Source organism: Pseudorasbora parva, chromosome 21 (assembly GCF_024679245.1).
Source record: "Pseudorasbora parva isolate DD20220531a chromosome 21, ASM2467924v1, whole genome shotgun sequence".
NCBI classification, from domain to species: Eukaryota; Metazoa; Chordata; class Actinopteri; order Cypriniformes; family Gobionidae; genus Pseudorasbora; species Pseudorasbora parva.
Genome location: NC_090192.1, coordinates 14,730,756 through 14,863,455, shown reverse-complemented (window position 1 = coordinate 14,863,455; position 132,700 = coordinate 14,730,756). Strand labels below are relative to the sequence as shown.

Here is a 132,700-nt window from a genome sequence, read left to right as displayed (position 1 = left end):
ACACACACCCGGAGCAGTGGGCAATCAGTTGAAGGGACACCTAGTTGGGGCTATTGAGAGCACCGTACTTTCACTGTTCTTTTTGTTAATAACTTTGAGGTTTTCTTCATTGACTCCATCTGTTAGGAATACATTTGATGTAGGTATGCATTTTGCTAAATTTTTGTTTTCTGATCCATTTGATGGATGTAATATGCAATGTTCACCACATATTCAAACATTTTGCTTCTGTGTGAGAAAGAACATATAACACATTTAGAGAGGATTACAGTCACGTTTCTTGGGATAAATAGAAAATAACTAACTTCAGACCCAAATTTTAAAGATAAATCACAGTTGTAAAACAAATGAGTCATGTCTTCAATGTGTAGGCTACATTTTTAAAGTGTACTTCCATAACTTTATTTAACATACAAAATGTATATTTAACCATGCTTCTTTCAAATGAATATCAGCAAAATGTGCATTCCAAAATATATGGTCTTTCATAAGTGGCGCTCAGAGACAAGTGACGTCCAGCTCCTCCCCCTCTCTGAATGTCATGGGTGGAGCTTGACCTATATGACAGGACCATAGACTGTAAAAAAAAAAAAAAAAAAAAAATAGGACAGGACGTTGACTGAAATTGTGTAAACAACCTAATGCAATTGAACAGAAATACTATTATTTGTGTCCTTTTGTAATTTTATAATAAGCCTATTACATACTACATTTTATACCGTTTTTGTATACTTCTTTGGTGCTATTTCTTTAGTTATCCGTTCCCAGATCGGCCCTCGTGTCTCGCGTCAGTTCCTGTAACGTCAACAGAACTGCTGCGCTGTATGGTGTGTGTGCGCATGTGCATGTTGAGCGCTGTTTATGTTTGAGTGTGTGTGTTTGAGTGTGCTCCACCACCTCAAAATACTGCGCACTTTACGAACCGACAGCGCGGACACCGAGATGGCCGCAGCCGCCCCGAACCCTGAGGACGCAAGCCGAAACACCGGCAGTCCGAGCACGACGAGCTCTCTATCGGGAGACGGAGAGTCCGAGGAGGCCGAGGAGTTCGCATCCGCGACCCACTGCTCGGAGCTATCCAGACGGCAGAACGAGCAGCGGAAGCTCGGACTCTTCTGTGACGTGACGCTGGCGTTCAGCAGCTCTCCGGGAGCCGCCAACAGCTTCGAGTTCACCGCCCACCGCTCAGTACTGGCCGCGGCCACGGATTACTTCACGCCGCTGCTCAGTGGTCAGTTTTCGGAGTCTGTGACGCGCCGGGTGGAGATGAAGGAGTGGAGCAGCGAGGCAGGCCTCGACCAGGAGACAGTGGAGAGCGTAATCCAGTTTATGTACACGGGCGAGATCCGAGTGAGCACCGCCAATGTGCATGAGGTGCTGGAGCTGGCTGACAGGTGAGAGAGACATCATAGCTGTGTGTCAAAACACTGCTGCCTACCTAGACAGCGTTGTTAGTATGTATGATCAAATGCACATTGTGCATCAGATATGTCTGAGACATTTGGGCATCACAGGCGCTTTCAGAATCAAAACAAGTAACTGTTAGCTTTTTTGGCATCGTAGGTATAGCTGCTTGCAGGAAGGAGAGGGTGGGGTTGTGTGTGAACTTAATGGGTTCATGTGTCCTTTCAGGAAAAAAAAAAAAAGACGAGAAAGATATCTGGTTCTGGTGACATAACACAGCATTAACAAAAAGCCACACTGGGTGTGTAGAGTCAGGTTTGTGCTGAATATAGGGGTGGACAACATGACAACACCTCATTTTTCACACTAAGTCATATCATGATATCACTATATTTGTATTTATTTTATCTTTATTGTAAAATAATACATTAAAACAAATATAAGAATAATAAATATTATTTTTACTGCTTCTACTGCTTTACCATTTTAATGTTTACAGTAGCTTTATTTAATTTAAGAAATTCAAGAAATTTAAATGTAAAAAAAGTTTTATTAAATCTACAAAAGTTATTTGGTCAAAAAGTGATTCTCTTTGTCTTGATTAATAGTATAAACATGGACAGTAGCAGGTATATTAGGTGAACGTCTGCCGTGAATGTAAAGAGTTGGGAATGAAAATTAACGTGTCAGTATTAGATCTGTGTGTTATAGGGCTGGATATTGAATACAAATTTGATTCAGTTTTGATTCACATGCTTGTGATTTGATTCATTTTTTAGATTATGGTTCAATTTAATTAATACAAACTAATTATGTATTAAATATAAATGTAATATAAATATAAAAGTCAATTATAAAAGTGGTTTTACCTTTTTTTAAGAAAGAATAAGATGTCAATAAACATAAGCAAGTACTTTAAAGGAGAAAACTGGAATATTTTATTTGATCATACTCCACACCCTTATAAGAACGTTATTTAACGTACTTATAACCTAATGAGAACATTAATACAACGTTTCACAAACTGGACATTTTAACGTTCTTAGAACATTCAGAAAACGATTTTATAACTTAATGGAAACGCTAGAGAAATGTTCTTATAACCTAAAATTGTTGGCTGGGGGGCCACGTTTTTAAAATTCGAACACATTGTTTTCAATGAGTGTACACACACCGGCAGCGGCATTCAACGCCTGTCCGCAACCACTGAGGAAGTTGTTTAAAATCCTGCCACGCCCCATAACGCCATTTCAAGGTTTTATATAAAATTTACATTGTTATATAATTTATATTTCTCTCAAATTGTCAATCTACATACTGATTTCACCCTGTGCTACAAGATACACCCATCGTGCAGCTCTTCTGTCAGTAGTCGATTTAAAATTGAGCTTACGCGTATATAATGTGTGCGTCCTGTGTTAGATACCTGAGACAAGGTGCTGAGCTTTGCGTCCGGTGTGCGACTCCCTTTATTGTTATCTATAAATTGGTTATGTTCCAAAACAATTACAAAATTTGCGTTTAGAAGATAAGCATTCAAAACTTAGTCTTTCACTTCTGCCAATACGGATCAATGATTTTAAAGACATCACTGCACTTAGCTTTTTATCAGATTTTCTGTCCAATCAAATGCTCTCTAGAATCTAAAGCGCCCCGGCCCCTACATTATAAATAGATGATTAAGCTGCGGCTAAAATTGGTCACTTGTTCACACATTTACTATTTTCTACATGGTGATTGGCACACAGTGCGCTGTATCCGGTTGTTAAGGCTGACGTCACGCGGCAGCGCTTCCGGGTCCAAACGCTCTATCTTATACCACAAGAAAAACTACAAACGGTGCTAATATACACACACAATGTGGTGTGATACTACAAAAAAAAGCTATAATCATAACCTTTTTTTCCATACCAAAATTCTAGATGGCCAGACAGTGATTCATCTTTTTTAAATCGTTAAAATATTAATGTATGTGACGCTGTGAGCACAGAGAGTGTAGACTGTAAGTATTTAAAATGTTAAACTTTTTTAAACGTTTGATGTTTAATATGAATAAATCACGCTCATAAACGGGCGTCAATGGCATTCTCAAGTGAAACGAGTTGAGGCTTGGACCCGGAAACGGCGTTCCTTACGTCACGACTTAACAAGCGGATAGGGCATAGAGAACAATTCACACAGTGTAAATATGCATTACATTGGGACTAATGAAGTCTGGATTTGCGTTAATGTCAAGTGAACCTCTGCAGCGCACACACAGTTTGCTCCGTTCCAGAGATACGATAACACAGAGCAGATTATATGCACAAGTCTGTTCAGACCACAAAACATATCGAACATGAAAATAAAATTCAAAATGGGTTTGATATGTTTTGTGGCCTGCACAGACTTGTGTAAAATTCAAATGGATATTAGGTGAAACTGTTAGAGATTAGGAGAAAACTGTAGCTTACTCTGACCGAGCTGTAATCTAAGCAATACGGTATTGGCTATTAGCCACAGATGTTGACATGACATTAAATAAAGCTATACTGATACTGATGCTATTAGGGCTGTCAAAATTGCTCAAAAATGACATTTGAATATTCCCTCTAAAAAAACATGAATATTCGAAGTATTCGAACATCTGGGTGATTTTGTCAATAACAGGACAAATTAATACAAAGAGACATAACTACTAAAGGTAACCTATTTAATTTTAAACATATTTGACAACGTATTACTTACACAAAAACAAGTAAATCAACTAATGGCCAAGACCGCAGACCTCACTCTCTCACTCTCTCTCTCTCTCTCTCGCTCCCTCTCTCACCCTCAGCTCACGCTCTTTGTGCATAACGGTTTAAATGACTAACTTTGAGTGCTGATCAAGTGTTTTGTGCAAGCAATTTCAGGTCGTGACTCTTTTCACAAATATAGCAGGCTTCATTCAGTGATTGAAATGAATATTATTAATATTAATTTAAGTTTTACAGCATATTGAACGCTCCGAGCGAGCTGTGTTGCGGTGAACTTTTCTTTGACATGAAAGGGTAAATATTCAAACCAGTGGAAGCAGTGCATTTATCCTTTATTTATGCAATATCTCATCAGTCAGTACAGTAGCCTACACTTTAGTAATGTTTCTGTTTAACGTTAAATAAAATGAGGCATGGAATGCTAACTGTATCTTACATAGCATACAACTTTATCTCGCGGCTCAACAATTTTACCTCCTACTGACCAAAATCCAAAGTACTTCCAGACATGACTTTTTAGATTTTGGAGGTTTAAAACTGCTTTCTCTGCTGTAGTCGAGTTGGGCTCTGCACTTTTTTCCATCTTCCTCTGACAGTGTGACTCCTGCGACCTGTCCCTGAACCCTCAGATGCTCTAGCAAGCCCATGAGTAAAGCAGACAGCCACGTATCTACTACAGAGGGCTTTTTTTTTCTTCACTTTTTAAAGAAATGTGAATATTAATTTTCACCTTTGAAATTCGGTTTTAAAAAAAATATTCGAAAATATATTCAAATTTAGAATATTCATTGACAGCCCTAGATGTGGAAATTACATCAACACCGAATAATGCTGTGCATTTCAAGGCACTTCAGTGAACTTCAGCAAACCATTCCAGCAGTAAAGCTTTAACTTCTTGATTGATGCTGTCATCCAGGGGTATCGCAGGGGTATATGTAGTTGAAAAGATTTGGCTTTCTGCACTAAATTAAGCTCTGGTGTACACTATATTCACAAAAGTTTTGCACATGGACTTGATTAATCCTTAGGATAGTCCTATAACATCTAAGGTAATGGTAATGCTTCCCTCAAGGTTTATGAGTGTGTTTATGGGAATTTGTTACCATTCTTCTAGAAGAGCATTTGTGAGGTTGAGCCCTGATGTTGGACGAGAAGGCCTTTCTCTCTGCACTCTAATCTCAAGGTTGTTCTATCTGATTGAGGTCAGGACTCTGTGCAAGCCAATCAAGGTCCTCCACACCAAACTCGCTCATCCATGTCTTTATGAACCTTGCTTTGAGCACTGGTCATTTTGGAACAGGAAGGGGCCATCCCTAAACTCACATTAATGTGAATATTGCGGATCCGACGTGCAGTGTGAAAGGGGCTAAAGATAGGTGGTGCTGAATGGCAAGAGAAACTTCATTGTGCGATCTGCGAGTTCTGGATATTCGTGTCTGGTTTGAATCCAGAAGGAATTCCGGCATCTCGAGCACACTGTCGTTACAAAGCAACGGGGTAAAACGCTTGCGTAAAGAGAGTAGGACCTTGTTTAATCCGTTCGCGGCAGTGATACAGTATTGTGATAGGACAGTTTAGAATTAGCGTTAGAAAGTTATGGCAATAATGATTCAACATACGAAATAGAAAGTCTCGCTAGTAGGTAGCGAACCACCGGTTGAGAAACACTGCTTTACACCACAGCATAGACGCTTGGCACATTATGTTATCCTTGGATGCAGCTGCTCTGCTATGGAAACCCATGCCATGAAGCTCTCTATGCACTGTTCTTGAGCTAATCTGAAGGACACACCAAGTGTGAAGGCAATCACTTCTGACTGTGAAGATAAAAGTACCCCAGGTGGTATCAACAGTAGATGGCCATGAGAACTAAGACTATGTAAACATTCATAGCATAGTTGGACTCTCAGTTGGGAGATTAAAGACTGACAAAACCCGCTCAGTGTAAACTATATTGTATCTAACCAGTAAATGGAGGCCATCATATTCACTTTGAATGCCCTATACACAGTGGTGGAATAACGAAGTACAAATACTTCGTAACTTTACTTAAGTACATTTTTTACGTATCTGTACTTTACTTAAGTAGAATTAATAGTGCATACTTTTGACTTTTACTTCATTACATTTTGCAGCAAATATTTTACTTTCTACTCCACTACATTTCTACAACATTTCGTTACATTTTCTGATCAGTTTTAGGGCTTGAGATTAAGGATTGTCCGGATATTTAATGGATAATAATATATACTGTTTATAATGAACTGACAGTTGTGCTGCTGAGACTCGCGCAGCCTCTGGAGGAGAAATGGAAACAAATAAGCGCTGCTTACACAGAGAAACTCAGTCACATACTGCAGTAAAAATTCAAAATGTTAAATTTTTATATTTTATAACATATAATACAGTTTAAAAACATCACAACACAACCAAGAGAGTGCTGTTTTCCTGAACACCATCACTACTGAAAATGACACTGATTTCATATGACAATTCCATAAACAATTAATTAACATTAAGTCACTTACATTTTGATTTTGCTTTATCTGTGGCAGCCTGAGGAGACGAAAGAGCTCCTCAAAATACTTTACACGGTCTTCTAAGTTCTTCTGAACCCATTTGACCACCGCATCAAACAGAACCTCCTCAGAGTCAACTGTTATCTCTGCGTCAGACAGCTAGTCTGACACAGAAGAAGAACTGAAGACTTGATTAAAAAAGTGTTTACGTAAATCTGTATATATATTTTAATAGTTTAGGTCCTCTCTGACCCCAATGTTTGCCATCTGCTTGATGTATTGTTTACAAGCTGTTGTATTGGCACCTTTCTGCGGTTGAAACAGATTTCTGTACATTGTAACTTAGGATGTTCATTTGGGTTTTTTTTCATGCTATAACTAGCAGTAAAGAGGAAAAGATGATCAGTCTACGTGAGCTCTGCACTGTTGCCTATTTTCACTTGAACTGAGGTTTACAGGCACTACACATTAAAGAGCATCAAAAGCTCCGTTTCCACCACAGGAACTTTACCCAGGAACGAGGAACTTTGGGTGGTACTTCGTGTGTTTAGACCGCAGGAACCAGGGTATAAATGAAGTTCCGGGTAAATATTTCCCCGTCCAAACGGCCCTGCTCACGGGGTAGTACTTTTTTCAAAAAAAAGTTCAGGAACTTTCGAGGGCGGGACTTGGGCGCTGAACATGCTGATTGGTTGAGCTCATGCAGCATTTTAGTTCAACTCGGCATTTTTAAAAGTCTTACACGCCGCACTCATGACAAGAGAGGAAAGTTAATTTTTCGGAGGGGTTAACTTTTTATTTTGTAAGTTATAAGATAATGAAGATAATGTTGGAGTAATGACACAGCGTATATTGCCCCAGGCAGTTTTTTACTTTAACTGCGCCTGACAGAAGAATTATTATTTTTTCTGAGATGATTATTTAAACAAATAAATAGCTTATAATAACTAAATCCACTAAATCTTTCAATCGGTACACACAAAAATGATTACTGTCCGCTAGGGCTGTCATTTTTGAAAAAAATCTAATTCGAACGGATATCAAATATCAAGCAATGCATTCGATTATCTACAACGCCGTCATCTCCAGCAGCTGGAATGTGTTTACGGATGCCATAGCAACTCTCAACGGCCACCAGGACTTATACGGTTTTATAAAAGCTATTCATTTGTTGTAAAGTGTAATAATCATCTCAGAAAAAATTAATTCTAATGTCAGGCGCAGTTGAAGAAGTTGATTGTTTGCTTACATAGGCTTAGGGACAGTGTCATTATGCCAACATTATCTTCATAACTTCTTATGAAATAAAAAGATTATCCCTCAGAAAAATGTATTTTCCTCTCTTGTCAACATGCTTGGTGCATGAGCACGACGTGTGCTCTTCAGTGGGGCGCGCGCTGTTGTCACATAAGGACGCACACTCAAAAGTAATCCGGTCAGGTCATTTACATGGTGAAATGTTTCGTTTGATCGATTCATGAAAAGGTTTATCCACCCATCTCAAAACGATTACAATTTCATTCAGTTTGGGCATTTTTATTACGATTGAGGTGTTTATATGGAGCATTTTCCTTCAGATTGGACTTTTAAACTGATTACAGTGCTCCATGTAAACGCACCGACAGTAAAAAAAATTGCGCTACATGGCACTTTAAAAACCGGATAGTTTATTTATAGTTCGATTACGGATATTTCACGTCATCTTCGAATGCATATTCGAATATCGAATAAAAAGTGACAGCCCTTGTCCGTCACTGGCTTGGAGGAGCAGTCGCGCGCAGTCCTACATCACCGGACTAATTTGCCTAATCTTCTCGGAACTTTATCGCGGTCGAAACGCAGACAGCTGCAGGTCTGGGGGGGAGAAAAGTTCCTGTAAAAAAGTTCCTGGTACAAATTGTTCCGGGTAATTTTGGTGGAAACGGGGCTAAAATGATAGCCTGACAAGCCAGACCCACATCAAGATGTTTGGTCTGGAAACTCACCATAGACAGGGCTCAATCCAATGGCGGGATAAACGGTTGTCTTTCAAACTCCCTCTGCAAGCGATAGGATAGCGCTACAACTAGGGCTGCACAATTTGGGGAAAATATATAATTGCGATTATTCTGGGTAAAATTGCGATTTTGATTTAAAATGCGATTATTATATATTTTTTACAAATGAAAAGTGTGTGTGTGTGTATATAACATTTTGTGTTTATATATTAATATGACTAATAATTATTATGATTACTGCTAAAAATATTTTTACAAATAAGAAATATTACCATTACAATAAAATTTTCATAATTATAAATTAAATAATAGAGTATGTCAGAATAAATATAAAAATATAATAATACCAATACTAATTATTATTATTTATTATTATTATTATTTGTAATATTTTACAGAACTTTTTACAAAAAAAAAATGCTGGGTTACCTATTAATATGCAGACAGCCTATGACTAAAAACATTAGAAAGGTCTAAGCCTAAGGAGTTATTGTAAGAAAAATATTATAAAGTAAAAAATATTATTATAAATATCTGTGTTTGTTTATCTGTGATATAATTTCTTAAAGTCTATGTCTTTAATATGAAATATGAACCTCTTGTGCATCCACTGTGGGGGGAAAAAACTCCTATAAATTTATAATTTTTTAAAAGTTTATTACGTTTTAAAATGTATTAAGTATTATTTTCTTATTATTCATTACCGAACGTTTTTGATTCATACTGAAGGCCAGAAGGCGCCCTTGAGCAGAAAAGCTACATTTGCCTCAGAGAAGTAATGACATTAATTTTCAGGAAAACTCTTATGCAAACAGAAGATATAAACGCTTTGATTAAACATGACGGCAATAAACACGACTGCAGCAAAATATGGTGCATTTGAGTTCTTCAAGCCGTCAAGGGTATTTTCATAGTAATAAAGTATATTATAATGCAGTGCTGATTGTCATATACTTTTATCACTGTATAGAATACTATAAAATAATGCATAGTCTGCCTCACTCTGTGATGAGAAGCCACATCAGCTCACAAACACTCGACTGACGATATGAAGTGAAGTAAAACACGTTATTAAATGTTGTCTTTTGTTGAACAGGTTTATGCACGCTTCACTAGTTTGTGAAGATGTTTGACTCCTGTTGCTTTTTCAAACGCACGTTATAAGCAACTCGCAGTCTTTCAGACGGAGCAGCGTTACTCCTGATCACAGAGCTGCTCTTCGCTAACACACTGGGCATTTATTTATTTCATTTAAAATCGCAGCCTTTGAGCTTTCATAATCGCACACAAACCAAATCGCGATTGCGGTTCGATTTCGATTAATCCCTGCAGGGGATTAATCGTGCAGCCCTAGCTACAACCAACCAGAGCAACGTGAAGCGGAGCTATTTGATAGATTAAACTTTCGCCGTATCCGGTCGGCAAAACGCATTCCCTTTTTAAGAATGACTTCAGTGCCGTTCTTTTCTCAGAGAAAAGATTAACTCCAAGTCTTCGAAGAGTCGCGGTCAAAGCTGATTCGAAAGAGCACAGTTCGCCAGCTTCTGTGTTTACTAATAGCACGCAAGCACAACTCTGCCATCATTATTTTAAGCCCCACCCACCGACTCTACACACAATGTGATTGGTCTGACCAGAGTTTGGTTTTTACAGCTCAGAAGTGTATTGAGAGTTGCTAGACTACACTCGCAGCAGATTAGATTTGCAACCTCTAGGGTGTGTCTAGATTTTTAGGCTAACAAAATGGTATTTATTGTTTGAATTTCTTCATAAAGTTGACATAATTTGAAAGCTGAGACTTCAAAAGTAACAAAGCTAACTATTACAAAAAGTGTATTATTTTAATCAAATTATTTATTGGATGGCAGTTTTGTTCATTCGCTTTTTGGGATTTAAGAATCTATATCAGTTCAGTATATCAGTTTAAGAAATCTAAACTGGATGGCAGTTTTGTTCATTCATCCACTGAAAGCACAGAAAGACTGAAAGATCGCTTTTTGGGATTTTTAAGAATCTATATCAGTTCAGTATATCAGATTAAGAAATCTATATTTTTATCACAGCCCTAGTGCATTAGTGCTCTAGGGCAAGACAGCAGCATGGATCTAATATACTGAAACGCATCCATTTTCATTCCCAACTCTTTATGTTCACTATAGACACATTGTGAATACTCGGCAAGACAGGCATTTTAACGTTGTTCTGTAATGTTGACCGTTCAAGCGCAACTGAAATACCTTCATATAAACAGTATAGCATAATATATATCAGTAGACACTTGATATCATGGCAAAATACTGTATGTCGTCACAAAACCTAGCCCTAGCTGACTACTAGAACAAATATTATGTCAAATATTATGCCTGTAATGTGGGATTTTTGTAAGACCTAAAAGAATGTATTTTCTTTTCCACTCTCAGGTTTTTGCTTGTGCAACTGAAGGATTTTTGTGGAGAATTTCTCAAGAGGAAGCTCAGCCTGGGCAACTGTGTGGCCGTCCATAGCCTTGCACACATGTACACTTTGGATCAGCTGGCCTTGCGCGCTGCTGACATGATTCGTCGCAACTTCCACAAAGTCATTCAGGATGAGGAATTTTACACACTTCCGTTCCACCTGGTCAGAGACTGGCTGTCTGACGCAGAGATAACAGTTGACTCTGAGGAGGTTCTGTTTGATGCTGTGGTCAAATGGGTTCAGAAGAACTCAGAAGAACGCGTGAAGTATTTTGAGGAACTCTTTCGTCTCCTCAGGCTGCCACAGATAAAGCCGACCTATCTTACAAGAGTGGTGAAGAACGAGCCTCTGGTCGCACAGAACGCAGCCTGCCTACAGCTTGTGTCAGAGGCTGTGGAGGGTCATGCGATCCGCTTCGAGAACCTCAAATCTGCAGATACAGAGTTCTGGGCCTCGTACATGGCCACATTCCAACCAAGATTTGGCCAAAACATGGATGTTATCATGGTGGTTGGTGGAGTCTCTGAAGGAGGAGATTACCTGAGTGAGTGCGTAGGGTACTTTGTATACGAGGACCGTTGGGTCAATTTACCACACATCCATAACCACCTGGATGGTCACGCTATTGCTGCCACTGATACACATGTATACGTGGCTGGGTCCATGGAACCAGGATTTGCTAAGACGGTGGAGCGCTACAATCCAAATCGCAACACCTGGGAACAAGTGAGCAACCTCACCACACGAAAGCATTCCTTTGGGCTCACCTGCATCAAAAATATTCTGTATAGTATTGGCGGTCATGGCAACTTCAGCCCTGGCTTCAAAGATGTGAGTGTCTACGAACCCGACCAAGACAAGTGGCACAACCTAGAATCTGCCCCTAAGATTTTGAGAGACGTCAAGGCCATTAGCGTCGAAGATCGATATGTTTACGTAACGGCGCGAACACCTGTAGATACAGACAGCGATGATGGGTTAAAGACGGTCACTACTCGCTACGACACTGACAGTCGCCAGTGGCAGGAAGTTGACTCCTTACCGCTTATCGACAACTACTGCTTGTTTCAAATGGCTGTAGCATCAACTAACTTCTACCACACAGCTTCCTGCTGTCCCAAGAGTTATACCAACGTACGCGATGATGCAGCTCGGCAGAAGATCACAGCAAGGATCTCTGATGATATTCTTGAGAGTCTTCCCCCAGAAGTAACCAGTATTGAGGGAGCAGCCATCTGCTATCTCGGCGACGATGTGTTTGTGATTGGTGGCTGGAAGAACAGTGACGATGTGGATAAGCAGTATCGAAAAGAGGCGTACCGTTATTGTGCCGAGCGGAAACGCTGGATGCTTCTGCCGCCCATGCCTCAACCGCGCTGCCGTGCCACAGCGTGCCACGTGCGCATTCCCTACCGCTTTCTTTACGGGTGTCAGCGCTACCCAATGCCGCAGAATTTGGCACGCCAGAGGGACCGTATGCAGCAAATGCAGCAGTTACATCGTCGCACGTTAACTCTACGCAGGCAGTTACAATCGCAGATTGAATGCTGAGAGCAGCCATGGAAGAAGCTGCTCAAAAAGTGATAATAGAGTGTCTTTAGCATTCCTATGATCCCGTTCTCATTGAAATGTGTGTTGTTTGTTTACTTGTGACATTTCATCACTGAGAGAGTGAATGAAATGGCTGTTGCTGATAAAGAAGAGTATTTTCAATGTGACTGTTTGTATAATGGAATCCTATAAATATGTAAAAAAGATAAGTTTGTGAATATCCGTACATGAAACATTGTTTCATGGCCTTGCATGAATTTGCCTTATTCCCGCTGTCGGCAATTTGCAGAACGCTGCACTTATTTTATCTTGAGTCATAACGTTCCAAGTGATGATGGTTGTCCTGCTACATTTGTGGGGTTTTCGATTCTTTTGCAGGGAGTGACAAGTGTTCAGCAATTTCTTAGTCCCGCTGTAATGAATCAGCTGTTTAAAATAGTTCACATTTTCTGAGCAAACCATGAGTTACTATAAGAACCACTTGTTTATTAGTTCCTGGTCTTAATTGTGTTGATTTACTTTGTTTTGCACTTGAATGCAATGCTTTCACAGTATTTGACTGTATTTGGCAATGCATTATTTACAACTACAAGCACTTCATTTCAGCATTAGTCCTCGTCTTAATCTTTTGTTCTTATTTTATTATTATATTTGTTCTTTTTTAACTTTCATGCACAGGGAATAAACACCGTTATGGCATCAGTTATAGACGTGTGAAGGCTACACATAATAGAGTTAGACATGTTCAAAATAAAGTCAAGGAACCATTACCTCAGTGTGTGCATGACCTTTACAACCTTCCAAAATTATTTTGTCATCAGTCTTGCAGTCTGTGCCAGTTTTCATTCATATTTTTAGCCACCTCAAAGATTGGTTTGTGTTCTGTCTTTATGTTTGATTTGAACAATGTTTCCCCCCAGGTGAACTGTTGTACATTCCCAATTATGGCATGGCTCATACACGTTACCATTACATCCTTGTCTTTATTACAAAAGCTATTTATAATCATAATATTTTTTATTGAAAATCAGTTTTCATCTTTCACTTGTTTCATCTTTGTACATTCCCTCTTTTTATCTTTTACAATGTGTGATGTTTAATGTCTTATAAGAAACCTTCACTGGGTGAAAACTTGTGAAGCAATCACTGGCACCATCAAGACCAGTTTAAACATTCATAATGTCCGCATGAAGAACATTTTACTGTTATTTTGTAGTCCATACCATACCAAAGTCTTAAAGAATGTCATCTTAGCTGACCTAATGTTACGCTTCGATGTTAAAACCTTTACTAAATGCAAGATAGAAATGGCTTTTGACAATGTACCTATAGCTCTCGTCTTGACTTGTGCAGAGTTTCATAGTTGTATCATACGAGAAAAAACAAAAAAACAATAAGATTTAAAGTACATTAATAAGCCTTTTTCAAACATTTTCCTGAATATTGGAGACTGTAGACTCTTAGACATTGTATTTACTAAATGGGAAATGTATGTTTTGTGTCTCTCATGTTGAGATGTGGTTTAATAGTGTTCAACTCTTTATCAGTTTTCTTTCCTTCATGCACAGAGGAAAGGGGTGTGTGCGTTTCCATGGAGAAAGTGTCTGACATTAAAAGTAGCAAGGCTGGGATGTTACCTTTATCCCGTTCCTGTTGTTGTAAAGTCTTTCAAGGGCGAATATAGTTTTGTTGCATGTGTTATAAAGTATGCACATGTTGTGGATTTCAGTGATTTGCAATAAATATTTATTAAAATCTTATTTGGACAACGAGTTGTTCTTCTGCCCAGTTGGTTCTCACCATTGAAGTGATGTTACTTTTACATTTACTAAAATGTTTTATGGTGCAGTGTAACTTTTCGCTGTGAGCGATATAGTGTCACAATTTGAGCATCAAACCTGAATGGGAAATAAAATTATGAAATGACAATAAATATATAATAGTTAATACATGCTTAATATAGCCAAGTCTTTTTTTACTTGGAGAATCTTCTCTGTAACAGTAGTCAGTTTTTGAATGCTACAAATTGTACAGATAGGATTAGCAGTGTGAAAAACCTCATAAACATTACAATAAGATGCAACAAACCTTCCGTTGGTTCATGTGCAAATGCAGCAGCAGCATCTGAGCATGTCAGCATGATTGAATCATTGTCACATTACATTGGATATAAGTCTGGAGTAGCATGTGCTGATGAATCAGTATACACTATAAAACCAGAAAAATAAAATAAAGTAAATAGTCTGATAGTTCTGATTTTGAGATCATACTACAATCCATCACCCTTAATCGAGGTTGCAAAGTTCACTCATCCTAGAAAACCTGGAAAATTGGTGACAAATTTTCCAGGCCTGGAAAACATGAAAAATGTGAGAAAACGTAAAATGTCCTGAAAAATCTTCTTGTCCTGAAAAACAAAGTCAGTAGTGTTTAGGCATCTGAGTTGCCAGATCTGCTCTAGTTACCACAGCTGCAGCTACAAACGTTCCTGCCGGATCCTGCAGCCTATCTGGCAACCTCGAGTCAGGGGGGAGGGGGAGAGGAGATAGTTATTGCTGTACCAGTTTTGGCCACAATCTTACATAGACTTCTTTTAAAATATATCAGTGCCATTGTTTTGTCTCAAGGTGCACATAACTTTTTTCCTAAGTTATGTTTATGAAAGCTACTTAAATGTCCTAATTAAACTAAGGCCTAATCCTGTTTAATCTAAGCCATGTGTGCAAAGCCAGGCCTAAATCACAATTATGTAAACTCATAATGTTGAGAAAGTCCGAATAGTGAGATACAAAGGTCACAATTACCTTTTCTTAAACAGGCTTACATGGTCATAATGGAAGAGCTCATATAATAGAGCTCATATTAAAACTTTTTATAGTCAAGTCATGGCAGTAAACTGTAGTCGTAATAAAACATTAAATGTCCTGGAAAATGGTCACTGAAGGAGTGGGAACCCTGTGTGAGTTAGAAGACCACAAATTTGCCCGGTTTTACTGACAAGGCTTAAGCCTAGTAACAGACTAAAATACACTACCAGTCAAAAGTTTGGACACACTTTCCCATCAAAGAGAATAGGAAAGTGTGTCCAAACTTTTGACTGGTAGTGTACATGTTTGATCTTAAATGTCAGTTCCATTGTCTCAAATGCACACCATTTTTTTTTTTTCTATGGCACGTATCCTTTTCCCAGAAATGTCTTGAACATACTGAGCAGACCATTTGCCATTCAAGTGTATTATTCATTTAAATGTTTAATATTTGGTGAATAGTGGACACAAATCTATATACAGAAAGTGCAATAGAAACCAATGCAAATATAATACGGCAGAATTGTACTAACACCACTATCCAGCAAAATGTCAAAAACTTGTCAAATTGCCTTCTTATGCTTAAACATCTACATACATATTTATAACTGGAAAACCATCCACCACATAAGAACATTATAATACGAAGAATGAACAAATCCATCATGCATGAAGAATCTCTGACTTGTACCCTTTAAAAAAAAGAAAAGAAAAACTCAAGTCCAATTATACATACCAAGTATACTTCACATAGCAAGTATTGCAAAAATGAATGTACTAGAATACATTTAAGGGACTAAATTGAGCTACTTTTTAGTTTATTAAAGTTAAAGTGTACTTTAAAAGTAACAGTAAATACATTTCCCCCTGGTTTCATGGACAATGCTTAAGCCTAGTTCCAGACTAAAGTGCATGCTTGAGCTGTTTTAACGCAAAGCAACTTGAACTGACATATCTTAAAATATATAATTGCCATTGTTTTATTTTAAGCAACCAGTAAGGTTTTTTTTCCTAAGGCATATGTATAAAAACTACTGAAATGTTCCAATTCAACTAAGACCTAATCCTGGTTTATCTAAGCCCTGTCTGTGAAACCAGGCTTTAGGGTACACAATTCTACCCACTTTTTAGTTTATGAAAGAACACTTACTTATACTCTCAGTAAACTACTAGCTTAAAAATAAGCTTCTATACTGCAAGTATACTTTCTTTAAATCAACTTAACAACATACTTATAGTTTCTAACATACTATTTTTGCACTTGCTAGTACACACTACTAGGTTCCTATTTAGGGATTCATTCAGCAAAGTATCATTCTGTCAAGTCCAAAAAACAAGAAAGTACACACTTATTTTCAGTCCAAAAAAAGTAAACCAAAATAGTTCACTCGAATAACCTTTTTTGTAAGTGTAGTCAAAATGTTTCATTTCAAAATAAAATGTTTGCAAACACTTTAATTTGGAACTTTTTATTCAATGGCACGAACGCATTTGGAGATCTGAAAATTGTAAAAGTATAAAAATATGTAACAATCAAATGTACACTTTTAATACTGGAGAGCCTGTTGGTCCGGTTTTCAGCCTCAGGATTATGAGTCTGTTGCTTTGTTCTCTGTCTGAATGCATGTACATTCACATGTGTTTGTATAAGTTTCACAGTTCTTCGTGACGTGCTTTCTCTGCGTCTTCATCCACTTTTAGCTTTAGTTCATCCAGAGTGATTAGACCATCAGAGTTCCTGTCCTGGTTCTTGAACATGTCTATGATGACACTGTCTGGATCCTGAGCTGGTTTCAGACGACCTTTCCCTTCTGATACCTGCTGTTTGATGAACTGTGAAAACTGCAGAGAGACATGGTGGGAAAGTGAGGTTTGTCAGACTGTGACACTTTCTAAAACAAGCAAGCATAGTTCAAAGACCATGTGTCCTGAATAAAAACAAAGCCAAGTGGTAATTCACCAATATTAAAGATAATGCTAATACAGTAGTGTAAAAGAGACCCACATCTAGCACAGTAACTGGTCATATAATTAGAATATCATCAAAAAGTTGATTTATTTCACTAATTCCATTCAAAAAATTAAATGTGTATATTATATTCATTCATTACACACAGACTTATACATTCCAAATGTTTTTTCTTTTAATTTTGATGATTATAACTGACAAATAAGGAAAATCCCAAATTCAGTATATCAGAAAAATAGAATATTGTGAAAAGTTTCAATATTGAAAACACCTACTACCACACTCTAATCAGCTAAGTACCTCAAAACACCTGCAAAAGGCCTTTAAATGGTCTCTTGGTCTAGTTCTGTTGGCTACACAATCATGGAGAAGACTGCTGACTTGACAGTTGTCCAAAAGATGACCATTAACACCTTGTACAAGGAGGGCAGGACACAAAAAGTCATTGAAAAAGAGGCTGGCTGTTCACAGAGCTCTAACAGGAGAGGAAAAGATGTGGTAGAAAAAAAAAAGTGTACAAGCAATAGGGATAACCGCTCCCTGGAGAGGATTGTGAAACAAAACCCATTCAAAAATGTGGGGGAGATTCACAAAGAGTGGACTGCAGCTGGAGTCAGGGCTTCAAGAACCACTCCGCACAGACGTATACAAGATATGGGTTTCAGCTGTCTCATTCCTTGTGTCAAGCCACTCTTGAACAACAGATAGCGTCAGAAGAGTCTTGTCTGGGCTAAAGCTAAAAAGGACTGCTGAGTGTTCCAAAAGTTATGTTCTCTGATTAAATTAAATTTAACATTTCCTTGGGAAATCAGGGTCCCAGAGTCTGGAGGAAGAGAGGAGAGGCACACAATCTACGTTAATTGAGGTCCAGTGTAAAGTTTCCACAGTCAATGATGGTTTGGGTGCCATGTCATCTGCTGGTGTTGGTCCACTGTGTTTTCTGAGGTCCAAGTTCAACACAGCCATATACCAGGAAGTTTAAGAGCACTTCATGCCTCCTGCTGCTGACCAACTTTATGGAGCTGCAGATTTAATTTTCCAACAGGACTTGGCACTTGCACACAGTGCCAAAGCAACCAGCACATGGTTTAAGGACCATGGTATCCCCGTTCTTAATTGGCTAGCAAACTTAACCCCATAGGAAATCTGTAGAATATTGTGAAGGGGAAGATGTGATATGCCAGACCGAACAATGCAGAAGAGCTGAAGGTTACTATCAGAGAAATCTGGGCTCTCATAACACCTGAGCAGTGCCACAGACTGATCGACTCCATTGCACGCCACATTGCTGCAGTAATTCAGGCAAAAGGAGCCCCAACTAAATATTGAGTTCTGTTAATGCTCATACTTTTCATGTTCATACTTTTCAGTTAGCCAAGATTTCTAAAAATCCTTTTTTTTTGTATTGGTCTTAAGTAATATTCTAATTTTCTGAGATACTGAATTTTGGATTTTCCTTAGTTGTCAGTTATAATCATCAAAATTAAAAGAAATAAACATTTGAAATACACTCACCTAAAGGATTATTAGGAACACCATACTAATACTGTTTGACCCCATTTCACCTTCAGAACAGTCTCAATTCTACGTGGCATTGATTCAACAAGGTGCTGAAAGCATTCTTTAGAAATGTTGGCCCATATTGATAGGATAGCTTCTTGCAGTTGATGGAGATTTGTGGGATGCACATCCAGGGCACGAAACTCCTGTTCCACCACATCCCAAAGATGCTCTATTGGGTTGAGATCTGGTGACTGTGGGGGCCATTTTAGTACAGTGAACTCATTGTCATGTTCAAGAAACCAATTTGAAATGATTCAAGCTTTGTGACATGGTGCATTATCCTGCTGAAATAGCCATCAGAGGATGGGTACATGGTGGTAGGGCTGGGCGATATGGAGCAAAAAATATATCTCGATATACAATATATATCTCGATATCTTTACAGGAAAAATAACCCCCTGAAAACATGCCAAATACTATAAAGTCTTTTTTTTATTGAAGTGCAAAGAGGTAGTCAGTTCATGTAGGAACAAAGTGCTTTTGCAACATTAAAAAAATAAACTCCCTGATTTCATAAATAATTTAACTATAAAATAAAAGAAATAATACATATAGCCTTCTTTTCATTCATTTCATGCCTTCAAGAGATGAATCAAAGACTCCCTTTTTTACAGTTAAAGTAAGCATTTTACAGAAGGCTGGGGGCATGACTGAGATATAAAGAAACAGATTTTGTCATAACACCACTTCCTGTTAAATTTGTATCAAAATTCAAACAGTAGGCCTAGATGTCGCGCTCTTTACTTAAGTGTGACTGAGCGCCTCATCATGCGAATCATGTCACATGAGCCGATATTCACTTCTTTTCCAGTAACAGAACGAAATTTGAACGTCAGAAGGTAGGCTATATGATAGGCTACAGTACAAATTACAGAAGAGCACTGCGTCTCATAGGAGACCCGAGATGAAGCGTTTTCCCCTCTTGGTTAAAACATGAATAGACCTGTTCATCATAATCCTGTGATAAAGCTGACAAAATAATAATAATGATATTGCAATAATTTTTTTAATGGTTTCAAATATGTGATCATTTTGACATTTTAACCGAAAACCATGCGTTCAGTTGTTAGACACAAATCATAAACTGACATGATTGCGAGTGCGTCTCTCGACAATTGTGTCAATCCCTGACTGTGGGTGAAACTTGCGATTTAAACTATGATGAACATTAATATTTCTTTATGAATTTTAGCAAGCAGTTGTGTTAGAAGGAAAATCATGGTCTCTAAACTGATTCTTAAACAACGCACCCACTTGTCAACATTATAAATAATCGTAACCTGGTCGCAGACGCCGCTGTGTTCAATGAGACAACACGTGAGGGGAGGGGGAACAAAAGCAACACGACGGGAGGCGCGCGAGCGGGGGCGAGCATAGCACAGACTGAAGGCAAACAAGCAAAGTGCCGGAATCAGAATTAAATATAAACAATATATCGATATATGCGATATTTTTTAAACTCGATATGGATTTTGACATATCTCAATATATTTTAAATATTGAGATATCACCCACCCCTACATGGTGGTCATAAAGGGATGGACATGGTCAGATACAATGCTCAGGTAAGCTGTGGCATTTAAACGATGCCCAATTGGCACTAAGGGGCCTGAAGTGTGCCAAGAAAACATCCCCCACACCATTACACCACCAACACCAGCCTGCAGTCATAACAAGTTAGGATGGATCCATGTTCTCATTCTGTTGACGCCAAATTCTGACTCTACCATCTGAATGTCTCAACAGAAATCGAGACCAGACCAGGCAACATTTTTCCAGTCTTCAACTGTCCATTTTTGGTGAGCTTGTGCAAATTGTAGCCTCTTTTTCCATCTGTATGGGAGATGAGTGGTACCCGGTGGGGTCTTCTGCTGTTGTAGCCCATCCGCCTCAAGGTTGTGCATGTTGTGGCTTCACAAATGCTTTGCTGCATACCTCGGTTGTAACGAGTGGTTATTTCAGTCAAAGTTGCTCTTCTATCAGCTTGAATCAGTCGGCCCATTCTCCTCTGACCTCTAGTGAAAATGTGCGTGACCACTGACCTGTGCGTGAAAATCCCAGTAACTGAGCAGATTGTGAAATACTCAGACCGGCCCACCTGGCACCAACAACCATGCCACGCTCAAAATTGCTTAAATCACCTTTCTTTCCCATTCTGACATTCAGTTTGGAGTTCAGGAGATTGTCTTGACCAGGGCAACACCCCTAAATGCATTGAAGCAACTGCCATGTGATTGGTCGATTAGATAATTGCATTAATGAAAAATTGAACAGGTGTTCCTAATAATCCTTTAAGTAAGTGTATATCAGTCTGTGTGTAATGAATAAATATAATATACAAGTTTCACTTTTTTAATGGAATTAGTGAAATAAATCAAATTTTTGATGATATTCCAGTTACACAACCAGCCCCTGTATGTATGTGTATGTGTATATATATATATATATAAACAGACAATACAAAATAAATGTTTCATGGTTTAGTTAGTTAGACATGCTTTATGATTATTAAAATTGAATTGAACCAATCCACCTTTTTCCTACGCCCTTATAATGCTTTGACCGAATTATGGGAGTTAAAATGTAAACAATAAGCAAAAGGTTCACTCTATGAATGCAGTAAGCATTTTTAAAAACTGGGTACAATGAGATGGCATTATTCTACTCACCCTTCAACAATTGAACAAGGCTTGCACCTAGTCCTAGACTAAAATACCAGTGTCCAAACTTTTGACTGGTAGTGTACATGTTTAATCTTAAATGTCAGTTCCATTGTTTTGTCTCAAATGTCATCAGTTTTTTTTATGGCACGTGTATCCTTTTCCCAGAAATGTCATATGATCATACTGAGCAGACCATTTGCCATTCAAGTGAATTATTAATTTAAATGTTTTATATTTCGTGAATAGTGGACACAAATCTGTATACAGAAAGTGCAATAGAAACCACTGCAAATATAAAGCAGTATTGTAAAAAGAACATTTTAAAAAAGTATAAGAACATTAACAAATTACTACAACAAACCATAAATAACCCCAAAAGCTTGCTTTTTTCCACAGTAATATTATAATATTAAAATACCAAGCATTACGTCTGAAAAAAGAACATGAAGGAAATGTTAAAGCTTAGTCAGTCAAACTGGCAGATAAGGATTATTTGTAGGGCAACCTTATTATTTTTAATTATATGTTTGTCTTTTTGAGTGGAACTTCCCCGAACTGGAATTGCCTTCCTAAAACACAGTAGGCTCATTAGGAAAAAGGTGGCTTAGATTCCAGAAAAATTTAAATAAAAAAAGAGAGAATGTGAGAAAAAGTAAACAAGTATCTGTGAAAAAATGAAATGGATTTCAAAAGATCCATAAACTGACCTCCTCTATGGGGACCTTTTGGTCCTGGTTCATGTCTAGAGCCTCAAAGAGCTGAACTGGACTATCTTCGAGCCAAACGAACAGGTAGCCTTCAGGAACCCCTTTCTGCAGAGACACCAACTCCAGTTCAAACCGTAGCACTGCACTCCCTGGGACAATACCAGCTAGGAAAACAGAACACAGGACAATGAGGTTTCATTTCATCACAAGAATTAATTAACTCTACATTACAGCACGGCCATAACAACCATAGACATTGAGGTGGGCAAGTCTCCCCGATTAATTAGAAATGGTCAAATTGTCCCCTCCCACCAATATTTTATATTATTGATGCTGCTCTGCTGGACTCCATTACTCACTGCTCTGTTGCTAGGATGAAAAAGTAAAATGTAAAATTTTTGGTCTGCCTCAGCGGTCAAACAGCACAACAGTCAGAATGCGTGAGACGGCCAATCAAATCAAAGAAGGCGGGGCTTACTGTTGGTGTGAAATCCAACGCAACACTTTATAACAGTGAAAGAGTGTGTCGTAAGAAGCTAAACATTTAATATTTGACAACTGTTGATTAAATGATTATGATTGAAAACATTCAGCGACCAACAGTTATATTGGGTGATGCAAACTTTCGCCATTTGAATTAAAAAATATGACAGTTTATGTAAATCATAACTAAATTTGACGTGACAAGAAAGTGGATTGCCAAATGCAATGAATTATTTTTACACAAGTGATTTATCTTAGCTGATAACTGCTACGGTGTTCAAAGTTTGTGCCTTAAAGTGTGCGTGTGTGTGTGTGTGTGTTTTGTGAACAGAGCAGGATAATGTACAAGGGAAAGGAAACAGTCAGTGTACAGTGCATCAGATTGACCAGAGATGCATCAGAAGGGAGACAGATGGCATCAATCCTCGTGGCTGTTTCATACTTCATCTTCAACTTTTGATATAACATAACATTATGGACATAAGTTAGGTAATGTAATTTTATTTTTGAATGTGGTAACTAGCCTGTATTACTGTATTTCATTCAGCAACCAGTGTGATTTAAAACATGCATCTTGCATTGTACTTGTTAAATAAACCGACTGTTAAAAATACTAAACTAAAAGAAGATCATACTGTTGTTTCTCGGTAATTAAATCAAACGTTCCCATTACATATTTCAATAGCATTGTGCTTGAAACAATGTGGGCTGAAAATATGTGAAACTGAATGAAAGCATTACATCGGATTTTTTAAAGAATGATAAGCTGTGTTACAAGTGTGATCAGTTTGGCTTTTTGTACAAAATTTTGAAAAAGTACACCTTACTTGGGAAAATAATACCAAAGCGAATTAAAAGTAATCATCATTAACAAAATGTACACTCCTTTCTGTCCTGTTTCTTTGATGATTAAAAATCGTAAAAGTCAATCTCAGACTTCAGGTGACTCTCTCACTCTCCCAATGACTCACCAATGTTTCAGTCAACACCTCATTTTAGTATTAAAGATCTGTGACATTTCTCCTCATGTCTACACCCGGCACTCCTTCAGGATAGGCACAACTACATCAGCCGCAATTTAAAAAAAAGGAACTTTCAGACGATAGCAAAATAATGGGACAAAATAAAGGTGGTCCCCTTTGCTTACAAAAATAATATTTTCCCTATCTATATAATGTGCAAGCTCACTTGCAACCAACATTTTATCTCAACATGGTTATTATCTTGCATCTCTGGTGGCGGTGGGGCATTCCTCATATTTTAATATACCACAGTATTATCATTATGTGTCATTTACTTATCGGCACCATGTCCCTACTATTACAGATAAACATGTAGCTCATTGTCATAGCCCGCTCCTGTTTTTAAAATGTCAAGTATTTAACCTTATTTCATACAGATTGTCACTGAGCCTGTCAGCACAGGTGGTCAGTCAACACTAGAGAGTGACACGGGATTGGATTTTCAAACCTCTCCCGTCCCACTCCCACAAAAAAAAATCCCATCCCAATCCCACGGAAAAAAGGGGGAAATTCCCATCCTGTCCCAATCCCAGAAGAATGACTCCCATTCCCTTCCACTCCCGTGATGTTGGTTTTGGCTGGAATCTGTCAGTTACAGTAAAACATTCAGTACTGATCACAGCATACCCATGCCCAGTTGAATAAAAACCCCAAATGTCGTTTTTCTTTAAGATGGCTTTCAGTTCAATATAATAATGATGCGCACACACACTAACTTCAACTAAAATCATCTACGGAAACACAGGCACACACACACGCACGTGCACGAGCAGTAAATGTCTTGCAGCTGGCTTATGCGTTTTCACGCCTTCTTTTTGGTTACTTCAGAATGCCCTTAAATGTTGGTGTGCACAACTGAGGTATCATTTTCCAACAGTAGTCGTTGCAGCGTGGCTTTCTGGTCCGACTCAATTTTGATTATGATTTTCGCGTCTACAAAGTGCACGGGGAAGCCTCCTTTCTCTTATATTGTTGGTGGCTGGCATTGGCCATCAACTTTTACGGGTGTGGAGCACGCCATTCACTTAACCTGCCACACCAAAGCAAATAAGAGAGCATAGCGACAGGTCTACTAGAATTGAGTTAAAAATTAAAACATAGTTAATTTATATAAACAGTATATTTGTATAGATGGTATCATAGTGTTATTACAATTCCTGGTCCCACCCACTCCCGGTAAAAAAAAATAATAATCCACTCCCGTTTAGTGTTGCACGATATACCGGTACTAGAAAAGTATTGCGATACCCTGCTATTACAAACGGTACAATATGGACTTTTATTAGTACTGGTACTTTAAGGGGGACAGCGCCTATGAGCTGCATTTCTTAATGTGTGTGGATGTGTGACAGCAGGTGTCAGGACGTGTGTGCAGAGCTCTGCTTTAGCCGTTCAATAAACATTAGAAGTAGAAGAGTTAAATACGCGCAACGCATGATAAAGAAAGCAACAGAAATATGCGCGCATGAGAAGGAAAAAGCGTGGCGCGGGACGTGCTCGTGCTGCCGGACTTTGACCTGAAGCACGCCCCCGCACGCCTTTCAGACAACAAACATGCGATCGCCCTTCAGTTCTTTCGCGGCTTATTATTTGGGTTTGAATGGTCAAAAATGTGTAAAAATGCACGGTCTGGCGAGTATTCAGGTAAACACAGTCGGAGATGTATTTAGTGAACGTGTAGCCTACAACTGAGGTAATTAGATCCGTGCAGGTCTTAAGCCAGACCTAATATTCTGTGATTAATGTTAAGCAAACAATGAAAAATAGAAAACCACCACGTTTGGCTAAATAACTAAAATATATTTATTAAGAATCAGAGTATAGTTAAATTGTAGAGTGAAGACTAAGTAAGCAGTTTTATATTTGATTATTTAATTTCTTTCTTGACTTGCTACTGTTAAATAGACTTATTACACGGCTCTGTGAAATACTTGATTCTGATTGGTCAATCGCGCATTCCAGCGGTACGTTATTTCCAGATAACACCCGCTCATAGGGGTACTACGAGTTATCTTGACCGGTACTACTTCTATGCTTAACGCTGGCGCCATCTTGTGGCTTAAACAGCCGCGGGTTACAATGGAAGACTTCAAGGCAGGTTTCCTTTATAACGTTTTAAATATAGATATTTTTCTTACACAAACGCATCGATTCGAATCAGAAGGCTCTATTAACCCATCGGAGCCGTGTGGAGCACGTTATTTGACGGACAGCTGCATTTTTATGGACTTCAAACACAACTACAACTAGGCTACTGCTTGGATTTACGTTAGCCTGGACTTTTTAAATATAACTCCGATTGTATTTGTCTGAAAGAAGAATGTCATATACAGCTATAATGACTTGAGGGTGAGTAAATCATTGGCTTGGTTTCATTTTTGGGTGAACTAACCCTTTCAGCATTCATTTTCAACATTTAGCAGCAATAGATAAAGGCTTAAAGCAGGTTGGAACTGTTTTTCTTCGCGGAAGCTTTGCGTAAGAACTAATAAAATATTTAATCTCAAGACAATATTTTGTGTCTAATAATTATTTATTTGAGAATAGTAGCCGTGTAATAAGCGGGATAATGTACACCCAGCCGGTTGTTATCGCAGAATAAACCCCTTCAGAGTGATGCAAGACCCCTCGCGTCGGGGTCCTGATCACTCTGTCGGGGTTTATTCTGCGATAACAACCGGCTGGGTGTACATTATCCCTTACCTAATGAAGCTGAAAAATAAAGAACTGTTTTTGTCATATTGTTTGTAATTTGCATTTTTTGTTTATTTTTAAAAACAAGATACAACTAAAAATCTATATTAAAATGATAAGATTACATCTTAAAACATATTAAATTACTCGAATCATAAAGTAATATTTTGTTCATCCCAACCTGTTGAGAAGTGAAAGGTTAGTGAATGATAACATGATTGATGTGATCTCTGTGAGGATCTTCACACTGGCATGTAGTTATAGAGGATGGGAATGGTCAAAAATCAGGACAGGAACATGCTGGCCAAGTGAATTTTTAGTAACAAAAATAAAACAATGAATAATAAGTTATGTTGTCATATTATTCATATTATCTGTTTTTGTTTGTTTTTTACTGTGGTATCGATTTAGTATCGGTATCAAGGTATTTTAGTCTGGTATCGTATCCAAGTCATAATTTTGGTATCGTGACAACACTACTCCCGTCCCAATCACGTGATTAATAGTGATTTTATTTCCCATCCCACGGGATTCCCAGAAATATGTCAGCCTCTAGTAAACACCGACATTTACAACGTTTCAGTCTCATGGCACGTGGTGGCTTGAGCTAATGTTAAAGTGGCATTGTACCAGTTTGCAAGGCTACTCTGCCAACACTGACATACGTCATTTTAGAGTACAACACAGACGCACAAGACGCACCTCCTTTCTCTCCATGTCCAAGGTGTGGCGGTACGATGGCTGTCCGTCTCTCTCCTACACACATGTTCCTAAGAGCCTCGTCCAGGCCATCAATTATTTTCCCCCCTCCAAGCAGCACATCCTGCGGGGTCTCATAGTCTCTCCTAAAATGATCAAAGATCAAAAAACATGAGCCAAATCACAAAACCATTAGCACACGGTATTTTTATTAATTCACTTCAGTTTAAGTACATTAATCATTTTGATAGAGAGAAAGAGAGAGAGTGTTCAGTGGTTCAGAGTAAAATCTGATGAAATGATTAGGGAAACTCACGATGAAAAGAGCAATGTGCCGTCCAGCAGTGAGCAGTTGTAGTGGTACTGAATGAAGTCATTCACCTCACTGGTTTCATTACACACCGCTGATTTATTCATGATCTCCACCTGCACAGGATCTTTGACGTTGTGGAAGTCAATCACATGGACATCAAAGACCAACACGGCCGAACCTGGGATGTCCTTACCTGGCCAAAACAGAGCTACACTTACTGCATATTCACAATTTGAAGCATCTATCTTCACACTGTAACTCTCGCCTAGTTGCCTACAGAAGTAAAGCAAGTGAGACAATTTAATAATTAATAATAATTTGTTACATTTATATAGCGCTTTTCTAGACACTCAAAGCGCTTTACATATGGAAGGGGGGAAATCTCAACGCCCACCAATGTGCAGCATCCACCTGGATGATGTGCCGGCAGTCATATTGCGCCAGAACGCCCACCACACACCAGCTGATTGGTGGAGAAGAGACCGAATGATTAAGCCAATCAGTATATGGGGATTATTAGAAGGCCATGATGGACAGGGGCCAATGGGCAAATTTGGCTAGGATGCCGGGGTTATCTTTATTCTAAGACATTCTGGGATTTTTAATGACCACAGAGAGTCAGGACCTTGGTTTAAAGTCTCATCCGAAGGACGGTGCTCTTTGACAGTACAGTATCCCCATCACTATATTGGGGCATTAGGACCCACAGACCACAGGGTGAGCACCCCCTTTGGACCTCACTAACACCTCTACCAGCAGCTACCTGGTTTTCCCAGTTGGTCTTCCATCCAGGTACGGCCAGGCTCAGTCTTGGGCTACAGGGTGATATGGCTGCTTGAGATGGCCGTTCTGACGGCGTATGGCTGTCATTGCATACTTGAGGTGGATGCTGCACTGGCAAAGGTTGTTGAGGAGATTTATGTACTCAAAGTTCATTCCAAAATTTTATGAAAATGATTTATATACTTACATACTAATAAAATGAGTTTGTATTATTGAAAACAAACATAAGGATACTAGCACTTTCATTTTATTTTATTTTTTGTCTATTGGCTTCAGACCAGTTTCTTCTGGCATACAGGTAGTTGCATACAGATTCTCCAGTTGTCTCCACTAGTGAAGCACAATAATAAATGTGTTCCATTGCCTAATATTCACTCTTTGTACAACCACACAATGCTATGCTACTAGTGCATCTACAGCCGATGAGTGTGAGGATTCTAATGAAACACAGTGGGCCACTTGATTACAACATGGCAAATACATTTATGGAGATGAACCACATTATACATAATTAAAACTCTTTTATAATATTTTGATTTTTTTTAATAAATTTGAGTTCGGCCTTCATCTCATTTGAGTGTATACAATTGCTCAAAAATGTTATGGGATCTTGGTGGCAAAGATACCTCGAAAATGAACAAATTCTCTTCAAATTCAAGATAACTAAACGCACAACTAAATTATTACGCCTGAAGTGAAAAAATTAAGTGCGCTGATTGCAGCATTACATTTAGATATGCTCACGTTGCCGCATTTTTTTTGCGTTGAGCATTATAACCAATCACACACGTTTATGTTGAGCTTATGAATACAATAGCCAATCAGAAGCGTTCCAATTAGTCAACGTTGAAAACATTTTATTCAGTGAACAAAATCAATGACAGAATTATAAATCTGCACTCTCGTGATTTTTCTCATTATAAACAAATAGCAGATACGATGTCAGCAACAGATTCATTTTGCAGTGTTAACAGCTTCTTTGATTATGGTTTCAGTCTTGCACTAGCCTGAATAGACTGAAGCAATGGACCACTTCTAAGACACTACTTGCTAGATTTCTGTATTCTGTCATTTATTTCCAGTTTGAATAATCATATTGTTTTTACAAAAATTCACATTCGTAATGTGAAAAATTGATTTTCTAATACTAATTCATAAACAGATCATAGACAGAATATGACATGACGTTTCCCCAAATGTTTCTATGTATTCTTTTCAACATTATTAATCATTATTATAATAATGTCATGAGCAATAATTGACGATATTTTTTGTCATAATACAGCAGCCTATAAAATATTTCATTTATGTAAAGTATTTACATCCTGTATTCCAACTTTGAGCAGCATTAAACAGTCGGTGTAATATAAACATGAATGCCATGTCAGATGCAGTCTGTGTTTCACCGTTGCAGTTTAAAGATGGCTTTTGATCTTGATTGATAAAATGTAATTGGTAACACTAATATTCTGATCAGTTAAATTGGAGCACTAGATATAAAAGACAACACAGAAACATTTAATAAGGTAATTATAAAAATTGCCCTTACAAAGGTAATAAATGCTCCTGGAAATGAAAAAGTAATTTTCTAAACCACTCACTTGACACACACACTATATATTTAAAACGTTATAATTTAGCACCAAACTACTGAATGCACATTTAAGGCACACTTCCATTCCAGTTTCATTGGCAAACTAGTCTTTCAAATGCATGAAGTTCATCTAACCTGCCCCCTGCTGGCCATACGCAAGGTGAGGCGGCAAGATGATTCTTCTCCTTTCTCCTGTACACACACCCTGCAGGCCTTTATCTATGCCTGCGATCATGTAGCCCAGTCCAATGTAAGTGTTGTACGTCTGGTTGTGCTGATAACTGTGATATTAGAGGTAATACATCAGAATCTACATCTACTGCAAACCTAGCAACCAAACAACAAGCAAATCAATAAAAAAAAGTCAGGAAATAAACCTGGAGTCAAACGAGATGCCGTTGAGGAAGGTGGCGTTGTAGTGATAGCGGATGTAGTCGCCTGCAACAGACTTGCGTGTACATGGTTCAGGCGCTTCCTTGACCTCCACAATGATGTCATCTTTAGGGTTGTGGAGGTCTTCCAGGAGAATGTGATACACTACTGATGCGTGAGGAGGGACGTCTGTGCCTGGGGGAAAGAGAAACGCAAAGATGAAATACAGAGAAACAAAGACTGAAAAGTCAGAAAGAAGTTGTGGGTTAATCTGACAGGCACACGATTTTTAAACTGCATGAAACACTGTTTAAAGGGGACATATTATGCCTTTTCACAAGATGTAGTATACGTCTCTGGTTTCCACAGAATGTGTCTGTGATGTTTCACCTCAAAATACCCCCCAGATCATTTATTATAACTTTTCAAATTTGCCTCTATTTGGATGTGAGCAAAAACACTTTTTTTTTTTTTGTGTGGAAACTGTTTTTGTGTGTGTCCTTTTAAAGGAACTGTATGAAAGAAATGCATTTCAATTAATCATAAAATGGCCCTGCTGTGTCACTAGACATTAAGAAATCATGTTCATTTCAAATACTTATATCACTGACAACAGTAGTCCAGCCAGGATATTGTCATTTCAAAGTTGTTGTTGGAGCCCTCAACTGATGTTGACATGTGTTTTAGCCTGAAGCTCCACCCATCAACCAATCACGAAGTCAGTAGTGTTTGGGCATCTGGGTTGCCAGCTCTGCTCTAGTTACCACAGCTGCAGCAACTTGGCAACCTCGAGTAAAGAGGGAGGGGGAGAGGGGATTGTGATTGCAGTACCAGTTTTGGCCACAATCTTACATACACTTCCTTTAAATCCAAATGAGCTGCTGCTCCCTGCCCCCTTCCAGAGAGCATATCCTTTACAGTTTACACAAGCTTCAGATACTCAGTAAACAGCAAAACAGGCGAATCTCTCAGCAAAAATGTCAGAAATAACCAGCAGTAGTGTGCAGACCAGAGTCAGACACAGATGGAGAGACTCAGGAAGAGCTTGCAACTTTTAGACTACACCTTTTTGAATGGTTAATATATGTCGCAATAGATACATGATTCAACTCATTGACTAGCATTTACCATTATGTTGATCTATACAATGCAAGTTTATGTATTCCGCAGAGGTTTTCGGGTTAAAACTAAAGACATACGTAGCTCTAGTCTCTGTGAATACAGTCAGAGACTATGGTAACTTTTTAGCCATTTTAAAATGGTAACCATTTTAGCCATACAGCATTCGACAAAGCTCATTTAGAAAGGAAATGTACAAACATTCATAAATTTTAAAGTGCCATCCTTACTTGTTCTGTATATAAAAGTAAGCACGAAACGTTGGTATTGACCCACCCCTCAGAAACAACTTTTTAGCAATTCCAGCATTGTACTGACCCTTGTTGGTGAAACACTCAAATATATAACATTTTAAAGATATTCTTTTGTTTCCTCAGTGTCTCGGATGCCTGGAGTCTATATGGAAACTCATGTGTTTGTTGGTACATCTAACAACAGAATATTTGTAATGTTTTTTGGCGCAAACATTGGCCCAAATGGCACACTTCATGTGCACTTTCAGTCTTGTGGACTTACAATGGCCTCTACATGCGTGTGTCCGTTAAGTCCACGAGACCGCAGGGTGTCCCATTTGTCATTTTCAGTCACAGAAGGGTGCTCGCGAGCGCCCCCTTTGAGGTCGATATGCGCCCTCGATGCTCACTTCTACCAAGTCTGCACTGGTGCGTGTTACGCAGCGGACTTCTTCCCGGCAGTCAAAGCGGCATTACGTTGTGAAAGTGCAGACTCAGAAGAAGAACGTGAGGGTTTAGGGTGCCATTTGGGACAGGGCCATAGTAGCTAATACAGCAAGTAAACAGAAATGGCGGTCGGTCTCTCAGGGGTGTGTCTATGGTAAAATGGGAGGAGGGGTTTCCCTACTCTTACGTAAGAGTAGGGGGATATATAACACAGTGCATTATGAGAGATTGATGGGGATTATAAAAAAAAGTATTGGGAGGATTTTACATTATAGGCTGGTTGTTTACACACACTGGACACACATCTGTGTTCAAACACTTATAAGAGAGAATTTTGCATAACAGGTCCCCTTTAAATAATACATTTTATTTTATTTTTTTACTTTTTCAAATGTTTTTTATTAAATTTAAAAACACGTGTGTTTTGGAAAGGCTTTTTTTTTACATCTATGGTACTGTGGTTTCCATGCAATTCACCAAAAATTAAAAAGTATCAGATAGAAAACAGAACACCTTTATTGTAGTTTGCCAAAGACTAAAATATTAAATACATGAGAAAGTTTATCTGAAACTCGTCTTTTAAATCACCCAGGGAAAATTCACTGTTTCTTCATCTATATGATGATATAAGGTTTGAGAACCAAACAACAAAGGCAGAGGCTTTTTACACCCAAGTACTAATATTACTTCTATTTACACCAAGTAAAAAATATTGCATACTACTTATACTTAGTTGTAGTTATTTGCAATCAAGTCAATCAAGGAAATGTTTTGATTTTGTATCTGCTCATTTTGATCATAAAAAAAAATGTGTACCTATTTTTAATTTTTTTTTAAACAAAAGTTCATAATCAATTTATTCACAGGCAGCCAAAAGAATTGGATATTCTTGATATATACAAATTCAAATGATTTGCTTGCTTACCATATCCTTTTTCTCCAAATGCCAGAAATGGGGGGATGATGAAGTGTCGTATTTCTCCAACACACATGCCCAGTAACCCTTCGTCCAAGCCTTTTATGAGCAAACCTTCTCCAACCACTGAATCCTGTGTCTGAGAACGCTTGTAGCTGCAAGACACTTAAAGGATTAGTCAACAAACATCTGTGAAACAGCTTACACTAGGTACATCTGATATACTGTGTGACGTGTGCCCGTTAAAATGTTAAATGTTAAAATGCATTCTCTTAAGCCAGTTTAATGTACAAAGACATCTACTGCTAAGCCACATGTAAGATGATTTGAAAGAAAAGTTAACCCTGCAGCTCTGTCCAGCTAACATTTTTTTTTTTCTAAGGACGTTTTGCTCATGTTCCCATTAAATTATAAAAACATTATTTCTGATAGTTCTCTAAACATGCTTTTTTTTGGTTATGCAAACGTTAAGGGAACATTCCTTGTTACAATTTAGCAAACAAAGGCAGTGTTACATTTCAATGTTCTCTAAGCATTCTTAAACAATTAGTAACATATAAAAATGTTAGGCGAACCCCCAGCTAAACGTTTCAGGTAAAACGTTTCATGAGCAATGTATAAATAATGTTTTTGAATGCCAGCCGAACTCACCCCCGCCCACAACATTTGAGCTCGGGCAGTTCGGTCTGGATTTGATTCATAGAGGAGTAAACTGGAAACTGTTTGGACCAATGAAATCATCAGGGCGGGCTTTAGACGATGATGGACAGATGATAAACAGCAACGTAATCATCCACGTCATTAAAGGTGCTTGGATTGAATTTGTTCTTATATGCAATTGGTTGAGAATTGGTTGTATATGCATTCAGCTTCACTATTTCTCTCTGAAATGATGATCATGTTGGTAAGTACTCTGTGTATCCTTAAATTCTTTTTTTTTTGCAACACCGGCAAAGATTGTTGTTTACAGCGTGAGTGCAGACAGGGTTGCCAAGTTTTTACAAGAAAACCCACCAACTACTAGCCCAAAGCAATAGCTTTTCGAGGGGTTCCCCGGGGGGAAAAAAGTGTATTATTTTGGCAATGTTGCCTGCTAAAATTCAAATTCCTGGGTCTATATATCACATAATTGAGGTCGCTTTCAACCCGCGGACATGGAAAACAACCCGCAGGAAAACCGCAGACTTGGCAACACAGTGCAGTGGACTTCTGTTGACATTTGACAACTAACGTTATGCGTCACTCTGATTGGTTTTGTTTTATTACGTTTCTTAATAAAACATCAAATGTTTTATTAAGTTTCTAGAACCTTGCGAGAGTTCTGAGAACATTCCCTGTTAGCTAAGGTTGCTCTAACAAAACATTGCTCAGTGAAGAGTTTGGGCAAAAGTGTTCAGGAAACCCGTTTGAAAAAAATCATAATTACTTTTTGCAGTTCTGTCAAGGTGAGGCAACTGGCACAGAAAAGTAGCACTAACCTGGAGTCGAACACGGTGCCATCCAGCAATGTCCCATTAAAGTGAAAACGCACAAAGTCAGTCCTCATGACTGAGCGCTTGCAGTCTATAGGTGTACTGATAACTTTGGTCTGAACCTGGTCTGCCCTGTTAAAGATGTCTAGTAGAACCAGATCAAACACTAATGTTGTGTCCGGCGGCACTGTATCACCTATAACGACACAGAAGGAATAAATATTACAGTGATCGCTACTGGGTCATAACGTTCTTATAAGACAGACAGACAGGCTTTCCCAAAAGGTGGTTTGTAAACCTCTGGGAGTTTTTGAGGGGAGTGTAGAAGGTTCGAGAGTTGATAAAAACAAATCATTAAAATGAATATGTATGAACCCTACCGGCATTCGTGAGGGAACTGTAGGATGTTCATGAGTCATAAAATCTAATAATTAAAACAAATGAATGGGGATGCACAAGAGTGTAGGGCAATAATCAAATAAAATGCTGCAATTTAATAATAAAAAAAAAAACTGTATAATCTGATGCATTTTTTATTAATTCTGTTTGAGAATTCAATGTATGCTAGGTTCACTTTATTTACACATAGCCTAAGCCTAATTTACCTTTTTTTTCCTAGGCAGTTTATAGTATTGTATAAGTAAACCTGGGAAAGCTAACCTAGTAAATTCTACCTAGAGAAAAGGAATTAAAGCTCACGGCTTTGAACGTTTGAAAGTGAAGAAATTAAGACATGAATATCAGTATTAATATTGTAACATACAATCGAAAATAAAATTATTATGATGATCAAATATTTTTCTCTTTTACAGTACAATGGTAATTTACAGCAGTAATACATTTATTAATTCATTTGGTTATTGCAGTTAAAACATAACAATAATTACATTTAATTGGGTTCCTACACTGTAAAAAATTATTTAGCAAAAAAGTTACCTGGTTGCCTTCAAATTTTGAGTTCATTGAAATTAAAATTGAGTTAATGAACATTTTTTGAGATTCGACAACCTTTATTAAAAGATTATTAAAAGATTTTGTACCCATATTGGGTAATTGTATGTGTTTTATTTCTGATGACACAGTGAAACATGCCAAATAGTGCTATTTTCATGATTTATGAAAATATTTTGAGTTTCTTTTAATTAAATAAATTTCCTTCATTGTATCAACTTAAATTTTTAATTTCAATAAACTCAAAATTTTAAGGCAACCAGGTTACTTACTTTTTTAAGTTAAACCAACAATTTTTTTTTTACAGTGTAAAACACGAGTACGGACTGAAATAATATAATAACATAATTCGAACTGAGACTCTATAACAACTAAAAAAGGTTACAAACTACCAGCTACAAAGACCAAATAAAACAATTAACATTTTATCCATTTATTTGCTTGTCGAGAGACAATTAACCAACATCAGAGAACTGTGGACATGCAAATGTGTCACTGAATTATTAAAACATTTCCTATAATCTCAGGGGGTACTTCAACCAAATGTCATTTGTTTTAGAAGCGTTTAAAAAAGGGAGAAAGAAGTGGAAAGACAGGAGATTTAGCATCATTTGTTTGAACACATCTGGTTTGATGTGTAATGCCCAGTCCCAAACATTTTTAAAGGTGTGTGTAAGGCTGCTTTACAAGTCAGAGGAATTAACTAGTATGCAAATTTTATCAATGTAAAAGGTGTGTTTGCATATATTACCTGCTCCTTGGCTACTGTAGGCCAGGTGGGGGGGTACAGTAATCCTCCGGCGCTCATTTACACACATACCCAGAATGCCCTTGTCCACACCAGGAATCTGCCACTTATGGCCCACTTGTCCAAAGAATGCAGCCCCCCTATCATAGCTGCAGTTAAAACAGAAAATTACCTTACTTCATGTATTCTCAAGGGGACATGCAGCACACACACACAAAAAGCAAGTCATGAAATATATCCTTTAAAAAGGAATTTTAAACAACCAATTTTATTTAAATGGATTTTTTGAAAGCAGCTAACAGGAAAATGTTGCTGCACTATATCTATATATTAAATCCTGTAAATCCTAATTGAGTAGAATTATATAAGGTTTTTAAAAAATGCACGAGGCTGAGGAGGCCCCAAACCAAATTGTCCACGTATGATAGCCTACCATGATAACCAAAAATTCTGTATGAATGAAGCTCACCGGTGTCTGAGACAGCCATAATAATATGCAATAGTTTTGCTAAATAGACTTAAGTAAACCATCTTGAGCAAACCTAGTATTTGCATCATACTACAACGTTTTATCATAGAAGTAGCCTGTTTTTAGCATGTTACAAAAAATATTCCAATGGTGCAAGTCCAGAAAATCACTGCACATTGAAAACCAAACCCAATTGGTATCGCTTAGTTAAAAACTATTGCAAAAAGTAAGAACATTTTAATGTGCATGATGCAAAGAATGAACATCACTGAGTAAACAATTGGCTGAATCATCTCACCTAGAGTCAAACCGTTTTCCGTCAGTAAAAGTGCCGTTATAGTGGTACCGCACAAAATCTCCAGATTTCACTTCTCTGACGCATGGCGTGGGAATGAAGTATCGATCAACTGCAATATCGTCGATCGGCCCGGGATTACAGTCCACATAGAACCATGTCGCCAGCAATAAACTCAAAGTAACCCTCTGTAGCATTTTAAGCAAAGTGTAGACTGTGAGTGAGGCTTGCGAGGGCTCGACAGTGAGTTGTGGGCTCTTGTAGGAGGAGTTCGGATGTGTAAACGTGGAAGATCCTAAACTGGGATGGTGTTGCTTGAGGGCACTTTTTTCCTTTTCGCAACAAATGAACCGCCAGGCACCGTATTATTTTATAGGAGTCAACAGTTGTTTGCTGCGATTATTGTTGATGTTATTAATACAAATGTTGGGTAAATAACGCATAAAGGAAAAATATTTAATGAGATCATATTTCGCGGAAGCGGATGGAGGAAGACGTTCATTAACCGGTGGATGACACACTTAAGCAGCTCATTAATCAGGGACATCAACCACTGAATTATTTTGCTTTGTATGCCTAGGCTACATAGCAAATTGCTCAATCATGTTTGTTTTTATTAAATATAAGATTCTAACAAATATTGCGATGAATATAAATTCCTAAAAATCGTGGTTATGATACAGCAAAATAATAAGGTTTTCTCAGGACGCAGTTGCAATGTTGCAGACAGCTGGAGCTTCGAATAATGGGCGTGGCAAATGTAGGGGCGTGGCAAGAGGTAGGGGCGTGCAGATTATGGCTCTGCAGTAGAGAGTCCTTCTAGAGTCCTTCACAATCTGCAAGCAATAAAGAGCTCATTCCATAGTAAGACATTTACACATTTATTTTCTTACAATTGCCTGTAGGTAAGCCTGAATGTATCCTACATATCCACCTTATCCAGCACTATAAAGTCGCAATTGCGAGTTATAAAGTCAGAATTGCGAGATATAAAGTCAGAATTGCAAAATATAAAGTCAAAATTGTGAGTTATATAGTCAGAATTGAATGATATAAAGTCAGAATAGCCAGATATTAAGTCGCAAGTTATGAAGTCAGAATTGTATAAAGTCGCAAGTTATAGTCAGAATTGCGAGATATAAAGTTGCACGTTATAAAGTCAGAATTGTAAGATATAACGTTGTAAGTTATACAGTCAGAATTAAGAGATATAAAGTTGTAAGTTATACAGTCAGAATTGCGAAATATAAAGTCAGAATTGTGAGATATAGTCAGAATTGAGAAATATAAAGTTGAAATTGCGAGTTATAAAGTTATAATTGCGTGATATAAAGTCAGATTTGTGAAATATAAAGTCGCAAATGCAAGATATAAAGTCACAAGTTAGTCGCAAGATATAAAGTCAGAATTGTGTGATATAAAGTGAGAATTGAGAACTATAAAGTCGCAATTGCATGTTAGAAAGTTTGCGAGATATAAAGTCAGAATAAATAATAATAATAATAATAATAATATAAGAATAATAATAATAATAATATAATAATAATAATAATAATAATAATAATAGAATTGCATGATATAAAGTCCAGAATTGTGTGATATAAAGTCAGAATTGTGTGATATAAGTCAGAATTGAGAAATATAAAGTCGCAATTGCATGTTAGAAAGTCAGAATTGCGAGATATACATTTGAAATTGCGAGTTATAAAGTCAGAATTGCAAGATATAAAGTCACAAGTTATTAAGTCAGAATGATATAAAGTTGCAATTGCGTGTTAAAAAGTCAGAATTGCAAGATATAAAATCTAGGGATGCACCGAATGTTCGGGAACCGAAATTATTCGGCCGAAAATAGCCAAAAAAAGAATAAGTAAATAGGCCGAATAATTTTTGCCGAACAATGACGTTTTTAATAACGCGATCAAATAGTAAACCACGTAGAGTGACAGGCGCGCGCTTTATGCAGCAAACATGTCAGCAGTGTGGAAGCACTGTTTAGTGCTGCATCTCATGTCATCGATGAGAAGAGGAACCGACTTTCATGTGAGAAAGCAGAGAAGCTACTTTTCATAAAGAAGAACCTGCCACTTTTCCTGAAGAAGTAGGCTTAGTAGGCTTATGTCTAGGACAATTATTTATTTGTTGTGGGTTCATCCACATTTTTCGCACTATTCAATGCACATTTGTTGTTGTAGACATGTTCAATCAATCAACTTTATTTATATAGCGCTTTTACAATCACGATTGTGTCAAAGCAGCTTCACAGTGTCAAACAGGATAATATTGCGACAAAATTAGATTTGGCTGTACAGTCGTACTGGAGAAAACAGTGATGTTATCAGCTTATTTTAATTTATCATATAGCGACAATGTTGGCAGATCAGTATTATAGTTTATAGAATTAAATAAGACCTAATTCATATATTTTATTTGTATAATAAGTTGAATAACTTTAATCATATTTTTAGTGTCCCCAACTGAGCAAGCCAAGCCAAAGGCGACAGTGGCAAGGAACCAAAACTCCATCAGGGCATGATGGAGAAAAATAAACCTTGGGAGAAACCACACTCAGTCGGGGTGCCAGTTCTCCTCTGGCCTATTAACACACCGTGTAAGATTATTATTCTGGCAACCTTACAGGTCGGAAATCATATTAGATCGGATTATTCAAAATTTTCAGGGTATCACGGAAGAGACAGATTTATTTAGGATGGGGCGTCAATTACACAAGAGTATGAATACATGAAAGATCGGAATTATTGCGCCGAAGACGGGTTTTGAGCATGTCGTGCCAGTGAGGCAAATTCAGAGGAGACACCATTTGGCACGGCTCAGCAGACACTCCAGGATGCGTTGGTCATGTCCAGGCAGGTCCACCATCCAATCCGGACAGGGCCCAGATCCGAGATAAACCTCGGGATAAACAGAGAGACTAACATTAGCGTAGATGTCACTCTTTTTATGATGTAACGAGTACATCAGGTGTTATGGGAAGTGTTCCCGGTTCCGGCTGACCTAGTTAATGCAGCCTAACAATCAGTCAATTGAATTGAATAATGAAAGTTAAAAATGTTCTATGTGTATGCCATAGTAAAGAGATGTGTTTTTAGTCTAGATTTAAACTGACAGAGTGTGTCTGCTTCCCGAACAATGCTAGGAAGACTATTCCACAATTTAGGAGCTAAATAGGAAAATGATCGACCGCCTGCAGTTGATTTAGATATTCTAGGTATTATCAACTGGCCAGAGTTTTGAGACCGCAATCGACGTGATGGGGTATAATGCGTTAAGAGCTCGCTTAAGTACCGGGGAGCTAAACTATTTAGTGCTTTGTAAGTAATAAGCAAGATTTTAAAATGTATGCGATGTTTAATAGGGAGCCAGTGCAATGTTGACAGAACTGGACTAATATGATCATACTTCCTGGTTCTAGTAAGAACTCTAGCTGCTGCATTTTGGACCAGTTGGAGTTTGTTTATTAAGCGAGCAGGCAACCACCCAGTAGAGCATTACAATAATCTAGCCTTGAGCTCATGAACGCATGAACTAACTGTTCAGCATTTTGCATTGAAAGCATGTGCCGTAATTTAGATATATTTTTAAGATGATAGAATGCGGTTTTACAGATGCTAGAAACGTGGCTTTCAAATGAAAGATTGGTATCAAAGAGCACACCCAGGTTCCTCACTGACGACGAGGGCTTGACAGAGCAGTCATCAAGTGTTAGACAGTATTCTAGGTTACTACTTGTGGAGCTTTTCTGTCCAATAATTAAAAATTCAGTTTTATCTGAATTAAGTTGCAGAAAATTACTATTCATCCAATTTTTTTATATCAGCTATGCATTCTGTTAATCTTGTGAAATGGTAGGTTTCGTCAGGCCGTGAGGAAATATAGAGCTGAGTATCGTCAGCATAACAATGAAAACTAACGCCATGCTTCCTAATGATATCTCCCAGTGGTAGCATATACAGGGTGAAAAGCAACGGTCCTAACACTGAGCCTTGCGGTACCCCATACTGAACTTGTGATCGGTGTGACATCTCTTCATTTACTGCTACAAACTGATAACGGTCAGATAAGTACGATTTAAACCATGCCAAAGCAGTTCCACTAACGCCAACATAATTTTCGATTCTATTCAGAAGAATATTGTGATCGATAGTATCGAATGCAGCGCTAAGATCGAGTAACACTAATAGAGAGATACAACCACGATCAGATGATAAGAGTAAATCATTTGTAACTCTAATTAGAGCAGTCTCAGTGCTATGATACGGTCTAAATCCTGACTGGAAATCCTCACATATACCATTTCTTTCTAAAAAGGAACATAATTGTGAAGACACTGCCTTTTCTAGTATTTTTGATAGAAACGGTAGATTCGAGATTGGCCTGTAATTGACTAATTCTTTAGGATCAAGTTGCGTTTTTTTAATAAGTGGTTTAATTATAGCCAACTTAAAAGTTTTCGGTACATATCCTAATGTCAAAGATGAATTAATGAGACATGACATGACATGTTGTAGACATACAGAGTTACATTCTTTCAGCAGTCAGTTATAGGCCTAACATATAGGCTATTCAAGAAGGGGGGCTTCAAAGATGGTCAAATAAAAATATATTTTTTATTTTACTAATTATTTATTTTAAGTTATGTTGTGCATTAGATCCCCCCCCCCCCCACCCCAGAAAACAAGACATAATATGGCATTTTACTTATTAAGTAAATGCATCTTGATTTCAGAAATTTTAGATATTTGGACTGAAAACAATACTTTAAAGACTACAAAAATACTAAGAAAAGCATTTTTATTTTTGTTTATTTTTTTTGCAGTGTTTTCATTATGGTGCCATTTTTGCCCCAAACCCTCATTCATTTCCATCTCGTGTCGATAACCACAGAGTAACAAAATGTAGCCCATTAAATTTCACAAAACCATCATTCTTGATATCATACTGCAAGACAAATTTAGAATAGCAATAACTGTCACAGAAAAAAACAATACATGACAAAAATAGGCTACAGACAATTTACAATTAGGCTAACAGTGAACTTATCTGTGCATACTTTTAGTTAAACGGTACCATGAGCAAATATAGTAGTGATGTATGCTTCATATTAAATTTTTACAACTTTTCTTGTGCAAAAGACAAGAATTAAAGAGGCAACAAATATATTGTCTATAACAGGCCTATTTAAAAATGCTTTAAAAATATTCAAATAGTAATAGCGTAAGCCAGGTACTATTAGCCTACTTACTGCCGAGACATATTCCTCACAGCCTCTGTTTCATTCCTGTCAAAAAATAAATCACCTTTACCCATAAGGTGCTAATACTTTTTGGAGCCACTGCAATGTAAAGGACATTAATAAACGCCAGTGGGTGGCGGTACCGTGTAACAATGCGCGCTACAGCAGACAGCGAGCCAGCGAAGAAGAGATTCAGGAGGGCAGTTTGAAAAGATTCACAGATCACACACTGCGTGTAATATTTATAACGCTTGAAAACTACACATTTTAGGATGTTTTAATATATTAAGAATCACGACATTTTATAGTTATTATGAGCAAAGAACCTCAAGGTAAGGAAAATATTTTCACGAATATCTGATAATGCATGTTTTGATTGTTTTTGTTGATGCGATCAGTTGATAGTTTTGAAAAGGGAAGAAAAAAACAACAACCACTAACTTGCGCTTTTATTGATAGAGTTTACACGTTGTATTCACGTTCCCAAAACATGGAATATATCAAACAAAAATAAGTATGATAAATTTCCGACAACAAATCAATAATAAAATGTTTTACATGTAACGTTATGTCTGTCTAGTATTTTCCAACTAGGCTGTGTGGTTTAACGTTAACTTAGCCCTTATTTAACAATTCGGTTGCAACTTATTTACTACACACGCCGGATGTAAGTTAGCAGTTAAAACGTGTTTACTAGTGGAAATAATGCATTGGGGATTTAAAGTCCATATGTTTCACTCTATAATAATTCGAGAAATCGATAATAATAAATGGCATTTTTGAAATACTGTTATTTTATCAAATACATTGTGAGCGCATTTTATTCTGATTCTTTTTCTTTTTCTTCTTCAATTATCAGTGTAAAATTGAAACCGAGAGAGAGAGTCATCAAATTCATTACATTTGATAAAAACAGTTAATTTTTTGCCAGCATGATCAATATTGGTAAATTGATTATGTTGGTTCAGCAATAACTTCTGGACAACTACAGGATATGATAACATAATATGTGCATGAATGGTATGTATGTATAATATAATAATATCTTAATATATGAATGCTATAAAAGTGAGAAGAAAAAATAAATTCACACTGGAGATCGATATTAAGATATAGATTGTTAATCATTAGAATGGCAATAATATACCCACCAGTAGTTAATCAAGTCCTAATTTATGCACCTATGTAGGGCTGCCTTAAAAATATATATACATTTCTGCATTTTTAATAGGTTCTCGTTTTGATGAGCCAATATTGCATTTTTTTTTTTTTTACCAAAGAACCTGCTGTTAGCAATTTATGCTTTCAAATAAAAATCATCATGAAATTCAAACAATAAATTCCATAACCTTGTTATTTAGCTAGAAAAATGAACTCTAGAGAGTATAAAGAATAAGTGAACTATATTACATTATTCTTTCTTAACCTTTTCTGCGATTTTAATGCATGTTTGAATAAATACATCATGAAAACATGTTGTACACAGTTTTTTTAAAGTAGGGTAGAAATATAATTGTTGTTAAATTTGTATCTTTTGTATACAAATCAGTTTTTATTTAGAATCATTTCTTGATCAGTTCAATCATTCATCATAAGTTAAAGTTGATTTCTTTTACTTGAGAAAGATCCAACATACTGTACCTGATATATGAATTGATATTGAATCAAAAAGAATTGAAATGTGAAATTTGTGTCAATACCAAACACTAATATTATGTATTACTTTATTATTTGAATTCTGTGTGAACCGAAGTTGTAACTAACTTTTCAGGGAACAAAATTCCAGAGGAAAGCAAATTTGTTAGAAGCGGCATAAAAATATATGAATTTTATTTTCCCCTGTGGGTGAGCTTCCATGTATTCATTGTATGCATTGTTTACTAGTACTATTGTACGCTAACAAAGATAATAGGGTAAATCAATTTTTTTTGCATACTTTGTTTGCCCTGTTACTTAACAGGTATATTCCAAGTGAAAGGGTTATAAATAGGGCTGGGATAAACGATTATTTTTTAAACGATTAATCTAGCGATTATTTTTTCGATGCATCGATTAATCTAACGATTAATTTTTCCTGTCCGATTCGGTTACGATTCGATTCGATTACCGATTATCTCCCCATTAATTGCCTAATAGCAATTTATACATGTTGATTTAATTATCTGAATGAAAAAAACTAATTCCTTAACATTGCAATATATGTTTATTGCTCTTAAAATTCCAAAGTAAAAGACTATACAAGAACAATGCATTCAATAAAATCATAACAAAATACACACACACACACACACACACACACACACACACACACACACACACACACACACACACACACACACACACACACACACACACACTATTTTGAAGTTACTGCACTCTGCCTTTGTATTGTCTGCAAAAAATGTGGAGTCATGCCAAGGCAAAAGGCAGTAACTTCCATATTATCAATATTTGGTTGCTGATCACCTTTTACAAAATCAATATAGTAACACCTGTATAAAATGTAATGATCATGGCATTTATTTTGGATGATTTACAATTAATTATAGCCATCTTCTTATTACCATCATGTGCTTTGGCTGCATTCTGATGCCATTATTAAGGACACAATACGTCTTGTAAAGAGTATCTTCATTGCTGTGCAGCAAAACTTACAGGTTGATAGGTGACACTGAATTATATGAACAAGATAAGATTATTTCTAATGAGTAAACATTTGCATATATAATGCAAAGATATAAAAAATAGAACAAATAACAAATCATGTAAAAATGCATGGGATTGGAATAAGATAAATAGCAAATAGTGCCGCTGGTTAATCAAGGGTTAAGTTTGGCTATCACACTCTAATGACAGCGCTGACTGGATCGGATTGCCCATTCATACGCTAAACAGAGAAATTATTTATTGCAATATGTTTTTAATGTTTTTATCTAGCAAAAAAATGATACAATAGGCTACATAGCAATTACTTTTACATCTTTGAATGAAAATCGCCTATAGCCTAAAAGGACAACTTTTAGATTGATGTGAACGACAAGTAGGAATAATTCTCAGAATGCTTGTGGATTAAACATCCCCGATGACATTCATTGCCATGGATTTTATCGGGTTTACAAGAAAAGCAAGGATATATGGATATAATTGCGAACTGTTACGACTGATTGTATTCGTGAGCTCACGATGTCACGGCATTCGAGTGCACACACTCGTGCAGTGGGCAGCCCCAAACTGCCTGACAGCGCGCTGAGTGAATATTCTGCATTATGAAAACATGTAGGCTATGACAGTACACAGGCTACACCGTAACTTAAACGCGGCAGACTTTAATAGACAGTAAAACAAAGGCGGGACACCATAACTGGATGTCGGTACCGTAACTTAATTTAAACATCTGTCTTCCTGTGTGCAGAAATTTGTTTATGTAGCCGTGACAACAAAACGCGTGCATGCGCACCTGTGTATAAGAGCGCTTGCTCCGTGCGCGCCGCGCGCCAACCCGCAAGCCTTGCACTTCTGAAAGTCTGAGGAGCCACTCGTGTTGCTACCATAGATATACATAATAAATAATATACTTTATTATGTATATCTATGGTTGCTACTACTCTCCGGCGCCACCATCTTTATTTTGGGTCTGACGAATCGACGCGCATATTTTGCGTCGACGTATTTTTTGCGTCGACGTCATCGATGACATCGACGCGTTGTCCCAGCCCTAGTTATAAACTATAGTTTATAGTGTTTTTTGAGAGCATTTTGATATGCAGTGGAAATATTTCTGAAAGCTCTGATTGAATTGATATTAAATCAAGATGCATCGTAGGTGAAAAACACTATGTAAAATGAATTAATTGAATTTGTTAGCTAGCATTTCGAATTTGTGTTCAAAAATAAGTAGGCCAAAAATCCCTGGATGACCTACTACTTGCGTTGAGGTTTTGAAGTGCACATTCAATAGACGCTTTACAATCCCACGGCACAAGGCCACAGGAGAAGAGTTGTGAAAGGTGGTGAAGTAACCCAACTGACCGTATGTCTGGAATTGCATTCACACTATAGCATTCTTTTCATGAAGTAAGCACTATAAATATCTACTCAGAGAATATATGATTTCGGGAACAGCCCTAAAGAGTTATATTCTCCCAACACATCAGTTAACACTCAGAAGACACTAATTTGTCTGTTATCCAAATCAACAGAGTTTTGTTTAATATTCTTTGATATTGTGTTACACAAAAGAGTCAAGGAGACAAATTAACATGCATATACCTGTTTCAGTTCAAAGAATGACAGGAGATCTGCTTGTTGGTGTGAGGGGCCAATCCTTCTATCTGCATGACCTGAAGAGACATCAGTCTGCCACACTCACTGACATCATCATCCGTCTGGGAGGGGTGAGAGATCATTTTGTCATCTTTAAAGGACAAAACAGGAAATTGTAGTAATGGTTGCCCTTTATGCAAAGTGATATTAAATAGTGAATCACATTCTGTCTGTTGACTCTTTCCTATAGAAAGTAGACAGTTTCCTCACTAAGGATGTGAATGTGGTCGTGACGGGCTCTAAAGAAGCTCATACTGATTTGCTGGTGAATAGTTCATGTACTGCAGGGGGGAAACAATCTGGAACCCCCAAACCTCTGGTATGTACCCAATCTGGTTATATGTTATAGGTGTCTTAAGCTACTATGCACTTGCATAATAAGTACAATATGCCTAAAGTTTTTGTGAAATATCAGGACACAAATGTGTATATAGGTATTACAAGGATATGGTGAAATATGAGGACATTACTAATGTCCCCACTTTTCGAAAGGCTTATAAATCACACAGAATGAGTTTTTTTGAGAAATGCAGAATGTTTCCTGTGATGGGTAGGTTTAGGGGCAGTGGCAGTGTAGGGGGATAGAAAATACGGTCTGTAAGGTATAAAAACCATTACGCCTATGGAATGTCCCCACATTTTACAAAAACTAAAGTGTGTCGTATTGCAAATCACTTTTGAGGGTACGGGTAGGATTAGAGACCATAGACCGTAAAAAAAAGTATTGACGACGCGACTTCATCTGTTTCCACTGACCACTGCCCCGCACGGCACTGACATCTTGGGACCGGAGTCTGCGCAGTAGTGATTTCAGGACTGGGGTTGCGCAGTAGAGAGCAGGAAGTACAGCTGCGATATCAAAAGTCCGCCCACACTCTCACAGATGCAGAACAATTAATTATGTTGGTGTGAAATAAACAGTTATGGAGATGTAGAAATTAAAGCTAAAGATTCAATCTGCTCCCAAAAATCCAGAAAAAGTCTGTTAGTGTCTGAGTGACAACTTCAGCTGTCAATCATGAGGTCACCCCCCCCCCCCCTGTTTTTATAGCATCAAATAACTAACTAAAACTAAACTTATTTAAAAAACGGACACTTGAAATGTAATCGTGATGATAACTGCTTACAGTGACATAAACTAACTTTTTCTGGAAAAAATATTTAAAGTGGAATTTGATTGTTTAGTTTGCCTCGCATCCATTAGAAAACACGAAGGGGCAGCTATACTGGGACTGGCCACCTGGGGGCGATCAAGGCGCGGAGGCTTCAGTGTCTGAGAGGGGTGCTGCAGGCTTGTTAGAGACAGGTTTGGTTGTATGGTTAAGTTTAAGGATGCAATTATTTATATCAGTGATGCACGGGGTCAATGTATAAACAACCCGCACCCGACCGACATTTTCAGTTTACCGCCCGCAACTCGGACCGCAAAAAAGAGAATATTGTAATGTTACCCAACCCGCTTCCTGACCCGCATTTTTTAAAAGTAGTAAATGCTCCCTGGCATAATATCCATTAATCCAGCCTGTGGAGAAGAAAAATGTTTCAGGCTTAAGAGTGTGAATGCTGTATGATATAGCCTAGTGTTGTGTAATAAGGCTTAATTTATTAATTTATTTTGTTTCGTTTTCTTAACAATTAAGATGTTGCATGTTTTTATCCAGTCTAATCGAAGTGCGTCTCTCTCCCAACTTTCCCAACAAAAATCCTGCCCTGGAATGTATACGCCAAAAACGTTTTATGCACGGTTTTTCATGTGCATATACACTTTATGGCGTATTATACGCACAAACCACACACCCCATCACCCCCATGATCCTACCCAAGATGTGTCATATACGCGCCATAAAGTGCGTATCATATGCACATTCATTTTGGCATATATACATTTACAGAGATTATACACTCATACTATATACGCATTACCATGTGGTCATGTTGGACATATACACTCACCTAAAGGATTATTAGGAACACCTGTTTAATTTCTCATTAATGCAATTATCTAAACCAGGATTCCTCAAAGTCGATCCTGTAGGGCCACTGTCCTGCAGAGTTTAGCTCCAACCCTAATCAAACACACCATCCTGTGATTTTATAGTGATCCTAAATACCTTGATTAGCTTGTTCAGGTGTGTTTGATCAGGGTTGGAGCTAAACTCTGTAGGACAGTGGCCCTCCAGGACCGAGTTTGAGGAACCCTGATCTAAACAACCAATCACATGGCAGTTGCTTCAATACATTTAGGGGTGTGGTACTGGTCAAGACTTCTGAACTCCAAACTGAATGTCAGAATGGGAAAGAAAGGTGATTTTAGCAATTTTGAGCGTGGCAATGGTTGTTGGTGCCAGACGGGCCGGTCTGAGTATTTCACAAGCTGCTCAGTTACTGGGATTTTCACGCACAACCATTTCTAGGGTTACAAAGAATGGTGTGAAAAGGGAAAAACATCCAGTATGCGGCAGTCCTGTGGGCGAAAATGCTTTGTTGATGCTAGAGGTCAGAGGACAATGGGCCGACTGATTCAAGCTGAAAGAAGAGCAACTTTGACTGAAATAATCACTCGTTACAACCGAGGTATGCAGCAAAGCGCTTGTGAAGCCACAACACGCACAACCTTGAGGCGGATGGGCTACAACAGCAGAAGACCCCACCGGGTACCACTCATCTCCACTACAAATAGGAAAAGAGGCTACAATTTGCACAAGCTCACCAAAATTGGACAGTTAAAGACTGGAAAAATATTGCCAGATGATTTCTGTTGAAACATTCAGATGGTGAAGTCAGAATTTGGCATAAACATAATGAGAACATGGATCAAGGTAGGATGGATTCATGTTCTCATTATGTTTATGCCAAATTCTGACTTCACTCCACTGTGCAGGCTGGAGGTGGTGGTGTAATGGTGTGGGAGATGTTGGCACCCTTTAGGCCCCTTAGTGCCAATTGGGCATTGTTTAAATTGCCACGGCCTACCTGCGCATTGTTTCTGACCATGTCCATCCCTTTATGAGCACCATGTACCCATCCTCTGATAGCTACTTCCAGCAGGATAATGCACCATGTCACAAAGCTCAAATAATTTCAAATTGGTTTCTTGAACATGACAATGAGTTCACTGTACTAAAAAGGCCCCCACAGTCACCAGATCTCAACTCAATAGAGCATCTTTGGGATGTGGTGGAACGGGAGCTTTGTGCTCTGGATGTGCATCCCACAAATCTCCATCAACTGCAAGATGCTCTCCTATCAATATGGGCCAACATTTCTGAAGAATGCTTTCAGCACCTTGTTGAATCAATGCCATGTAGAATTGAGACAGTTCTGAAGGCGAAAGGGGGTCAAACACAGTATTAGTATGGTGTTCCTAATAATCCTTTAGCTGAGTATATACTGACTGAAACTAATTACTGCTGTAATCACATGCAGGTATTTTTTTTAAAAGCAACAATCTCGATTCAAACACCCATGCAATCTTATTCCTAAATGACAATGATTCAACGGTATCTATTAAATCTTTGTCATAATCATACCAGGACATTCAAATCTGTGTTTGCACTGCCATTGAGCCAGAGCAAGGAGCTTCACAGACAGTCTATTTAATCACACAGTATCATTATTTCTAAGTGTTCAAATGATCACAAAAGTACTTAGATAAAAGAGCAAATCACCTTTTGAATGTAACTTGGTGTGTCAAATAATGATTGTATCTTTATCATTATGCCACTAGGTGGCAAGAAGTGACTGTTAAAAATATATTTGTCAGTAAATCAATCATTTAAACTTTTTTTTTTTTTTTTCAAATTAATTAAACATTATTAAATAGAGCAATAATTCATATTTTGTCAGAATCTCTAGGAAGTTACACGTTATTTTGGTTAGTTGTCTGTACAGTATCGGGATGGTTTGTACAGGATCGTCTATGTAAAAACACAATAAATGCAATGTATCAAATTAATAATTTAAATGTAAGTAGCGGCCTTTGAAGTAGTTAAGGCACTTAGAAAGTAGAAAGTGGGACCCAAGATCCTTAAATTTTGTTCTTGTCTAATATACTATATTGCCAAAAGTATTGGGACGCCCTTTTAAATCATTGAATTCAGGTGTTCCAATCACTTCCATGGCCACATGTGTATAAAATCAAGTACTTAGGCATGCAGACTGCTTCTACAAACATTTGTGAAAGAATGGGTCCCTCTCAGGAGCTCAGAGAATTCAAGCGTGGGTTAGGGTGGGTTACTGTGCACCAGTGCTAAAAGCAAGGTCCATAAAGACATGAATGAGGGATTTTGGTGTGGAGGAACTTGACTGGCCTTGAGTCCTGACCTCAACCCATTATAACACCTTTAGGATGAATTAGAGCACAGACTGAAAGCCAGGCCGTATCGTCCAACATCAGTGCCAGACCTCACAAATGAGCTTCTAGAAGAATGGTCAAAAATTCCCAGAAACACACTCCTAAACCTTGTGGGAAGCCTTCCCAGAAGAGTTGAAGCTGTTATAGCTGCAAAGTCACCTTTATTTATATAGCGCTTTTTACAATGCTGATTGTTTCAAAGCAGTTTCACCGTGTTAACAGGAAATGTATGCAATATAATTTGATTTGGCTGTACAGAAATTCTAAACGGTAATGTTGTATAGCTAATTTCAGTTGTCATTTAGTGTCAATGTAGGCTGATCAGTAATATAACTGAGCAAGTCAAAAGCCAAAGAGGCGACTGTGGGAAGGAATCAAAATTCCTTCAGGGCCAGAATGGAGAAAAAAAACCTTGGGAGAAACCAGGCTCAGTCAGGGTACCAGTTCTCTGGCTGACGAACAAATAGTGTATGATTATGATTCTGGCAACTTTACAGTTCAGAAGTCATATTAGATCAATAGATATACGCAAGATTATTCAAAAGATTGGAGTTATCATGCCGGAGATGGGTTTAATGAGGATGGCAAAGGGTGGGCCAACTCCATATGAAACCCTGTGGATTAAGAATGGAATGTCAAAAATCATGTGCATTTAAAGGCAGGTGTCCCAAAATGTTTGGCAATATAGTGTATACAGGTTCTTCTCAAAAAATTAGCATATTGTGATAAAGTTCATTATTTTCCATAATGTAATGATAAAAATTAAACTTTCATATATTTTAGAATCATTGCTCATCAACTGAAATATTTCAGGTCTTTTATTGTTTTAATACTGATGATTTTGGCAAACCTTTGGCATAGCTTGTGAAAACCCAAAATTCCTATTTAAAAAAATTAGGATATCATGAAAAGGTTCTCTAAATGAGCTATTAATCTAATCATCTGAATCAACTAATTAACTCTAAACACCTGCATAAGATTCCTGAGGCTTTTAAAAACTCCCAGCCTGGTTCATTACTCAAAAAACCGCAATCATGGGTAAGACTGCCGACCCAACCCCGCCCAGAAGGCCATCATTGATACCCTCAAGTGAGAGGGTAAAACACAGAAAGAAATCTCTGAACGAATAGGCTGTTCCCAGAGTGCTGTATCAAGGCACCTCAGTGGGAAGTCTGTGGGAAGGAAAAGTGTGGCAAAAAAAAATGCTGCACAAGGTTGACCAGATCCTGAGGAAGATTGTGGAGAAGGACCGATTCCAGACCTTGGGGGACCTGCGGAAGCAGTAGACTGAGTCTGGAGTAGAAACATCCAGAGCCACCGTGCACAGGCGTGTGCAGGAAATGGGCTACAGGTGCCGCATCCCCCAGGTCAACCCACTTTTGGGCAACAGAGAAGCAGCACTGGACTGTTGCTCAGTGGTCCAAAGTACTTTTTTCGGATTAAAGCAAATTTTTACATGTCATTCGGAAATCAAGGTGCCAGAGTCTGGAGGAAGACTGGGGAGAAGGAAATGCCAAAATGCCTGAAGTCCAGTGTCAAGTACCCACAGTCAGTGATGGTCTGGGGTGCCATGTCAGCTGCTGGTGTTGGTCCACTGTGTTTGATCAAGGGCAGGGTCAATGCAGCTAACTATCAGGAGATTTTGGAGCACTTCATGCTTCCATCTGCTGAAAAGCTTTATGGAGATGAAGATTTCGTTTTTCAGCACGACCTGGCACCTGCTCACAGTGCCAAAACCACTGGTAAATGGTTTACTGACCATGGTATTACTTTGCTCAATTGGCCTCCCAACTCTCCTGACCTGAACCCTATAGAGAATCTGTGGGATATTGTGAAGAGAAAGTTGAGAGACGCAAGACCCAACACCCTGGATGAGCTTAAAGCCGCTATCGAAGCATCCTGGGCCTCCATAACACCTCAGCAGTGCCACAGGCTGATCGCTTCATGCCACGCCGCATTGAAGCAGTCATTTCTGCAAAAGGATTCCCGACCAAGTATTGAGTGCATAACTGAACATAATTATTTTAAGGTTGACTTTTTTTGTATTAAAAACACTTTTCTTTTATTGGTCGGATGAAATATGCTAATTTTTTGAGACAATAAAAGACCTGAAATATTTCAGTTGGTGTGCAATGAATCTAAAATATATGAAAGTTTAATTTTTATCATTGCATTATGGAAAATAATGAACTTTATCACAATATGCTATTTTTTTTTAGCAGGACCTGTATAATGAATGATGTGCAGTCTTTGTTACTTTCTGATGCAGTTTATTGAGGGGCCTCCTGTGCTGAATCCTGATTCCTCCCAAGGTCGCTTTTTCAAAGCAGAACATCTAAGGCGTTTGTTTTTTGTTTTTGTTTTTTTTGTCACATTCACCTTTGTCTTGTTCATAGAGCGTCTGAAAGCTCAAACTTCTAGAAAGCTGCTTTGAAATGGTATATTGAGAAAACATTTTAGAGGTGATTTGAAATTTCTAAAGGTTCACACAGGGATGTTTAGTAGCTAATAATGACTTATAAATGTCTTTTCACCTCAAGGTTTGTGGCAGTCGTGGAAGAGCATTACTGGAAAAAGCCATCCATAGCAATGTAAGTCCACACCTGAAAATCCTTTCTTTTACTTTAATTCAATGCATGCATGTGTTCCTACTTGTCGTCTCAAAGTTAATCCTTTGTACTCTTCATTATATAAAGATGGCCTTCAGTTTTTATTTTATTTTATTTTTTATCAGGGGCCCGTTCTTCGTGCGTTGCTAACTCGGTTAGCTAGATTTGATTGTTGATGAATTGGCTTGATCTCAGATTGTTTGATTCTTCGAAACTAATCCTGGACTTGCTGTCATAGCAACAGGTCCATAAACTTAAACCTGCTCGGGAGCAGGCTTATTTCATGTAAACATGATTAGATTGCATCTTGAGGTGATACTTAAAATCTGTCCCAGCCACTGCTACTTTATTACAAGAGTTCATTACTGAACCAGGGGCAATAATAATTTAAAATAATAATAAATATAAACGTTTATTTGAAAATATTTTAATGTTGTGTAAAATGTGCGTATAATACTATAGACAGTCACTTGATTGAGAGATTTATTTGTGAACTGTGATGGAATAATGAATAGTTGTATTAGAGGTTTTACACACATTGTGCAGTTAATCTTTGTCGTGCATTAATTTGAGTGATGACGGATAATATGGGAGTGGCTTGATGCAGCGCAAGAGATGCAGATGATTTGAAACTTTAATTAATATTGTCACATAACAAATCTCCTTCAAATTGAATTAAAAATGAAATTACAACATTGAAATAAAAATGCAAAGTGTGTACAAATGTTATAAAATCGTGAATATAAATAATTGGGAATCATGTTCATCAAAACAGTGCACATTTAATTGATCTAACTTTTATTTTGGTTTGGTCGTTTGTCTGTTTCCTTATAAAGGTCCAGAAATTAGTGTTTTTTTTTCTTTGACAAGTTTTTTTGCCAGGTTGCTTTTTTAATTATATGATGTCATTACCGGTAAGTTGTATTGACGCCAGCCAATCGCTGCATTGCTGATCGTGATTTCGAGTATCGATGCATCTGCCCTCTTCAGGGAACACGGGCACGAGCAGTGATCTCAGATAATTTAATCCAGATATTTTAATAATCCAATCTGCCAATTCGTTTGAAGTACCAAATTAGCCAGAGATCAGATATCACGATTAAAAGATCTGGGATCTATTAAATCATCTCAGATGTATTAAGCGAGGTACAAAGAACGGGCCCCAGAATAAGCCAGTGTTGTTATTTATTGATGTTATTGTTGTTGACAGATGAGTGTTTGTTGTTGTTGCAGGAAAAGCATAAGAGCAGTGTGCTGGCTAATGCTCGCTCATGGGGAGTCAAGGTCTACACTGTAGATGGTATCCTTTTTCGATAATCTTCAGTCTGAAGTCTGTCACATGCTAATGAAAGGGGATTGTCATGAGGAATCCAATTTTCCTGTTCACAGTTTACATCCCTGGCACTTAATGTGCTGTTTCTCCTCATTGAACCTCTTGTGGACATTATTTCTTATGGACACAGTGGACATTGTCGCCTTTGGCTTGGCTTGCTCAGTTGGGGACACTAAAAATATGATTAAAGTTATTCAACTTATTATACAAATAAAATGTATGAATTAGGTCTTATTTAATTCTATAAACTATAATACTGATCTGCCAACATTGTTGCTATATGATAAATTAAAATAAGATGATAACATCACTGTTTTCTCCAGTACGACTGTACAGCCAAATCTAATTTTGTCGCAATATTACCCTGTTTGACACTGTGAAGCTGCTTTGACACAATCGTGATTGTAAAAGCGCTATATAAATAAAGTTGATTGATTGATTGATTATTTCTGGTCCTGAACTGTACCAGAAATAGTTACAATTACAATGAACATAGAAAGCGTAAAATGCAATGTATAATTAAAAAAAAAAAAAAAAAATCTTACAAGGAATGAACACTAGAGAGCACTATGTATACAGTTTTATTTTAAAGTTCAGTGAATGTGAAATACTATGTGCTCATATGATTATGTTGTGGGACCTCTAATATTATTATTTGTGCAACCTCATGGACACTTGTCTTTTTAATTTTGTCTGTGTTAATGCTAACTGTAATTGTGTGTGTGTGTGTGCGTGCGTGTGTGTGTGTATTTTTATTAAAATTTTACTATTTCACCCCATTTACTTAAAAAAAAAAGAAAAAAGAAAAAACTATTTGCCCTAGGTACACAAAATAGTTCCTCTTAGCACCTTTTGGACAATATTGTCCAATGTCCCGATTGTAAACCATCAAAACTGCAATTTTTAATCCCAGGGCCATTTAGCTATAAAATGTTGCAATCTTTTATAGGCTTTCATTCTGTTAGCATGGCTAAAAAAATATGTAGCTATATAGCTGTGTCCATCAGTGGAGCTTTGCTGGCATCTAATGGGGAAAATGTGGCACTGCGCCCAAACAAAATCTTACTGTGAGCTAATTTGAAATCTCAACCTCAAATTTGGAACACAACTTTTTAGATTTATGGCTTTGATTTTTCTAGCAGTTTTAGAGTCCAAAATTATTTTGTTTCACTTTTTAAACTTTTTTTGACTTTAACAATAATTTGCCAAGGGTCTTCGTTAAAAGGAGACCAAATTTAAGTCTGCTCCCAATATACAAAAAAGTTGTATTAATTTTTTTAATTGATGCACAAGGGTTGAATAAGTTATGGTATGAGTTAACCTATAAAACATAATTTTCATATGGCTGTACTTAGTTTTTTTCTTTAACCTAAATGACAGAATTTCTGAAGTTTATCAGTCATCTGAATCAGAAAATGAGGACTGCTAAGGTAATTCACTTTACTTAATTTGTTTACTGTCAAAAAAAAGTTTTTTTTTATTCACACAAACTGATTTTACACAATTTCTGTCCAAACAGAAAAAAATAAGCAGACTAACAACTCCTCATGTGAAAGGTTTGTAAAATACATAAGCATTTACTTCTTGTTGTGATATAAGACTAGCTTTAATCTTTCTTTGCACACCTCAATAGCTGAGAAACCTGAGTGTAGAGGTGGAGTGTTAACACAACTGTGTCTGTCTTCACACAGCTGGAGTCTTGAAGAGTCCTTTTCTGAAAGTGGAAGACTTCAGTCGGTGAGTTTTTGCCTTAAGTCTTGTTCTCTTAACTCTATTTTCTTACCTACACTTTTCTTCAAATGTTAACTTCAAACATTACAGAGTTTGTCTCATTGTGATCAAATAATGAGCAAAGAAGATGTCTGTCATGGCTGATATCACTTGTGGTTCATTCAAGACTTGCATTTTGTGTACAGTGTTGTTGTAATTTTTTTAGATCACAGTGTTTTTAGTAGATCGTAGATCATAATGAAAACTGCATAAGTATTATTACGTTATTCCAATAACAGCCAGTGTCTCTTTACTTTGATTTGTGGGTTGTCTGCTGTCAGATAATTTTTATTAGGTTATTTTGATTTAACTTTATCTTCAAAATCCTAATAACTCTGTTTTTAATAAATGCAGTTAGGTATACTTGCATCATGACTTTTTTTTTTTTGGTCCCCAGCTCCATTAACAAGGCTAATGTTTCAGCTCAGGTCACTGTAGTTTTAGAAAAGTTAATTATCAAAATGGCATGGCGCATCCTAAGGGCCACCCCGAGGCTAGTCTGAAAAGTATCCCTTCCCTCCCCTGCAGAGTATCTGTGCGTGCAGGGCAGCTCTTGGCTAATGACAAGAACTATTGTGTTTTGAGGCAGTTTACCGCTGCTGTCAGATGATGATCCTATATAGATCCTGATGGATATGGGTGATTAAGTGTATGTTATGCATTATACATTATACTGTACACACATACTATTTTTACATCAGCATAAAGACTACAACAAATATTACAATGACTTAAATTGTCTGATAAAGTAGCATATCGTTTTACTGTCTTCTGCAACAACAACAAAAAAACAAACAAGAAACTTTCTTCAGTGGCCTAATAGTTAGAGAGCCTGACTGGTAACCTGAAGGTTGCGGGTTCGAGTCTCAATACGGACAGGAAAAGTAGGTGGGGGGAATGAACAAACAGCACTCTTCCACTCACAACTGAGGTGCCCTTGAGCAAGGCACCTAACCCCCAATCGCTCCCCGGGTGCTGCATCAAAAATGGCTGCCCTGTGTGTGTGTGTGTGTGTGTGTGTGTGTTCACACAGTGTGGGATGCGATACTTGGCAACACAACATGTCACTCTGACTTTAAATGTGAAAAGACTTTACTTGAACTTGTCAGACTTTAGTTTAAAAAGCTTGTACATTATGCATGAGGTTTTCGCAGCCTCATAATAATTACAATTATGCACAGAATATTTAAAGGGGGGGTGAAACACTCAGTTTCAGTCAGTGTCATGTCAATCTTGAGTACCTATAGAGTAGCATTGCATCCTGCATATCTCCGAAAAGTCTTTATTTTTTTTATAATTATATAAGAAAGATGCGCTGTTCCGAGTCTTTCCGAAAAAAGCAGAGCGGGTGGGGGCGTGTCGTTTGAGCGGATCTAAATAATGACGTGTGCGCGCTGCTGCTATTGTGTTGAGTCGAGTGCGTCATAAAGCTGTGTCATCCCTAACAGCGGGAAAAAAACTTTATTCAAAATAAAAATATGGCTTTTAATCAGATACAGCCATACATCTATGATCCGGAATCAGACCCAGAGGCTGCAGTTGAACAGGAGCAGCAGCAAAAACGACTAGAGCAGGACGTCTCTATGTGGTACAAGTTACACACTAACTATATAATATGCTTAGCGGCTTGTGTTATTTACATATTTATATTTGAATTATATCGTCGTATTTTTGTCTTTGAAGGTGTACCTGTGGGAAGTGCAGTTGTGCACGTGTGTGTGTGTGTGTTTACGCGTGGTTTGTGTAGACAATTGTAACGTTAGTAAGCGGACTGGTTTTGCATGGCAGGCTAGTGTTTACATAGAAAGACATGGAATAGTAGCGCATTTGAATGAAGAAGCGCGCTTATTTAGTTCAACATATTTCCCCACTCTTTGTGTATTGTTGTTTGGAGTGCTTTTACAATACACAAACATAAAGTTACACATATAGTGGCCAGCTAAACAAATGTACACGCACTACACATCGCATGCTCCATTGATCAACTAACTATACGTGATCATGTTTGGGCTACTTGATGGGCATAGGCAAAAACACAGACATTTGAAGCAGTCTTACTCACCGCCTGCGGTTCTAACGTTGGGACCTTTATCGTTGGGACTGCTCCATCCTTCAGCATTAGGCGATCGGGAAAATCCGGCGTCGAGCTGGGCCTTGTTTATGAAACAGTCGGCACCGAAATGCAGCGAACAGATATAAACATTCGCGCAACTCAGTTGCTGATCCGGAAAAGCAAATTCCATCCACTGTTGCCTTAACGCGGGGTTTTTGGGGAATCTGTGCAGGACTGTCTTGGTCTGGCAACCAAAAACGCACTTTTTTGGTGACATTGTAATTGTGCACATCACCTGTGCAGCAGCCTACGAGCCAGCACTTTGATGGGGGTAGCCTGTTACTTTCGCTCTCTCCCTCTCTCTCTCTCTCACGCTCTTCTGGTAGAATTGTCCGTAAGGCCCATACAAGGAAATTCCGCCCCCATTAACGTCAAAGGGGACGCATGATCGCAAAAAACTTGCCGAAACTTATGGCTAACCGGAAGTAGTATTTTTGACAAAGAAATACTCCCATCAAACGTCCACCTTAACTTTTGAAACTTTGTCTATGTTTAGGATGGGAATCCAAGTCTTTAACAGTGTAAAAAGATCAGTATGCATGAAACAGCATTTCACCCCCCCCCCCCCCCCCCCCAATTTAAGTTTTGTTGTTTCTTATTGTTTCTTATTTTTGTATGTATTATCTATAGTTTCCACATTACAGAGATGTTTTTAATGTATCAATTAAAAAAAAAAAAAAATTTAAATAACACCAGCTTTATGAAATGGCTGAGGCTGAATGAATGAGGCTGGACTTAGTGTCCTCTAGAAAATGAGAGGACTTCAAAGATTTTCATAAAGCTTAATCCTCTATGATTTTGATTTTATAAACAGGAAGTTCAGACCATACTATGCACAGACTCTGAATCTCCCGATGATGAGTTACTCAGGAAAATATAGCCCTTTTGAGCTCATCATTCCTCGACAGTCTGGGAAAAGCAAGGATGAAGATCCCAGCAAGGACAATTTCAGGTATGTTCCTTGCTTTTTGAAAACTTTGTTATCAAATCTACATTGTTACTTAAATCTGTAAAGGTGTTTTTTTGTTTTTAATCAGGAAGAAGGAAGAACCCACTAGCAGCTGCCATAAGTTGCAGGTGCCACTTACAGCAAGTGCAACACCCAAAGGCCCAACTAAGAAAAGTTCAGGCTATTGTGAGTGCTGCCACATGTCCTACAAAGACCAAAATGAGGTAAGTCTATTTGGTATTTTATTTGCAAAAATTGAGTGATATCAAAAACAATTTGTAAGATCCTTTCAATATCAATTACCAGGAGGCACTGAAATTCATATCCAGGTTTGCATAAGTTCTCATTTGTGAATATATATTTTTTCTTTTTTTTTCAGCACTTGCAATCTGAGATGCATCGTTCTTTCATTCAAAATGACAGCAACTATGCTGTAGTGGACAAACTAACAGCTGAAATGCATGCTAGCTTTGTTTGTAATCCGAATCGAAAAGAGGATCCAACGCTAATCAAGTAAGAGCCTATTTTACAAAAGCTTTCTTTGATCGGAAGCAGTTCATGTGATATGTTGACTAAATGTTAGACTTTTTCTCTGTTTTAACTCTTTTTTTTCTTTTCTTTTTTTTTTTCTTTTTTTTCTCAGGTCATCTGCAGACTTCTCTCCGTTACATTTGTGTAATTTAACTGAGATCGTGCAGAATACTTTCAGTGAGGATGAAAAATTTCTGCAGACTCCACTGGTTGAAGACTGTGGTCATCTACCACCAATTACTGACATGTTTTCTTTAGTTTTAGACAACAAAGAAAACTTTCCTGAACCTGGCCACAGTCCATCTGGTCAACGAAATGCTACTTCACATCGTGATACAATTCAAAACAGCTGCCCTGATCCTCTTGACCATGACAAATTAGGCCTTTACATCAGCTGCACCACAAAGATTCAAGACTTTGAATCCGGTGATCTATGCACAGATGTAATCCCACATCACATTCTCTCAAATACCCAGTCTATACAGAAGATACTCAAAAGCCTATCTTCTGTCACACCCTCAGAAACTCTGTCTAAAATGCTCACCATAAATTCCTCCAGAGATGACAAAATACAATGTTCCATCTCTGGTAATGAATGTGTCCATGAGTCTCAGGCTCAATGTGATCCTGCATTGCATGCTCCAGAGAGTCTTACATGTGCTGTTCCTAACACAGTCTGCTCTCAAAAACAAAATTGGGACCAAGGTTCAAAAATGTGGTCAAGCTGCCTTAAAATGCTATGCCAAAGAAGGGAAGATTGTAATTGCGAAAGTTGTGGCCAGTTTGTGATGGGCAACATAAATTTGTCTTCAACAAAACAATCACTAAAGTTGGCCCATGATATTGTTGGGTCTCCAGAGTTTGGCACCTCTCATTTTTCCTTACCCCATTTACTTCCATTTCCACATTTGTCAGATTACTCATTTTCTATAGTTAACTTTAAAAAGCGGTGCAGGTCCTTTACTCCAAGTCCAAAACTTGCCAAGAGAAGAAAGATTAGTCAAAGTGAAAAGCCAAAGCTCTCCTGGGATTGCAGTGTTCCCTGGATAAGACAGTACTCATCTGTGCTTTCCACCATGTCATGTTTACCAGTCTCCAAGGTAGGTTTTGCAACGAAGACGAATAATCAAGGAAGTGCCTTACTAGAAACCCATGAATCTTTCACGAATCAGATCCCAATGCAACCTTCCCTAGAATATATTACTCGTCCCAATACCCACTATTTACCTAAAGTTGACCAACAGGACAATGGCGCAAGTCAACCTTGTGTTCATGTTGAGCAGCCCCATGAATTGTTTCCAATCAAAAATCCTGCGAAATCCCCAGTAACCAGTTACTTGTCTGATTTGGACCCTCCTCAGTTGGTTCCATTTTTCTATGAAGACCATCAGCTCCAGCGCCATCAATATCATGATCCTCCAGAATTGTTTCCCGAAGACACCTTCGATACATCAGCCAGTAAAGCCTCAAACAGCTCATTCCTGTCACACTCTGGAGCCTCTGTTTGCATTGAATCTGCTCTCCTCCCAAACATCACGTGGTCCACAGCCTCTTCAGAGTCAGATTGGGACTCTGGACTCTTGTCTTGGCTTGCGACTGCAGTTCCTCTTCAGGCTAAAGGGGGGCATGATGACCTGGGTCTGTTACTACAAAAACCACACACTGGCTTGCAGGATGGGAGTTATACATCACGGTTATGCTCCATTATGCAACCCTCTTGATTCACATTTTTTTGGGAAGGATGTGGCACCAATACACGGAATAGGACAATTGCGACTGTTGATGAATTGAATCCTAAAGCAGTCGATTCCTTCATTCTCATTTTCACTTCTCCGATTAAGATTACTACCATCATTAGTTGAGAAATAAGACTTATTGTCTGAATTGTAAAAAGTTTTGCATTTCATGCAGAACATTTATTTATAGAGGTTGGCTTCTGCACCGCTAATGTGTAAATAATCCCAGCTTTTCCCACGTTCTATTTGATGAAGACTGCTGTGATAATGAATTAATCTTACATCAATATTTATACATTTCTGTCAAGCATATCTGATATTCCATTCCAGTGTTGTATGTCTGTCTCCTAATATGCAATATCGTACCAAATCCAAACAAACAGTTTTAATTAACAGTTTTAGAAGAACGGAATTTCATGCTCTCCTCTTCAACTGACCTCCATGACTTTTTTGGCTCGCTCTTTCCCTCTGTTGACCATGACTTTTCAGCAGCAATATCCGGGAACATGTGCTGGTATTGAGACTTTAATGAGGCTTTGCTGGAGGGGCATTATCCAATTAGTTTAAGTGCTGTGCCTGGCCTGTCTCCAGTTTAGAGGCGCTGTTGATGGTAGAACAATGCTGTGGTGGTTTTTGAAGAACATGCAGGGTAGGATACACTGTGAAGGCAAAAACGTCCTGTGGTTCCATTAAGGTATTTTGAGGTCATTTTTTAAAAACCTTTTAGATTTCCTGCAAATGTACTTTAAAAGGTCTAGTGTAATGATTTGTACAATGAACCATTTTAATTATTTAATGCCAAATTATGTTTTGGGTAATCTTTTAGTTACCATAACTATGCTTGTACTGCTGCTGTCTGTATCATGACTAAAATGTTGAGCTTATACGATTTTCCATAAACACTGGGAATCACCCTTATAGAAAGCCTTAGGGCAAATACACAAGTTCTACAATATATTTTAGTTTTTGCTGTATAATGTTGTTTTTTTGTACTTCATTAAAAGTTGTTTATTTCCATTCTATATGCTAATTTAGCAGTAGTTAGTTTCATGCATTCTTATTAAAATCAGACAAAATGATCTTTGTTTGCTTATTTCATTCAACACAAGTAAATGTTTAACTTAATCACTTAATGTTTGCTAGTTTTTTTTTAGTTTCAAGTAGATATTGCTTTTGTTTATTATAAGGGTGTTTTTTAATGAGTGGGTCTGTTATGTTGAAGGAACTGTTATGGCAATGGCAAGTCTGTTTTTATTTTGTTACACAATTATATCTACTGTAACTTATGTAATTAAAATAAATAATCTTTAGATATTGTTTTTGGTATTTCTATTATGGATAATTAGTATTGTGGGGAAAAATAAGTTATCAGAGTGAGTCTGGAATTGAAAAAACACAAGTGTCTTTAAAAGCTTTTTATTCTTGCCAAAAAATCAATTCGGACATGCAGGTTGTGCAGTCAGACAAGGCCGAGATGGAAGCTCCACACTCGTTTTATACTAATTTCAGTGGGCATGGGATTCTTAGTCAATAACTCAAAAACAATTCCTTAATGTTACCTGCAATTGTGACCCCTTGAGTGAACACATGGTTTCTGAGAAACTTGTTCAAGGCTACTGACAACAATAACAAGTTTTATAGAGAACCATTTAAAAGGTTATCAAATAAAAATATTTACTACAGAAAACTTGAATTTCCCTCATATTCAATGAATACCTAATATTGTGTTGGTCCCCATTTTGCTGTCAAAACAGTTCTAATTCATCGAGGCATGGACTCCACTATACCCCTGAAGGTGTGCTGTGGTATTTGGCACCAATATGTTAGCAGCAGATCCTTTAAGTTGCGAGGTGGGGCCTCCATGCATCAGACTTGTTTGTTCAGCACATGCCACAGATGTTCGATTGGATTAGGATCTGGGGAATTTAGAGGCCAAGTCAACACCTGAAACTCGTTCTTCTCAAACCAATCCCTGAACCATTTTTGCTTTGTAGTGGGGCGCATTATCCTGCTGAAAGAGGCCACAGCCTCCAGGGAATACTGTTTCCATTATAGGGAAGACATGGTCTGCAACAATGCTTAGGTAGGCGGTATCAAAGAAACATCCAAATGCATGGTAGGACCCAAGGTTTCCGAACAGAGCATTGACCAAAGCGTCACACTGCCTACCCTGGCTTGCCTTCTACCCATAGTGTATCCTGGTGCCATGTGTTCCCCAGGTAAACGACACACCTGGCCATCCACATGATGTAAAAGAAAATTTGATTCATCAGACCAGACCACCTTCCATTGCTCCGTGGTCCAGTTCTGATGCTCATGTGTCCATTGGCTCTGTCGACCGTGGACAGGGGTCAGCATAGGAACCCTGACTGGTCTGTGATGCACTGCAGATTCTGACACATTTCTATCAGAAGCAGCATTAATTTCTGGAGCAATTTGAGCTACAGTAGCTTGTCTGTTTAGTCGGACCACATGAACCAGCCTTCACTCCCCACATGCATCAATGAGCCTTGGCTGCCCATGACCCTGTCGCTGGTTCACCACTGTTTCTTCCTTGGACCACTTTTGATAGAGACCACTGCAGAACGGGAACACCCCACAAGAGCTGCAGTTTGGCCCTTGTCAAACTCCCTCAAATCTTATACGCTTGTCCATTTTTTCTGCTTCTAACACAGCCACTCTGAGAACAAAATGTTCACCTGCAGCCTAATATATCTCACCCACTAACGTGCTGTGATGAAGCGATAATCAGTGTTTTTCACTTCAGCTGTATGATGTCATGTGGTCATAATGTTATGATCGGTGTATGAGCTTGATATAATTAAAATGCCTTATAGTTTGATTTAGCTTATGGTCAAAGATTTCCATATTTTCCATTAGTCGTTTGGTGATGCTGCATTGACTCACAGGTACCATGGGGGGGCATATTGCCATGTGTTTTTATAAACCATGTAAGGCTACTTTTTTTTGTAGATTATTTTTCTTGACTGATTTTTTGACCAGACAATAAAAAGTTAAAACATTTGTTGCACAACTGAATTAAAAATAGTAAGCTACACACCATATACAGTATGAAATGTGTTATCTACTCTGTACTTTTTTACATGATTTAGGAAGCATGACATTATTCAATTCAGCCATAATTCTTAAAAATGTTTCATCAAATTCCTTGCCCATCAGATCTATCTTTCCCATGTTCCCTGAATAGTGGGCCATGTGCTGTTCATGAATGATTTAGTTTGTTGAAGATTGGAAAGGTTGTATAAGTATAACTAAAGGTTAGTACAGATCGATTTAGTCCTCAGGCATGAGAGATAATGCTGAGGACGAGAATATTTGATATGCTTTTATCTCAGATGACGTTGGGATCTCACACACAGAAGGGCTTGTGCTTGACAGAACTGCTATATATACAGTATACTACACACACACTGACACACACACACATAGCCTATATATATATATATATATATATATATATATATATATATATATATATATATATATATATATATATATATATATATATATATATATAGCCTATATATATATATATATATATATATATATATATATATATATATATATATATGGGCTATATATAAAATTGTATGTAGTCCTACATTTATATGTATTTATTGCTGAATTTTATGTTTATTTTGTATTGTAATATTTGCCTCTTTATTTTATTATTTTATTATTTGTTCCAGGTTACAGAAGTGGAATCTGATGTTGCATGTGAGTGCGGTATGAAGTGAAGGGGAGGAGAAGAGAAGAGAGTGGGAGGAGATGCGGGTGGGAGTCCCGCAGAAGGAGCGCTTCAATCCCAACATGAATTCCACCCGCAATCTCTGACAGACAACACACGAGCGATATAAGCAGGCATCGCGGACACTTTCTAAAGTCTTTCCCATCAGCGTCGTCTTGTTTTCCACGGATGCTCTTAACGTCTTCCTCGTGACTTCAACATCGCCGCGGAACGGGATGCGGCGGTAAATGTCGCGTTTCGCATCTTTTCCCTCCGGTTGAAGCCGCAGGAGTATGTGATCATGTTGGCGACGCGCTGCCTCCTCCTGTGGGCTGCGGTCACCGCGCGACTCGCCGTGACAGGTGAGCTACGGACGCCGCGCTGGGAGCGGATTCGTCATATTGGTATACGCTCCATCCGTGTAGATCTTTATGTATAATGTGCGCCAACAGGTGCAACGAATTCTTAATTTCACGGATGGCCCCGTTTTCTGTCACGGGCATGGCTGTGAATGTGTGGCGCCAGAATACGCAATGCCGCAGGCTAAAGTGTAGTGGCTGTAAACACGTTGGAATTATTAATGCATCGAATCGTGGCTTTGACCATACATTTTTTTTATGCATGTGTCTTATGTTGAAAGGCTGGGGCAGCAGCATCAAACGGGACGGAGCGGAACGGGGACGCAATCAGAACGCGTATGCGGAGGAGCGCACGGAGCCTCAGCGGCTGCTGCAGCGGACTGACGCGGAGGAGGAGCTGCCGCACGGGCACTTGGGTACCCTAGTAAAGAGTGATGCTGATGGAGCGCATGTGAGTACTCTCCACCGATAAATCAAAACTTACCATTTTACTATGTTTTCGTATTGTTTACAATGCACAATCCATGTGGTTCGCCATTCCAGAGAAAAACAAGAATCTATTTTCTTCCTAAACTTTCACCAAAATCCAATAACTTGCTCTCTTTTTGAAATTACCTTATCCTTTCTGTGTGTTAAAGGGTTAGTTCACCCAAAAATAAAATGTTATTAATGACTTACCCTAATGTCGTTGCACACCCGCACCCGTTCATCTTTGGAACACAGTTTAAAATATTTTATATTTTAGTCCCAGAGCATATATGCAGTCTATGCACACTGTACTGTCCATGACCGGAAAGGTAATAAAAACATCATCAAAGTAGTCCATATCAGTTGGTTAATTAGAATCTTTTGAAGTATCGAAAATACATTTTGGTCCAAAAATAACAAAAACTACGACTTTATTCAGCATCAGTCTTCCACATTTGTTTTCAAACCTCAAATAAAGATTCAATCGGCCATGAATCAGTGAATCGTTTAATGATTCGGATCGCCACCTGATCCAAACTGCTGAAATCACGTGACATTAGCGATCCGAATAATTGATCGATTCACTGATTCATGGCCGTTTGAATTTTTATTTGAGGTTTGAAAACAAATGCGGAAGACTGATGCTGAATAAAATTGTAGTTTTTGTTATTTTTGGACCAAAATGTATTTTCAATGCTTTAAGAGATTCTAATTAACCAACTGATGTCACATATGGACTACTTTGATGATTTTTTTTTTTTTTTACCTTTCTGGACATGGACAGTAAAGTGTGCATAGACTGCATATGCTCTGGGACTAAAATATAAAATATCTTTAAACTGTGTTCCGAAGATGAAAGTAGGCCTTACGGGTGTGGAACAATATTAGGGTGAGTCATTAATGACATCAGTTTCATTTTTGATTGAACTAACCCTTTAATGAATTAGTTTGGTCAATTTCATTAAGTGTCTGGTTGCCAGTAACAGTGTGTTCTCAGCTCTTTGCTCAGATCTCCATCTGGGCCTTTTGCACCAGATGCAATCCAAGGTTCCACATGTAAAAAAAAAAAAAAATCAAATAAAAAAATTTGCCGAATCTTCCAAATACCATGGCAACTAATCTATTTTTCATATTAATGACTGACTGATGTATTTGTTTTTATGTGATTGATTCCTAAATCAATTAATTTGACTTTCAATATCATGACTATGCTCGTATGGCCTTGATAATAATAATAATATATATATGTATATATATATATATATATATATATATATATATATATATATATATATATATATATATATATATATATATATATATATATATATATATAAAATGCCATATTATGTTATGAAGACTAGGGCAGAGAGAGAATTGGCATCAAGCCCTTTTCAGAGAGGTAAAGTGCACATTAAAGGTTCTACTTGTAAATGTATACTTTAATGTAATAATGGCTTCTTGCTGTAGAGGAGAGTGGAATATAAACAGCTGGAGGAAACTGGCCTGTGTATCTCAGTGTATGTCTCAGACTGAACTGTCTAATGTTGAAAGGGTTAGTTCACCCAATAATTTTGTGATCGTTTACCTCATCTTCAAAACACGAATGAAGATATATTAATGAAACCTGGGAGATTTCTGTTTCTTCTCTAAACCAAAACTTCACCAGCAGATTCAAAAAGTCCTTAAAAACACTCTCACTCATAATCCATGTAATTCAAGTAATATTTTAAAGGAAGCTTAACCGTACTTGATTGATGCACAAAGATAAAGTCATGTTAAAGGAAACATCTGACCTTTTCCGTGTTTAAAGTGCTATAATCGGGTCCTCTGTGCATCTGCCAAAAGGGCAACCCTCTAACTTTGTTTTGGTAAGCCTTTCTCTGCAAGCCATGTAAAAAAAAACAAAATGGACGTAGCCTCCGTGATGTCACACATAGGATTCTGAAGAGCAGTTCTGAAGCATAAAGTAGAGAAGATCCCACAAATCTCCATCAACTGCAAGAAGCTATCCTATCAATATGGGCCAACATTTCTAAAGAATGCTTTCAGCACCTTGTTGAATCAATGCCACGTAGAATTAAGGCAGTTCTGAAGGCGAAAGGGGGTCAAACACAGTATTAGTATGGTGTTCCTAATAATTCTTTAGGTACGTGTATATAAATTAAGAAAAAATCTATAAATTAATTAATAAAAATACTCCCCATTCTCAATTTCCTGCTCCTCACTCACTAATAAATAAATAAAAACTCACCGTAAATCCAGAATGACACGAACAGAATAAAATGTAGTGATACAAACAGTTTATAATAGGCTGTTTATATAAGCACACATGCTTGGCCAATCAAATTAGAGGACTGAAACTAACCTTTTTATTCAAACCTTTCAGTATTCAAAGAAATATTGTATTGTACCCTTAAAGGGACAACTTTGCACATAAAGCCCCATAAAGGTTCTAATTAGTACCTTACATAATATATATAATATAATATATAATATATAACCTTCTATACTACTATGAATCTTTTAGGGTCATCAGATGCCAATTTTCCACAAGTGGGTTTGATTCTTTAGGATCTTCATGTAAAGTCTGTAAAATATTTTGGTTTAAATTCCTCAATGTTTGTATAAAACAACACCCTTTTTTACCTCCTCGAAAACAGCGCCCTGTTTCGGTGCATGTCTCTTTGATAATGAGCTACTGCTCACCCCACCCCTCTCTCCCGTAGGGTGTGTAGGCATGTGGAGTGCTGCCTTGGGGGACAGTGTACAACTGGCTGAGGGCGGAAATATGCTAATGTGAGACAGTCCACATAGCATTACGAAGTTTCGTACTCATGAATTTGGAACTGATTAATGGTTTTGGTGCAGCCATCTTGATTTGTTGGAAGTTGATTCATGAGGCTGAACATAAAGCCTAAATCAATAAAGTAATTATTGATTACAATTGGTATCATGCATCTATGACAGACTTACTATGCAAGTTTAATATGCAGTGTTACCCGGGTTAAAATCCTGGTTTAACATATTTAATAATATATTTTAATTATAAACCAAGCAAAATTTCAATTTCATGGATTCTGTGTATTATGTACAGAGAAAAATAGATTTAAACCATCAGCTCTGTACACTGAAGCTTCACCTCATCTCTGTGTTTTGTGAATCAGAAAGCGTTCTCTAAAGATTATACAAAGAGAACGCTGACAATGTTCCTGAGATTAATAAATATCTTGTTAAATGCTAAAAATCTTCAGTGGTCTTATATTGACAAATTAATCTTTTGTAAAATTTTGGAGAGTGCCCAACCACCTGCTTGCAAATTCAAAATAACAAATTGTGACGACAAGCAAAGGAACTAATAGGAACTTGCTGGAAAAAAAAAATTCTCTGCAGAAGGAAAAAGTTTATTACAAGTAAGCTAATAAAATATAAACTTTATAAAAATATAAAAATATAATATACAATTTTTTACTTTTGTGGCAAATAGCTGTTATCGCTTCACAGTGGGGTCGTGAGCATTTTTTTTTGCTTTATGGTATTGTTTACCTTCCACCCATTTTGGTCTGACCTACTGTACAGTATGAGACGGTACGTTTTTGAATGATTTATTTAGTAAAATAAATGAGTGTGGATGCACTCCCCGCTTCTTGCATTGAGGTAGGTATTCGTTTTCATGCCTTCGACTGCAAGTATTGCAAGGTGATCACATTTCACACCCACACCGTTTCGTCTCCTGTAACGATGGGTGCAATATATACCACCTGTCTGTCAAAGGCCATTTTATATCCTCATAACCTTGAGCTGTCTCACCTGACACTGTTGCAGGGCACACGCCAACCCTGCGTGACCGTCCTTCAGGCACTGGACCTGGTGACTTCTGTCTGAATCTGTCCTGTGACACCTAATCTCCATTGTCCTTTCTCACTCTCATAAAGGCAAAAAAGTCAAACTGTATGGCTGGACTTGATTTTTAATCAGGAATTTGATTGGATGGTGAAACGTGTTCTCTAAGTTTTTTGAGCGGACGGATAGATGTATAACTGTAAAAACTTTCAGAGGGAGAGCAAGTTATTACATTTGAATGATTTGATTGGGTTTGAAGAAAAATGTGTTGGTTGAAAGCCGGAGGTCACTGAGTGCATACACTATTGGTTTCTACTTTTTAGTAGGCATTTTTGATTTACGGTAGTATCCAGTTGTAGCCTGGTTAAAACCAGACCATTCTCAGTAGTACCAGAGCAAATCTACATTTGCCGGAAGTTGTCTGGGTGTCCCAGGATAATCCAGTTGTATCACGGGGCTGAATCACCCACCAGCAGTATGATTTCTTTCACTATAGAAATCGCTCTACACATAGCTTGATATGAAATTAATTATAGCTGTAGGCTAATTATATGCAGGAATTCTAATATAAGTACACATTAAATGCATGTACTCAATAACTACATTTAAATGACACTGACTGCTTCATTTCATTTCTTAATTTTAATACAGTATACACTCACCTAAAGGATTATTAGGAACACCATACTAATACTGTGTTTGACCCCCTTTCGCCTTCAACACTGCCTTAATTCTACGTGGCATTGATTCAACAAGGTGCTGAAAGCATTCTTTAGAAATGTTGGCCCATATTGATAGGATAGCATCTTGCAGTTGATGGAGATTTGTGGGATGCACATCCAGGGCACGAAGCTCCCGTTCCACCACATCCTAAAGATTCTCTATTGGGTTGAGATCTGGTGACTGTGGGGGCCATTTTAGTACACTCCTAAATGCATTAAAGCAACTGCCATGTGATTGGTTGATTAGATAATTGCATTAATAAGAAATTGAACAGGTGTTCCTAATAATCCTTTAGGTGAGTGTACACAACTATGTTTTCAGTGGCATAAAAAGAACTTGCATTATGAACCGTTTCTATTTTTATTAAATTAGAATGAACTATTTCTATCTACATACACCCATGGCCCCTTACAGTGAAGTCACCATTTTGCGCCACCGTGTTTCTTGCTACGCTAGCCCTAAACGGACAAACTGCTGTACAGAGTGCTAGCTACTCTCTGCTGTCTTAGACGATGACATCTTTGTCCTATTTCGGCCACCGTAGCTTCTCTGTGCTTTGGAAGGGAGGGGTATATGCGGTGGGCAGTTGCTTTCGGCAAATTTGTATTATTTATTTAAGTCCAGTTATAATCACTGTTTCTCTTGACTTGTCCAACATCTTGGATTTTTTTTTCTCACTGAGCCCATTAAAATGCATTCTGGGAATAACTTCACTGAAAAAGAAGATAGCATACATCTATGATGCCTTAATATGTTATCTGGGTTAGGTGACTCAATACAGTTTGGAATCATAACATGCTAGGTAGTTGAAATTATGTATAACTGACTGTAAAATATATAGATATGGAGTGGCATATTTTGAGGTTTGATATTTGGGATAAGACTATTGGGCTAGTTTTGGACCTTTTTGATTGGCTATAGGGCTAGTTTTGTTTTACAGGCTTTGCAACACTGTCATGTACTTTAATAAGATTTTTATATTTGTTATGATGAAATCCTGTGTTCAGACACCACTGTTGATAATAAATAAAATCTTGATCTGTTTCTATTTCTCTCAGCCCATTCATTTGGCTCAGATCTCATTCCTGGTGAAGGCCTTTGGACTCCAGTTTATTCTAGACCTGGAGCTCAATCAGTATGTGCAAAATCACACACTAGCATACACACATATGTTCTCATTCCCTCTAAGCTGTATATTAATGTTGTGTGTGTGTATGTGCGTGTGTGTGTGTGTGTGTGTGTGTGTGTGCGCCTGCAGCGATCTCTTGTCGTCTAACTATGTCGAACGCCACTTCGATAAGGACGGGCAACCTTTTCAGAGTCCGGTAAGGAAAACAATCTCTCTTTTTCTATTTGTATCCCTTTATATTGATTTGTTAAAGATTAATTTCATAATGACCAAACATGTTTATTAATATTAGATCTCCTATTACAAAGAATATCTTTGTTACTGTTTGTGATTGTAATTATCCCCTAATACACTTAGGATTGTGTACCATAATATCTTATTAATAGGCTTTATCAGTTTTTGTTACAAACATTCCGACACAAAAAAACACTAGCTTACTTACTAGTCTAGTTGTGTAATAAACCAGGCATTGTGTATTGCAAATATTGTTGGCTCTTTGACAAATAGCTTTTGCTCCTCTTTTGTATGTCGCTTTGGATAAAAGTATCTGATATATGCATATATATAATAAGACTTGCATTACAAGACATTCTGTAATAAACAGATTCTTAAATATTTGTATTTCACTGTGGCTCTTAATGTTAAGTCTTAATGAGGTATCATCTATGGGTCTGGGAAAATACCCGTTCTTAGTGCTCGGCTTTGATGCAGCGAGGCAAAGCAGCCTGGGAAAGCATCCGCCCCTCCTGTTCAGTGTCAGCCACATTTGACCAATCACAGCACTGTTGCCATGACAACTGCTTATAGACAGTTCTAGTCCACTTTGGCCAACTGAGTCAGAGCGAGAGAGAGAGAGACACACACAGGAAGAACAAAGCATTGAGTGGAGAAGCTGAAGTCATTAAGAAAGTACACTGCAGCAAAGACACAGAGGAACCAGGACTGCAGTGCAGAAAACTACAGCCAGACAGTCAAACAAAATCCCAGAAATAGTTGCAAATATAGCTCCGATATATCAATCACACCACTGACATGAACATCTCCCACGCATTCAGTGTGTGGGTGCCCGCTTACAGACCCCACAGCTTTTAAATTTGATTTAAGCGTGGCTTAAATCGGCGTGTCTGCGGATATGATGAATGATTATTCAAATCCTGTGTCTTGTCAAGTAGAGATGTGCTGTTACTTTACTAAGTGATTAGATGCACCATTTCCACTATAGAGCCAGAATATCATAGAGTATCATCTATTTTCACGCCAGACAGGAAGAACGGCGTGCTAGAAGCGTTTGGTGGACATTGGAAAAGTGATCTGATGAATTTTAATGGGTTACTGTTGCCTTGGTTACTGTCATATTTGAGGGCTGTTCAGTGTTCACTATGCAATCATTTCACTTCGGTGCAATGTGTGATAGTTTGATGTGTGTGAGATTTCAGGGAGGAGAGCACTGTTACTATCACGGTCATGTGAGAGGAGTTCAGAGGTCATGGGCAGCCATTTCCACCTGTCACGGCCTACAGTGAGCAACCCTTTAACTGCTTCAACATTACAATACATGAAAAAAAATGTTTATTACTCTTGAAGAAACACTTCATTAACTCAGTTGCTTTTCATGGAAGCTTATTTCCACCACAGAATGAACAAAAGCTCACAAATCAGACTTTCTTTTTTATATATATCTCGCATTCCTGACTTTCCTCACAATTGCAAGTTTATTTCTCGCTGTTCTGACTTTATTTTTTTAGCAATTGTGAGTTTATATCTCACAATTTTGAGGGAAAAAAGGCAGAATAACGAGTTTATACAGTATCTTGCAATTCTGCATTTTTTCCCTCAGAATTGTGATATATAAGCTCGTAATTGTGAGCTATAAGGTCAGAACTGTGGGCTATGTGCAATTGCGAGTCACAATAAAACATTTTTTTTTATTGTTATTATTTATTCATGGCAGAAACAAGCTTCTGTAATTGTTATTGTTGTTTTTAGTATATTTAGACAATGTTTTAAAGCTGTACACAAAGTCATGATGTTGATTATAGTATCTTAATGCCTTATAATTGCATTTAACAGAATAGAGCTGGGCAATAATATACACTGTAAACATTTTTTGTTGGTTTAACTTAAAGTAAGTAACCTGGTTGCCTTAAAATTTTGAGTTTATTGAAATTAAACATTTGAGTTGATAAAATGAAGGAAATTTGTTTAATAAATAGAAACTCAAAATATTGTATCTGAACATAAAAATGTGATAAATCATTGTTTCACTGCATCATCACAAATACAACACACAAAATTACCCAATATGCTTAAAAAATCTATTAATAATATTTGAATAAATGTTGTTGATTCTCAAAAATGTTCATTGTACTAATTCAAATTTCAATTAACTCAAAATTTTAAGGCAACAAGGTAACTTATTTTTAAATATTTTTTTACAGTGTAGTTTGCACATAAAAATTATATATATAGTATATATCACCCTACATCAGTATACTCTGTGTAAAATGTATATAAAGAACTAGGTTATAATATAGTTACATTTTTATTTAATTTACATTTGATTGTCTCTGTACTTGCTCTGTACTCTGCAATGACAATAAAGTTGAATCCAATCTAATCTAAAAAATTTTTTTGCAACAAGCAGTTGAACTTTTCTGTATAATATATATTTCTAAATGCATGCATGTGCAGTTTAGTGTACTGTACTGTATGTATACATTTTGTTTTTTTGTTTTATAACATTAAACATAGCACTTTACAATTAAGTCTCATTAGTTAACGTTAATTAATGCAAACTAACAATGAGCAAAACATTTGTTACAGTATTTATTCATCTTTGTTAACATTAGTTAATAAAAAAACACAACTGTTCATTGTTAGTTCATGTTAACTCAGGTCCGGTAGATAATATAACAGGTACAAATTTCATATTGGGTTGAAGGGGTAGAAAACAGAAACAGTCTTTATAAAATCCCCACACAGGACTTCGTAGGAGAAAACTTAAAGGATTAGTAATGACCTCATGATTTACTCACCCTCAAGACATCCTAGGTTTATATGACTTTCTTCATTCTGATGAACACAATCTGTGTTATATTAATAAATATCCTGACGCTTCCAAGCTTGATAATGCCAGTGAACGGGGTTCAATGAGTTTGAAGCTCAAAAAAGTGCATCCATCCATCAGAAACATACTCCACATGGCTCTTGGGGGTTAATAAAGACCTTCTGAAGTGAATTGATGGGTTTTTGATGCTTTTTACGTAAGTTGAATACAGAAGGCGGGTCTGCCTGAAGCTAGATATTTTACTTTATAAAGTTTTAAAATGGATATTTTTCTTACACAAGCGCATTAATAAACTTCAGAAGGCCTTCATTAACCCCTCTGAGCCGCGTTGAGCTCACTTTTTTGAGCTTCAAACTCGTGAGCACTGCCATTATAAAGCTTGGAAACATCAGGATATTTATTAATATAACTTTGATTGTATTACATAGACAATACCGGACACAGAACTAAGGAAACTCAGGGCTTAAATACATGTGAAACATAATCCAAGAGAAACAGAAAAGGTGTGTGGAAACCAGGGAAACTAACTACAACTACAGGCAAACAGGAACAAAACCAAAACAGAGCATAACAGATATACACTTTCCACCAACTTGATTTTAATTAATTTTATTTATGTATTAGTAAATGTTAAAATTAACTTCTATCTGAGATCAGTTCATCAACATATTTGAACAAATACCTTATTGTAAAGTGTTACCCAACAAATCCTTCTTTTTAAAAGAGCATTTTTAGCTTTGTTTCAGTTGTTGTCTCACATTTGTGATGTTGGTGTGTCTACAGAGGGATGTTCTCAGATGGCAACTTTTCATACAGCATCAAGCCAGTGCACAACAGCAGCGATCAGGTCAGTACGCAGCTGAAATATTCATCTCTCTCATCTGCCTCAGTCCTGCTCAACGCGAGACTGAAGAGACAGCGAAGCACTGCAGATTAGCTACATGCTCAGAAATGTGCATTACTGCGGTTGACTGACAGGTGAATCAGCAGACTTCTGTATGTGGGACGGAGGTGAAGAGCAGAAGGAGGGGTGTCAAGTGAGAAAATATGAGACAGAGCAGCTTATGCGTGATATTAACAGCACCGTATTATCATATCGAAATCTGTCACTTTAAAATTAATTTGGAAATTCAATATAATAAAAAGAATCCTTTAGAACAATACTTTTTTGTGACATTTTTCTGCTAAGTAATTAATTTGTAACATTTAATTTAGACATTAAAAGTACAAAGACTTAGTTAATCAGACTGAGACTGAGTTCATTAGACTGAGTTCATCAAGACAAGACTATTCCTGGTCAAATACAGGTTAAACTCTCAACAGCAAACTTCATTCCATTCTTTTCTCAATTCAAATACATTTACATTCATGCTCGTGTAATCGAAGCCTAAAAAGAACAGCGAATGGAGGGTGTAAGATCAGTAATGTGACATTTGTATTTTGATTTCAAACAGCTGCATTTTTTCATTTTGCAATTGTCATTTTGTCCTTTCAATTGTAATGCTGTTTGAATGGCCGATTTCAGGCGGGGCTACTTTTTTTAAGATGGAGGAATAGCTTTTTGTAGGTAGGCCAACACAAAAGTTAGCAAAAGTTAGAAAAAATATCTCTCTGACCAATAAAAGTTTTTTTTCATCATGATAACCTTCACAAATGAACACAACTTTCATTTTTATGAATTTTAAAGCCTAAAAACAATTGCTATAAGTAAAATGTAAACGTAGGATAAAAACAAATTACACCGTGGTCGCATGACTTGGACTCATTCGGTGAATGAATGAATGAATGAATGAATGAATGAATGAATGAGGTATTTATATAGCGCTTTCATATGTACTACTGTACACCCAAAGCGCTTTACACTCATGTCAGGGGTCTCTCCTCGACCACCACCAGTGTGAAGCATCCACTTGGATGATGCGACGGCAGCCACAGTACAACGGCGCCAGTGTGCTCACCACACACCAAGAATTGGTGGAGAGGAGAAAGGGTGATAGAGACAATTCGGTGGATGGGGATTATTAGGAGGCCATGATTGGTAAGGGCCAATTGAGGGAATTTGGCCAGGACTTATAGGGTTACACCTATACTCTTTTATGAGAAGTGCCATTGGATTTTTAATGACCACAAAGAGTCAGGGCCTCGGTTTAACGTCTCACCCGAAGGACGGAGACTATGTGTCTATATAGACACTTGTTAGCAACCGCTTTTTTTCAAGCTTTTTTGAAAGGTTAAAAACGAATAACAAGTCAAATATCTTGAGCTTCTGTTAACCACAGACCTTTTTTCAGGGATTTAACCAAAAATCCATAAAAAAATCAAAACAAATCACCTTTATTTATATAGCACTTTTTACAAGTCCAATTGTTTCAAAGCAGCTTCACAGTGTTAACAGGAAGATAATGCAACGGAATGATTTGGCTGTACAGCCACTCTGGTGAAAACGGTAATGTTGTACAGCTAATTTAGAGTCAATGTGGGCAGATCGGTAAAATAGTTGAAATTTAAGTGTCGCCAACTGAGCAAGCCAAAAGCCAAAGGCAATGTTGGCAAGGAACCACAACTCCTTCAGGGCCAGAATGGAGGAAAAAACCTTGGGAGAAGACATGTTCAGTCGGTGTGCCAGTTCTCCTCTGCCTGACGAACAAACAGTGTATGACTATAACTCTGGCAACATTGCAGGTCTTAAGTCATATTAAGTTGGTCATGTCCATGCACAGCAGAGGTGGACAAAGTACACAACTCTATTTGAGTAAAAGTAAAAGTTCTACTGGTCAATTATTCCTCTGTTACAAGTGAAAGTTCTAAAAACAGATTTTTAAGTAAAAGTACAGAAGTATTTGTTTTTAAAAGTACTTAAGTATCTTTTTAACTAACATTAACTAATCTTGTCATCGCTCAGTTTTCTTTTCAGAAAACTGAAACATGCTTTCTAATTATGGCCATGGGTGCACACACTGTGCTGAGGAACCGTCTTCTTCCATTTTGCTATAAACTGATCAGTGTTCAAAAATTGTTGGGAAACTTCACATTACCCTACAAGAGTGATTACAGATAGGCTGTCTGCAAAAAACAATAAACAAAACCTTTTTAAAGAAGAAAAAAAATCATCCACTAAAGAGCTGCTACAGAAAAGACTTTCGACTTTGTGGACCTTGATAGAAAGGTAGTGGTGTAAAAAGTACAATACTTGTCTTTCAGTTCCAGAAATTTCCAGAAAAAAAATATCACTCCAGTAAAGTACAGATATTCAAAAAGTGCTCTTAAGTACAGTACTCAAGTAAATGTACTTGGTTACTGTCCACCTCTGACACGCAGGTCCACCATCTGATCTGGATACGGCCTGCATACGGCTGACTGCAGTAAACCTCGGGATAAACAGAGAGACTAACAATCGTGCAGATGCCATTATTCGTATGATGTAACGAGTACATCAGGTGTTTTGCAAAGTGTTCCCGGTTCCGGCTGACCTAGTTAATGTAGCCTAACAATCATTAAACTGATTTGAATAATAGAATTTGATAATGTTCTATGTGTATGCCATAGTAAAGAGATGCGTTTTTAGTCTTGATTTAAACTAAAAGAGTGTGTCTGCTTCCTGAACAATGCTAGGAAGACTGTTCCAGAGTTTAGGTGCTAAATAGGAAAAGGATTGACTGCCTGCATTTGATTTAGATATTCTAGGTATTATCAACTGGCCAGAGTTTTGAGACCGCAATAGTATAGTGTGTTAAGAGCTCGCTTAAGTACTGGTGAGCTAAACCATTTAGTGCTTTATAAGTAATAAGCAAGTAATATTACTTGGAGCACTCTATTACAGTAAAGCAATTTCTGTGGGAGTTTGTTCCAAGACAAATAAAGAAGCCTCATAATTTCACCTAAAAATGAAAAATTCTATCATTGATTACTCACCCTCATGTTTTCCACTTCCAAACCTGTAAGACCTTTGTTCATTTTCGGAACACAAAAATATTTTTAATATTTTTGATGAAATCAAGCAAGCTCTCTGACCTGTCCATAGACTGCAATGCAATTTTGCAAGTTTTTAAGGCCCAGAAAGGTAGTAAAGACATCATTTAAATATATGTTACTACAGTGATTCAACCTTAATGTTATGAAGCGACAATAATAATTTTTGTGCGCAAAAGAAAACAAAATTAACAACTTAATTCAGCAATCTCTTCTCTCCCATGCAATTCTCCTATGCAATTCACGCAAGCACCACAAAGCATGCATGTTATCATGGGATTGTGCTTGGCCAATAGTGAACTGGCGTTTTGCCGTAAAAACCCGGAAGCTCTGTACTTTGTGAATAGCCCAAAGTGAATAGCATAAGAGAGTTACAGGGAAGATAAGAGATTGTTAAAGAATACTGTCATTATTTTAGTTTGATTTTGCACACAAAAAGTATCCTTGTTGCTTCATAACATTAAGGCTGAACCACTCGAGTCAAATGGGCTAATTTAACAATCTCTTTATTACCTTTCTTGGCTTTGAAAGTTGCAATTACGTTGCAGTCTATCAATGGGTCAGAAATATCTTAATTTGTGTTCTGAAGATGGGGTGAACTAACCCTTTATTTTAAGCATAGATGGAGATGAATCCTTTATTTGATTTCTTCTATTTGTGTGAATTGAATTAATTTAGAATTACTGTGGCACAATTCTTGATGCATTGAAATGGCATGTCAAAGAGATGATAAACCAAAGAGCTATTCACTCTTCTTTCATTTCACCTTTTCTTTTGTTGTTTTTCTTGGTCCTTTCATCTGTATTTGTTATTTATCTCTCACTCTCTCCACTCCTCTTTCGCTTCTCTTAAATGGGTCATTTTCATAAAGTATTCAAAGCCACATGTAAAGTGTCTCTCTCTGTCTGGGTAGATGGGAGATTAATAATGGATAGTTGTGTAATAGCCTTACATGGGAGAGCTCAGTACATCAGCGAGCGTTTCATCTGAGTGGAACCTTTACCCATCAACAGGATTTGAGCAGATATATACAGTTATCAACAACATTTTCATACTATTTTGTACCAACATTTGTGTATGTATATCATGCGTACAATTGCAAGACAAATAACTACAAATTACAAGATTACAATTACTTATCAGCAGGACTAGTTAAAGGGTTACTTCAGCGATTAGCATATGGCTTTGTATCAGTAGAAACCCTGGAGTATATTCAAATACATGTGCTTTCCCCCCTCATATCCCCCTGAGACAAGAGATTTATGCATTTTATTTCGGGAAAAATTCCTCCTATGATGCAAATTGACGATATTTGCATCATAGGAGGAATGTTTGGCCAAATGCTAAAGACTACAGCCAGCAGAGGGAGCCATTTCCTCATGTTTTGAACCCGCGCATGGGGGATGGGAGATCACGCTCAGAGCTCAGCTCGCAGCTACAGGCACTCATTTAAACGGAGCTATGGTGAGCAATGTAAGTCTTTTAACTTCTCAAATTATTTTCTATGAAAGTTAAGCTTGCAAAGGCGTGAACTAAAACTTGCCAGACTGAACTCGCGTTGTGAATGTATGCCGCGAGTGTAGTCGCGATTACCTCAGCTCTCATCACGAGAGCTCAGCTCATTTATCTGACTCCTGCAGTTAGTGCTCAGTGCTGTGACACTCGCGCAGTGACTCACTCATTATATTGAACAGACACGTTCAGTTTTTAATTGTAGTGTCTTCTCCAACTCAGTCACAGTAATCAAGTTGGTGGCTTTGGGAATGGCCTCACAGGGCAGCGAAGCATTCTGGGAATTGTAGTCTTTCATCCCCATGAGACAAAAAAAAAAACATTTTCTGTCTTTTCTCAGTCTAGAATCCTCCAAATTCAAAAATAATTTCACATTTCTACATCAAGGACCCAGTTTAAATACAGATTCATCTCCCCAGCGCTGAAGTACCCCTTTAATGGTGTGTCCTACTTTTCTCAAAAGGCTACAGATATATAGTTATAAAGTGTAATTTGTGATTCTGAGAATCCATTGAAACATGAAAAATGCCACATCGACCAATTTGGAAATCAAAAACAAAGAGATTGAGGATACAAGATACATTGCAAAAAAACTTCCACTCATAAGGCACAGCACCACCACCACAACAACAAAAAACACAGTAACTCAGCAAAACTTTCAAAAGGGAAGTTTAAATTTACATGCATTTGTAGGCGATGTGTTTACATTCTAACTCAGCAGCTAATAAATGTTTCTACAGCCTGAATTGTCTGATTATAATGAAATTTGGCACGTGTAGAGGCCATTTAGATGAGGTACCAAATTTCGATGAAAATCGGCCACAAGGTAATGCTTTAAAATGTACATTTACATTTTAGGTCGTAACTCTGGACTGTGCCAGCAAGCGTATTCCCCCAGAATATTGAACTTACCTTAGCCTTTGTATAATGGGACAATTGGCTTGTATGACAAAACGTTACCCATTTTTATTAATTTAATCACATCATGTTTTTGGATGCGGCCCATAATCACTGATTGTCATTTTTGTGAGGGCAACATCAAAAATGTATCGGCACATGGAACAGGACATAGAGAAAACGTTTCAAATTTCACCCATCTCTATAACTCCAATGATAATGACAATGACTATCAACAGTATCAACTTTATTTCTTGTTTGTCAAGATTGTTTTCTTTCAAATTTGTAAATTGTATCCATTTTCTTACTTTACTAAAGTAGTAATTGTCGATTGTGAAATCTACAGAAATAACCCATCATGTGACTAATGTCAATAAAACATGCTGCATGCAGTATTTATGAAGGTGACTATGTACAGTAATGCACTTTCACTTGTTCTTCAATGTCAGATTAACAAGACTTCCATGATTCTATCACACAGGATTCAAATATTCATGCTGTATACAAAATGGCAGACATCCGGCTAACGCCACATTCCTCAGGTAAGACAATACTCTCCCATGCAAATAAAATGACCTTTATGTTATTATAAAATCATACGAGTAAGCCATATGCAGTCACTGTCTTGTCTTATATGAACTATACTCAAGTGTTTTTTTTTCAGCATTCAGACTGTGTCTGCATTTACGTCCTTCCTTATGTATCTCTCTTTCTCTGTCTGCTGCATATTGATTTTTTTTGTTGCATAGATCATTTTTCAGTACATCTTTATCGATCCACTGAAAGCTGAAGAGTGGAAACTTTTTTTGTTTGGAATGGTTTTCATCCATATAGCCTATGGCTTTTTCTCTTCCAGGAAGCACCAGGAACAGCAGGGACTCCGACATTAACAAAGACTATCCCGTTTCTATGGAGACAAATGAGCCGGAGCTCACAGATGGGCTGAGACGAGCAAAAAGACAGGTGAGAGTTTTTATTTTTGAGATGAGTTGATTTATGAACTGATCTATATTTTTCTTGAAGATTAGTCATGCATAACGGGCTGCCAAAAAGGGCATCCAGAAATCGGTTTCAACTGAGTAACTGGTTTTGTAACAGACCCAAGAATTCCGACCTGTGGCCTTGCATAGACGTACCAGATTAGAAATGCTGGTCTCACGTTATATTATCTTTCTCTACTAATGCACTTCAACTACCGCTCAAAAGTGTGGAATAATTAAGATTAAAAATCTTAATTTTAGATTAAAGATTAAGATTAAAAGTCTCTTTTGCTCACCAAGGCTGCATTTATTTAATCAAAAATACAGTAAAACAATAATATTTTTTACAATTTAAAGTTTCTGTTTTATATTTTAATATATTTCAAAATACATTTTTTTGGGACTAATTATTTAATATCATTCTGCGCTTCATGTCAACTGATGTATCGATGTACCCATATTCCCTATGTCATTCGTAGTTCCTTTTGAACTGAACATGTATGAACCCTTTGGATCGGAATCTCACTTAAGATAGAACAAATAAATATTTAATGGGAAATGCATACGAATATCAGTGAGCAGGCTGTCAATCCATTAAGCAATCAGCAGTTTCCCCATAAAAGTAGTTTATTCAGCACACTGAAGCCTCTTCAGTTTATGTAATAAATTAATGTAGCATTTAAAAAACAAACAAACTGATCATTCACAAATATATTGTTGAATGGCTATAATTAGTCATTTTAGTCTCAGCATCTAAACAAATAGACTGTTGCTATTAAAAATATCACTAGAAAAAAAATCAACAAATATTAAATGTTGATTTTACATTAATTTGCATATTAAATATACAAATATTTACGCATTCATATTTAAATATGGGGTGCGATTGATTAGGATTTATCACAGAAATGTGTGAGTCACAAATTACTCAATTATACACAAATTACTCACTTTCAAATATGCTTGACAGTCACTCCGACTCAAATGGATCCAGAATCCTGGAGCATAATTATCATATGAGGCCTAATGATGTTCGATTTTGCCAACTCACAACTCCAAAATGAATATATTTTGCTGGCAATATATTTATGGCTTGATTACATCAGTATTTGATATGGCTCATGTAACAGTGGTCTGGTTGCAGTAGCTGTCAAGTCAAAAGTACAGTGATACTGTGACAGGCAGGGTTTGACATTAACTTTTCCACTCAGTCAATTTAGCTTCAACATTTTCGTTACCAGACTTTCAAAACTTGAACTAGCCAAAACGTAAATATCTGAAATGAACAAATTGATCAAAGCCTGAATCTTATTCTGATTGTTGAATCTGATTGTTCTCACTCATTGAATAGTTTTCAGTTTTAAGACAGTTAGCTGTAACTGAATCCTGCCTGTTGTTAAATTCTCTGTGACTTCTTATTTTGTTGTAAACTCTAAACATAGCTCACTCCAAAATTAATGTTTAGTAGTAAACACATGGAAGATTAACATGCAAGCTGTCAGTTCAAAACGTTTTCAGCTGTTTCCAGGTGTGTGGAGTAGCCCTGGACATTCTGACAGTAATATAGAAACATATAGCTTTTAAAAATGTTAGAGTAAAAACTGGTGTTTTTGTGCTTTTCTTTAGCATGAATGAGTCACTGGCATGATTCTTGAAGTTATTTGCCTAGTCTTTTCTGTGTGACAAATAAAGGTAATTCTTTTAAAGAATTTTAACAGCTCTTTTTCATCCAGGGACAGTTTAATATCACTAAAGTTGTAGTACACTATAAAATTTGTCCATATGATATAATGCTCAAGTATCATGTTAGTATGTTAATGTATGTAATGCAGTGGCAGTGTGTGTATATACACTCGCCTAAAGGAGTATTAGGAAGATCATACGGTGTTTGACCCCCTTTCGCCTTCAGAACTGCCTTAAAGGTCCCATTCTTCGCGTGTTTTCGAAGCTTTGATTATGTTTACAGTGTGTAATATGACATGAGTTCATGTTTCGCGTTTAAAAAAAACACAGTATTTTTCACACAATTGACTTATCTGTACAGCGCTGTTTCCTCTGTCCTAAAAACGGCCTGATGATTTCCTTGTTCTATGAAGTCCCTTCTTCAGAAACACGTAATGAGTTCTGATTGGGCCAGCGCTTCCCGTGTTGTGATTGGACAGCAGCTTAGCGCACTTTGCCCGGAAAGGTCCCGCCTCTTACCATAACGGGGAGATGCAAGCGCTGAATGTGCGCTCTTCTCCACGTGGGAGAGCAACAAGACCACGCCCCCTATTTTGCGTGTTCTTGTGGGCGGAGGGTTAGTCAACAAACGGTTCTAGTGACGTCATTACATCCCTGCACTTCCTGCTGTAGTCCAAACCGGCCGTTCACTGTAGGCTTTGAAAGGGAACTTCTGTTAAATAAAATATCTCGCTTGGCATTGAACTTTGAGCTTTATAATTTTACAGTTATTATTTATGCTCTAACAGCAACATTACACACTAAAATTTGAAAGATGGAATCACGAAGAACGGGACCTTTAATTCTACGTGGCATTGATTCAACAAGGTACTGAAAGTATTCTTTAGAAATGTTGGCCCATATTGCTAGGATAACAGTTGATGGAGAATTCTGGGATACACATCCAGAGCACTAAGCTCCCGTTCCACCACATCCTAAAGATGCTCTATTGGGTTGAGATCTGGTGACTGTGGGGGCCATTTTAGTACAGTGAACTCATTGTCATGTTCAAGAAACCAATTTAAAAGGATTCAAGCTTTGTGACATGGTGCATTATCCTGCTGGAAGTAGCCATCAGAGTACTGAGCCAGTACATGGTGGTCATAAAGGGATGGACATGGTCAGAAACAATGCTCAGGTAGGCCGTGTCATTTAAACGATGCCCAATTGGCACTAAGGGGCCTAAAGTGTGCCAAGAAAACATCCCCCACACCAGGCCGAATGCACGGATCCAATACACTGATACACATCTGATATTCTCCCAACTTTACTCTTTTTTTTCTCCCAGATGTTTATATTTTTAATATTTTATAAGAAATGCACCAAGTGTATGCCAACTAAACTAATCTTGATTTTTTTTTAAACTGAAACATACTTTCAAAGTAGCTATGGGTGCACACACTTGTGCCTAAGAACTGTCTTTTTCCATTTTGCTATGAACTGATCAGTGTTTGGAAAATGTATATGACCCTATAAGAGAAATAACAACACCAAAAAAAACTTTTAAAGATGGAAAAAATCATTCTCCGACTTTCAGAGCTGCTGCAGAAACTCCAAATGTAGTGGAGTAAAAAGTACGATATTTGTCTTTCAAATGTAGTGAAGTAAAAGTATCCAGAAAAAATTATACTCCAATAAAGTACAGATACTCAAAAAGTGTACTTAAGTACGGTACTCAAGTAAATGTACTTAGTAACTGCCCACCTCTGGTATCATTGAAGTCTCACTACTACAGTCCAGTGATGAAATATGCGCATCCTGGAAAAAAAATGTATCATTAAAAAAATTATGGGTTTACCAGCAAAGTTTTGCCAATATTGGAGGCTCATCCTCCTAGGGGAGGAGCTGTGATGTCGATGGCAAGTGAAAAATTGTCTAGTGAGATGATTGAAACCTGTCCTGGAGGACCTACAAAATGGGAAACATACAAAATGTGTAGGACAGATTTGAAACCTCCATGTGTTAGACAAACAATCCAAAGAGCAACACAAGTATCACATTGAGAGACCAGCAGCATGTCTTAATCAAGTCCGTCCGAAAGCCAGACAGAGTTGGAGAGCGAAAACAGCCATGAAAATGTGGGTTTGGGCAGAGCACCTGACAAGACAAAACACAACTTGACCTTGACTTGACTAGACTCAATGAAACAGAGAAAGACAGAAGCTGCCTAAATGCAGCCTAGAATAGTTCAGTTTCAAAACACCAGATCTGTGTACAACAAGTATCAGACACTCTGTGGGCGATCAGTGGGTGTGACATCTGAAGCTGAGACTAGCCTGTTAAAGGGTCATGAAATACCCGGCCTGTTTTAGATTTGAAAAAGGCTAAAAAAAAGTGCTAAGCTATGGAAAGATGGGATAGTAGAGGGTGGGAAGAGGAGAGGGAGTCACACAAGAATCAATAAAACATTTAAATTCAAATGTGGAGAAAAAAACTACGAGCTCTTTGCTGCATTTTACAAATATAACCGTATGGCTGGAGTGTGTAATATGGCAAAAATGTTTTTGTGTCGGTACTGTCGTGGTCAGCTGACCCCTGAAACTTTTTATATTCTTTATATTTTGTGCAGTGTACAGTTCACAGCAGTGAGAGGAAAAATAAACTTAAAAAAAAAAAAAAAAAAAACATTTAGGAGCGATATACTGACACCTTAATTTGATTTCCAAGGGCATTTTTACCTGTATAAGGGCAATTTCTTCTAACCTTATCAAATGTACATCTATAGGCTGTTACCAGTCAATATTTTATATATATATATATATATATATATATATATATATATATATATATATATATATATATATATATATATATATATATATATATATATATATATATAAAAGATTCTTTAATATGGCAAATATACCCACCAGGGGGCAAGCCACTGTCTTAATAATGAGTCATTAGGTGCGTTTACATGCAAACCAGTAAACAGACAACGCAAGTAAACCGTGTTTACATGACTTTATTTATAAACCGGGTTATTCCTTGTAGTGGCGTCAAAAATAATAATGTCCGTATATCTGATAGTTTTTCAAATGTTACGTCAGTTGTGATGTTAAATAAAGCATGCGCCGTGTCAGCGGGAGATTTACGGCTCATATTATCCCTTATGCAGTTATGCAGTGTTTAGACGTTTTGACTGAACCTCTTCTAGGCTACTTCTGCTGCATGAGAAAAGAGAACACCTCTTTACAATTTTCTGGGTCTTAAACGAGTCTGCGTTTGTCATATATGTCCTTATTTCATGCAAAACGCTCTGTCTGGATGCATTTAATCTGCTCTTAATAGGTGCTCTTTTTGTCACCTATCACCCATGCGCACTTCAATAAGCTGACAGAAAGCAGGTTAACGCGTTTGCATGCAGCGTGAAATCGAGGTAAGAGGAAGAAAACTAGCTGTCCCGACCGGTTTATTCTTACGCTATTTATGACCTTACTCCGATAAAAGAAAACGGGTTACCGCGTTTACATGACCATGTTCATTGTTGGCTTATTAGGCATACTCGGCTTAAGAACGCGCATATAAACGCATCCACTGAGTCATTAATTCCACCCATTTGTTCAAACAGCTGATTCATTCAGGAACAAAGCAAGTGATACAAAAATATACGAAAAAAAGAAAGTTGGAATAATTTGATTGGAACTAATTCTTAGTTGAAGTACCCTTTGATTTTATTACACCACTCAGCGTGATAGGGTAGGAGTCTATCAGCTTGGCACATCTTTATTTTTTCACTAATTCTTTGCAAAAACCTTCCAGATCTGTTAAATTACCATGGCATCTCTTGTGCACAGCCCACTTCAGGTCCCCTCACAGATTTACTATAAGATTCAGCAGGTCTAAACTCTTGCTAGGCCCCTCCAAAACATCCATCTTTCTGAAAGTGAAAGTTATCTTTATTCTCTTCAGCTTTCTAGCAGACACCAGAAGGTTCTGTGCCAAAATCGACTGGTACTTATAGCTATTCATGATTCCCTTAAACTTTACTAAAGCCCCAGTTCCAGGTAATAAAAAACAGCCCCAAAGCATGATATTGCACCTCCATGCTTCACCGAAGGTATGGTGTTCTTTTTCTGATGTGCTGTGATGTTTTTGTGTCTAAGCATAACTTTTACAATTTTCGGCAAAAAATTCTAACTTGGTCTCATTAGACCATAACACTTTTTTTCCCACATGATTTAGGGAGATTGGATGTAAGTTGTTAAGAATGGCTTGTGCCAGTTTTTAGTTAAAAGAGGCTCGTGTCTTGCCACCATGCCCCATAGCCCAGGCAGACTAAGAATATTGGAGATAGCTGTCACATGTATGGAGCACAACCAGTAATTGGGAGTAAGAGCTGCAACTGTTTTAGTGTTTCTGTAGGACTCTTGACAGCCTCCCTCACCAGTTATCTCTTTGTCTTCTCATTCATTTTGGAGGGTCAACCCTGTTCTTGGTTACAATTTATTATTACAGTAGGTGTACTTACAGTGTACGTACCCAAAAAAGTACTGGTAATCTAAGGTAACTACATGGGTTAATGTTAGGTTCAGGGTTAGAACCTAGTTATAACCCACTTATTGTAATTGCAAAAAAAAGTAGTACGTAGTATGTTCATGCGTAGTAAAACATGACTGTAAAATAAGGTGTACCCTATTCTTGATAACCTTGTTATTTCTCCACGTGTTGAAGAATGTCCTTTCTGTTTTCCATGGCTTATCTAATCACTTGGAAATTTTTGTAGCCCTCGTCTGAGCAATACCTTTGAACAAGGAGATCCCATGGATGCTTCTTAAGATCTTTGTGGTCCATGGCTCTGTAGGGCCTATTTGTTAAAATGCTTCCATTTACACTTAACATAAATGTGTGTCTGCAAAACGAATATACTGTAAATCCAGTCTAAATATTTCCACACTATATGCAAATTCACCTGAGTTCACGTCCTTCAGATGAGATGTTAAACTGAGGTCCTGTCTCTCTGTAATCACTGGTCCGAAACAAAAAGAGTAGGAGTGTAAACCTGGCATCCTGGCCAAATTTGCCCACTGGTCTCTATCCATCATCATAGCCTCCTATTCATCCCCATATAAATGCTAAATAGAGGATAAATACTGTCTCCTTTCCACCAATCATCTGGTGTGTGGTGGGTGTTCTGGCGCAGTATGGCTGCCGTTGGATCATCCAGGTGGATGCTGCACATTGGTGGTAGATGAAGAGATTACCCCCTTTCAAATGTAAAGCACTTTGGGTGCAGAGATAAGCACTATATAAATGTTACAAATTATTTTTATTAAAGCGGCATCAGGACTGGTACACTCTTAGAAAAAAAGGTACAAAAGCTGTCACTATGGTGCACCTTAGAATGCATAGTACCTAAATGGTACATATCAGATCTTTTTAAAGGTTACCATCCCAGTGGCAACTTTTGTCCCATTTTTTTTTTCTCAGAATGTAAGATAATTTAGTCTCACTTCTTTTTAATGAAGATGACTGTGTTGAACTCCAAGACTGCGATGCCCAACTTTCAATTTCATTTGCGTCAGTTTGCGTGTGGGCTTTCTAAAGAGATAAACTTGGCTTTCTAAAGTCTACTCATCTGCGGCAGCCCATATTTGTGGTGATGCATGTTGCAGTAGCATTGTGTTGACTATCTGGCTACCATGAGCTGGTATAACATGCGCTCACAGCTTTGTTTTTTAAACTTTTTTGGGAGGAGTAAAATTAAAGGCCAAATCAAACCGCACAGACAAATGCCAACAAACACGTTTGTTGGCTTTTGTCAGATCAGTTCGTTACCCCAGTCGGTGTCTGTTGCCATTGGACGGGGCTTGTTTTCACCCGACTAAACATGTTCAATCAGCGTTTGTCTGTGTCTGTTGGAGTAGTGTAAACATGACAATTATTTTTCATATACTTGATATTGCACATGAACTTTAATGACATCCCATTCTTAATCTGTAGATGGCCCACCCTTTGCATCTATAACAGCTTCAACTCTTCTGGGAAGGCTTTCCACAAGGTTTATGAGTGTGTTTATGGGAATTTTTGACAATTCTTCTAGAAGAGCATTTGTGAGGTCAGGCACTGATTTTTAACGAGAAGGCCTGACTCGCAGTCTCCTCAGCATGCGCTGTCACTGCTCTGTGATTTTACGTAGCAACTTTGTGGCTGAGTTGCTGTTGTTCCCAATTGCTTCCAGTTTGTTATAATACCACTAACAGTTAATCATAGAATATTTCGTAGCGAGGAAATTTCACAAATGGAATTATTGCACACGTGCCAATGCTTGAATTCAATGAGCTCATGAGAGCGACCCATTCTTTCACAAATGTTTGTAGAAGCAGTCTGCATGCCTAGGTGCTTGATTTTATACATCTTTGGCCATAAAAGTTATTGGAACACCTGAATTCAATGATTTGCAGGGGTGTCCCAATACTTTTGACAATATAGTGTAAATTCTAAATCTAACTTGTTTGTTGGCATTTATCTGAGCAGGGTGAATTGGCTTTTACACATTTAGCTTCAACTACCACATGTATTTTCACTGGTCCAGTTGCAGTTCAATATTCATCTGGTCTTTTCACAACTGGTTGGCTTTCCGATCAATCAAAGAAAATGCATGAAGTGACCAGGAAAAAACTTACAAGAAAAGCTGAGATTTATTTGGAGTTATTTCAAGTGAAGACAGGCAGACCTGCATTAAGAACACATAAGCCCCTTTCACACTGCGATTCCGGCAAATACACGGATAATGCGACCCTGCATTTGTTCCCGGGCCGCTAGATTTGGCTCATTCACACTGCCAGCGAAATACCGTAATATGTGCGCTTTCACACACAACCCGTAACGGTCCCGGAACGAGTTGACACGTGACATCCTGATGTGACGTATAATGGCGAGCGATCTCAGCTTCAGCGCGGATAGTAGGAGCTCCGTGGTCTCGACTTGTGTCCAGTTTGCGCACATTTCTGCTTGTTTAATTTTAGTTTCTTTTGTATATGAACACTCTCTGCGTTTAAAACATCGACTAGCTCTTCTGGCACTGCAGGGTTGTATTATTGAAAAAACAAGCTCTAGGAGTCGCACGATAGCTACATACACTTTGCGGCATTAGTTTCGGCTTTTGTTCACACAGCGTTCGTCCCGGGTCGAATACCGCAATGTTACTAGGTCCCCGACCCGGGTTCAATTCGGTAATCAATGCTGGGACGTGGTTGCTTTCACCCAGAAGGCGACCCGGCAATGTTCCGGGAATATTGTGGGTCCGACGTGCAGTGTGAAAGGGGCTATAGTGTCCTGTGGCAAGCCTACCCAAGGGCCCCTATCATAGTAGTCTTGGCGCATGCAGCAACATTTTTGTACAACGTAGAATTTTAAAAAGTCATACCTTTAACACACATTAAAGGCATAAATGCATTATTATAAGGAGTTATCATTAGAAGGTCTTCTTTCTGTCCTTATTAGAGGAGAATCATTAGAGCTGGACTGGGGCTAAAATTGTGCCAATCCACATGCTTCCCCATTAATGTTTTGTTGCGGTAAAACATTTTAATTTGAATGAATGAATGAATGAATGAATGAATGAATGAATGAATGAATGAGGCATTTATATAGTGCTTTCAAATGTACTACTGTACACCCAAAGCGCTTTACACTCATGTCAGGGGTCTCTCCTCAACCACCACCAGTGTGAAGCATCCACTTGGATGATGCGACGGCAGCCACAGTACAGTGCGCTCACCAGACACCAGCGATAGGTGGAGAGGAGAGAATGTGACAGAAGGGGTCTGAGGGGCTCTTACGGGGAGCTGGAAGTGGTAGTAACTGTGGCGTTTTCCAAAGGGATCCCAATTCGTCGGTACGTCCGTCGAACGTAACCGACTGAAAGGGAACGTCTCGGTTACATATGGTAACCCTCGTTCCCTGAAATAGGGAACGGAGACGTACGTCGGTTGTACCAGCGAATGGGGGATCACTTCTATGAGCCCTATCAGCTTCGAGATATAGAAAACAGGTCATTTAACATTGCCGTGTGTGCTTTGCACATCGCACCCCGCCCCGCAGCGCGGGTATAAAGCGGAAGCGATTGCCAGGCACTGTTTTTCACTGTTGTTTTTCACAAACTAGTGACTCGGCCTGCAGTGATGGTACAGTAACTGTGGTGACGGGATGTACGTCTCCGTTCCCTCCTTCAGGGAACGAGGGTTACCATACGTAACCGAGACGTTCCCTTTCAGTCGGTTACGTTCGACGGACATCGGACGTACCGACGAATTGGGATCCCTTTGAAAAACGCCACAGTTACTACCACTTCCAGCGCCCCGTAAGAGCCCCTCAGACCCCTTCTGTCAGTCGCTGCGGAAGCCACATCATGCCCAGATTGAGTTGCCATGTGGAAAAAACACGTATGGACTGGCCGTGGGCAGTACAATAAACGGAAGTCCCAGGGGTGGCCCCGGCCATTGTAGGCAGGGGAGCAACACCAGACTGGGACGGCAGACGGGCTCTGCTAAAGGGGAAAAGACATGGGCTTGCCGGAGGGAGCCGTACCATGGAAGAATACACATATGGGACCGCCGTGGGGGTCACAACATATGGAACCCAGCCTAAAACAAGTTCCACCAATGTATACTAGTGTTAGACCTGGCGTCAGACACTCCACCACGTCTGACTGCCACGGGTTGCGGAGGACTCGACAGGGTTCGCCATTCTGGGGAACTCGACTGGAGCATATAAGCGCACGTATCCGTTCCATGGGGAAGGGAGTGGCGCAGTAAGCCGATACTTAGAACGGGAACTTCGGTGTTACCGTCTGTGGGAAGTGAGTACACGGGAAGATACCGGCTCTACACGTAGGCTATATAATCTAGCGAGCGTGTTGGGTGTCGCCTAGGCCGCAGCTCTACAAATCTGTCAGCGAGGCGCCACGAGCCAACGGCAAGGAAGAGGCCATACCCATAGTAGAATGGGCTCTAACCCCAAGCGGGCAGGGCACGTCTTGGGATTTCTACACCAAGATGATGGCATCCACTATCCAGTGGGCCATCCTCTGCTTGGAGACAGCCTTTCCCTTCTGCTGGCCTCTGTAACAGACGAAGAGCTGCTCTGAGGTCCTAAAGCTTTGCATTCTGTCCACGTAGGTCCGTAGGGCATGGATGGGACAGAGAAAAGCCATGGCTGGGTCTGCCTCCTCCGAAGGCAGTCCTCCGGGGGAGGAAGTGGTGCTGCAGACACTTCTTGTAGAGCAGTCTCCTCCATCTCTGGGCGGCCCGTGTCAGGGTCTCTTGCAACGGCACTTGCCACCTGGTTTGGCAGCTTCCTGAGCACGCTGGACGCCATTTCCACGGCCGGCTCCATGCCTACGCCCGGGTGGAGGCTGCTGCTGGGCAGGGGCAGGAGCGGGGGCGGCGGCGGGAGGAGCTCTGGGCCAGGACTACCCTCGTGCATGTCCATGAGTGCCTGCACCTGGAGCAACGCCATGGCATGCAAGGCAGACGCAGCCTGGCCACAAGACCTGTAGGCCTTCACAGTCAGACTGGAAGAGAACCTACAGGCCCTGGACGGGAGCCGGGGGTCCCCCGCGCCAGTTGGAAGCGGTCGCCGGAAACACATGTTGCATCGCGACGGCCCGCTCCACAGGCGGGAGGCCCTCGTACCCCCTGGCTTGTCCGCTGTCAAGGGTAGTGAGGAGGGAGGACCCTCCAGGTCTGCTTTGAGCACTAAACGGTCCCTTCCACGAACTAGTGAGCTCCTCATGCACCTCCGGGAAGAAAGAGAACCAGCGCGACCCGCCCAGAGAAACCAGTCGTCCGACCTAGAAGGCTTGGGGCGTGGTGGAGGGTTCCACTCAAGCCTGACCTTTTCGCTGGCCCGGGAAAGCATAGTCGGTTTGCCCTAAACGTGATCCTCATTTCACCCCTGGCCATCTGTCAAAGTAGGTCTAGAACCGCATCCAGAAACGCACATCTTGACATCTTGAAAAAGACGCAGTGTCACCCGTGTTGCTCTTTTTGAGAGAAAAATTGCTCTTTTAGTGCTGAAGCACCCAGGGATCGACCGCGCCAGAATACAGATATATTACTGTCAGTTACTAAATGTTTTTGATCATAAAAAGTTGTCAAATATGTCAAATATTAAATGTTTAACTACTTAGCTTCTTACGAGGCACTCTTTCTCTGCTATAAAGTGATGCATTGGAATTCACACTAACAGTAAGCCCCGCCTTCTTTGATTTGATTGGCCATCTCACTCACGACGAGTGCTGTTTGACCGCTGAGGCAGACCAAAAATGTAACATTTTACTTTTGTCATCCTTGCAACAGAGTGGTGAGTAATGGAGTACAGCAGAGCAGCATCAATAATATTAAATATAAGATCTATATTTTTCAGAGACATAAAGTTATATCAACTAACATCAAAACTGTTGAAAATTACAAACTGACAACTGACAAAATGTCAAGTAGAGGTAACTGCAGACTTGAGCAATGGGCGTGCCATAAGGTCAGAAAGGAATGGGACGTGCCATGAGGAATGAGGCATGCCGTAAGGTCTTTTCAATTGGACGCAAAAAGCTTCCTGATCCGCATAAAAGCGAGCCATAATACATTTATATTTCATAATACATAAATACATTTCTTTCACTGTAAAAAAAGCAAGAATGACATTGAGAATACATTCAAAAGTTACCTTCGAAACCTTCTGTATGGCGCGGATTACGTGACATCCTCCCCACCGCAACTTTTTAGGCTCAATCATTAAAAAACATTCATACTGTTTGTGATAAATGCAGTTTTTGTAACGCATCATTTGAAGATATTAAACTTTTTTTTTTTTTATTGCCCTTTTTCTATTTCATTTTGGACCGATTTATAAATAGATATTCCTAAAATAGAACTTCTTAGTTTTCAAATTTAGAACCTCATGACATTTTACTTTGTTCCCAAAACCCATATTTTTTTTAAAAAAACTTTTTTTTTAAAAGTACATACAAACTAAAAGTATATTGTTATTTTTATAATAATGGTACAGCAAATGTATTTGCTGTATAAAGGCATACATGTATATATGTTTGATCAAACACTCACCATATAATTATAAAATGAAGTAAAACCGGTTTAATAAACTTCTTTTAAGTGGCATTAATCAATTAAGCAAAACAAACACCATTTTATCCAAAAAACATTTATTCAGTAGTCATTTTTACAATTAATTTTTTGAAACGTCAATTGAATTTGTCATCAAAGGCTTGTGTTATAAGTCAAAACCATAGACTGTAAAAAAATATGGACGTAGTGTCCGTGACGTCACCCATAGGATTCCGATTAACCGTTCTGAATCATAAAGTAGGGGCGAGCTGGGCATTGCCATCTTGCGAGCGAGTCATCGAGCCCTTAATTATGCAGAATTTTAAGGCTTTATAATCTGTGATGCTGCAGTTTGGTTAAACTGTGATTCTCTGTGGCCCCCTGCAGGTTCGGAGGGGTCCGCGCACAGTTCAGAGTGAAACAAAGTATGTAGAGTTACTAGTGGTCAATGACTATGAACTGGTAAGATCTGAAAATAGCTTATTTCTTTAATAAATATTATTTTCTGTATTTCTTTTTGCATGTTGTGTGTAATATTTGTCTTGATGTTTCTCTCTGTAGTTTGTACAAATGCGAAGATCGACATCTCAGACGAGAAACTTTGCCAAAGCTGTAGTGAACATGGCTGATGCTGTACGTTCTGAAGTTTGACAGGCACATTCACAATTTACATGTTTTCCTTGAGTAAGTACTGTAGCAATTTTTATGCTTAAAATCCTATTAAATTCCAGATTTACAAGGAGCAGCTGAACACTAGAATAGTGCTTGTCGCCATGGAGACATGGTCAACTCAGAACATGGTTTCTGTTGGCGACGATCCTTTGGTGACCCTTCGTGACTTTATGAAATACAGGAAGGAGAATATCAAAGAGAAGAGTGACGCAGCTCACCTGCTCTCGTATGTAATGCTTTCTTCTTAATACAGGCGACACACTCTTGCACGCATTGTCATTGCATTTAAAACATGCAATATATTGAATGTAAATATCCGTTCAATATAATTAAATCCCAATGAAATAAACTTTAACTGAAAATATGGCATTATCTCCTGGCATCTACACATTTTTGTCTAATAACATTTTTGAGAATATCCTCATTTGGAAATGCATCAACAAAGGAAAGAAAATTTAGTTTGAAACTATTTCATGGAGCCTTATGTAACACATTTGCATCACAACAGTAGCATTGAAATGTAATGTTGCTTATGACTTTCGTGATAACCAACTGTAAGAAGTTCAAAACCACTTTTGGAAGGTAAATATTCTGTGATCCGTAGGGGACGCACATTTCAGAGCAGTCGCAGTGGCACGGCCTACATCGAGGGGATCTGCTCACCAACACGAGGAGGAGGAGTCAATGAGGTGAGAGCTATTTTTACTAATACTTTATTTTGATTGTTTACTTCAGACTTTCTACTAACTAGAAGTAGTGCTGCAACTACATGTCACCAACCAGTCATTAGAGTTTAGTAGACTTAGTAGGCTTTAGTAGACTAAACTTCTGCTTAAAGGTTTTTCATAAATACCATGGTCTTTCATAAGCACTTTTTGTTATACTAGTTAACTATAGACTGTAAAAAAAATATTGACGTAGTGTCCGTGACGCCACCCATAAGGTTCTGACTTCTGAAGTGCAAAGTGTAAAGTAAAGACAAGCTGGCTGTTGCCATCTTGGCAACGCGTCATCGCACGTCACACCCGGATAACAGAAAACGGGCAAAGAGGCGGGACATGGGTGGAGCTTAGGAACAAATACAAATTGTTCTTTATATCTGCGATGACTAACAGACAGTAGATAGATCAAAGTGACCACGCCCTTAATTTAGCAGATCTTTAAGGCTTCATATAATACAAAATTCACCCCCCTCACCGTTGTCATGAAGGGCAAAATTAGCCGTATAGACCACAAATTGTACGAGGCTGTAAACATGTTTTTTTCTGCTGTAAAGTTAGGCATTTTAAGAATTCCCAACTTGATGAGATTCTCAATGAGATTCTGCTTCCTTCTGGAGCATGTCCCTAGTGGCCAGCCGAAGAATTGCAGTTTAAGTCACTTCCGTATTGGCTTTAACGGAAACTGCAGGAGGTTGCCTCTTGGTTAATACACTCTTCACGTCCTAATAGCAATCAATAATAGAAATGCTGTAAATGTTTAAAAAATATACATATCTCTTCTGTGGAAGTCTCAGGACCAAAAAAATCTTTGTCCAATCATTGCATTCGGTCCAAATGCAAAGATACAATGTCCTACCTGCCTGTAAAACTATGTATTTGATAAAGGCAGAATGAGTCAAGTCAAGTCATCTTTATTTATATAGATTTAAACTAATAGTCCGTGTCTGCTTCCCGAACAATGCTAGGACGACTGTTCCAGAGTTTAGGTGCTATATAGGAAAAGGATTGCAGTTGACTTTGATATTTAGGTATTATCAAGTTCTAACTTACTATCTGTGTATTTATATCAGTACGGAAATGTGGGACCCATGGCTATCACATTATGTCAGAGTTTAGGACAGAACCTTGGAATGATGTGGAACAAAGACCGTGCTACTGCAGGTAAACATCCTTCCACTCCTGACAAAATATAACACAAAAGGGGACTGCTGTTTTAATGTGTGTGTGTGTGTGTGTGTGTGTGTGTGTGTGTGTGTGTGTGTGTGTGTGTGTGGTGTGTGCGTGCGTGCGTGCGTGCGTGCGTGCGTGCGTGTGTGCGTGCGTGCGTGCGTGCGTGTGGTGTGTGTGTGTGTGCGTGCGTGCGTGCGTGCGTGCGTGTGTGTGTGTGTGTGTGTGATAGGAGACTGCAGATGTCCAGATCCATGGTTAGGCTGCATCATGGAAGATACGGGGTGAGTCAAGTTTTTGGGTCTTTGTGTAAGTGCATTTTTATTGCAACATTAATGCCAGAAACATACATTATGCAAGTGCACAAGACAATTTTTTGGCAAATTGATTGCAAGCACAAGGCCATTGTATATGATGTGAATTATTGTTAGAGTCGAGCAAAATTCAGAATTGAGGAATTTTTGAATTCACCACACCCCACAGGATAACTTGAAGAGGAATTTACTAAATTCCAATTCAAAGAAATTCAACACTGGTTAAGCATTCTGTAAACATTCTTCCACCCTGGTCCACTAAAGTTAAATAATTTAATACAATGATTGCATTTGTATCTTTTTTGTCCCTACACCATATAAACCCCCAAACATCAAATTATTTAGCAAAAAATGCTGTAGAGTCAGCAAATCGTAACTTATTTAGTTACATTTAATTACTTACAGTTATGTGGATTTCTTTGAATTTCAGTTCGTTGTAATTCTAATTACTTCGATTGAATTGTGAATAAAATGATGTAGTAAATCTTATTTCAAATTTAGAAATTTGCTTTACTGTAATCTTAGTAGATTTAAGGATTTGGCTCAAGTTGGTGATAGACAACATCAATTGTACTTTTACTAAGTTACTATTAAGATTGTTAGCTAACTTGCTCTGTAAGATCCTTTTTAAACTTGCAGTGTAGCACAACTAGTAGAGCATGGCACTAGCAATACTAGTCATTGCTTTGATTCTCAGGATCACTCATAATGTATACCTTAAATGCACTGTAAAGGCCAATTCACTGTAAAGGCCAATTCATACTGCACCGACAGACACTGACCACCAGCAACAGTCAACAGATTACAGTATGTCACTTTTTTAATACCAGATTCAACATGTGTAATCTCCAAAATGAAGAGCCAACAAATGCCGACAGGGGTGACATGCTGATCCGACAAAACCTGACAAATATGTCTAGTGCAGTGTGAATTGGTCTCAAATTGCTTTGGATAAATCTGTCAGATATAAGTTAAATTTTGCTGTTCCTTCTCAAATAGTTTTACACACTGTTTCCATGTAAGGGTAACTGAACAGTATTAACTGTATTATGTGATCTGACAGATACTATCTACCCAGAAAGTTTTCACGGTGCAGTATAGAAGAGTACATTCAGTTCCTCCAGCAAGGAGGAGGGAGCTGCCTCTTCAATAAACCTAACAAGGTTTGTCTGGAACATCCACTAAAAGTTTTTTAACATTTTATATATATATTATGGGTATAATGGTACATAAAAGTCACAGTTCAGTACGTACCTCGGTTTTGGAGTCATGGTTTGATACAAGTTTTGGTATATGCCCCTTGTTTTGGGTTGATGCATGGAGTGTGTCTTCTGGTGCGTTCAGGTCCTCCTGGGATGTTCGTATTTACGAGGTGAGAAGTCGTGTTTACGACATCATGTGCGCTCAAGTCTCTTTGGTCTGAGCAAAATGGTGGTGTAGCTTCATTTAATGAATTTCACAAAAATACAGCAAAGTTTGTTAACTCTGCTTATAGAAAATGAAGAACAAATAATTTTATTCTTTTAGGTTTTTAATTAATCAATTAAGCCACTGTAAACGGTATTGTTATACATTAGGCTAATTGTTATATTAATGCTAGCTTACTTTATTTTAAATGACAAAGCCTGACAGTGTCACTGCTAAATACCCGTTATATTCAACTACAGACGTTGCATCCATTGATTCCGCCATGTTTCTCACGGACACGCCCCCAACTCAGATCAGGGTTTAAAGAAAATCCTGAACTTCCCACTGGTATTTACGACTTCGTGGTGGTGTTCATGTGCATTCATCTCGTAAATACGATCTTTACGACATGACCCGAACGCACCATTCTTCTTCTACTCTTTTTCCTGTTGTGGCTGTTAGCAAGCAGCATTGCAACAACTTGTGTAGTCTTTGTCCTTATCATTGTGAAAGGTCAAGACATTTTATAACAGCAGTTTACCTGTGAAATGTATGCCATAGTGAATGCTGGGAATTGGTGCCCCACCCCCACATCAAACTGCCCCCTCTTAAGGCTCAGGTTCACCTCATTTTCCACATTCCCCTCCATCTTGTGCACAGTTGAGCGCACAAGCTTTTCAAAGTATACTCCTTTGACCCTGAACCTGTAGACACATTCTAGTGGATCATCCTTTTAAGTGCTCAAATCACCTGCACATGCTCTGTTGTCTTCTCTCAAGTCTGTATGGATACAAAAATCTAGCTGCATGCAGAATTGACATCAGCGAACTGTGTTCATGATGAAATCACATCACCTGGACTGTCCGCAAGCCAGAGCAGAATGTGGACAAGGAAAATATACTTTAGGCTTTAGAGCTTAGCAATTCGTGTACTTGGTACATGATGTCCACTGCTATAGGCTCATGGACCTCTATCAGGAGCTTCTTTTTCCAGAAGCATCCACAATCTACTTAGGCTAACTAACAAGGCTTCTGGGAAACACAGCCATGGGCATGTGGTAGTAACTTTCTGGCTGCACTTAACGTTTTAGTTGTACATGGTAAGCCATGCCTGAGATCTATTCCAAAATCTTCTCAAGGCTCCTGCACTGGAAATCCTTTCTGGGCAGCACACCAATACCATCTTCCCAAGGGCAAAATCTTTCCCTTTAGTGAAAATTGTAGATTATTTACACTTGCTGGCAAAAGCCATGGACCACTCTGAGTTGTTTTCAGAGTTGAATAAAGTAACCCTTGCTTTGCTTCCAGTGGTATATATTGCTGTAGTGGTAACCCAAACACTTAAATGATATGCCCACAGGACATGGGGGAGATAGGGGCTCTTGATAGACTAGACCTCTCATGAACACCTGTGCTTTAAAGTTCCTCGTCTGGAAACTGTGCAGCTCCTTGAGTACTCAGAGTGTTACTGGGAAGGGGGCCAGGGTCTCCAGTGGTGACCCACTCTACATTTTGGTCCCTTTTAGGATTTGTGGAGGTCACAGCAGTATACAAATAATTCTGTATTACGAATGCACCAGTGTCTGTAAAAATGTACAATAGGGTACCACAGTATCTTAAGATACTCCTGCTCTCACAAAGTCAAGAACATTGTAATAGCAAGTGCAAATTATGCAAAACATTTGTGCCACTTATAACGCATTGCATTCTCGGAAAGGGGACCTCACCCCCAACAACACAGTCATAACAATACATCTACAAAGTAATTTGTATTTAGCTCTGTTGCTTATAGTGCAATTATCTCATTTCGCTAAAGGATAGATTTTATGTTACTTGATAGATATAGCTTGATGCATTTTTTGAGTAGCTTGTTTAATACTGGATATTTATTGTAAGTATCTTAGCAGTGACATTATATTTTATGTCGCTACAGTTGTTGGATCCTCCTGAATGTGGCAATGGTTTTGTGGAACAGGGAGAAGAATGTGACTGTGGCTCTCAAGTGGTGGGTGACAAGATAAATTTACACAAATTTCCTTTGACAATCGAACAGAAAAAGAAATGTATTCATTAAATAAATCTGCACCTTGCTTTAAAGTGTGCTAGAATAAGAGAACAAGAAGGTTACTTTTGCAATATTTTGATGAGCCAATTTTTTTTATTGGTTGTGCATTCTTGTAGGATTGCTCTCGTGCTGGGGGTGCATGCTGTAAAAAATGCACTTTGACCCATGATGCAATGTGTAGCAATGGACTCTGTTGTAGCCGTTGCAAGGTAAGTGGTGTTCATCTACTCACCCTTATGACATGACCAAGGGCTGCCAGTTGTTTCCTCTACCTTTGGCCTGGATACTGAGATAGGCACCAGTCTCTTAGATATTGGTCCTTGTTTATTAAGTATCATAAAAGTTGTTCATAATCAGGAGTGGATCTACCAGGGTGACAAATGCCAGGCAAAAAAAAAATTCACCCCAGGAATTTTCATAGTATAAAATAAAAATGTAAGCAGTGTTTCCTGTACCGCTTTTCAGAAGCGCCACTTCAATTCAGGCGGATCACAAAAAAATGTCAATAAAACACATCTATCTAGAAATTGTACTACCAGGTTGCATGTGGATTTAAAATGCCCAGTGTAGTTAGCTTCATTAATAAATTACAACCAGTTTTTTGTCAAAAACACCAATTACAAATGGTCTGTTTTTCTATTTGTTTGTGAATTGGAAAATTACTGCTTCCTGGCTAACTCAGAGATCCTCTGAGAAATCTAATCCCATCCAAGTAGAATATGTCTATGTTTCCGTTTTGTTTGGCAAGCAGATTTCCCGACTGCCTGCTTCATCACAGATATAGGCCTTTTTGCCATCAGACAATAAATAAATAAATAAAATGAAATCAATAAGGTCACGGACACTAATAGCAGAGTTATATAAGAAATGTATGCTGGATTGTCTTAAAGCCAACTTGCAGTCTCGTTTTAAAATGTAAAATAGTTTGAAGTTAGTTCAGAATATACAATGTTCTGTTTGCTAAAGTGTTGCTAGGATATTCTGGGTACAGTTTATGGCTGCTATGGGTGTTCTGGCTCACCTTCCATAGCATCCATACAGGCATTTCCTCCTCTGTTAATAACAGAGACGCAAACATAGTTTGCAAACTGATCCAGCTACAGGGCTTTGATATTTTGGTAGGCTATTTCTTATTAATGTTAGCAAATTCTGCTCTTAAAGGGATAGTTCACTTTAAAATGAAAATTCTGTCATCCTTTACTCACCCTCAAGTTGTTTCAAACCTGTATGAATTTCTTTCTTCAGCAGAACACAAGGGAAGATATTTCAGTCAGTAACCAAACAGTTAACTGGAGCCATTGACTGCCATAGAATTTTTTTTCTCCTACTATGGAAGTCAATGGCTCCAGTTAACTGTTTGGTTACTGACATTCTTCATAAAAATCTTCCCTTGTGTTCAGCTGAAGAAAGAAATTCATACAGGATGAAACAACTTTTTTTTTCCTTTTTTTTTTCTTTTTTCAATTTTCATTTTAAAGTGAACTATCCCTTTAAACTTACGATTCATACCTTCCAAGTAGCCTATGTAATAGTAATAAACTATATAATTTGTAATCTGTAAACTCTGTAACAAATGCCAGGAATAGATTGGATTAAAGAGTATTTGCTTGGGATCTTGGACTGTGTATATTCATATTAAAATTTCTGATCTAGCCAAGTCACAAATATGACAAATTAATTACAAATTTGTTAAAACAAAGATTAAAAAATTAAAAATTAAAAATAAAAAAGATTAAAAAATAATTGAAAATTGTGCCGTTATTAATCTGTAATGTCACACTAAAATGTTTAAGAGTGTAATGATAAGCTCATGTTGATGTTTTGATAACTAGCCAAAGTATGTCAGAAAGGGAAAAAAATTGTTAATTCCGATATTTGGTATATTTGATATATTGTGTGAGATCAGGCTACACTGGTTCCATTTACTAAAAAGAACTTGGATTATTAGTGTCATGTGTTTGGACTAGATTGGCACTACCTGAACCATTGAGAATATTTTCTTGTCATTACTTCCCAACACAATGTATTTTCATTTAATCAACTGGAGCTCCACTGCTGTAAATCAGTCCAAGAAACTGCTTACATTTATATTTTATACATTGTGATACCAATCTTCTCTTTTTTTGTCACCCAGTAGATCTGCACCTGTATCAGTTGATCTGGTTCACAAAACAGCCTGAATGATTCATTCACATACCAGACTCTATTCAGTTAGGTGAATTCATTATTCAGTCAGTCACAGTGGTTCTTGAGCTGTTCGCTCACTGGAAATAAAGATTATCTGTGAATATCTTTCTTTTTTCCCTTTTTTTTTTTACATAATATTTTTACAAAGTAAAAGCAAAATAATTTCTGTTATTGTGTTCCACAGAAGAAAGAAATCCATGCAGGTTTAAAACAGCACAGGGTGACTTTATTTTCAAAGGGACAAATACTTTGAAAAGTCAGCAGTCAAATTTGTTTATGTAATTTATCGTCATTCATTTGGTATCGTTTGTTGTGTATTTAACTCACTGAAAGACTGTGTGTTGCAGTATGAGCAGAGAGGAGTGGTCTGCAGGGATGCAGTGAATGACTGTGATGTGCCGGAAACGTGCACTGGCGATTCGAGTAAAGTAATGATACATTTATATAAAATCATCATTTAAATCATTACCATCACAATAATACTAATAATGCAAAAAATGTACATGTGCTTCTCATTAATTTCTCAAACAGTGTCCACATAATGTCCACAAACTGGATGGTTACATGTGCAATGCTGGACTGGTAAATATTCTGTTTTTCTATTTAATTTGAACATGTTTCTTACTAGAATAGCACTAAACATTGTTACTGTTTTGTTTGCATGATTTACTGCACACTGGAAGACTTATCTTTTAAAGCTAGTCTTAGAGTAAGACTGTTATGTGCACTTTGGTTTAAATTAAGTTGAATGAAAATGTTTCAATTATTAAAGGGGCATTCAGCAAAAAAATGTATTGTTCTGGTAGATGTTGGCCTTTTAGTTAGTGGTGTGTTGATGCAAGTGTTCAGTTTCCAGTGTCATTAATTGTAGAAATGTGGTATTCACACTATGCATTAGTCACTATTCATTTATCCCACAAACTAATCTCACCAATAACAAAAATCATTTCTGACTGGTCGTGTGATCTCAGTATGTCTGTGCTCCTGATATGACTGCAATGATTGTATATGTTTTTAAAGTAATTTTTTTATAATCATATTATTATTAATATTATTATTTTTGCATAAGGTATTTTTAAGTATTATTCATTTTATTCTCCTTTAATTTTTTTTATGTGAATGTAGTTAAAGATGACATCATCCATTTTTTAATGCTCATCCCCCCCATTTTTTTAAGGCTTAGTGTGTGTGTGTGTATGCACAGTATGTATACTATAAGCTGATGTACTCTCTTCTGGTTCTCTCAGGGCCGCTGCTATGGGGGCCGCTGTAAGACCAGGGATGCCCAGTGTCTGGCGCTCTGGGGCCACAGTGAGTGATCATACAGTTTATAGTATTTATAGTAATGAATATTAATTAGAGATGTAGACATTATGGTTGGTTTTTGTTAGTATAAAGCTGTACTGTTTTTTGTTTTTAGAATAGTGTTTGAAATGAAAGGCACAATATGTGATTTTCTCCGCTAGAGGTCGCTTATTCAAAACAAAGTCATAGCTTGATGACGCCTTGATTTCGCTGAATCATGAGAGTTGTTGTCTTCACCTCTAATCGGTGGGGAAAAAATCAGATGGGACTCGGGCAGAAATCATATTCATGGATGAGTTCATGTATTAAAGATTTATTAACATTACTGTAGTATGAAGCAGCGTGGGGCTGACATAACATGGCTCGAGAGCAGTGGAGCTTATGTCGCAGACGAACGCTTCCACTTCTTCTGGCCATGCGTATGTGAGGTAACGCATCGCTGTTTTATTATATTAGATACATCTGAGTGTGATAAAAGTTATGTTATAATGGTACTCTGTGTGTTCGCTCGGCGGCTACTACAAGACACTTGCAATAAGATCGATTTATATTAGGCATGGTAAAACATGGTACTCACGGTAAATCAAGAAAACAAGATTTAAACTGAGACTAACTGTGAGCTATATAACAATGATTCGTTTTCTGTCGATAAATGCTTTCAAACAGTTGCAAAGTTAAAAACATAACATATTAAAGAGTCTTTGATGTTTCACGGTTTCTACTAAAAAAACCAGAAATTGTGGGTAATGAGGGTATAATGTGATTGATAAACGATAAACAGACACTGTCCGTGTCCTGGTTAAATCTTTTCTGGAATTAAAGAAATCATAAAACACGATTTCACTTTTCTAACTTTAGCTAGTGTGTAATGTTGCTGTTTGAGCATAAACAAGATCTGCAAAGTTACAACGTTCAAAGTTTAATGCAAAGGGAGATATTTGCTTTTTTTTTTTTTTTTACTATTACTATTTACTATTTTACTACAGACATTACTCCAGGGTTGCTGACATCACTAGCCCCAATATTTACATAAACCCCTTTTCCAAAAATCTTGTATAAGGGGGGCGAGGCCATTTTTATTGCTGTGTAGAAGAGTAGGCTGGAGTGTTGTTGTCGCAATGCAGACGAAAAGCTGTTATTTTCATCAGGATTGCAGGTCGACTTTGTTCAGTTAGAATGTAATTTTAACTCAGCCCCTCATAATTATTACCCAAATCTCGCACTCTTTGCTGCACATTTTACGGAGGAAAGCTTCCACAATCTTCGTGAGTTGAATGCAGGATTCGCGCAACGGCTTGTCCTGAAAGATGGAGCAGTTCCAAATTTAAAAACGGGCCACAACCTGTAATAGTTCGTATTGTTAAAGGGGTACTTCAGCACTGGCAAGATGAATCTGTATTTAATCTGGATCAATAATGTAGTAGAAATGTGAAAATATTTTTGAATTTGGTGCTTTCTGGACTCAGAAAAGACAATACATGTATTTTTGTCTCATGGGGATGAAAGACAACAATTCTCAGAATGCTTCGCTGCCCTGTGAGTCCACTCCCAAAGCCACCACTACTGAATCACTGATCACTTTCCCACCACCGCTTTCATCTTCATTAGATCAGTTCAGTTAGAGAACAGACACTACAGTTAAAAACGGTATGTGTTCAATGTATTGTGATTTAGCCGCTGAGTGAGTGTCACAAACACAGCAGGAGTAAGATTATTCATCGCGATGAATGAGTTGAGGTAAGAGCTCTCATGATGAGAGCTGAGGTAAACGCGTCCGCACTCACGGCAGGGGAAGCACAATCCTTCAAATATACTCCAGGGTTTCTACTGATAGAAAGCCATATGCTAATTGCTGAAGTAAACCTTTAATTGTAATTTGTAGTTGTAATTGTAAAGTAAGTAATTAAATGACAATGCTGTTTGGCTCTGCAAACCAGTTTGTTAAATGCTCATTCATTCTTAACGTTATCCGACAAACACCTAACATTACAAACTTTTTTTAAATCTCAGCAGCAAACTTTGAATTAGTGCAAATTATTCTTTGATTAGAGCTTTTATGTATTGTTTATCTACATGCTTTTTATCTATAGGCATGCTAAACATGGTTCTGTGTTTGATTTGGTTAACATAGTAAAGCCAATGTTTAGTGTTCAGTTTGGATTAATAGTTCTTACGACAGATATCTGGCTTTAATCGTTCTAAAAATATAAAAGGTGCATTTAGGTAGCGATCAATAGATCCACAGTCTTTACAGACTACTGGTAAAGGTGGGGGTTTTCCAAGAAACGTGTACTAGGTTGTTAGCTAATCAGAACACAGCTCGGCCAGCTAACCAATCTGAGCCCATTGCGTATTTTTTAAGGGAGCGGCTTAATAGAACCCGGAAACTATCAGTTTTTACAAGGAGGGACAAAGCAGTGTAGAATTAAAGGTAAAATATATATAAAAATAAAAATATATGATTTTTCATTTTTTTAAAGGGGGGGTGAAATGCTGTTTCATGCATACTGAGCTTTTTACACTGTTAAAGACTTGGATTCCCATCCTAAACATAGACAAAGTTTCAAAAACTAATTTTGGACGTTTGATGAGTATTTCTGTGTCAAAAATACTCCTTCCGGTTTCTCACAAGTTTCGGCGAGTTTTTTTCGAGTATGGGTCTACTTGACGTTAATAAGAGCGGAAGGTCCTTGTATGGGCTGTATGGGCTCTTCTCCCGGTAGGGTGCGCGCGCGTGCGCGTGACTAGAGCACGCTGTAAACAGTCTCTCAGGTGCAGATCCAGTCGTCCGTGAACACTTATGTGGCGCCGAGCTCCTATGGGTGACGTCGAGCGACTTCAACGCTTCAGCACAGCATTCCGGGAAGGCAGCGCTGCATTTGAACCGATTTGAACGCAGAAATGACGGGAAGCTTCACAACATCGTTTCAGTTGCGTCTCAAAATGGATTTACACACCACTGCTGTCAGGACTTTACCAAATCATACCAAAGAAGTGTGTTTTTGACGGAGCAGTCCCAGCGCTAAAGCTTCGGTCCTGCTTTGGAAGCAGCCAGTGAGTTAACTTAAACTGCCTCAAATGTCTCTGCTTTTGGCTACGGACGCATGAGTAAACATCAGTAAACGACACGATTGCGTGCTTCGTCATTCAAATGCGCTAACTGTTAACGGTTACTCCATTGTTGTTCTCTGTATAACGTTACAGTATTCTGACGTGCAAAACCGTTTTGCTTGCTACTTCTAAGGTCTAGTCGCATACAATAGTCCATAAACCGAATCATGTCCTCATAACTTACACTGCGAGTAAACACACACAAATGTGGAGAGGCCATTAAATACAGTAACTTACATACCACTGAGACGGACGTCCTGATGTTGCCGTTTCTCCTGTTCAATTTATTTCTCCCTCAGATTTGATTGTGGATCATTATCTGTATTAGCTGAGATAGATGGGTTTCTCCGGTTTCTCCACGCTTGAGGACGACACCGCTTTGCGCGCTTGTCATTCTTTAGCTCCGCCCACACGATACGCCTCCAGACGCTCGTTTTTTTCCGGAAAGACTCGGTACAGCCTATATTTCTTTTATAAATATGATAAAACTAAAGACTTTTCGGAGATATGAAGGATGCAATACTACTCTATAGGTACTCAAGATTGACATGAGATTGACTGAAACTGAGTGTTTCACCCCCCCTTTAACGAAGCATGAACACATGTTACAGTGCACCCCAAAAACACATTCAAGCCTGCGAAAGAATGTTTTACCACCCCTTTAAACATTATTGGAAACATTTGGGATAATGTAAGTACACAAGTCAACAAAATATATAACATTGTTCTATTGGTTTTTGGATATTCTAATCCAGAAATCTTACATATTGTGCCTTTAAATCATCAGTTTTGAATTTGACATGCTTCAAGTAATCCTGTATTTAGAATTAAAAAATAATAATGAAAAAATGACCAAACTGTTTGATCAATTTGTGCACTTATGACAGTAGTTCTTTCGTATAACTTTTTATGAGGACTGTTCCTGCACTTGTCTGGTGACTTTCTGCACAACACTCCAGTTAATGATGGAGTGTTGACAGCTTTGGAGCTGTGAAGGTAAAAGTTTCAAAGATCAAAGTGCACAACAAATGGAGTTTCCATTAAGTCAGTTACTTTCAACGGCACGTCGGCGAATGACAAATAAGAATCTCACTAGAGCGAGCCAATCTACTTCGAGTGTAACTAAATGAGCCAATGCACATTGGCATGCAATAATTGCACAAGTGCTCTTGTCACACAGCTCGGGTATAAATGAGCTTTTGATTGCATCAATCCAGCTTTTTCCCTTGAAGCCGAGTGGTGGATGGTTTGTTTCGGAATCACTCTCTACAAAGCAGTAAAACTGGCTGAGCCTACCTTTTGGAAGTGGACCTAAAGAGTAGGTAGTCGGTGTGACAGCACATCAATGGGGTTGTATGGTGTTTGTACTGTCTCTCTATGTTGTAAGAACAATCACAAAGGCTATTCTTACAGCTGGTCTTTTGGTGAGCTGGTGCAGACAGAGCGCAAAAAAGCAGTTTTGACAGCTGGTAAGAGAATGCATTCGTAAGACAGGCTGCACATCCACGTCAGGCTGCAATACTTCCCTGTCTGTGATGCTGCGTTCCTCTGCGTGCTTCAGCACCAAGGAGAGCAGTCCTTCTAAAAGAGCATACACAGATAGAGCTTGCATCTTTTTCAAGATGACATTCTATGTGTTTTTCTGGATGCGGTAGTTACCTGGCACCGAGGGGTGTCTGGGCGCTCAACAAGTTGAATCAGCATTCGTGGATCTGTCATGCACCCATTGCGGGAAGATGGCCATCTTGGAGTTGCGGTCGAGACTCCATTTTCCATTTTCTAAGGAGTTCCTTGCTAAAGTTTACACGCAGGTTCCTCCTGTAGAACGGGCCGTTGCTATGCAACTGTGCCCTAACTCCACCTCTTGGGGAACACGTGTCTCCCCTCACGGGCCTGTAGGTACATGTCGGATCTAACCGGCAAGGCATTCCAGGCTTGTTTGGAAGCTGTCTTTCACGCTATGGTGTTGTTGCAGGTTCATCAGGCCCAGGCACTGAAGAACCTACACGTGTCACGGTTCATGAATTCACTGACAGTGTAAGTGTCTGTGTGGTGGTGGGTGTGACTGCTGATACTCAGCTGATTACCAGCTCCATCTGCCACTTGTTTCATGGTTCTACTTATACCCACTGTGGTGCGTCTTGTGTTGTCAGATCGTTGGGTTAGTCCTCTGTGTATGTTTGTGTGTGTCAGTCTGCTGCTGGTTCCTGATTTGGTGTCTCAGATTGCATGGAGGATCGCTCTGCTTGATTCACATAGAATCACTCTGCTTTGTTCATAGAGGATTATGCAAGCTATTTCTGCCTGAACTTCTCTATTTCTGGTGTGGATTCTAGTCTGCCTGTATTCAAGAGGATCGCTCTCCCTGGTTTACAAAGGATCATGTCACTCACGGATCACAGAACTTCACCAGAGGTCTGACACTCACCGCGGTTCGCACACATGAAATTCCTGGTTGTCTATTGGGTCCCTGCGCTGCCTTCATCACCGGCGGTCTTGTCTTATTCTGTTGACTTTACCAAACTTCTCTCTGGGTTTCTAATAAACTTATTATTGCAACTGCAATTGAATCCTTTGCATCATTCACGTTACAACATGAGGGTGCTCACTATCCTACAGTTCTCTAGGAGCTGAGAGCCACAACAGACCTCACAATTTTTGCGACAAAGGTCACGGCACGTCGTTGGGTCATGTGCTGTCCACATTCACACTGTGCCAATATACGTTTCCCCCAGTGAGCCTACTTGCACAAACCCTTTGCAGTCAGGGAGGAAGAGGAGCAGGTCTTGCTAGTTGCATCGTACTGGCCCAACCGGACTTCACATAACTTATCCTCCTTGTGACATCCTCTCCCTGACAAACTCCATGTCTGGTCCCTGGACAGAGGTCCCTTAACACCATCACTTGAGCACAAGCACAATCTACGAGACAGGCTTATGCCTTGAAGTGGAACCTGTTCATTGAGTTCTTCTCATTGAAAAGGCCCCCGAAGATGTTTAATTGCATCTGTGTTTTTCTTCCTGTAGCGGCAGTTGGACCGAAAGCTGTCTCCCTCCACCCTCAAAGTTTAGGCTATATTGCAGCAATATCTGCTTATCATGACCCCATGGATGGTAAGTCAGTTGGGAAGCATGACCTGGTCATCAGGTTCCTTAGGTGGGTGAGATGGTTAAATCCTCCTCGACCTTCCTCTATACCCTCTTGGGATCTTGCTCTGGTGCTCTGAGTACTTCAGAATGTCCCATTTGAGCCTCTGCAGTTGGTAGAGCTAAAAATTCTGTCTATGAAGACTTTGCTGCTGGCTGCACTGGCCTCCATCAAGAGGGTAGAAGACCAGCAGGCATTTTTGGTCTACAAATTGTGCCTAGAGTTCAGGCTGGGTGACACCCACATGGTAATGAGACCCTGACCTGGCTATGTGCCCAAGGTTCCTACCACTCCCTTCTGGACCAACCTGCAAGTGCTGCCCCCACAGGCCAGCCCTGGCTTTGCTTATTCCAATCCATGCTCTACTTCAGCTCTTTGTCTGTCATGAAGGCCAGCAGAAGGGAAAGGCTGTCTCCAAGCAGAGGATGGCCCACTGGATAGTGGCTGCCATCGCCTTGGCTTACCAAGCACAAGGTGTGCCCTGTCTGCTCAGTGTGCGAGCACACTATACTAGAGTTGTTGCATCCTCCTGAACGCTCGCATGTTGGGCGACACACAACACATTTGATAGATTCTATAACCTTCGTGTAGAGTTTCTCACCTCAAATGGGTAGAAGCACTGAGAGGCCTAGGCTCTTGTTGGGTTACTGTGCCCTGAAATATGGCGCTTGTATTCTCCAGAAGAAAACTCTGTCGAGTCCTAGAAGGCACACTTTCCCAGTGTTATCCAGTAAGTCACGTGGAACAGCAGTGATGGACTTCTCTGTGTGAGCCTCGTCTCATCAGGTAAGAGAGCTGAGGAGGCTCATACAGGGCATTGGAATGGGAACAAATTGTCTCAGTTACAAATGTAACCCTTGTTTCCTGAAGGAGGGTTTTGTCCTTTGTGCCCCGCTGGGGTACCAGTTCACCTACTCTGCTTCTCAGTGAAAAACTGGTTTGATGCAATCACCTGCAGCTCATTTATACCTGAGCTGCGTGGCAAGAGCAGCTGGTGCAATTATTGCATGCCAATGTGCATTGGCTCATTTAGTTACACTCAAAGTAGATGGGCTCACTCTAGCGAGATTCCTATTCCTATCCTATTCCTATTCAAGGGTTACTTATGTAACTGAAACGTTACTGTCTTCCAAAAGAAAGAACTGATTCTGAACAGCCTGAAATGACTCCTCAGTAATTCCAGTCTGACTTACTGAACATAAAGGACAGGCTATTCTTTTATTCATCATGTGCCTGTTCTGATGTACTATCTGTACTATAATGGTAGTTTTCAGTACATTTTAAAGGAAAAAGCCATTTCTGGGAGCTCATGTGGCTTGGTTATTTGTAAAATGATTTGTAAAATAATTGCATTAAGCCATCCCATAGTATTGGATACATTTTTAAAATTGAATTCCTAGAAACCACAGTGGGCTTTTTTTACTGTAAATTCACAGTTTATTTCTTTATTGTTTTCTTTATTGTTTTATTGTTTTTATAGTCTTTATATATTTTTTATTAGTTTTTTAAATTTATTTTTATAAAAATTTTCTGACCCTCAAGCCATCCTATGTGTATATGACTCTTCTTTCTGATTAACACAATCAAAGTTATACAGAAAGTGTAACGCCTCTCGGAGTTCAAAACGCTTACACTACATTCTAGCCAGTTACGCTTTTTCCATAAGTTAAATATGGAAGGCAGTCTGGCAGATTAATGACAGTGAGTTTGTGAGTCCATTGAGTTTGAAGAGTTCATTCTTTTTTCATTGCTGTGTCAAAAAACATCAACAAACAAACAGAAAACATAGAAGCGATGCCTTTCACTTCATTATGAACACCGGAGGACAGTAACAGCATCAGGATATTTATTAATATAACTCTGACTGTGTTCATCAGAAATTAGTAATATACACCTAGGATGGCTTGAGGGTGAGTAAATCATTAGGTCATTTTCCTTTTAAAGTGAACTATTCCTTTAACATGTGCTTTATAAGTACTAATAAACAGCCAATATGCAACTAGTTAAAGGTGTCCTAGAATGAGTTAAAACAATATATTAAATTGTTCTCTGATATCTACATAGAGGGTGTGTGGCTTATTTAAGGGCAAAAATTGTCCAGATACAGTTTTCCATTTACAGCCTCTATAAATTCTCCCTAGGATGTAATGCTCTATTTTTGCCTTATTTAGGTATTTATATTTATGTCTGCTCTGATTGGCTTATTTCAGCAGGACACAGCAGTTCCGTTTTTCAGCGAAGCAGCTCCTGAGTCATGACTGTCCTGACAGAACACAGACTGACTGAATGACACTTTAAGCAGAAAATCTCAAATGGGGATTGATAAAATGCAGTACACAATACCAATTTTTCATACGAACTGTGCCCAGCTCTGAATTAAACTGCCAGTGTAAAAACTCCCTTTATATTCTTAAAATGAGAGAAATCACTACTTACTCTTAATTTTTAAGTTTAGGCTTAAGAGACATGAAAAATTTCTTAATAATAATAATTCATTACATTTATATAGCACTTTTCTAGGCACTCAATAGCGCTTTACATAGAAGGGGGAATCTCCTCAACCACCACCAAGGTTTAGCAAGCACCTTAGAAACGTGTACTAGTTTCTAACGTGTATAAAAGTATTTGGATTAATGGATTATTAGATGAAACATCTCTGACCTTTGATACGTCTAGTCTTCAAGCTGTATTGATTATTATTGAATAAGTATGGTTTCATAAATGTACATTTGCATAAAGCATGCATATTTGTCCATACCCATGTTGATTAGTGTATTAAAAACGTGAATTAAACTTAATTTAAGATAAATTTACAATTGCTAAAAATGTGCGATTAAATTGAGATCAATCGCGAGTTAACTCATGACAATCATGCGATTAATCGCGATTAAATGTTTTAATCAATTGACAGCCCTAATATATATATATATATATATATATATATATATATATATATATATATATATATATATATATATATATATATATATATATATATATATATATTTACAAATTGAATAGCCTTGTCAAATGACTATCGTTTTAACTTATATGGTGGAAAATGTGACGTTTGCTATAAGGATCGAGTGAACGATCTGTAAGCAACCTATCTACGGTTGTATTTTGTAATACAAAATAATATTAACCTGTCATTAGACACACTAGTTTCGTATGGTACTTGGTGTTTCCTATTGTTATTGTATTAGCATCTTGCATTATCTAGACAATGCTGTCTCTCTAAGAAACTTTAAATTTAATCAGAAATTGTTTAAACAGTCAATAAGTGGATAAAATCGCTACTTACTGCTTGCAGGAGTTATATTTGCCCTATTTCTTCAGTTTAAGACGCTGAGGGAAGCTTGCTTGAAATGGGCCGAACAAATGGGCATGATTTTTTATTAAATTGTTGTGGTATCCGATTATAATAAACATCAACCATGACTGTAGACATTTTTTATCTGTGGGAAGGGTATGAAAAGTCCTCACGTCCCCTGCACAGCCTGGAACATGACATTTGTGTCCATTAGATAGAGCTGCCGTTTTCCCTCTCCTCGAGTGTCTTTGTTTACCTGCAGTCTCGATGATTCGGGTCCGTCAGTTCCGCCTGACAATGAACATGTTCAGACATATCCAAATGTTGGGGACGGGACGTACATATTAATGATCCCAGCGATTGCGTGACAGTTGGCGTTATGTTGAGAATCACTTATTTTTCCATGGTATTTTTCATTCACGAGATTTACATATGAAGGAGGAAGCAATGGTGTGAGAGACTCACAGTATGTGATGTCCATGTACGGAACTCTTATTATTTCACTATGGCAAGGTTAATTCAATTTTTCATTCTAGGGCACCTTTAAGAGTGAGAATTGTTTCCCATACTAAAGTGTTAACCCCCACCAAATTGTAACAATCAAAATTATAAAATATCTATCAAGAATTAACCTCATACAAATCCCACTGTTATTATGTAAGCAATTTAGAGAAAAATGGAAACTTTTCTCCATTCCACAGTATTTTCTTTCAAAAATGTTGTATTTCAACCTCATGCAGCTTATTTATGAATACATACAGTGTCATTATAAGAAATCAGTGCCTATGAGAATCATGTACACCTCACGTGTTTAATTACAATTCTAATTTAATGAAATTGCATATGCACAATGCTTGTGTGCCATTAGATGCAGCAGATCGCATGTGTTATGAGAAGCTGAACACTGAGGGTACAGAGCGTGGCAACTGCGGTCAGGACAGCAGCTCGCGCAGCTGGATTCAGTGCAATAAACAGTGAGTAACAACCAGAACTCCGCTTCATAACCTTTTCAGTGACATAATTGTTTCTTTGTTTGTTGGAACAATCCTTCTTTTGCCTCATTATTTGTCTTTCCCTGTTATTTCTGTCTGTGTTCTTTCACAGGGATGTGTTGTGCGGATTTTTATTGTGCACTAATATCACAGTGAAACCACGGTATGGAGACTTAAATGGAGAAATCACAAGTCTCACCATCTACCATCAGAACAAGTACCTGGATTGTCGGTAAATACATATGTTTGCTTCCTGGGTATAATTAATTGATTTTAAGCATGTTCAGATATTTTTACTGGAAAACTGGATATGGTAAATTTAGGACTACCACCCAAATTCTTGGGGTCAGATGGAGGTTTTTGGCTTCTGCATTGAATCTTTCACATTTTTAAGACATTCAAATGAAAATTATAAAAAGTTATTTTAATTTAAGTAAATAACAACCTGATCCTGGTAGAAAATATAAACATTTTACAAAATGGTGTTTTTTTTTAATGAATTTGTTCGTGATTCGCATAAAACGTACAATTTTTAGAAAGGTCCACACCTAAAATTAACCATCACTGAGGGGCAAGCAAATTGTACAACAATGTATGGATGAGATTGTACGAGTGGCTAAAGCAATACCTTTTATTATCCTATAAGAATACACACATAAACTACAATGGCAACACAATTACCAAATCCCTCAATGCACAACAAAAAAACTCAATTGGATAATTTGACAATAACTCGACCAGCAGACCAATTTTATTGAACAGCATCTCAAATGTTGGTTTGATTATTCTGTAATGCCTGAGCCAAAGTCTGTCATCAGAATGATTTGGACCTCCCAGAACTGTCTCACAATGATTCCATTTCCAAACACCAACATCCGAACGCAAGATAGCATGACAGCGCTTATTGCATTTCGTAAGCACGCACTGAGCCACAAGTAATTTAAGATGGAGGGAAAAAGAGCCACAGTTTCTTATCCAGTTGCAGCAACTTCCATTTTTATTACAGATATATTACGCCAATCTCCTAGGAAGTAATGAATTTGTTCTCTTCAACACATGTAAACTATGCTTTATAAAATGCAAACATCTAATGCCGTATTCCAATTTTGGATTGAAACATAGCTGCTGATCCTCTCCATAGTCTTCATGACTATGACTGAATGCCAGTGTTGACAAGTTTTGTTCTGACAATTGGAGTACACCCTTCTACCGAATATGACTAACGTATGTGTCAGGACGTGTGTTCAAAGTAACCTTTGCAGTGTTTGTTTGTGTGTAACACTGAGCTGTTGTTTTTGTGTGTTCAGTGGGGGTCATGCGGTGCTAGAGGACGGCACTGATCTTGGGTACGTAGAAGACGGGACACCATGTGGTCCTAATATGATGTGCCTGGACCATCGTTGTCTGCCTGTCACCACCTTCAACCTGTCATCCTGTCCCGGTTCGTCCTTCTCTCAAGTGTGCTCTGATCATGGGGTGAGCTGCTCATCTTTGACAAATTTAGCATCACTGTCACACACTGTCTGTTTTGGGGTCCATGTTGTTTGCATGGATGCAGTGACCCAGATAATATTATGAACAAAATTATGAGAGTTATTAAAGGTCCCGTTCTTCGCGATTCCATCTTTTCGAACTTAGTTTGTGTGTAATGTTGCTGTTAGAGCATAAATAATATCTGTAAAATTATAAAGCTCAAAGTTCAATGCCAAGCGAGATATTTTATTTAACAGAAGTTCCCTGTTAAAGCCTACAGCGAACGGGCGGTTTGGACTACAGCAGGAAGTGCAGGGATGTAATGACGTCACTAGAACAGTTTGTTGACTAACCCTCCACCCACAAGAACACGCAAAATAGGGGGCGTGGTTTTGTTGCTCTCCTACGTGGAGAAGAGCGCGCATTCAGCGCTTGCATCTCCCCGTTATGGTAAGAGGCGGGACCTTTCCGGGCAAAGTGCGCTAAGCTGCTGTCCAATCACAACACGGGAAGCGCTGGCCCAATCAGAACTCGTTATGTATTTCTGAAGGAGGGAATTCATAGAACAAGGAAATCATCAGGCCGTTTTTAGGACAGAGGAAACAGCGCTGTACAGATAAGTAAATTGTGTGAAAAATACTGTTTTTTTACACGCGAAACATGAACTCAGGTTATATTGCACACTGTAAACATAATCAAAGCTTCGAAAACACGCGAAGAATGGGACCTTTAAAATATCTTCATTTATGTTCCTAAGATGAACAAATGTTATGGGTTTAGAATGACATGAGATCATTTTGTATGAACTAACCCTTTAATCACATTCTTCTGTAGTTAATAAAGTTCTGCTTTAATAACTAATATTGTGGTAAAACAAAAGAGAGTAAAAAGAGAGATGGGATTTATTCATTCACTATTGACCTATACAGTATGATACATCAGAAAATATTAACGAAAATATTTACAAAAAAAGAAACACTTACTGCTCTTTCCTGTTTATTTCCTGAGCTTCTTCCCTGTGATTCTCCTGCATGTTCTTATGGAATTTACATTTAAAAACTCATTTTGTTATCCTTTGTGATTGTCACTTACTACAGCCTACTCACTGACAATAATGGCCTTGGACCAAAATACCTGGCAGATATTTAACATTTTCATTTAATTTTAACTTATCTATTTGTTTTTCTGTAAAGCATTTTGAATTGAATTTTGAAACATGCCTTGCCCTGCCTGTAAGCTGCTTTTCAGTCAAACCCATTTAATATTTTCTACCCCTAATATTGTACTTGTGCCAAATCATGTCTATTGCTGTGAGGGAATTACAAGAATGTACTGTGTTGCCCTGGGACAGTTCTCAACTGAAAAAACTGAAAACTGGATTCAGTTTCAACTGAAAAACGTGTGGTTACAAGAGAGGTTCTACCACTCTACAATGCAAGCTACTGCATGCATGCAGCATAACAAATTTGTTAGTTTATCTGCTGTAGCACTAATAAAATATTATGAATATATACAGTCTTGTTTAAAAGTTTACACACCCATTGCAGAATCTGTGAGGATGTGACAAAATAACAGGGATCATACAAAATGCATGTTATATTTTATTTACGTATGTCCTGAATACAATATTTTACATAAAATTTGTTTACTTACAGTCCACAAGACAAAAAAGCTGAATTTATAAAAATGACCCTGTTGCCCGTTCAAAAGTTGGCGTGCCGTTGAATCTTAAAAGCGTGTCGTTATCATCGTTAGATGATCCATGGATGTTAATGTCCCTTGTTTGTCCTGAACAGTTAAACTGCCCAGTGTTCATCAGAAAAATCCTTCAGGTCTTGCATTTTTTTTTGCATATTTGAAACCTTTCCAGCAGTGACGGTATGATTTTGAGATCCATCTTTTCACAATGAGGACAGTTGAGGGACTCAAACACAACTATTAAAAAAGTTCAGATGCTCCAGAAGGAAACATGATGCATTAAGAGCTAGGGGGTGGAAGATGTGAGCCCCTGAAGGTGTGCTGTATTATCTGGCACCACGATTTTAGCAGCAGACTTCAAGTACTGTAAATTGCGAGCTGTTCAACACATCCCCCGCATGCTCGATTGGATTAAGATTTGGAGGCCAAGTCAACACCTCAAACTTGTTGTTGGGCTCCTCAAACCATTCCTGAACCATTTTTGCTTAGTCGCAGAGCTCATTCACCGTCAACACTGTTTCCATGAAAGGTGTACATGGTCTGCAACAATGCTTAGGTAGAACGTGTCAAAGTAACATCCACATGAAGGGCAGGACCCAAGGTTTCCCAGCAGAACATTGCCCAAAGCATCACACTGCCTCCACTGGCTTGCCTTCTTCCCTGTGCCATGTGTTCCCCAAGTAAGCGACACACTCACACCCGGCCATCCACGTGATGTAAAAGAAAACAAAAGAAAATCAGACCAGGTCACTTTTTTCAATTGCTTCATGGTCCAGTTCTGATGGACAGGGGTCAGCATGGGCACCCTGACTGGGCTGCGTCTATGCAACCCCATACTCAACAAACTGCAATGCAGTGTCTATTCTGACACCTTTCTATCAGAACCAGCATTAACTTCTTGGGCACCAGGCTTCACTTACCACATGCGTCAATGAGCCTTGGCCGCCCATGACCCTGTTCACCACTGTTCTTTCCTTGGAGCACTTTTGATAGATTCTGACCACTGTGCGCTGGGAACATCCCACAAGAGCTGCAGTTTTGGAGATGCTCTGACCCAGCCTTCAAGCTATCACAATTTAGCCCTTGTCAAACTCGCTCAAATAAAAAAAAATGTAATTTAAGTGACAATGAATCATCATGTGACATAAAGTAACAAAAATGTAATGCAATCTTAATTCACTATGTAACTTTGACTGTTAGTCCAGATGGTTTTGCTATAATGTAATAATGTGAGCCAAGATATATATATATATATATATTTTCCAGCTTTTGGCTTATCTAGATATTTTCTGCCTCTCTCCTTTTCAGACGTGCAGTAATGAGGTGAAGTGTATCTGTGACTCCGACTACACTGGGAAGGACTGCAGTGTGTATGACCCCATTCCAGACCCCCAACCTCTAGATGGTCCTGAGAAGTACAAAGGTTCACAACACATTCAGTCACTTTCACACATTTAGTGTTCGGAATGTAGTACTACATGTTTTGTGCTGTAACTAGGATCATAAGGGCCCCGGTTGTCTATTTAACATAAATAAATATAAAATGTAAGTTCAAAATGGGAATAAATAGTGTCCATGGGAAAAGTTTCCGTAGAAAAGCGGGTTGTCCTTGTTGTCATGGGCGTAGATTACGCGGGGGACGCACTTTTAATAAAATGTATTTTCGTCCCCCGCACTTTTACTGGGTCTCACCGATCCTTGTCGACCCGCTCCGAGCGGGATTCGTACCGACGTTACCCTGCGCGGCGGCACACAAATTAACAGGGACGCACGCTAACGACAGCCTTCTCTAATCTCGGTTGATAGCGCGCTTTTTGAGGTCACGGGCAAGTGTATTTACATAGAAACCAATGTGAATACATCAAGATTGAAAATCAGTGACAAAAAATAATCTATGCATGACCTGCTGTCATTTTATTCGCATCTAAATATGAGGAGGGCGCTCTCTCATATAAAGTCCAAAAGCGGATTCGTAGAAGTAATACTGTCACGCTGGAGCTGAAGCTGAAGGAAAACAATCGTTATGAGTGATGAAACGTGACGACGACAATCAGACGATTGCGACAATATATGCTTCATGTGTGTTTTTCAAGCCATCTCAAAGTAGACTATTTATTGACAATAAAGTATATCATATGAATAAATTAAAACAGCTTTTTTCCTATGTGATCAAAGCTGAATTTATCATCATTACTCCAGTCTTCAGTGTCACATGATCCTTCACTAATCACTCTCATATGAGGATTTTATAATCAGTATCTGTGTTGAAAGCAGTTGTGCTGCTTTAAAATGTTGTGGAAACCATGAAACATTTTATTTTTCAGAATTCTTTGATGAATAGAAAGTTCAATGGACAGCAGTTATTTGCATTTATTAAATAAATTATCTTTTGTAATATTAACAATATCACTTGTGATTAATTAAATGCATGTCTGATCAATAAAAGTATTCATTTCACTTTTTTAATTTCACCACAAATGTTTAGATGGTTTCCAGAAAATTTAAGCATCACCATGAGCAGCACAAATGATAATAATCATAAATGTGGCAAAAAGTGTTGATCATCAAATCCTCATATGAGAATGCTCAGTGAAGGATCATGTGACACTGAGGACTGGATTAATGATGATAAATTCAGCTTTGATCACAGGAATAAATTACACTTTACGATATATTCACATAGAGAACAGCTGGTTTACATCAGAATTTTATTTTAATTTTTTTACATTGCATAAAATCTATGGAGACTTAATGCACAAGTGTCTCTTGTATATAACAAATTGGCATAAAAAAATAGGAGAATAATATTATAGATATTATTGGTTATTGTTCAGCAGTGTATTTGATAGCTTACCAAATTAAAAGCAAGAGATGCGATAAATTATATCGGTCCCAAAAAAAATGGTATTACGACATTTCTGTCCCCCTCACTTTTGAAAAGATGGCTACGCCCCTGCTTGTTGTAAATCCTGACAGGAGTGTGGTCCAGGTGAGGACGTGGTTCTTTAAACAGACAAAGCTTCATTATCTTGAGATGAGCTTTATCACACACTACTAGCCATGTGTAAAGGCGGTGGTACTGAATGGAGGCATCCGTTATGGCACAATGTGTAAAAATATTGTGAGAGCTACTAACTTATTCAAATGGACGTGCAGCGTTCAGAACCATATAAGGAAAATTTTGAATACATGGATAACAACAAAAAAGATACAGTACTTGGGGTGGGACATAGGTGTAAATACATTATGATTATTGTATGAAAAATTGGGATTTTTCTCTAATTGAAGCATAGGATTGATAGCTAATATAATATGAAAGAAAGGTTCAGTCATCAATACATTTCTATATTATTGTCAGAGCACCCACTTTGAGCTATGAATGAATGAATGAATGAATGAATGAATGAATGAATGAATGAACGAACGAACGAACGAACGAACGAACGAACGAACGAACGAACGAACGAACGAACGAACGAATGAATGAATGAATGAATGAATGAATTGTACTTTGAATTGAACTGTACCGTTTTTAATAAAAAAAATATCCTAAACACATTTGGAAACTATACTCTCCATAAAAGTGAAGTATATTGCCCTAATAATATCAAATATTTTATGTAATATAAACAGTAATACATATTATATATGTATTATTATAAATATACCATGACCCTACAGATAAGCAGTTTGGAGAATGGATGGATGGATAAATATATAAATACATAAAGTGATAAATATATATCATATATCTGCTGAAAAAGTTGTTTCTTTTTTTAAATGGTTTTCATACCATGAAAATCGAATACCGTTATAAACTTATTTCAGACACGTCATTTTTAAATAAATGAAAATGTATTATAGATGATAAATGGGAGGAGTTTGTCAATCTAATGAGGCTATCACGCTTCAAGGGTATATAAGAAGTAACTAGATTACTGATTTACTTTAGATTTTCTTTATTATAGAAACCTAAATTGCATTTTTCCAGATTTGATTCCAATTCAACATCAAATCTCCAGTAATGGAAATTCCAGTAAAGAACAGCACGTAATATTTATCTGTTTATCCCTTTTGCTCACGGATGAACTTGCAAATATAAATTTATATTAAATGTAGTTAGTTGAAGAGCACTTCACCCAAAAATGAATATTGTCATAATTTACTCACCCTCAAGTTGTTCCAAACCTGTATTCATTTTTTTCTTCTGCTGAACACAAAAGAAGATATTTTAAATAATATGGGTAACCAGAGATTTGATGGGCCCCATTGACTTCCATTGTATGGAAAAGTGAAAGTATATTTAGAAACATAGATTGTCTTTGAGAGGGCAGATTCTTCATAGCCAAACAAACCAATAACAAAACCAAATGTTACCACAAGATGTCACTGCTGCCTCCTACAGAGAGCATTAAGTTACAAGTAATCAAAATAAGGAAACAGGAAGATGGAAGATATAAAATAAACTTCAAAATGAAAGCACATGGCAAAATAAAAATGAAAAACTTAAAATGAGAATATACTTAAACCCACATGACAGATATGTTTATTCCCGTTCCCTGTCTGTCCACAGGTCCCAGTGGTACAAACATCATCATTGGCTCCATAGCAGGAGCGATACTGCTGGCAGCTATAGTACTGGGAGGAACAGGCTGGGGCTTCAAGTAAGGCATCCACAATTACTGCATTAAAAATATATATGTTCAAGTAGCATTTTTATCTTTCAATATAAAAATCTTGAAATATTGGCAGTTATTTTTTGCTTTAGTAACATATAGCTTTAAAGAAATGGAAGGTGTGTTGTGTGATTGTTGTCATTTACAGTGATGACCTGGTTTGTCCTATAATGTATAAATAGCCTAGGCATTAATAAATAATGTAAAGGGGTCATAGGATGCCTTTTGATATTTTATTGTTTTAATGTATTTGTTTATGCATTTATAAGAAGCTCATAGTCTCCCCAAAAAGGACTGACACTGATTCAGACCTGCCTAAAATGCCTTGGTTGTAGTCCAGGTATTACTTCCAGGAATGTAAATCATAAAGCAAAAAATAAAATAAAAAGGCGAGGTTTCAGTGAATTGCAATGTTTGTCATCAACATTTTTAACTATGTTTATAATTGCTTAAAGCATTGGAACCTGATTATGCTTATGATTATGGTAAGGGACGTTACATTTCCAACACTTAAAGTGAACTGTTTGGTTACTGATATATTAACTATATATTCTATAACTATATATTAACCTATTCTATTAATTGCATCATATGACCCCTTTCTTTATCAAGACTTCTTATTTTATGGTAAAGGCAGCAGTGTTTAATGTGACAATTTCTTTTGTATAATTTAATTTCACAAATAAAGTCTTATTCTCTCTCTGTTTTGTTTCTTGACTACAGAAATATCAGAAGAGGAAGGTATGATCCCGCCCAACAAGACATGTGATGTCATACACCCAGTCCACCTACCAAATATTACACCAGCTGTTTTCACATCTTAGTCTGTCCATTTAGTTCATTCAATTAATCATTTGATACAGTGCACTGGACTTACGTTTTCATGTTGTACTTGAATGACTAGTATGTGATTACAGCTGTATATATAATTACATTTGTTGTCCCTAACCATACCTGCATCCCACATCAATAGCAGCAAAATTGTCTGCAATAGAAGAACGAACACAATAAGTTTTTGTTTCTAACTATAATTTTTGTAATACATAGCAATTAAAGATGCCTAATGTTAAGTCTGACCAAAAAGGTTTGCATTGCAATGCATTTATTACAGATTCATTTCAATACACCAGTCAATACACATCACATTTATTCACACACTCCAGTAAGCTATAATGCAGACCTCACTGGATTACTCATAAAACATATTTTATTGAGATATGAACAATAATTGCCCTTTTAATCATATAATTGCTTCAGTAACTCTTTAATTTGAAGTTACTTGTGTGGACTTCATTCTGGAGGCAAATAAAGATTATAAACTACAATACACAGTGAATTGTATCATTTAACGTATTCTTTCTCTTCTTATATTTTCCTTCTTTCTGTGTCTATTCTTCAGATCTGGAGGGGGATAAAGCATGTCATCTGCTCTCCTGTGCTTCTCCACTGTGTTCTTTAAACTTTGAGGGAAACAGAAGAAACTACCAATGTCTTCCACTCTCTCACCAAACTCCAGTGTTACTCTCTCCTGTCTTTCTCACTTCCTGTTACTGCCTGTCACCTGTTGCCTCGAAACAATCCAGTACATCCCATGGTAACATTTTTAAACTGCTTTCAGTTTTGAAGATGTTAGTTATTAATGTTAGTAATCAGTTTTGGTCTGAGTATGAAAAAGTTTTTTTTTTTAACACCCTCATGTTGTTTCAAACTCACATAACTCTCTTTCTTTCTTTCTTTCTTTCTTTCTTTCTTTCACGGAGCACAAAATGAGATGTTGAGCAGAAAGTTCACATTGTTGAGTTCCGGAAAAGGACCAAAAAAAATCAATATGCAGATATATTACTGCATATTCAAACATGGCGTCTTGAGACGCATCACTTCAGGTAAATAGTCATATTTGTCAGTTCCTTATTTCTTCCAAAAAAACGAAATGTATTATTTAAATTAGTACAAAATTGAATTTACTATAGTGGTCCTAATAAGAGAGCTGCTACATTATTTCAAACTGACACCAAGATCACTATGATCACTTTAAGACTTTCCAATCACCCTTTGTTCAATGCAGATAGACAGATTCTTCCCCAAACATTTTGGAGAAAATCTTTCAGAATATTTATGGATTTCCCAGTAGGAAGTATCTCTCGTAATGGAATGTCTGCTAGCATTCCGTGTTTACCCTCATACTAGTCTTATATCAATAATCTTGCTGCTTTTACTATCATCCATAATAGTTAAAACCATGCATAACCATATGAATGTACTTTTATGTAACAAAAAATAAGGCATTGCTTGGATGAGTTTAATGTAGTTTATACTTTTCATAAGCACATAGCTGAGCGAGGCAAGGCCAGGTAATTTAAGTGAAATATGTATAATTTGTAAATCTTATAAGAGGAACACTGTTTGAATGCACCGAGCTAAGGATACATATGTATATAATGTATATGACGGCACTATTTTGCCCTTTGACTGTAAAAATAACACTGTCAGATATAAGCACAAATACATTCTGGGGGTCGAGAATGATGACAACGTTGACACTGATATTCTGTATACAGTCGTCACTAATGGGCAAAACCACTTACAAAACCACAAAAGTTACCAATCATTTCCAATCTTGTCACATTGTCACTAAGTGACTTTCTGTTCTGCTGGCTGATGTCACAGAGATCTTAGACTTTATACTGACACTTATCAGTGTGGATCATTTTACATTTTCAAATGATTTACTTTATTTTAGTAATTTAAAAAAATACTTTGTTACTTGTAGTTTTGATAGTTTATATATAATATTGTATTTTTAGTTTAGTTTTTTTATTATATGGACATGCATTACTTCTGTTTCAAACATTCAGAAGCAAGACATTAGAGGAAAGAAGCATTTGTGTTTACAAAAAAAATCATACAAAACAACATATCAGCTCCATGCTGCTTATTGATTCTTGTGCACAGCCAGCAGAAAACAAGACACCCAGTAAGGCGGCAGTTGACTGGGTCATTTCTACTCGGTTCTACACGTCGCCATTATGTATGTAATGAAATATCTAACTGGATATTGCATTAGTTTTTTTAATCATTTTCAATCCTGTTAGACTTTATATCATCTCATTAATGAACAAAATCCAATTCTTAAAGGTGGGGTAGGCGATTGCATTTCATAAACACTTTTTGTGATTCTGGTTGAAACTCAAATCCTGATAGCAATCAATAAAAAGTGGTCTAAATATTAAAGATGTACATATATCATCTGTGGAAGTCTCAGAACCAAAAATTCTCGTCCAATCCTTGCGTTCGGTCCTAATTGAAATGAGTCGCAATGAGCAAATTTTCAAAAATGAGTTATTGTTATTCTCTACTAAATAAAAACCCTCAAAAGGTTATATGATTTGTTTAAATTGGACAAAAAATGACTGTGCAAGACCTGTTTGAAGTCAATAATGTAACATCAGATGTTTTTCCCTAACTGTTAACCAAACATTCAAACAAGATATAACAGATAATGTTTGCGTGAATACTCGCCAAGACAAGATATTTTGATATACCAGGCACTGTCTGAGGTGTCTCAAGGTTAGTACGTACTCCACAAGAACAAATCATTTTTTTAGTTTTCTCAAGGTGGCAAGTACAAGAACAAAGTTTGTTCTGGCCAGTACATTCCATACTTCACGAGAAAAGCAGGTGCCGAACATGTCAGTTCCTCTGCATTATCCCCTCCCACTTTAAATGTCTGACCAATCACACAATAGTTCTCGGATGCCCGTGAGAAAAAAGTTCTGCTCAGATGATGTGTCGAGAATAAGCTGCGAGAACTCCCAAACCAGGGCTGCGAGATGTCATTTTGTTCTCACAGCCCTGAGAGCGAGAACTTTTTTCTCTTTTTTCTTGCGGAGTATGTAACGGTCTTTAGTGCGCACGCGTCGGATCTGTCTGTCAGCGCGAGTGAGATCATTTTCATGGACAGCGGAAGGTACTCCTCTCCGAAAACGTACAAATAAAGATACTTTTAGATGTTTAATTGTTATTTGGAGCATTGGGATGGCTAGACGAGGGCTTAATTAACTCCTTTTTGTGCAAAATCGGCCCAAAATCAACATTGTTTTGTTTTGCCTGTAGCTTGAAATGATCCCCTGTGTATTCCGACTCTTTTTGCCAATCTGTGTCACATGTATTTCCATACTTCCGCCCGCTTTGCTCACACAGGCATCACATCATTAGCGCTATGCAGAGCTGTAGACAGATGTTAGTCACCGGACACTACAAAAAAACAGCAGCCGCCTTTTACAGTTTCTCCTACTGAACCAAAGCAACAAGCTTATGCTGCGTTCATGCCATGTCGTAACCGTAATTTAGAGACGGCAACCTGTGTCATTCAACCTGGAGCTGTTCACATTCTCAGACTCGGATTTATGCGTTTCTATATCAACACTATCGATGCCGAAATGAATCCGCAGCAGTCAGGTGGTACAACTAGAGCTCTGTAAGTTGTTCACGTTTATTATTGTAATGTTATGTGCTTTAAGTTAATTTAACGTCATCTCTTATGACACTTTGCTGAATCTGCTCTGGGTGTGCGCGACTTGGACGAGTGCGCTCTGAAGGGTTGGTGGGATCTAATACTTTCAAAGCTAGCTTGCAAGTGTTAGCCGTTTTTGAAATTGCCTACCCTACCTTTAAATGACACCATCCTCCAAGGAGTTTTGGTGGGAAAATAGTAAGTATTAGCAATGGATTGGACAATGGGATGTTCTGCACTCTTAGAAAAAAAGGTTGGGGTTCTAGGATTCTTGACTGAATTTTAAACGAACTGTATGTAAGAAATGTGTTTCAATTAACCATAAAATGGCCCTAATATGTCACTAGACATTAAGAAATCATGTTAATTTCAAATACTTATATCACTTAAATGACAATATCCTGGCCGGACTACTGTTATCAAAGTTGTTGTTGCAGCCCTCCACTGATGTTGATGTTGACATGTTGTGTTTTGGCCTGAAGCTCCACCCTCTACCGATCTAACAATCACAAATTCAGTAGTGTTTGGGCATCCGGGTTGCCAGCTCTGCTCTTGTTACCACAGCTGCAGCTACAAATGTTCCTGCTGGATCCTGCAGCCTATCTGGCAACCTTGAGTCAGGGGGGAGGGGGAGAGGGGATAAACCGCTCTACAGACCAGTTTTGGCCACAATCTTACATACACTTCCTTTAAAAAATGCTCGTTTACACTTTATTTTAAGGTGCCCTTTTTACAATGTAATTAGAAATAAGTACTGAGTAATATTAATTAACAACATGTTTTTACTATGTTATTAGGGTTTGATTTAGGGTTAGTTGCTTGTAATTATGTATAGTATAATGTTTTTACTATAGTAAGTACATGCAACATGAGTAACAGGGACAATGCATAATACGTTCATGTTTATTTCATATTTTTTCTACTGATAATGTTTACTAGCTGCTTAATTCATAAAATACGTTTATATTTCACTTACTAGCTGCTTAATTCATAAATACGTTTAATACGTTATACGTTTTTTGTATATATCAGTTATGTCACAGTTCATATATATATATATATATATATATATATATATATATATATATATATATATATATATATATATATACTGTGACTGTGACATTATACACAAAAATTCTCCATACACAGTGGACTACCAGTAAAATTTATTTAAAAAAAAAACTTTTCTTCTAAGAGTGTGCACTCTAAAAATGGCTGGGTTAAAAACAACCCAATTGGCAACCCAGTGCTGGGTAAATATTGGACAAAACACATGCTGGGTTAAATTAACCCAGTGGTATTTTAACTGGGCTGTTGAGAAAACCCAAAATCTAGTCAATTTTTTACCATTAATGGATTTGCTATTCTGGGTTATTCTTGTTGGTTGTTCTTAAAAAATCTCCTGTGCATTCATTGTAAAACTAGACAATCATGAAAGAACAAATGAAGAATGCATATTTAGACTGTTAAAACAATCATTTTTTATTGCTTGACAAATGGTACAACACACAAATGTGTTCAAATTGGCAACAATGACAACTACACACCTAATATATTCTGTAAATTTATTACGTTTAAATCAAACTTTTATTTTGACGGGTTGCGGTGACTTGATTGTCTGTGTTCATGATATGACACGCGACCCCGTCATTCACACAGAGACGCAAAACATGGAAGACTAATATTTAAATAGTATTTAATATACACAGACACTGTATATATTTGGCTACAGTCTGGAGCCCTGCGTGACGCGACTGAACGCAGCTGCGGGACCGAATATAACGTTAGTCTATTTATGATACTATTGCAACATTTTTTTAAATTTCAGTATGTACTTGGTACCGAAGTACCGGTAATTGTGACATCCCTACATAAAACCATGTTTAATTTTCGTAAGGGGATCATGGTTTGGTGTAATCACAAACTGTAATCTATCGTCTCACATGCCTACCTAAACTAACACGAGTCAGTACATTGCATCTGATTCTGAGGTAAAACTTTTGTCGTCTTAACGTCATGTAAGCTTAAGAAATGTTGCCGCGAAGAAGAAAAAAATAATAATTATGCTAATTAAAATTATTATTAATGAAAACATACAAACTTATCTTAAAACATCTGAAACCAGTGGCTTTGCCTTTTGCATTGTCATTTCAAAATGACAGTTTGGACGCGAATTTAAACGAATCAAGGCGGGAAGCACGTGGAACAACTAAGCGCTGGGTAGAATCAACTAAGCATTGCGACCGATTGCGACCCAGCAGGTTTAACCCAACGACTGTAAATTTTAAACCACCCAATGGTGTTTAAAATGTGATCAAATAAACCAACAAAAATTACCCAACAGTCTTAACCCAGCATTTTGGGTTAAAAAACAACCCAGCGTTATTTAGAGTGTGTTGTTACTGTTGCTAAGTATATCTCACTTACAATTTTGTCCTGAAATCTGTATGATAATATAACAATTCAATATATGCAGTATATATATATATATATATATATATATATATATATATATATATATATATATATATATATATATATATATATTGATTGATTGATTGATTGATAAACTAACACCCTCTTACAAGCTAACCCACAGTATCGCTTGGCTATGCCAAGAACTTTATTTCCAACATGATGGAGGCATGATGGAGACCCGTTCATGATTATTGTGTAAATAATCAAGCTATGCTAAATAATGTTTAAAACGGACCAGAACATATTTGTAGAACAGTCTAATATACTTTATACTTATACTATTGTAGAATTACTTCCTTAAATTACAACGTACGCAATTTTAACCTTTATCGACTTAAAATAATAATAAAAGTACTGTAGAAGAGAAATGAGCCAGATGATGTTAGTAGTACACAGTGGATACTTAAGTGATCACAGGAATTTGAGTGCTTTTCCATACAAGATCCTTGCAAATATTGTCTTATTATAATAATTTAAAAAAAGTATCCATGCAACTTTTTGTTTTAGTAGAATCAAGTAACATCTAAAATATGTTTTGTCGTATTTTCCTGTGCCTTCAAAAATACATCATAATCAAAGTTACATTCACCAATGATAAGCCTGTTCTAAAAGTTACTATAGTGGTACATGTGGTCATGTAATATTATTAAATACAGTACAGCCAAAATCAGATCTGAACTTACAGTATTAAAGTAAAGACGTATACATTTATATTCAGTCAAACCAAAAAACTATTCAGACACCAGATATATATTTTTTAAAGTGGGTGCAGGACACTATTATAGTTCATTTATATAAGTAAAATAAAGTAAACTGTGACATTATATATCCAACAAATTCTTCATACAGTGGACTACCAGTAAAATTGATAACAATTTTGGGCAAAAATTATTCAGATACTTTGACCATACCATGTTTATCTTGTGTTTTGCTGCTAATGTGACATTTTACACCACAGACTGAGTTAAATTAAGCATTGCTTGGTAATTGGTTGACATAAATTGTGTACTTAAATTTAACAGTTGATTAGTTGATTGATTGTAATTCTTTCTATCAAAGTTATCTGACATTATCAAGATACATTTGCTCTGCCACAGTTTAACTCTGAGTTCTCGTCATATTTTATTAACATATTTTAAACTATAGTGAATAAACTGATAATGTGAGAGATGTTGAAGGTGTATGAATACATTTTGGTTTGACTGTATGTCTTTAATTCTTTGATAATGTAAATATATTGGGTCCTTTAAAAACACAATCACACATCTACACCAAATATAGAGCATGTGCAAGATTCCAAAGAATGTTTTTATTTTATTGATTGATTGATTTTGGGGTTAAATATTTTTGTGCAGTCCACGTGACATCTTCAGGCAATTGATAGTTTATGTTGCATTTGTTGGCTCACTAAACAACATCTGTTAACAAACCATTAACTTGATAGGTGCTGAGAGGAATTATTAAGGACAATCTATTAACGTAGCTGATAACGTATTTTTAAAATATTGCCTTCAGTCACATTCCAACGTTTACTTCAAATCACTGTGTCTTTCATTCACTGAGTTCCAGTGTTTTAGCCGTTTTCTCTTTGAGTGTGAATTTTAAACTAGAAATTTCTATATGTCTATAAGGTTATTACGGAAATGTTATACTTTGAAATGCATTTCAAACAATTTAATTGATAGATTTAATGACATCTAAGTAATATCAGGTAAAGCTAAAGATCACTGCAAATAAGAATTTTCCTCAATGATGCAATACTATCTAATTTCCAGTGGTTTGTAATGAACATCTCAATAACATAGATGTTATTAGCACGGTGTTAATAGATGTTAATAGCACTATGTTAGAAAAAAAGAAACAATCTTTTTCCACAACTTGCTTGATGATTTGTTAAGAACAGGCTGCCAGCACATTTAAGTGTGTTTTACATGTTTCTGTCACTAATGTTTAGGAGGAGAATTTTTCCCCCCAGAATATATCAGCTGTAAACGACGACATAATGCCAACAGCAACAG

General features: G+C 37.9%; 4 protein-coding genes across 5 annotated transcripts; 3 read left to right on the top strand and 1 right to left on the bottom strand.

Moving 5' to 3' along the window:
- Positions 1–872: 872 nt before the first annotated feature.
- On the top strand, positions 873–14,426 carry klhl11 (kelch-like family member 11). The gene is made up of 2 exons (XM_067429170.1): positions 873–1,394; positions 11,079–14,426. The coding sequence occupies exons 1-2, from the start codon at positions 943–945 to the stop codon at positions 12,664–12,666; spliced, it is 2,040 nt and encodes a 679-aa protein (XP_067285271.1). The 5' UTR covers positions 873–942; the 3' UTR covers positions 12,667–14,426.
- Positions 14,427–16,926: 2,500 nt separating this feature from the next.
- Positions 16,927–37,562, bottom strand: fkbp10b (FKBP prolyl isomerase 10b). The gene is made up of 10 exons (XM_067429169.1): positions 36,989–37,562; positions 36,225–36,370; positions 34,529–34,718; positions 33,060–33,205; positions 30,341–30,530; positions 30,099–30,244; positions 27,590–27,779; positions 27,277–27,419; positions 22,376–22,539; positions 16,927–17,315 (listed from the first exon to the last, which is right to left on the bottom strand). Exons 1-10 carry the CDS (start codon positions 37,180–37,182, stop codon positions 17,127–17,129), a joined length of 1,698 nt encoding a protein of 565 aa, XP_067285270.1. The 5' UTR covers positions 37,183–37,562; the 3' UTR covers positions 16,927–17,126.
- A 4,854-nt stretch (positions 37,563–42,416) lies between these two features.
- Positions 42,417–61,943, top strand: dbf4b (DBF4B-CDC7 kinase regulatory subunit). Its single transcript, XM_067430686.1, has 12 exons — positions 42,417–42,571; positions 46,518–46,633; positions 46,753–46,881; positions 53,457–53,507; positions 54,759–54,825; positions 56,239–56,288; positions 56,378–56,414; positions 56,550–56,595; positions 59,556–59,693; positions 59,779–59,914; positions 60,070–60,203; positions 60,334–61,943. The coding sequence occupies exons 1-12, from the start codon at positions 42,553–42,555 to the stop codon at positions 61,940–61,942; spliced, it is 2,532 nt and encodes an 843-aa protein (XP_067286787.1). The 5' UTR covers positions 42,417–42,552; the 3' UTR covers position 61,943.
- A 624-nt stretch (positions 61,944–62,567) lies between these two features.
- adam11 (ADAM metallopeptidase domain 11) lies at positions 62,568–129,266 on the top strand. 2 transcript variants are annotated; one of them, XM_067430688.1, is made up of 28 exons: positions 62,568–62,651; positions 65,668–66,067; positions 66,346–66,515; positions 72,157–72,233; positions 72,357–72,423; positions 73,664–73,746; positions 76,078–76,141; positions 82,154–82,214; positions 82,529–82,635; positions 95,828–95,902; positions 96,002–96,073; positions 96,172–96,338; positions 96,717–96,801; positions 97,905–97,995; positions 98,234–98,285; positions 99,379–99,478; positions 101,655–101,726; positions 101,903–101,995; positions 104,321–104,401; positions 104,505–104,555; positions 105,221–105,284; positions 115,718–115,823; positions 115,954–116,073; positions 117,149–117,317; positions 120,321–120,435; positions 123,586–123,676; positions 124,412–124,429; positions 125,088–129,266. In XM_067430688.1, exons 2-28 carry the CDS (start codon positions 66,007–66,009, stop codon positions 125,101–125,103), a joined length of 2,328 nt encoding a protein of 775 aa, XP_067286789.1. In that variant the 5' UTR covers positions 62,568–62,651; positions 65,668–66,006; the 3' UTR covers positions 125,104–129,266. The 2 variants fall into 2 exon arrangements, with proteins under 2 accessions (XP_067286789.1, XP_067286788.1); XM_067430687.1 differs by lacking the exon at positions 125,088–129,266 and having other exon boundaries at positions 124,412–125,013.
- Positions 129,267–132,700: the final 3,434 nt, after the last annotated feature.

Excerpts from the sequence above, each read along its gene's own strand:
- klhl11 (XM_067429170.1), top strand. The coding sequence starts at position 943 with ATGGCCGCAGCCGCCCCGAACCCTGAGGACGCAAGCCGAAACACCGGC. Across the intron at positions 1,395-11,078 it reads GTGCTGGAGCTGGCTGACAG|GTTTTTGCTTGTGCAACTGA; the intron begins GTGAGAGAGACA and ends TTCCACTCTCAG.
- fkbp10b (XM_067429169.1), bottom strand. The coding sequence starts at position 37,182 with ATGCTACAGAGGGTTACTTTGAGTTTATTGCTGGCGACATGGTTCTAT. Across the intron at positions 36,371-36,988 it reads GGAAAACGGTTTGACTCTAG|CTATGATAGGGGGGCTGCAT; the intron begins GTGAGATGATTC and ends TTTTAACTGCAG. Across the intron at positions 27,780-30,098 it reads GTATGGCCAGCAGGGGGCAG|GTAAGGACATCCCAGGTTCG; the intron begins GTTAGATGAACT and ends TGTTTTGGCCAG.
- dbf4b (XM_067430686.1), top strand. Across the intron at positions 53,508-54,758 it reads AAAAAGCCATCCATAGCAAT|GAAAAGCATAAGAGCAGTGT; the intron begins GTAAGTCCACAC and ends TTGTTGTTGCAG. Across the intron at positions 59,694-59,778 it reads CCCAGCAAGGACAATTTCAG|GAAGAAGGAAGAACCCACTA; the intron begins GTATGTTCCTTG and ends GTTTTTAATCAG.
- adam11 (XM_067430687.1), top strand. The coding sequence starts at position 66,007 with ATGTTGGCGACGCGCTGCCTCCTCCTGTGGGCTGCGGTCACCGCGCGA. Across the intron at positions 104,556-105,220 it reads ACATGTGCAATGCTGGACTG|GGCCGCTGCTATGGGGGCCG; the intron begins GTAAATATTCTG and ends TGGTTCTCTCAG. Across the intron at positions 115,824-115,953 it reads TGGATTCAGTGCAATAAACA|GGATGTGTTGTGCGGATTTT; the intron begins GTGAGTAACAAC and ends GTTCTTTCACAG.